Source organism: Nicotiana tabacum, chromosome 19 (genome assembly GCF_000715075.1).
Source record: "Nicotiana tabacum cultivar K326 chromosome 19, ASM71507v2, whole genome shotgun sequence".
Lineage (NCBI taxonomy): Eukaryota > Viridiplantae > Streptophyta > Magnoliopsida > Solanales > Solanaceae > Nicotiana > Nicotiana tabacum.
The window spans coordinates 98,462,570-98,606,748 of NC_134098.1; the positions used below are offsets into that span (position 1 = coordinate 98,462,570).

General features: G+C 38.2%; 5 protein-coding genes across 7 annotated transcripts; 3 read left to right on the forward strand and 2 right to left on the reverse strand.

Annotated features, from left to right (window-relative positions):
• Positions 1–15,177: 15,177 nt before the first annotated feature.
• On the reverse strand, positions 15,178–21,228 carry LOC107831330 (uncharacterized). Of its 2 annotated transcripts, XR_001658334.2 has the most exons (3): positions 20,596–21,228; positions 15,873–16,729; positions 15,178–15,604 (listed from the first exon to the last, which is right to left on the reverse strand). XR_001658334.2 is itself a non-coding variant. In XM_016659091.2 (2 exons), exons 1-2 carry the CDS (start codon positions 21,058–21,060, stop codon positions 15,962–15,964), a joined length of 1,233 nt encoding a protein of 410 aa, XP_016514577.2. In that variant the 5' UTR covers positions 21,061–21,228; the 3' UTR covers positions 15,178–15,961. The 2 variants fall into 2 exon arrangements, 1 of the variants encoding a protein (XP_016514577.2); XM_016659091.2 differs by having other exon boundaries at positions 15,178–16,729.
• A 7,875-nt stretch (positions 21,229–29,103) lies between these two features.
• On the forward strand, positions 29,104–43,854 carry LOC107831326 (brefeldin A-inhibited guanine nucleotide-exchange protein 2). The gene is made up of 11 exons (XM_016659087.2): positions 29,104–30,777; positions 33,397–33,714; positions 33,823–34,168; positions 34,274–34,696; positions 34,779–35,068; positions 35,485–35,758; positions 39,566–40,065; positions 40,163–40,484; positions 40,619–40,997; positions 41,143–41,828; positions 42,971–43,854. The coding sequence occupies exons 1-11, from the start codon at positions 29,585–29,587 to the stop codon at positions 43,580–43,582; spliced, it is 5,343 nt and encodes a 1,780-aa protein (XP_016514573.2). The 5' UTR covers positions 29,104–29,584; the 3' UTR covers positions 43,583–43,854.
• A 2,015-nt stretch (positions 43,855–45,869) lies between these two features.
• LOC107831328 (putative calcium-binding protein CML18) lies at positions 45,870–48,537 on the forward strand. 2 transcript variants are annotated; one of them, XM_016659088.2, is made up of 2 exons: positions 45,870–46,727; positions 48,325–48,537. In XM_016659088.2, exon 1 carries the CDS (start codon positions 46,004–46,006, stop codon positions 46,610–46,612), a length of 609 nt encoding a protein of 202 aa, XP_016514574.1. In that variant the 5' UTR covers positions 45,870–46,003; the 3' UTR covers positions 46,613–46,727; positions 48,325–48,537. The 2 variants fall into 2 exon arrangements, with proteins under 2 accessions (XP_016514574.1, XP_016514575.1); XM_016659089.2 differs by lacking the exon at positions 48,325–48,537 and adding an exon at positions 47,874–48,011.
• Positions 48,538–66,287: 17,750 nt separating this feature from the next.
• Positions 66,288–68,036, forward strand: LOC107831325 (AT-hook motif nuclear-localized protein 24-like). Its single transcript, XM_016659086.2, has 2 exons — positions 66,288–67,383; positions 67,463–68,036. The coding sequence occupies exons 1-2, from the start codon at positions 66,911–66,913 to the stop codon at positions 67,902–67,904; spliced, it is 915 nt and encodes a 304-aa protein (XP_016514572.2). The 5' UTR covers positions 66,288–66,910; the 3' UTR covers positions 67,905–68,036.
• A 3,561-nt stretch (positions 68,037–71,597) lies between these two features.
• On the reverse strand, positions 71,598–88,674 carry LOC107831324 (kinesin-like protein KIN-UB). The gene is made up of 19 exons (XM_016659085.2): positions 88,282–88,674; positions 80,078–80,178; positions 79,871–79,993; positions 78,991–79,176; positions 78,624–78,845; positions 78,220–78,376; positions 77,493–77,642; positions 77,048–77,136; positions 76,760–76,963; positions 75,957–76,049; positions 74,384–74,518; positions 74,144–74,278; positions 73,789–73,924; positions 73,609–73,701; positions 73,110–73,235; positions 72,853–72,978; positions 72,399–72,542; positions 72,201–72,329; positions 71,598–72,101 (listed from the first exon to the last, which is right to left on the reverse strand). The coding sequence occupies exons 1-19, from the start codon at positions 88,409–88,411 to the stop codon at positions 71,941–71,943; spliced, it is 2,640 nt and encodes an 879-aa protein (XP_016514571.1). The 5' UTR covers positions 88,412–88,674; the 3' UTR covers positions 71,598–71,940.
• Positions 88,675–144,179: the final 55,505 nt, after the last annotated feature.

A 144,179-nucleotide genomic window follows, 5' to 3' on the forward strand; every position in this document is an offset into this window, starting at 1 on the left:
AAGCCCTTATCAAGCAAATCTTGCAACTTCTCCTTCAATTCTTTCAACTCTGGCGGGGCCATGCTATATGGCGGAATGGAAATAGGCTGAGTGCCCGGAGCCAAATCAATGCAGAAATTAATATCCCTATCGGGTGGCACCCCCGGCAGGTCTGCAGGAAACACCTCTGGAAACTCACGAACAACCGGCACCGAATCTATGGAATGAACTTCCGCACTAGAATCGCGGACATAAGCCAAATAAGCTAGGCACCCCTTCTCGGCCATATGCCGAGCCTTCACATAAGAGATAACCCTGCCGGCAGAATGGCCAAGATTCCATTTCCACTCTAATCGAGGCAACCCCTGCAAGGCTAAGGTCACCGTCTTGGCGTGACAATCTAATATAGCATGATAAGGTGACAGCTAATCCATACCCAGTATGACATCAAAATCAACCATGTCAAGAAGTAGAAGATCTACGCGAGTCTCAAGACTCCCAATGATGACCACATACGAATGATAAACACGATCTACAACAATAGCATCACCCACTGGTGTGGATACATACACATGAGCACTCAACGAATCACGGGGCACAACCAAATAGGAAGCAAAATAGGATGACACATAATAGTAAGTAGATCCCGGATCAAATAGAACTGAAGCATCTCTACTGCAAACTGAAACAGTAACTGTGATAACAACGTCAGATGACTCAGCCTCAGGCTTGGCTGGGAAAGCATAACACCGGGGCTGGGCCTCACCACCCTGAACTACGTCCCTAGGACGGCCTCTAACTGGCTGGTCTCCACCTCTAACGGCCTGACCTCCACCTCTAACAGTCTGACCTCTACCTCTGGCTGCCTGACCCTTGCCTCTGGCTGGCTGAGCAGGTGGTGCAGCAACTGGTGCCGGAACTATGGCACGAAAATTCTGATGATGTGAGTTGCCCGTTGCTCGAGGGCAAAATCTAGCAATGTACCTCGGATCACCACAAGTATAACATAACATCGGCTGCTATGACTGCTGACCCTAAAACTGACCATGTCGACATGAATAACCACCCTGATAACTCTAGAGTGGAGGTGTACTAATAGGAGCTGGTGGTGCACTATAGGCTAGCTGGTCGAAATAATGCATCCGAGGGCCACGACCACCTGAGGCACCGTGGGATGCCTAAAGCACTGAATGAAATGGCTTGGGAGGATAGACTCTACCAAAAGTACTCCTGCCTCTAGATGAGGCACCGCTGAACTCACCGGAATAACAAGGTCTCTTGTCAGACCCCTGACCTCTCTAAGTAAGAACCATTTCGACCCGTCTGGCGATATTAGCAGCCGCCTGAAAAGAAATATCACTCCCAGTCTCCTTAGCCATTTGCAATCTGATAGGTTGAGCAAGTCCATCAATATACCTCCTCACCCTCTCTCTCTCTCTCTCTCTCTCTCTCTCTGTGTGGGAAGCAGAATAATGGCATGACGGGCCAAATCCATAAAACGAGTCTCATACTGAGTAACAGTCATACTGCCCTGCTGGAGACGCTCAAACTAACGGCGACGCTCCTCTCTCAATGTGATAGGCAGAAACTTCTCTATGAAGAGCTGAGAGAACTGGTCCCAAGTAAGAGTAGGCGACCCAGCTGGTCTGGTCAACAAGTAATCTCTCCACCATTTCTTGGCGGAACCAGTCATCTGAAATGCAGCAAAATTGACCTCATTAGTCTCCACTATACCTATGTTTCGTAGAACCTCGTGACAGCTGTCAAGATACTCCTGGGGATCCTCTGAAGGAGCACCACTGAAGTGAACAGGAAAGAGCTTGGTAAACCTGTCCAATCTCCATAAAGCTTCAAAAGACATAGCTGGCCCATCTCAGACCTGTGCTGCAATAACCGACTGAACTAATCCGACTGGCTGAGCTGTTGGAGCCTGATACTGGGGAGTTATCTGCTCCGGAGCGGGAGTGGTGGGAGTCTGGGCTTCTCCTCCAGCCTGAGAGACTGCTGGTGCTATAGGAAATGCGCCAGTTTGGGCCACACTCTCCGTAAGGCCCACCAAACGGACCGAAGCGTCCTGAAGTACTGGGGTGGCAATGAACTCCTCCGAAACTTGAGTTGGTCCAGTAGGAACAGTCTGGGCTGGAACCTTCTCGTCAAGCTCTATCTGAGGCTCCACTGTTGGGGCTGCTGCTCGGGCCCTAGGTTGAGCCATGCCCCTGCCCCTGCCCCTGCCCCTGCCCCTGCCTCGACCTCTGGCACGGCCTCGGCCTCGACCTCTGCCCCGCGTAGGAGCTGTCACTGGAGGCTCTGGTTGCTTCTCAGCTGAGGAAGCAGTATGTGTTCTCGCCATCTGCGAGAGAATAAGAGTAGAAGAGTTCAATCAGTATTGAGAAAGCAAAATCGCATGACAGAGAAGAATAGAAGTGAAACTTATTCCTAAACTTCATAGCCTCTGGAAGATAAGCACAGATGTCTCTGTGCCGATCCTCCAAACTCTACTAAGCTTGCTCGTGAATCGTGAGACCTAAGAAACCTAGTGCTCTGAAACCAACTGTCACGACACGAAATTTCTAACCGACGGGACCGTGATGGCGCCTAACATTTCACTTGCTAGGAAAGCCAACGTTAGAGAATCATTAAACCAATTCCTTATTTCCATTCAGTAATTAACAATAATTAACTAAGATGAAATATAATAAGTGTGGAATATCATAAAACTGCATTAATTACTACCACTCGGATCTTGAGTCACAATTCACGAGCATTCTAGAATTTACGACAAGTAATAGTCTGAAAGAAATACAATTGTCTAAATGAAAGAAACAGTAGAACAGTAAAGATAGATGGGGACTTCAAGGTCTGTGAATGCCGATAGATCTACCTTGAGTCTCCGGACAGCGAACCAATAGAGAAAATCTCGATCAACTCGAGCCGATATCAAAATCTATACAGAAAGTGCAGAGTGCAGTTGTAAGGACCCGTAAAAAATTTAACCAAAAATTCAGGTTTTCGTGGTGCCAAGATAGATTCCTGCGTTACCATAGTAAAAATTCTTCGCGGCGAGCAAGCTCGCCGCGGTTTGGACTTTTTGGACTGAACAGTACCCTACGGACTTAGAGAAAAATGTTTCGCAGAAGAAAGCGTTTCTGCGGCCCATTATGCGGCCGCATAATGGCCGCAGAGTAAAGCAGTAAGTTTGGCCAGTTTGAGGTCAGTTTTGCGGTCGATTTTGCGACCGCATATCGATCGCATAATTCCTCTTAGGTTTCTGCGGAGGGAGTTCTGCGGTGCATTATACGACCGCAGAATAAGTATGCTGACCGCATACTGTTCGCATACCTGAGCCGAAAGTTTAGGCCCCTGAGGGCCATTTCTGCGGTAACTTTGCGGACAGCATAACCATTATGTGGTCGCATATGCGACCGCAGACCTGTGTCGGGGCACCATTTTTTCTTAATTTAAAACCCGACCCCCATTCCGTTAAAACACCTATTTAGTCTATTTTGAAGCTCATTTTTGATATTTCTAGAGTGAGAGAGAGGGTTCTAGAATGAGGGCCTAATTTTTCATCAAATTGATCTTCAACCATCACTCAAAGCCTTGGAAATATTTAAGTAGAGCACCAAAATTCTTCACCCAAAAAGGTAAGACTTCATCACCCCAGCTCTTAATTTCAAACATAGCTATAATGGGGTACTAGGGTGATACTTCATGGGTATGAGGGTGGTTTATCTTGCATACATGTGTGATGAAGAGTGTGGGGAAAAAGGTGAGCTAGAACCATGAACGTTTTCCTAATTCTGGGTTCAATTTGTATATTTTTAAAATAGATTGTGGTTGCTAAGGGTTCTGGATAATTGTAGAGTCTAAAGAAGCGCAATTGAGGTATGTATGGCTAACTCTCTTCTTCCTAGAATCAAACTCCTGGTGTTCGAATGATGGGTGTAAGTTCTAACTTGATCATACTAGAATTGTTTGCCTTAGTGTGTTGGATTGAAAGATTCATGTTCCCTAATTGTTTTAGATGGTTACCATGTCATCATGCTATTTGAGAACGTAATTATGCTATTTCCAAGCTTCTTCCCTTATGTGTACAATGCCTTATGTGATGATGTTATTTGAACGGATAAAAAGGGAAAAGACTTGAATTGTAAAATATTCCCAAGTGCCAAGAACTACTTAATAAATGAGGTTGTTTGTGCCATGTAATGAAAGATGGGAAAAAATATGAATTTAGTAAACAATTTAAAGAGGCTATGTCTCAAGTGAGATGGCTTAGCAGATCGGGCCGAGATCGGACGTCATATTGTACACATGGTGGCATTTGTGTTGGAATTATTGATTTATATTGTGGATATGGATATGTCTCACTTGAGATGGCTTAGCCGGTCGGGCCGAGACTGGACTCCGTGTAAAAACACGGTGGCATTGTGAGTTGTGGCTTTGGCACTAAAGATTATTAATCTAAAAAGATGGAAAGATTGAATTGGAAACTATGTGACCCTTACTTGGTGTTTTCTTTGTATTTCTATGAAACTCTTATTGATTATTATGACTGCCTTCTCTTTGTTTCACTGTTCATTCTACTAAGATTGGTGTTTGCCTTACATACTAGTACTATTCGACAGTACTAACGTCTCTTTTGCCGGGGGTGCTACATCTTTGAATGGATGTAGGTGATTCCATCGCAGATAGGTGGTGCTCTCTTTCTCTCCTCACAACAGTCTTGGTGAGCCCCATTTCTCTCTGGGGTCATGTAGTCCTTTTTTTGTATAAGTTTTCATATTTTGAGGTATAGCCGGGGCCTTGTTGCTGGCATTGTCATATTGCTATTTTGTACTCTTAGAGGCTCCGTAGACGTTTATGTGGGTCATGTATGTATGTTGGGGTGTTCGTTGGATCAAGTTGTATTTTGGGAACTCAACTATGGCATAAGGTATATAAGAAAAAATGAACTAGCAACGTTTATATATTTATATAACTAATCCCTCCCCCCTTGTTTTATAAATGGTGATGCGATCCCTTTTTGGATTATGAATGAGTCGGGTAGGAAAGGTTTAATAGGCTTGTTCGACCGGGTTCACTCGATTGAGCGCCGGTCGCGCTCCCCGAGGTTGGGGCGTGACAGCAGTATCAGTACAACCGACCCCATGTACTGGTAAGTGTCGAGCCTAACCTATACGAAGTAGTGACGAGGCTAAGGCAAGGCACCTACAAATCAACTTGTATAATTTAACAGTGTATATGCAAATAATAGAAATGGAGAACTAAACACGAAATGTCGGGAGGGGAATCATACTGAGGGGAATACAAGATAAAGAACTACAACAGAATGATCATCGGAGCAGTCAATATACCATGAATCGACAGGAATAGAGATTACAGTAAGCAAAAATACACGGCATCACCCTTCGTGCATTTACTCTCAATCTCACCATAGAATTAATAGAAACGACACGGCATCACCCTTCGTGCATTAACTCTCATATCATGGCACGGCATCACCCTTCGTGCATTAATACTCACAATATGGCACGGCATCACCCTTCGTGCATTAACACTCACAATATGGCACGATATCACCCTTCGTGCATTAACACTCACAATATGGCACGGCATTATCCTTCGTGCATTAACACTCACAATATGGCACGACATCACCCTTCGTGCATTAACACTCTCCCTTACCATAATGCAATGCATAAATAACAACAGGGAGTTAGAATAACAAGTACAAACCTTACTTCAACATTTGGTTCTATAATATCAATCTCAACTTGAAATAAAAACTTAATTATCACCAGAAAGTCCGTAAATATAATAAGAACGATAAATTGAACAACACTAGTATAACATGTAGCAATTAGGCATAGGAATGAGACAATACAAGAAAAATAGAGAAACATGGAAAAATATGTAAATTGGCGGCGCATAAGTACTCGTCACCTCACATATACGCCGCTCACATGAATTTCACTTAGCAAGTAATCTAAGGTTCCTAATTCCCTCAAGTCAGGGTTAGACACAACACTTACCTTGCTCCGAAAGCCACTTAATTCTCAATCACAGCTTTTCCTTTGGAATTCACCTCCAAATCACTCGTATCTATTCAAAATGACTCAATAATATCAAACATTGCTAAAGGAATCAAGTTTAATGAATAATTACAAATTTTTCCTCCAAAAAGTTAAAAATTGACCCCGGGTCCGCTTGGTCAAAACCCGAGGTTCAGACCAAAATCTATCTACCCATTCACCCCCGAGCCCGAATATGTAATTAGTTTTGGAATCCGGCCTCAAATTGGGGTCTAAATCCTCAAATTTTCGAAATTCCTAAGTTCTACCCAAAAATCCTACTTTCACCATAAAAATTCTAGATTATAGGTTGAAATCTTGTTATAAGATGTAAAAGATTGAAAGCAAAGAGTTAGGAATCACTTACCTATGATTTGGGGAAGATTTGGTCTTTGAAAAATTGCCTCTTAAGGTTTAGGGCTCGAAAAATTGAAGAATGAAATGAAAAATCCCGTCTAAGTTCAAAGTTATCAGCTGCGGACGTCGCATTTGCGACCTGAGCTTCGCAATTGCGAAGCTCGCAAATGCGAAGGGGTCATCGCAAATGCGAGATCCTTCATATTTCTGCTGCCTTCGCATTTGCGAAGAATATATCACAATTGCGACAATTGGCCCATCGCATTTGCGGGCAAAAATTCGCATTTGCGAACATACCCTTCCCCAGACCCCCATCGCAATTGCGAGAACATGCTGGCACAGGCCTTCTTCGCAATTGCAATAGATACCTCGCATTTGCAAGGCCTACTTATTTCGTATTTGCGAAGCCTGATCTCGCAATTGCGAGATCAGAGGCCTGCAACAGGTTCAGTTATAGCAGCAAAATTTTTTAAGTTCAAACCATCTTGTGGCCTATCCTAAACTCACCCGAGCCCTCGGGGCTCCAAACCAAACATGCATACAAGTCTAAAAATATTATATGAACTTGTTCGCGCAATCAAATCGCCGAAATAACACCTAAAACTATGAATTTAGTACCAAATCAAATGAAAATTTCAAGAACGCTTCAAAATTTCTATTTTCTCAACTGGACGTCCGAATCACGTCAAATCAACTCCGTTTCTCACCAAATTTCACAGACATGTCTTAAGTATCATAATGAACCTGTACCGGGCTTCGAAACTAAAATACGGACCCGATACTAACAATGCCAAATATCAATCAATTCTTAAAAACAAATAATTTTCAAACTTTTAACTTTTATCAAAAATTCATAACTCAAGTTAGGGACCTCCGAATTCGATTTCGGGCATACGCCCAGATCTCATAATTCGATATGGACCTACCGGGACCGTCAACGTACGGGTCCAGACTCGCTTACCAAAAATGTTGACCGAAGTCAACTAAAATCAACTTTCAAGGCATAAATTCTTATTTTCATCAATTTTCAACATAAAAGCTTTTCGGAAACCTGTCCGGACTATGCACGCAAATCGAGGAGGATAAAAAGCACAGATTCGAGTTTTAAAATATAAGATGACCTTTTGGGTCATCACAATTCCAAACAGGGAAGTCATCTTCCATATCATTACTTATCAATTTTAATAATGTAATCAGTAATATGAGAAGGAAGAACCTTGTTTAACCTGTTGATGTCCCATTGCCCATTGTGAAAGAAGCCATTTACTTGAGTTTTTTCAGATTTCCTGGTACCTTGATATAGGTGAGCTAGAGGTCCTTTACTAGTCCAATTATCCCACCAGAAGCTGGATGAACCATTTTGAATTTTCCAATAAATGTGCATTTCAGCTTTACTCCTGGTCTTCAATAGATTTTTCCAACTGTGAGAATCTGACGAGTTAAGGACTTTACTCACGGGATGAGATCTCTTACAATACTTGTCTTTGAGAAAGGTGGCCCATAAAGAATGTTACGTTCTAAACCTCCACCATCTTTTGATACTAAAGGTTTCAATCACATCTTGCATCTTCCTTATACCATGCCACCTTCATCTTTGGGAAGGCACATATTGTGCCAAGAGCTCCAGTGGTATTTATTCTTACCATTCGTAGATCCCTAGAAGAAATTCGCAAAATGTTTTTCCATAAGGGTAACAGTACCATTGGGGGGGGTGGGTTCATAGCTGACAGAATATAAGTGGGAAGTGATTGTAGAACATGATTGATCAAAGTGATTTTTCCACCTGATGATAGAATCTTGCCTTGCCATCCATCAAGTCTTTTAACAATTTTAGCTAACATGCCCTCAAATAGGACATTGTTCTTCCTCCCATGGTAGATAGGGCATCCCAAGTAATTGAAAGAAAACTTTTTATCCATGAAACCAGAAGCTTGTCTAATTCTATTGATCCTGGAGGCAGAGGTGTTGGGAGATGTAATGAAATAACTCTTGTCATTGTTGACTTTTTGCCCCGAGGCCTTTTCATACCTCTTGATTTGATTCTTGATAAGCTTGATAAACTGCTTGTTTCCTCCACAGAATATGACAATGTCATCTGCATAGGCTAAGTGGTTGATGTTGGGTCCTCTATTATTCATGCTGAATGAAGTGAAGTTGTCATATTCGAATAGTTTATTCAAAGACCTGGATAACACTTCAGCACCAATGATGAACAAGGATGGGGACAATGGATCCCCTTGCTTCAGACCGTGGGAAGAAGTAAAGAAATTTTTTCTACTACCATTGAAAATAATAGAAGACCAGACTTCGTTGACCAAACCCCAAATGATGTCAATCCATTCCTCGGAGAAACCATATTTCCTCATAACTGACATAAGAAAATTCCAAGACATTCTGTCGTAGGCTTTCTCCATATCTAGCTTGATAATAACATTATCACCACAGTTCCTATGATTGATATTCTGAGTGATCTCTTGCGCAAGTAGAATATTTTCAGTGATATATTTTCATTTGACAAAACCACTTTGATTCTCTGAGATGAGCTTGTGAGGCATAGGGTTAAGTCTTCTTGAAAGGATTTTGGAGATGATCTTGGCAGTGAAATTGCTTAGGCTGATAGGTCTAAGCTCAGAAAAATTGTTAGGAGACTCCACTTTAGGAAGCAGGACAAGGCAGGTATGTGAGAATAATTTGGACAACTCTTCCCATTGAAAACCTCTTGAACAAAATCAGTAATATCATTTTTGATAATATCCCAACATTTATGGAAAAAGGTGCCAATGAAACCATCAGGCCCTGCTGCACTTGTAGCTCCCATATCAAAGACAGGATCTCTGATTTCATCAATATTAGGAATGGCAGTGAGAGTTCTATTGTCCTCATATGTGATTCTTTGAGGGATGCATTCAAGAATTTCAGTATCTCTGAATTGGTGATTGATGTTGAATCTCTTATGGAAGTGTCGAATAGCAGCTTTTGCTATGTTATCATCACCTTCCACCCATTTGTCTCTATGATCTTTAATTCTGTAGAGTTGTAGTTTTCTTCTTCTTTCTCTGATTAGGCTGTGAAAGTACTTGGTATTGGAGTCACCTTCTTCAAACCACTTGATATTAGCTTTCTGTTTCAAGATAGCATCTTGCATGGTCATCCATCTAATGTATTCTGCTTGCCCTTTGTTCGGTTCTTCTCTAGAGAAATCAATGTTGTTTTTTAAATCTAACTCCTCAAGGTCATGCATTATGGCCTCCCAGTGTTGAACATGATCAAAAACATTGCCAACTTCTTCTTTAGACCACTGAGTAAGTCTTTTGCTGAGCATCTTTAGTTTCTGTTGAAGTTTCCACAAAGCATTCCCACGTATGTTAGTTGCCCACACTTCTTCAACCAGGTTCATGAAGGAAGGCTGCTCGGTCCAGAAGTCAAGGAATCTGAAGTACTTTATGCCATTATTGTTCCTGTTATAACAACTAAGCAGCAATGGTCTATGGTCTGATCCAGTCCTCGGAAGGTGCTTGACAATGTTATTTTGAAGGAGTTGGCACCATAAATCATTTACAAAAATTCTATCCAGTCTCTTCCAAATTCTTCTTCTAGACTCCCAATTATTACACCAAGTGAATTTAGGTCCAACATAGCCCAAATCCTTAGCTTCACAATTGTTCATACAAGAGGTAAAATCTAGACTTTTGTACATTCTGTGTGGACGACCCCCCCTCCCCCGTTTCTTATCTGGATCAAGAATAACATTAAAATCTCCTCCAATGCACCATGGCCCATCAATAAACATATGAATATCCTCTAAACTACTCCAAAGATATTTTCTTTTATTTGCATTTAGCATAGACATCTGTGATGAACATATTGGTAGTACTCACCCCATTCTGCATTTTGATGGTGTTTTGTTGGTCATCTGCACTAATCACGCTTGTTTGATAATTACCTGACCACATGAGCCAGATTTGCCCATTGGTGTTGGAGATGCAGTGTCGAAACTTGAGATACCCCATGTATTTATCAATCTTGTTCGTGCTGGCAAACGGTTCCATAATAGCTATGAAATCTACTTTGTTGATGTTGACAAGCTTTTTAAGCCTAGGCATGGCTTTCTTGGTATTCACTCCTCTAATATTCCAGAAATTTGCACTAATCATGGAAATATGGGAGGAGGATTAGTTTGATCTACCCCCCTAAGGAGGTGAATTGGTATTGTATTTTTTCTTCTTTTTTTTCTTTTTGTTTTGGTTTCTGTGTTTGGTGACAGGTGAGAAACCATCCCCTTCCTCTTTGTCATGCACAGTATGTAATTGATCTTCTGAAATCACAACAGTGGCTCTGTTGGGGGAAGTTACTTCAAATTGTTGTTGAGTTTCTCTCCTCATTAAGGCTGCTTCTGTGTGGGCTTCCTGTTCTTCAGGGATCAAATCGACTGCCAGGCAAATTCCTGGTAGATTCTTGATGTCTGAAGGGACACTAGTGGATTCATTGATATACCTCTGCCGGTCAGGAGCCTTGTCTGATTTTATGGCTTCAATATTGCTTGATTCTTGCACTGCTTATTCATTCTCATTTTGACTTTCATTCTTGGTCACATTAGTGCTTCCTTCATCTCCATTTTGTATCTTATCCTCACTTTTGTTAGTGTCCATCTGAGTATTTATTTGCAACTTGTTTTCTTGTTGGTCATTCATAGTAGTCTCTATAACTCCCTTATTTTTGAAGTTACCAGATATCTTGACATGTTTAAATGTCACCTTGGGCTTCTTTTTTGGAACTCTCTTATGTCTTCTAACTTTGATTTTTTTGGTCGTTCTTCCCTTGATGCTTTGCATCCTTTCCTGACTTTCCACTCTGTTCTCATCAGTTGGTTGTTCTTCCTTGCTGATTTTGTTTTTGCTCTCTTTTTTGTTGTTCTACTCTATACCGTGTCCCTGTTTCCTTTGAGAATGCAATTCCAAATTTATTCTGCTGACTTCCCCTGTTTCTGCTTCTTTGTTATCTGTTTTTTTTCGCATTTTCTTTAGTTTCAATATTCCCTCCCCTGTCCTGTTTTGCTTCCTGTTCTTTCTTTTCCAGTTCCCTTTTTCTTTCCAAAACTCTACATTATCATATTATGCCCAAGCTTTCTACAATGTTTACAATATTTTAGAACCCCTCATATTCAAGTTTTTGAACAAAACTTTTTTGAGGGGCATCATCATAGACTTGACCAACATAGACCGAATCTGGTTGTTGTTTTAGAAGGTCAATTTCAATTCTTACCTTAGCCATGCTAGGTCTGGTCTTTTCTCTCGTTGCCAGGTCCATTTTCAGTGGAGTCCCAACAGTGTTGACTACCTGTTTAACGTATTGTCATGTGTGCATATGAAAGGGGAGTCCTGGTAGAAGTACCCATATTAGTGCCACTGGAAGATCTTCTCCAGGCTTGAAGTCCGGCGACCACCTTTGTAGCCACATTTGTTATCCCTCAATTTCAATAACCCTCTTGTACCAGACAAAATTGAAATCATCTTCGTTGGTGAAATTCAAGAATATATTGTAGTTATCATAAACCCCAATTTTGACCGAGCCTTTGATAAAAATTAATTCTTTAAAATTTGACCTAATTCGGTCAATTTGGGGCCTAGGTTTGAGGAATCTTCCAACAATTATGAGCCTACACTCATCTTCCATGATGCCGTAATAATTCGACGCCTTGAAAAGGACCGTCGGCATTCCATTGTGAGTGGTATGTGTTTCAATGACAGATTCTCTTGCATGTTGATTTGGGGGTTCTGGGAATTGTTTGGAAGAGGAAATTTTGTTTGCATAAGACATTTTTCTATCAGATGGTTCAGGGTTCTATTTTATTGGGAGGTTGAGGTTGGACTGGCCCTCCAGACGCGTCGGCGGGGCACCGTCCGGTGGATCCATGAAGAAGGAGCGTGAAGGCACTCGCTTATGAAGTAGCCGTTAGCTAGCCGTTTCTAGAGAGAGAAGAGAGAGTTTCTTGTCAATCCTATTAGGTATGCTCCAATAAGTTTGATAGTCTATAAATATTGGTAACTCAAATAAATCCTAAACCAAAATCAAATCAATATTAATGCTAACAAAAGACAATCAATTGGATATCTATTTTTAGTTTTTTCATGGTTTAGATAAAATGCATAACTTATTTTTCTGTGTTTAGTTAAGTAAATAATAGTAGTACTTATTAGTCGTACTTATTTTAGCAACTTAGTAATTTTAAATTATGTTTGTTTTCATTATGATTTATTAATAATATATTTTTTTATGCGATTTTATTATTTTTATTGTTGAATATTTTAGTACAATGTTATGGCGTATCTTATATTTTATGTTACTTTCTTGAAAAGCACCTTATATAGTTATGTCTTACTAGGATTAAAGAAATATTTAGAGCGCAAATTCTATGTTTTGTGCTATGAAAACTTTATGGAAAAAAAACCCAGAAAAAACCCGAAAATCCAAAAAATTCAAGAAAAACTGAGATTACAAAATCCGACTTTTATTGGTTTGGTTTGGTCTTTAAATTTAATAACCCGACATAATTGGTTTGGTTTGATAATTGAAAACTCGAACCACCCCGACCTATGTACACCCCTAGTATACCGTTGATGTTGATCCTGATTCACTGCTTCATGGATTAAACCTTAAAGGCAGATCTAAGATATAAACTTGATGTCATCGACTTTTAAGATTCTTAAAAGTGAACTCATTAATTATTCTTTTATAATATCGTAAGTTATTATCCAATATTTGCTGAAACTTTAGTGGGCCTTCACATAAATTTATATATATTTCGAGTCGACAATGCTAGGTTTAAATGAATCAAAAAGTTGCATATGCACTTGCTAAAAGATTGTATTATGATGGATAGTAATGAATACCTAGAAGACGAGATGATGAAATACCTTATAATCCTCCTCTTGTTCTTCTCCAACGTAATCGAATAAGGGAAGATGATTATTGATATTTGATACCCTAAAATTTTCCTCAAAGTTTACTTTAAATTCTTAATTTAATTTGATGAAAATCTGATGATGTCCTAATTTGGGTTGCCCAGGTGTTATACGATGGATTTCAGGATGTATAAACCGTTCAATGGACAAACAATAAGAAAACTTATCATATTTTAGATTAATAACAGTGCGTGATAAAAAAATTCAGCTTGAATCATCATTAACAAGTTAAGTCATGAGGTTATAGATTAAGGAGAAAATTGCATCTTTTACGTCTCAAAGAGGATATTGGCAGATCGCACACCCTGTAACCTTTTTCTGAAATTTTATTATCTCGTTTGAAGGGCGAGCAACCGGGGTTGTTTGGTGGGGAACAAGTTATCATCGGGTTACCATGACGTGATTATAATACGAGGATTAAATAGCAACACGATTATTTAGTAGTGGATATACTTTTATTGAGAGATATTGGCTCCTTGGACTAGAAATGAAATATATTGTGTATAATATAAAATATATGTTTGGTATATTCGAGATAAGTTAGGATAAACTTTTATTTTTAATTTTAACCTAGTACTTTTTAAAGGACTTTAGAGGAAGAGCCTTGGAAAAGGGCATCTTTGTTATTGTAGTGTTTTATCTCGGGATAAAGTAATCCAAGGATTATTATCCCAGCCTCAAAATGAGATAAAATAATACCATAATTATGGCATAAATTATTCGAATTCAACCAAATGAGAAATAAAATAATTCTGCATTTAATCCCAAATTATTCCTTATCCCACCGGTCAAACGACCCCGTAGAGTTATTGGCAAAGGACTATGTTATCTTTAACAACAGCATTTTTCGCCTTCTCCTCTTCCTTTTTTCCTTTTTGAGTAATTTTGTTTTTCAGAATAATTGAGTGATTATAATTTGTTACTTCTCCACTATGGCAACCCAATTTTTCTTTTCTTTTTTTTACCTAGAAGAAATAAAACACCATTTTCCATATAATTTTCTTTTTCTGCCACTTTCTTTTCTTTGTCTAATCAATTATCACAAGTTTCTCAATTCTCTTATTAATTTTGAACAAGTTCCTCATGTATTTAGGTTCAAATAAGATTATTTATTCGAAAACACTCATGTTGTCGTTGTTATTTCTTTATAGTGCATTAATTATTTATCAAATTTAGATTAACACAGTACTAATTTTGCCGAAAAACTGCTTAATGGTTCTTTCACACATGTTACACACACACACACACCTATATAATATATATCCAAATACGAGTTAAAACAAAAAATCACATACTTTATAAATTTAAATTAGCATCAAATATCTCCTAAACCATTTATAGGCTCATAAAAATTAAACAGTGAATACATATTCTCACATTGCTTTAATTTAAGTTTTACACAGTATCTTTTGCCATTTTGACTAGTCTATAACTCAGTCACAAGAGTGAGTTGCTCTAGTGGTGAGCACCCTCCACTTTCAACCAAGAGATTGTGAGTTCGAGTCACCCCAAGAGCAAGGTGGGGAATTCTTGGAGAGAGGGACGAGGGTTTATCAGAAACAACCTCCCTACCCTAGGGTAGGTGTAAGATCTGCGTACAAATTAACCTCCCCAGACCCCACTAGTGGGATTATACTGGGTTGTTGTTGTTGTATTAGTCTAATTCTATATAGTATAATAAAACTATTTGTGGAATGAGAGCTGGGAATTGTACTTATCGAACTAAACAACAATCAATTTATGGAGAAAAAGTGTAGTTGTCATAATCAAAATCTCGTCCTGCCCTTAAGTATGCAATAAGAAGTAATCAAAATGACAGATTTTGGCATTCGCTGTATGTTTCCTGATCTGAAGTACACGTACTTTTCTTAATAATATTTCTCTAATCAAACACTTGGATTTTTGTTACTGGCTTAGGTTCAACAAAAATAAGGGTTACAACTCAGGATGAACCAACTCAAGGAAAGGTTTCACATAACTAAAAACTGAAGCTGAAAGAAGATGATCAACCAACACTTGGGAGTTGGGACAGAGCCATCACCTTTTATGTACACCGTTGTTCCAGTAATTGAGAGTTGCTTACATACATGAAAAGCTGCTTGTTGCCCTCAAGCTCTTACCAGAAATATGAAAAACATACTCTCTGCTTGTTTTGTTGAAACAAGCAGCTGTAACTTGTGATACTTTCCTGGGCAGTATGTTGTATCGACTTACAGCATAGTGTGAAGATACCTGAACCAAAGCCAAAAATTTAAACTCAAACACTAGGCTCGAAAAGCTTGACATATGTGTCGCCCACGAGATTATCTTGTGCTTGAACATATGCAAGCATGCAGATTTACGAGTATATTCACCAAGTCAGAATGAAAAAAGCCAGCTCTTGTTTCCAGTTCTCTTTGTTTTACTAGCCCCTTTTTTCTTATGTGGAGGCAGGGATTGGCCGGAGTTACTGAAGACAGATTTAGCAAACAAAGTTTCTTAAGCGAAAGAAGTTACATACCCGTAGATAGGAACCAAGACTAGTTCTCAAACAGATGCAACGGAGAGAAACTTCAGACTACAGCAGAAAGCATCGGTATTCTTAATACACTAAGTTTGATGCATAAATTCTCTCAACACAAGCTCCACTTCTCCAACTACCCCAAGTTTCTTGAACCAACGAGCCAATATTTCGGAAGCTTCTCTACCAAGCACAACACCATCCCTCTCCAAATTCATCAAAACATCAAGTGCCTTGCTCAGGTTGTTTTCGGTTTCATAAGCTGACAACAGCAGTGCGATACACTTGTCATTAGGTTCTATGCCAGCTCTTCTCAAATTTTCAAACGCAATACAAGCCTCGCTCAGTTGACCAGCCACAACATAGGCATTCATAAGCAGCCCACAGACGGTCGCATCAGGGATTATTCCTGCTAACTGAAGAGTATCAAAGACCCTTTGAGCTCCTTTGCTATCACCAATCATCGAATAGGCTCTCAGAATTGCTTTATAAACTTCTCTTCCAGCATAGATCTCTTGTTCTTCCATTTCCCTCAGTAAAGCCTCTCCCTCGCCAAGCATTCCAGCTCTGACGTAGGCCATGATCATTGACCCATAGGATCTCTTATCTAATGCTACTCCAAGCAACCTCATCTCTTCAAAAGTATCTTCAGCCATCTTAAGGTTACCAGCCTTGCTATACATGTGAACTAAAGCCGTGAGAACCACCTGATCACATGTGAAGCCTCTAGTCTTCATGGCTAAGAGCATACTTTCAGCTTCTCTCAGCCGATTCTGCTTTGCATAGCCATGAATTAACTTGGTGTAATCACGAACATTGGCTTCAAATGATTCTTCTAAGAGGGACACTTCAGCTACCTGAGATACAGAAAGTGCACCGAAGGAACTAATAAGTTGACTGAATTACTCGTTCTTCATCACAAAAAAAGTCATAAGTTTGGCGAACAGATTAGTAAGCACATAGTTCACTAAAAGAAAATTCACAATAACTGTGGCCCTGTTTCTGATTCCTATCTTTCTTTGCAACTGGGATCAAGAGAAGAATGTGTCTTCACTTGTTCTTAACCAAATTGTGATTCTATAACTGATCGATAGTGAGGCTCTATGGAAAATTCCAACAATTTTGGGGGCTAGAGTGGTCAGAAATTAACACACTTGAAAGGTTTGATGGATAACTCTTTATTGATAAATGACACAATGGAATAGAAGAATCAAATGCTCTTTAGGAGAATACTAGAACTAGAAAACAATCCACAGATTAAATATTAGTCACCTTATGGATTTGGAAGATTGGAATTGCGACTCTCTGAAAAAGAAAAAGAGAAAGGCTTGAGCTTTTCATACCCATGAATTTTTTAGGTATAAGAGCCCGTTCGAATTTTTTGCTTAAAAGCACTTTTTAAGTGCTGCGACTAGTTTTAAAAATAAGCAATTACGCGTTTGGATAGAAGTGTTGAAACTGAAAACAAGTTGTTGATGTATTTGGAAAAGAAATGTTGACGCATGCTTTTTATTTGTTAGAATGACTTAAATATCCTTAAAGTTGTTAACATTGAAAAGAAGTTGCTTATCACAAAATATTTGATTCTAAATTAATACACAAACAAATGAAGTTATGTTTCAATTCACTTTAAATTTTAAATTAATTAAAAAATTGTATTTAATAAATATAAATTAATTACTGAAGTAACATATTTACTGATATGCTATTTTTCCTTCTTCATTGCTCGTAACTATTCATCTAATTAATTTGATTTTGTTCTTCTCTTTCTTCATTGTTCCTAATTGTTCCTTTTTTTTCATGGTTTTCGTAGCGTATTTACAAAGAAATAACTTGGTTAAGTAGTTGAAAGAAAAAGAAAAAAAAAAAAGATGAAAAGAAATGAAACTATTAAAACATCAAGAAATAAAACGGAAAAGCTCTCATTCAGGAGAAGCTTGATGAAAAAGTGGAGGAGAAGTAGGAGAAGAAAAGATATGTTGCAATGGAATGAGAGCATTTTGATGATTCTGAAAAAAGACAAGGGATAATAGGTAAAATTATTGGTCAAACGTAGATAGCTTAAAAGCCAAAAAGCCATAAGTTGGGTTGCCCAGCTTATGACTTTTGGCTTGTTTTAAGCACATTTTAACTTGTTTTAAGCACTTTTTGTTTTTGCACTAAAAAGAGCTTAAATTTTAGTTTGACCAGCTTAAAAGCCAATCCAAACACCCTCTAAATCAAACATTGGCTTCAAATAACCCAACCGAATGGGAAGGCATACCATAAACTAGCAATCCCTTAGGCACATACCAGGGTATAGATTAATATATACTACCATTTAAGAAAAGTTATGTTAAAATAATTCTATATTCATGGACTATTAATGAATTAGAAGATCTCCATGGTATTCTAATGATTCTATAGTTTTCTGATTGAAAGGGATTCCAAATAATAACACGGCAAGTATCTGGCAAGATGCATTTACACATACTTCAAAGTGCAGTTTTCCTCCTTATAGCTTCTAAATAAGCTAAGGTCATAGATTGCTGGTCTGTGCCCTCGCCCTCACAATAAAACCTCCACCCTCTCCCCAGGTTTAAATTAAGGAAGTTGTTTGTGTATATGCTGTCATGGAGCTCTTAGGATTACTAACGAAGTCGGAATTCTGCACATCCAACTGTAAAAGAAACCAGCAACTTGCAGTAACAAATTGACACTACAACGAAAAGGAAACAAGGCAACTCAAATAACCAGTAACTGAGGCTTTCGACAGCAGTAATAAATTAATCATTTAATCTAGTAAGACTTATATGCATGTACAGGGATAAATATGAAGTTTTTTAGTAATTTTTTGGATAGGTGGATAAGTATGAAATTTTAAGAACCCTAGTTTTAGATAATCTCTAATGTGCCTTGAAAGACAAATAATTTAGTATATGAATGATATAGACATGAATAGAGCGGAATGGATACAAATTATTCATGTAGCCAACCACAACAAATTTGAGATTGAGGCATAGTTGATTGAAATTGCCGGAGGGCTAGTTAGCTGTAACTAGGATCTTTGACATGTGCCAGTTGCCCTCATCTCCTAGGGAGAGGGGAGCAAGCTTTTACGAGAACAACTAAGTCACTGCATCAAGTGTTTTACCACAAACCGGTAAGGTTATGCCAGAGTAAAAAGTACTAGCACCGTAGCACATCCATATGACAGTTATAGAAAGATGCCCTGCCATCTCACAATAATGTTAATGGCAACTGGAGAAAGAAATAGGGTGGTGATGAAAGACAATTATTCTCCGGCACAAAAAAAAAACATGACCTATCGCAGAGATTAAGAGTAAAAAAGATTTAATAGATTTTGTATACTGATTTAGACAAATTGTTTGAAAAATTAGCTTGAATTTGTTAAAAGTAATTAGTTAGTTTGTAAAAAGCTGCATCAGCTCAAAATAATAGTACATATTAGCGTGAACTGTAAAGTAAGGAGTGGAAATCGTCAAGCGTTTCTGGTAGACAGGGAACAAAGTCAATTGAGTTTTGTGAGAACAGAGAAGAGCAGTTTTTGGTTTTAATTCTAAAAAGCAATGAGGCAACCTTCTACACAGAAAAAGACAGAAGTCGGACATACACCTCATAACTTCAGGGAAGATATCTAAGCCATTGCCTCTCTGTTTAAAGATCAATTGAAGAAAACAACCTCTCAACATAGCAACCATTATAGAAAAGACCACAGATGCCGTAGAAGACATATAGTTATTTAAGTCTTAGTAGGTAATTGTGCATCTCCTAATTTCAATTATCTAACGGATAGGTGAATAAAATCTCTAATCTACTATCCAGTGGATGATGATTGACAAAGATAACAAATTCATCCAATTTGGATCTAGCTTCCTGATTCCTGTTTAAATAACATTAAAACTAGTGCGAGGGTACCAGCTATTTCAAGGAGAATGTCTACAAATCAAAAGCTTATGAAGAGGAAACACACACTATTTGACAAGAAATGGAGTCAAATTCTTGTAGGACAAAAGTTTAGCCAATGCAAAGTGATCCCAATACTACTTCAAGCCATTAATACAAACCTTTAGTGCTGAAATAGTGAGCCCTCCAACTAAACTCCACAAGGAAAGAACAGGACAGACAAATAATGGGAATAGATTGAAGTCTTCAACACAAAAAAAGGATCTTTAACTTCAATATTTAATGGCAGCAGAAAGATCAGACAAATCAGTGTCAGAGGTTAAGGTATGGAAGACATGGAATAAAAGAAAGAATGCATATGATTTGGCAGAGTAGTTCCAAAACCACCTACGAAATTTGTGGGAACGAAAAACATCATGAAGTTAGTAACAGGAGGCAATATCAACAGTTGTTGAACACAAATTTTTGGAGATGGTTCCAAATAACCACCCTTAAAGTGATATGAACATGGACTAGAAGTATAAACCAACCAATTACAAGTAGAAAAAAGTTCCAACCATTTCTGTCTACATCCTTCAAGTTTGATGAAGGAAATGTGACACTCAAGCACAATCCTGACCACATTTTGAGTTTAAAAACGTGGCCAAAATAATGGTTGTAATTAACAATCTTCCACAATAGATAGAAGATTGAGTAAATAGAATACTAATACAGCAAACTTTAAGTGACAAACTCAATGAATATGAACATAAGTCAGCAGCAAGCAAGACTTTGGTGAAATCAAGAACTATGTTGTAGAGGAAGAAACTGAAATTACCTCAAAATACAAGGGATGATTCAGCCTGTCCAATTCTTTAAGTACCTCAAGCCAATCAGCTCTCTCGGGCTTCATACTCTTCACCCAAGCCTCTAACAAGAGTGACACACTACCCTTTTCAGCTGAATAGCAAATGATCTGTTGCATTAATGCCTTACATCTATTTGCCATCTTTGGTGGGAGCTTCAAAATAGCCTGTTTCTGTACCTCAGTAATATCAGAGCCTATCTTAACCCACTTATACCTGGGTTTATCATTAGCTTGGTTTTCAGCACTACCCTTCTCAGCTGCTACATTACTCACAGCTAATAATGGCTTAAAACCCAATTCACCGTACCCAAAAATGGTAACTTTTTGCAAGGGAAAAACACAATTTAAAGGGTAGTGATGGATTCTTCGAATAGTATTGCTTAATGGAGATGTTTGAATGGAACAAGAAAAGACACCATATGCCGTAAAACCCATGTCAAATTCAGATATTAATTAATACCAGAATACTGCAAGATTAATGGGTTTCTCCCACAGAATTTTGTGGGCTCTTTTCAATCTGCCATCATCACTGCGAGCAGCCAACAACAATTCGGTCAAGCCGAAGCGTTTCTTGGAAAACTGGAGAGGCTAACTGGCTAAGTGGATAATAAACGGGTTAATACTTAATATTTAATCTTATTTTGCCGGGTATTGTGGGGCTCCTAAGCAGCTGTTTTAAAACATAGCCAATATCTGTAAAATATTAAAAACTTAAAAAGCCAAAGATACCCTCCTCTTCTTCTTCTGTGCTTCTTTCTAAAGTGCGAATCAAACTTTAAAAAATTGTATCCTGAACGCATTTGCTTGTGCTTTACAAATGCAGGTCTTTTCTCTATTATATAAAGATTAAAACACAATTGATCAGTAGACCTTCCCTTATGCATTCTTTTGTCGATTAATAAGCTTTCTTTTTCTTTTTCTTCTCCTTTTTTTAAAATAAATAAATTGTTATCCATAAAAGTAGAAAGTCAAAACAATCCTTTTTTGGAGAGAATATATTTGGCACAAAAAAATATTTTTTGGCGCTATATTCTGGTAAAATTTTGGTTGCACAAATTACAGTAATTTATTTTTAAGTAAATTCTTGGATTAGTGGCTTTGGAATCTTGAGAAAAAAACCAAACTCATTTCAACACCAGACAAACTTTTCAAGGTGAGTTACTTTCTTCTATTGAAGTAACACGCCATGTCAATAGATTTTTGCTTGTGTGCAAATTTCAATTTTTGAACTGGGGCTTTCGAAAATGGCCTCTTTATTTTCACAGGGTAGGGATAAAGACAGCGTATATACTACTATTCTCATAGACAAAATACAACTTGAATATATTTTTGTTGTACAAATTTTATATATGTATATATATATATATATATATACACAACATTATTTGCCATGTTTCATATTTCAAAAGGACAAAGTACATATACTAAAATACTACAATATGATTCATCGTCTTATCATCGAGAAACCATGGGTACTGCTCAACAGCAGTGGGTATTCGAATCTTCTTCAAAATCAACTTCTTGATCAATACGAGGGATTATCACATCTATCTCGTGGATATTATACATCTTTCACTTTTTTTATTTTTACTCTAAGAATGTTTTTATTATTATGTGAATTGGTTTTCAAGTGGGTAATTTTCCAACTTGTCAATCCTGCGGCCTGTTTGGCCAAAGCTTCTCGAGCCAAAAGCACTTAAAAATAAAAAAATAAATATATATATATATATATATATATATATATAGTTAAAGTGTTTGACCAAGTTTTTAAAGTGAAAAAAAGTATTTTTGGGAAGAATTAGAAGCAGTTTTGGAAAGTGGCATCTCTCCAAAAGTACTTTTGAAAAAAATACACTTAGAAGCAGTTTTTAAAAGTTTGGTCAAATATCAATTGCTACTCATAAGTGCTTTTCAAATAAATTAGCCAAACACAAAAAAATTCTTAGCAAAAGTATTTTTGAAAAAAACACTTTTGAGAAAAAAAAACACTTCTCAAAATAAGCTTATTTTTGCAGCTTGGCCAAGCATGCTACTAATATTCTTTCTCTTCGTCGATCATCATGGAGGAATTCATTTCTTTTCAATCCAACAGCATGAAAATGCAACATGAAGAACTTTCCAATCATATGTCTTATTATATAGTTCAATTTTCTGTTGCTACATCTTTTGTTAGTGTCACTTTAATATGTTGGCCTAAAATTTTGATAAGCATTGAATTAGAGCTTTTAGGATGATATGGCCATTTATAAATTGAATTTAAGTAAATGTCCCTACCTCTTTTAATATTATTTTTTTCAATTATTTTTCTTATATATTTTCTTATGTGGCAATATAGAAGCCTACATTTGCAAACTCCAAATGTCAAAGGACGTATTTGTAAACCAAAATCAAATACTTTTCCTTTACAGTAGGAAAATTTCTCTAGAAAGACAAAACCCTTCCCTTGAAAACCCTTCCGTCGATTTCGACTGAAAGAGTGTTGGCTTCTAAATTCTCCATTTTTTTATGTTTTCTAGTCCTTTATGTTCTGCTATGTTCTAAGATCCCCATTGTTTCTTGTCCAAACTGGGGGAAAATGAGGTAACTCAATTTTTTGTTCCACTTGAATTTGTCAAAGCTACGGAAAATGAAACACAAATTCTTGTTTTTCTTGTTTTCATCCAGGCCTTTCCTAAATCCATGTGAATTTTTCTTCGTAGTTTTTCATTTCACGAGGCCCGTGAAATTATTTGACTTCCACAATTCAATAAGACTGGGGATAACAATTAATGTCGAATTTGCTGCTCGAAACACAAATATAGCTTGAGGACTTTGTATTGATTGTGATTGTTGTTTTTCTTCTCCATTTGTATTTTACGTTTGAAGTTAATAATATTTCTCAAATGTTTAAAAGCCTTAAATTGCTAATGATCATTGTATCTCTTATATAACTAGTTTAAAGATTATATATGATCTCTTATGTTTATTCTAATATCTCTTGTATTTAAAGTTAATGATCTCTTATGTTTTGTTATAAGATCTCTTATATAACTAGTTTAAAGTTTATATATGATCTCTTATGTTTATTCTAATATCTCTTGTGTTTAAAGTTAATGATCTCTTATGTTTTGTTGTAAGATCTCTTATATAACTAGTTTAGATCTCTTATGTTTTGTTGTAAGATCTGTTATATAACTAGTTTAAAGTTTTTGCTAATGTACTAGTTAAAAGCTTTGTAAAATCTCTTATATAACTAGTTTAATGTATATATATGATCTCTTATATTTATTCTAATATCTGATGTGTTTAAGTTATGTTATAAGTTTTATTGTTAATTAATCGTTATTATTTTCTTATAACATCTTATAATTTAGGGATCTTTACACAAATAGCTGGTCATATTCATTGTTTACTTTTTTGGCCATATGCATAGATTATACATTCATTCTACACAATTATACACATATAATACATAAATTATATATACATTATACCTCCACCGACTATTTTTAGTTTAAGCGGTTAGGTGGACGGCTATTTGGGTTAATTATTCTATAATTGAATAGCAATATACATATGTTTCCCTTGATAGGTATGGGATTATGAAGCAATAAATATGTTTGAGGAGCGGTTAGGCAAGGCTGAGGAGTATTTAAAGATACATTCAGAAAAGGTGAAAAATCCTTGGATAATATTCATGGAAGTAAAACTTATGGTGCAGATGTTTTGAACCAATCCAATTGCTGTCAAATGTTTAAATGTTTAGAATCTAATTATCTCTCATGTTATACATATATTTTCTCCTATGCTTTATTCTAAAATCTTTTTTGTTACGTTCATTAGTATCTTGCAATTTATAATCTCATGTGTAAGAGATCTAGCATTTAGTCGTAAGAGATCTCTTATACTTTATATATCAATCTCTTATGTGAACATAAATATCTCCTACATTGCAATAGAAGAATCTCCTATATTTTATATTAATATCTCCTACAGTTTACCACACAAATTTCATGCTTCAAATCGCCATGGTCGCAAGAGATCTATGTCAAGGTCGTAAAAGATCATTAGTTGTTCATAAGAGATTAAGACCATAATATACACATTAACTTTCTTTCATTATAACTTGGAGTTAGTATGAATAATTACTTGACAAGCATGATTGCACTTACTACCAACTAAATTTGAAAGTTTCAAAAAGATAAATTGTGTTGTAGTTAAAAAATAATAAATATAATAAAGGGTGACCACTAAATATAACTTGAGAGATCTACTCATGGTCGCAAGAGATCTGTATCATGGTCGTAAGAGATCATTATTTGTTCATAAGATATTAAGACCACTGTAACTTGGGGTTATTATGAATAATTACTTAACAAGCATGATCGCACTTACTACCAACTGAATTTGGAAGTGTCAAGACGATAAAATTGCGTTTTAATTAAAAAATAATAAACATAATAAATGGCGACAAATAAAAATATAACTCGAGAGATCTACTCATGGTCGCAAAAGATCTATATCATGGTCGTAAGAGATCATTAGTTGTTCATAATCGATTAAGACCATAATATACGCTAGGGGTGTCAATGGTTCAGTTCGGCCGGTTATTTTATAAAATTTGTACCATATCAATTTTTCGGTTATTCTATTATGTATAACCAAAATTAGACTTTTCGAAACCATTCTAATCATGTCGGTTTCTCTTCGGTATCGGTATCGGTACGGTTCGGTTAATTTTCAGTATTTTTTAAAATATCATGTAAAATTTACAAGTAGAAGTAGAATGTAATAACATGTGTTCTTTTCGAATATCCATTGATACCCCTAATATACGCATTATCTTTCTTTCGTTATAACTTGGAGTTATTATGAATAGTTACTTAACAAGCATGACCGCACTTACTATCAACTAAATTTAGACGTTTCATTAAAATAAGTTACGTTTTATTAAAAAATAATAAATATAATAAAGAGTGACCACTAAATATAACTTGAGAGATCTACTCATTGTCGCAAGAGATAAGTATCACGGTCGTAAGAGATCATTATTTGTTCATAAGAGATTAAGACCATAATATACGCATTATCTTTCTTTCGTTGTAACTTGGAGTTATTATGAATAATTACTTAACAAGCATGATCGCACTTGTTATCAACTAAATTTAGACGTTTCATTAAGATAAATTATGTTTTAATTAAAAAATAATAATAAACATAATAAATGGTAACCACTAAATATAACTTGTTTTACTGCACTTTTCTTTTCAATTTCATATGCATCCTCAAATAAACAAACTTTCAATGTTGGCCTAGCACCCCGTTCATCAACAATTATTAAATAGGACTTTAAATCAAAATCATCATCTATTTGAGCATACAAAGTCTCTTGCCAAGTTTTATCCAAAACCATTGGCTTGTAACTTATAATAATATTTTTCGGGTTACATGTTATCTTGCGTCGCTGACATATTACTTCTACCAAGTCATTATAACGTACTCTTTGGCGATAATGAATCACCCTAATAATTTTCTTCTCCTTAGACTCAAACTCAATGCAAATAGTCAAATCACCCATTGATATCTACATATATTGATTACCTGTAAATAAAAATAAAAGTCAATTAATATCAATATCTTACATTTTATAATAGCAACCTCCTACATTTAATATGCTAACATTTCATAAAATAACAAAAAAAATAGAAGTTGAAGTAATGTATTACTTACTTAGACATTTATGAACTCAATGCAACTATTTTTTTTTTCACGCAATAGACGTATTTGGAAGCTTGGACTTATCATTGATGGAGAAAATTCGCTCGCTTCTTTTTTCTAGGCATATGGTTTGATAATATTTTAATTGCAATGAGCCCCTCCAATTTGCACCAATTTTCCAACACAATCACAAATGCTGACTTGGATGGCATGTAGGTCCCACAAAGGTCATAAACCAAAATGACAATTTGAAACATCCTCAAAGCAAAATGACATTTTGTAAAGGATCAAATAATGAATTGACCCATTGAATTATCAGTTGTTGTTTAGGTATATAATGACATTGTGTTCTATGGTCCTTTATCTCACTTTCAGTTGTTTGATTTATGGTAAAGAATGGCTGGAAGTTAGCTTTCATCTAGAACGAGCAACAATACAGAAGATTGTCCTAAGGAGTTTAGCCGCACTTCTATATTTAATCAAGGTTAGTTAATGTGTAAAGCAAATCATGAATAAACAAGAAGTTATTTTTCCAAAAAAAATGAAGGAGAGGAAGAAAAAGAAAACCTAATTGGAAAAAGATTACATAGGGGGTTCACTTTCTCATTCAAAATGCGAGGGGTGTCATTTCCCAACCTATAAGGTTAAGGGGGTAAACTGAGTTTTACTCAAAGAAACAATAGCATTTGTGTGGTGGTTTATTTTTTTTGTCAAACTTTAAATATTTCACAAATAACACTAAATATGTTTAAACAAATCTAAAAGTGGTTACGAGTGCGTTTAGTCCCATTTATCTATTAACTGGCGTATCCATATTCTTGTAAATTTAAATGTGAGCTTTTATAGCATGTTTGGCCAAACTTCTAAAATCAACTTATTTTGAAAAGTACTTTTCTATTTTTGATAAAAAGTAATTTGTGTTTGAGTAACTAATTTTAAAAATACTTTGAGCATCAATTAGTGTTTGACCAAACTTTTAAAAAGTGATTATAAGTGTATTTTTTCTCGAATTACTTTTAAAAAAAGTATTTTTAGGAAAAAACTACTTTTTTTATACTTATCAGAATTTGCTTCAAAATATTTATAAAAGCTTGACCAAACAATTTAACTTAGGAAAAAATACTTTTTAAAAAAAGGCCAAATAAGCTTGGGTAACCGGACTATTAATCCAAAACATTCTTCTGAATTGATCATTATTATAGAAGTCTTGACATTGGATTTAATGCGGCTAAGGGTCAAATATACTCCTATACTTTCGAAAATGGTTTAAGAATACCCCTCGTTATACTATTGGGTCATTTATACCCCTCCCGTCATACTTTGGAACAAATATACCCTTATTTTGGATGGAGTGCCACGTGGCAGCATCAGATGAAAACGACCCATTTCTTTTTTTTTACCCGATCCGTTTTAAAAAACCCACCACCCGACCCGTTTTAAAATCAGTTTTTTCAGTTATTTTAAAGCATATATTTTGTAAAAACTGGATTTTTTTTTGTAAAAACTGAAAAAAAGGAATTTGCAATATATATATTTTTAAGTTTTTTCAGTTTATTTAAAGTATTTTTGTTGTAAAAACTTTAAAAAAAATATTTTTTGTAAAAACTGAAAAAAGCTGAAAAATACATATTTTGTAAAAATTGAAAGAAAAAAAGAATTTGCAATATATATATTTTTAAGTTTTTTCAGTTTTTTTAAAGTATTTTTTTTGTAAAAATTGAAAAAAAAACTGAAAAATATATATTTTGTAAAAATTGAAAGAAAAAAAAGAAATTTGCGAAATATATATTTTTCAGTTTTTTCAGTTTTTTAAAGTATAGTTTTTGTAAAAACTGAAGAAAAAAAAGATTTTACAAAATATATATATTTTTTAAACTAATGCATATGTAGTCCACTGCTTTAGAAGAGTTTTTTTTTCCAGTTTTTACAAAAAAATATTTTTTTTTTAAATTTTTACAAAAAAAATACTTTAAAAAAACTTAAAAATATATATTTTGTAAATTCTTTTTTTTTTCCAGTTTTTACAACAACAAATTTTTTTTCCCAGTTTTTACAAAATATATGCTTTAAAAAATTAAATTTTAAAACGGGTCGGATGGTGGGTTTTTTAAAACGAATCGGGTAAAAAAAAAAATGAGTCGTTTTCATCTGGTGCTGCCACATGGCACTCAATCCAAAATAAGGGTATATTTGTTCCAAAATATGACGGGAGGGGTATAGATGACACAATAGTATAACGAGGAGTATTCTTAGACCATTTTCGAAAGTATAGAGGTATATTTGGCCTTTTGCCGGATTTAATAACAGCCTTATATTATTTTACTTAAATAGTATATGTTTTGTGAGATAATTACTAAATAATGTACATTATTATCCGGGTAACTACACAATCAAATAATCACAAAAGATAGTAAGTTTAAAACGTGTTTGTTTGTCATATTATAATTATAATATTATATATAAAGTCATATTTGCATACACAAGTGTAATTACATAACATATTTCACAAATTTAATTGAGAAAATTAGTCTTAATGAGTGGCACATATACGTGTATCGACAAAGTGACAAATATTCTCCATCAGCGGATATATAAAATGCATATTACTGTTAAAAGCATATTATATAAATATTAATTAGATAACTGATAATGTAAAAAGTAAATATTATACTTTTTTGATAGTCCACATTATGTTTATACCAATTAAGTACCACAAAAACTCCATGCAAATACAATATTTTGAGAGAATTGTAAACAATAGTTTACGTTTTTGTTAGTAATATCGTAAGTTTGAATATCTGGAGACATTCCTAGGTCTTACTATAAGGAAACTTCACTTGACATTCCTAATTTTTTTGTTTCAAATTCATTTCCTAGTCGTAGTAGAGAGATTGATAAAGCAGAAAACGTAATAGTACGTACGGTAGGTACTATTAGCCATTAGACGTCTTCCAATTTCCTAAAATCCCAGTACCAAACAACCACCATGTTCATTTCCTAAATTGCTCCTATGGTCAAACCTTCGGGCTGCACACCACTTGTTTGATAATACTACTATACGGAAAAAATAATCAAACACCCATCGCGATCTAGATTCGCTCCACTTTCTATCACACTCCCTCACTCCATTCTCCTACACCGGATCCACACATTCTGGGCGCCCCTTGTCGCCGCTGCAACTCTCATTACGACGTCGTCTTCAGCGACCTTCCACAGCCGCCGCGCTATTACGAATCCAGATCCAATCTAACCCAAATCGGGAATGGCTTCTTCGGAAGCCGATTCCCGGCTAAACCAAGTGCTTCTCCCAGCCCTTGAGAAGATTATTAAGAACGGATCGTGGCGTAAACATTCAAAGCTATCCCACGAATGCAAATCCGTTATTGAATTCCTCACTAACCCATCATCTTCAACCCCACCCACTTCCCCTTCTACCCAATCCGATCCTGATTCAACTAACCAACACCCCGGAGTTCTCCTAGATCTCTCTTTTAATGATTCAGAGCTTATTCTTAGCCCTTTGATAAACGCCGCTGTTTCAGGTCACCTTAAGATCGCTGAAGCTGCTCTTGATGCTGTGCAAAAGCTCATTGCTCACGGGTACCTTCGCGGTGAAGCGGACCCCACTGGAGGCCCTGATGCCAAGCTTCTATCCAAATTGATTGAGTCTGTTTGTAAATGTCATGATTTAGGAGATGATGCCGTGGAATTGCTTGTAATTAAGACTATTTTATCTGCCGTAACATCCGTTTCGATCCGAATCCATGGGGATTCTTTGTTACAGGTTGTGAGGACGTGTTATGATATCTATTTGGAGAGTAAGAATGTGGTGAATCAGACTACGGCTAAAGCTTCCTTGGTTCAAATGTTGGTGATTGTCTTTCGGAGAATGGAGGCTGATTCGTCTACCGTGCCATTGCAGCCTATTGTCGTGGCGGAGTTAATGGAACCAGCTGAAAAAGCTGATGCTGATGGGTCGATGACATTGTTTGTTCAGGGGTTTATAACCAAAGTGTTGCAGGACATTGATGGTGTTTTTAATGCTGGGACTCCGAGGGTCGGTGCTACGTCTACTGGTGCTCACGATGGGGCATTTGAGACAACTACATCGACTGTGGAGTCCACTAATCCTGCTGATTTGTTGGATTCCACAGATAAGGATATGTTGGACGCCAAGTATTGGGAGATTAGCATGTATAAGACGGCACTGGAGGGGCGAAAAGGGGAGTTGGTGGATGGAGAGGGAGAAAGGGATGATGATTTGGAGGTTCAAATCGGGAATAAATTGAGAAGGGATGCATTCTTGGTGTTTAGAGCTTTATGTAAGCTCTCAATGAAAACCCCACCCAAGGAGGCAGCAGCAGATCCACAGTTGATGAGAGGTAAGATTGTGGCATTGGAGTTGCTAAAGATATTGTTGGAGAATGCTGGAGCAATATTTAGGACAAGTGACAGGTATTTACCAGCTATTATACTCAAATCTATTCTAAGGACTATGCCTCAATCACTTATGCAATTGCTCTAAGTACTGTATATCAGTTCTTATTTTGATGTATTGAAGTATTGTCTCTGCCACACTGCCACTAGTTCATTTTGGGTGGCATAAATGTGTAAATGGCACATGTTTATTTTGTTACTTGATCTAACTTATAAAGTACTGTTCATTTTTAATTATTTAGAAAGTACTATTCTCAATGTTTCACATGGAAAGATGGTTGTTTGTTGCTCTTATATGTGCTTAACTAAGGTAATACCAACAGATTATACGACGAGTCCAAGAAGCTGCTTAGAGATAGTGATAACATTCCCCGGTAACATACATAGTAGCATTTTATCTTAAAAGAAATTTGAAATCTGCTCCTATTGAGAATCCCACCGGAGGACCTTTTTTGCGATTGGCCTGGATAAAACAAGCCGAAGTAAAGTGCAAAGCACAGACTTCGGTCTATCCATCTAGTTGGGGATTCGATGATTTCATACCATTCAGGTTCTGTGATTAGATCTTTTACTCCTCCTAGTATCTTCCGAAGCTGGGCCTTCTTTCGATTTCCAGTCATAAATCTCTCATGAAAAATAATATCCAACCATTCGTAACTGTGCTGTATAAAAGTAGAGAGAAGAAAAAGAGAGAACTTGTCTTAAACTGATGATTAACAATGTACAAGAATGGCTCCTCATGATTGATGATTTCTAATGCACAATAGAAGCTTCTTATGTAGGAGTCTCAGACTACCTACAATATAATTTGTAATTACTTTCTATGTCTAGTAAGGTAAGTGAAAATGCTACTAGTAAATGCATATTATCATATGATATTTTAGGGATTAGCATGAAATATTCTGCAGTATTCTGGCTTACGTTCAATAAATCAAGCCTTGTAAGCTCTACCAATTAAAAAAAAATCAAGCTTGTTAATGTAGACACGTGTAAGTCTATTAGTTCTCTTGACTCCCACCAAACTGAGCTACTGTTTCATCCATGTTAGCTCCGAAATTAAATAGGTCCAGGAACTGATGTTTGAGGGGGATATGTCCAAATCATTCACCAGGCCCAAAGGGTTATTATCTACCATCCCCATCTCTGAATGAATTTTGAGAGTACTCATTCTAAAGGTTTCTTATGCGTTTCCACACCCAACCCCTTAAAGCATGATTCCTAGTTAGTGCATCATGGATCTTGGGCTCCATATTTAGCTTGTACAGATCTTTCTTTGTGATACTTTTTGTGAGTGCTGTTTTAGTTGTTCTGAGAAAGATCATCATTACTTTTAAAAAAGTTTCCTGCTTCCTTCTCACTTTATGTTACTGTACTCTATTTGAATAAATAGATTTTTTTTGAAAATGTACTGGAATATTTGAGTAAATAGAATTTTTCTTCACTTTTTTTCCATCCAATAGGAAATCCCTCTAAAAAAATTCCAACTTTATCTGTATTTCTTGGAATAGACATCATGTAAGTGGACAGACCGAAGAAAAAAAAGACATGTAAATGGGGAGTGATTTATTTATTGTGTTAAAAAAAACGTTAGCCGGTAATGAGTCTAGAACGCTATTTATAAGTAGTAGTCTCTCACCAATTGGATTTTCCTATTGGACAACCTCTTTTCAAACTTCTCCATGATCATTCTTACTTTTAAAATTTTTTCTTGATAATAAAAAAATAACACTATTAGACGTAGAGGGGCGGGCTTATCCCTACACCAACAAACTAAGCCTGGTATTTAAGTAGAGAAAGGTAGAGGGGCGAGCTTATCCCTGAGTTTCGAAGGCTGTGGTTGGTCCTAATCTGTTATTGAGTTAATGGCACCAATTTATTCCTTGCTCCGAGATGCATGCCCAAATGTTTTTCCACGCAGAATCTCAATCTTACATCTTATATTCTTTCTTAACTCTTGCAGTCCATGGAGTTCATTTAGAAGATAAAAAAAATAGCTTTTTGCTAGATTTATATGCAGGGGACCCATGAAATTATGACCAGCTCAAGTAGTTTAAAACTGGACGAGTTTGGCTGGGATATATTTATTGGCGGGTCAATTTGGGCTACCTATGCAGCTAAAATTGGCCCAAACTTTTAGGATGGTTTGACTTGGGTTGTGCCTAAATTGACTGCATAGTTAATCCAATTGACTTATAAAAAAACTTGCAACAAGAATAGAAAACATAGTTTCTTGGTATGGTTTGCTAGATACTGCTACGATTAAAAAAGGTTTTGGGCTTTAAAAAAATTGATGGAAAAAAAAACAAATTATGGTTTTGAGTTGAGAGGGTTGAGCATGACTATTATTTTAGCCGAAATAGACCCAACCATGTTGACCCAAGCAATATCTGGATGAGTTAGCCTCATTTCTGCAATATTATTTCCTTCTGGTCGTCTACTAGATTGTTGCATAAGTCTCATAACCTCTCTTTATTTGAAATTTTAATTAGTGCCTACTCTTAGGTCTTGGCACTGTCTGTGATTGTTTGACCTACTGCAATCAGCAGGGCAACTTCTTGTGCATCTTTCAATTTCAATGATGGTTGGTCTAAATTCATGGTTATATTTGGTTTTAATTGCTTTGTTCTATTCTTACAGGTTTTTAGGTGCTATTAAGCAGTACTTGTGTTTGTCGCTTTTGAAAAACAGCGCTTCAAGTCTCATGATTGTCTTCCAGCTTTCATGCTCAATTTTTATAAGTCTGGTTGCAAGATTTAGAGGCGGCCTCAAGGCAGAAATTGGAGTTTTCTTTCCCATGATTGTTCTTAGAGTATTGGAAAATGTTGCTCAACCAAATTTCCAACAAAAAATGATAGTGCTTCGATTTCTCGAGAGGCTCTGCATTGATTCACAGATTCTGGTTGATATATTCCTTAATTATGATTGTGATGTCAATTCATCAAACATATTTGAGAGGTATCTTTCAAATCCTGTTGTCTGTGTATTACATAGTTAAGAAATTTCAGCTTAGTCTGATATAAATTTCATCTGGTTCCTGCTTTGTTGTCCTCACAATTCTCCCAGAATGGTCAATGGGCTTCTTAAAACGGCTCAAGGGGTACCTCCTGGTACAACAACAACTCTGTTGCCACCACAAGAGGCAACCATGAAGCTAGAAGCAATGAAGTGCTTAGTGGCTATCTTGAAGTCTTTGGGAGACTGGATGAACAAACAACTGCGTATTCCGGATACTCATTCAACCAAAAAGTACGAGGCACCTGACAGTAACTCGGAACCTGGGACTCTTCCCATGGCAAATGGCAATGAGGATGAGCATACTGAAGTATCAGATTCTCATTCTGAATCCTCTAGTGAAGTTTCGGATGTTTCTACGATTGAGCAGCGTCGCGCTTACAAGCTTGAGCTTCAGGTAGGTGATGAGTATATTTGTTCTTTGGACAAGTAACTATTCTGATTGACAAAAGAATTGTCATGAGCAGTGTCTGCGACATGGTCTAACTTGAAACTTGTGCAGGAAGGTATATCTCTGTTTAATAGGAAACCCAAGAAAGGCATTGAATTCCTGATTAATGCTAATAAAGTGGGGAGCTTGCCAGAAGAAATTGCGGCATTTCTTAAAGATGCATCTGGTTTGAATAAGACTTTAATAGGTGATTACCTTGGGGAAAGGGATGACTTAGCATTGAAAGTAATGCATGCGTACGTGGAATCCTTTGATTTCCAAGGAAAGGAGTTTGATGAGGCCATCAGGGCCTTTCTACAAGGATTCAGATTGCCTGGTGAGGCCCAGAAAATTGATCGAATCATGGAAAAGTTTGCTGAACGGTACTGTAAATGCAATCCAAAAGCTTTTAGTAGTGCAGACACTGCCTATGTCCTTGCTTATTCAGTTATATTGCTTAACACTGATGCCCATAATCCTATGGTCAAAACGAAGGTATGCTTTTTGTTTTGCAGGAGATGACTATTTGTTTATGCCCATTTTCAGTAATTTGGCCTGATATCCCATTATTCTGTAGATGTCAGCTGATGATTTTATAAGGAACAATCGCGGAATTGATGATGGAAAGGATTTGCCAGAGGATTATTTGAGATCTTTGTATGAACGAATATCGAGAAATGAAATTAAAATGAAAGATGATAACTTGGCTCTCCAACAAAAGCAGTCTTTGAACTCTAACAGGATTTTAGGTTTAGACAGCATTTTGAATATTGTTGTCCGTAAGCGAGGAGATGGCAGTATGGAGACTAGTGATGATCTTGTCAGACACATGCAGGAGCAGTTCAAAGAGAAAGCTCGCAAATCCGAGTAAGATTCACTTGATAATTCTTCTATGTGTGGGCGGGAGAAGTTATATTCTTGAAGTATTATCTTACTTCCATCATTCTGTCTTTATTCTTAACAGCTTCTTTTCTTTACCGTCTGTAGCAGTTTCCTGTAAAGATATCAGAATGCGAGCTTTAAAAGAATAACGTATTGATCTGCTGCTGAAAAATGATGATACTATTTACTGTGTTGTATTCTTTTTCTGAGATCAATCTTTCACACATTCGTATTCATTAGGAAGCTTTAGAAGGATGTGTCATAGTATCATTGCTTATGATCTCTTTTAGGGAAGAAAGAAATATGTAATTTATTCATTACTCAAGGTCAATCTTGTGTACCACCTTTCATTCCATTGCGTGATTAACCTAGATCACTTTGAATTCAACTTGCCTTTGCAGATCAGTGTATTATGCTGCAACAGATGTGGTGATCCTCAGATTCATGGTAGAGGTCTGCTGGGCTCCAATGTTGGCTGCCTTTAGTGTTCCTCTAGACCAAACTGATGATGGAGTTGTGATAGCTCTGTGTTTGGAAGGATTTCGTTGTGCAATCCATGTTACTGCTGCAATGTCCATGAAAACACATAGAGATGCTTTTGTGACTTCTCTTGCAAAATTTACTTCTCTTCACTCACCTGCAGACATTAAACAGAAAAACATAGAAGCAATCAAGGTTTGTGTTTGCTCCTAGTATTGCATGCCCATGATTCTACTGTACTGAGTTAATCTTTTTTGTTGCTAATCTGCTTTTAGGTGGTGCTTACCAAGTTTGCAATTTGATTTTTTTAAATTTTATTTATTGTAATAGAGACTATGCATAATATTCATGAAATCCCTTGCATGTACGCATTGTTGTCGGGACTTAGAGTTCCTCCCGAGCTTATGGCTTATCCGATCTCCAGCATCGAAGTGAATGATGGATTTACTAAGAGGACTTCCGACTTCCTTTGTGTTGGCAGCTGATAATACAGTTTAGTAACATTAGGAAGTTGGTGCGGTGAATTTTGGAACGAGCTAGAATGAGTCTCACAGATTGGAGTCTTATGTGATGGTTATTGTCTATAGTTTGGAACTGATTGTCATAGGATAAATTGTAGGGCAAATCCTTGGAATTGATCAATAGAGCTGATGTACCTTCTATTGGGTGAGGTTGTGCTGAAGTTTCATAAGTTCAACCTACCCCTTTAATTCAGGTCCAAGGATACTATTAGCTTGTGAAACCATGACTCACTGATAATGAAACAATATGGTTTGACCTAAAATGATGTTTGAGTCAAATAACTGTCAACAGAGCTGGGCATTGATCTTAGTTTGATTGTAGCTTTCACCTTTCTTTTAGGCATAATATCTAATGTATCAAATGATAGTTTCACAATATTTATATATATTTAAATGAGTTTAGACTTCTCAACTTTAAAATTGTTTTATTCATCATCCCTAAAAAATAATAAGTTTTTCTTTTTTTGTTTGTTTGTTGAGAAGGTAACGAATTTTATTATATTAAAAAGATAGTCCTTAGCACGAAGAATGTGCTAAGGAGTGAACAGTGTTACAAGACCCAAAATGTGGACATTAGGAATAAAACCTATTCTGACAAGTAGGAATAAAACTCAAATCTCTCATATTGATAACCGTCCAGGCGAAATGTGGACATTCAATCTGGTAGTAGTTAAATTTTGACAAAATTTGGTTAAAAACATAAACAAGCCAAACAGGAAAACCACAATTTGACTAAATTTTATTCGAGAATGATCTTGGATGATGATATGAATGCAAAGGATAAGGTATTGGTCTGCCCTAACAGATATCAGTGCCCTTGGAAATGAGAATAAGACTAAAAGTACACTTTCTAATGATTATAGTGCCTATCTGCTATATTTTTTGATTGGTATGCTGCTAAGAAATTTTCACACCCTTGTCCTCTTTGAAGCCTAACTCCAGAATTTTGCGCATTCCCATTATGATATTGAAAAATCTGTGGTCTAGATTTAGTTTTCCACTCCTCTTTACTACCAAACTTCTTGTTCCATTATTTCTTAAATTATCTCTCTTTTACTCTCAGGAAATATTTTGGATACTGCTGCAGTTATCCTATTTTCATTGACCTATTTCTGCTCAAGCCTGCCCAAAAGTGACTTAATCCTAGTAAAAAGTTTACGCTTCCAATAATTTAAATTCTTATTAACTACGAGGCCTGGATGCTCGGCAAAGCCATGCTCGACTCCATTAATTTTTGGTTAACTTGGAGTTTTGGTTCTTAATTTTTTTTTATTTTATTGAAAGGAAATTTGGTTCTTCATGTTTTGGGAGAAAACATCTCTAGAATTAGTCTCGAGTTCAGTAGCTGATCTAAGTATGGGTTTTCAGGTAACCAAATTTCTGGAATATAAGTGATATGGACTAATTTTCCGGAATTCAAAGTTTTCCTTTGCATAATAGGGGGACTATGTTTAGTGTGACAATATGGAATTGTTTTTTATCTTTGCTTGCATTTAGCATATCTATAACTGAAATTCACCGTCCTTTTTTTTTTAGATGAAGTAATTTGTTTATTGATGGCATCAAGAAGATGCAGTAGTACAAAAGATAATACATCAAAAAGAACTAAGTCAGCTCTAATACAAGAAATGCTAATTTAAGACCAAGGTGCTGACAAAGTTCAGAAAGCTATCAGGGGTGTCTACAGGGGACAATTTGTGCCAACTAAAAAGAAACATTAAGCATCCTACACACTCACTAAGAATGAATGCTGTGTATCTTGTTGTAAATTTTTTATTACCTTCTAATAAAAAAGGCTTAATATTTTTTTCACCAATTCCCAATACAGGGTGTGGTTAACAAATGCTAGTCCATGATCTTTCATTAGTGTAATTCTGACTACCTTGATTCTCACTGAAGGTTGAGGGACTATATGCTAAATATCAAGGACCAATAGAGTTTCCTATACCTTTGCTCTCACTTAAGGCAGGTTTCCATAGATAGATGTCTCGTCCACAACAAGAAAAAAGAAACAAAGTAGGTTCACATAACAAAAAAAGTATTACCGGCTTACTTTTTGCCTCCTAAAATGAAATTCTCATTTGACCACATGATTTTCAATATTATATATATTTTTGATGACCATTCAGTATTTTTTTTTATATATATATTACATTTTAAAGAAGTTTGTCCTGTAATTTGTCTCGTCCACAACAAGAAAAAAGAAACAAAGTAGGTTCACATAGCAAAAAAAAGTATTACCGGCTCACTTTTTGCCTCCTAAAATGGAATTTCCATTTGACCACATGATTTTCAATATTATATATATTTTTGATGACCATTCAGTATTATATATATATATATTACATTTTAAAGAAGTTTGTCCTGTAAATTTCAGAGAATTAATCTATGATGCAAAGAATTTCTACAAACATTTTAGATTTTCTTGGCTAACCACATTTTTATCAGTATAAACCATTATCTGAAACTGAAATAGCAAAAATTGGTATCCACAAAACCAATCTACTCATCTACTGACAACAATGAAACTCCGCTTTATTGTTGGTTATTCAGTTTCCGGGGACACGTGCGTAATATCAGTTAATTATATTCTGTATTATTCAAAAAAAAAAAGGTTACATCTCTTCAACAGTTTTAAGCGGAGCAAAGAGGGTCAATGGAAAGGGGACAGAGGAAGTTTATTACCTGGAACGGTTCGCAACCCTATATTACACTGTATTTATAGTATACAGTTACAAGTTTACACATTTAGAGTGCCAGGATTTCTACCAGAATAAATGATGGTTGGAAAGTGTTTTAGATCCAATCAAATTGGGCTGGTGGAGGATACCTTTCAGCATCAATCCAATGCTACCCATAGTCATGCCTGGTATTATGATTCAGTGGTTCTTTTGTAAGGTGTGGGGATATAAGAGACTTTAGTGGACCCTTGGCTTCTCTTTCAGCCTGGACTTTCTTTTTCTCAACCCTCTTCTCCCCCCTTTGGCTAATTAGTCAACCTTAAGCACTTTCATTTTCCTTTTTGTTTCTTTTAGCTGAGAATTAAACTTAATTTACTCAAATCCAAGAAAAATAATCCTTGTACGAGTTTGCCTGCACCTCCTTACAGATATGTGATTTCATGTGTATAATGAAGGGGTTGTTGGCACTTACACCGCTCGTGTGTTTTAGGCTCTAGATTTGTCATATTCTGGTGGGACTTCATGTATATTAATAGACTGCTCCTCGCTGACTAAGTGGCAAATGTAAAAGCAGGACCACGTTTCTTGTCAAAGTAGCAGGTAGTCTGGACCTTGTTTGACCCGAGTGGTTAGTTTCCCTGTGTCAGTGCTATTAAGTTGCCGTATTATCTTTTCCCTGAGGTTTATGGAAGACTATACAGTATCCTTGCAAGTAAAGGCTGGTGGTTATAAATTCTATGCTCATCCTTTCCTTGAGTTCTGAAGGGAGAAACTCATTGAGTTTCCTTTTTGTTTAACAGGCAATAGTTACGATCGCAGATGAGGATGGAAACTACCTTCAGGAGGCATGGGAACATATTCTGACATGTGTTTCTCGGTTTGAACATTTGCATCTCTTGGGGGAGGGTGCCCCTCCGGATGCTACTTTCTTTGCACTTCCTCAAAATGAATTTGACAAGTCAAAACAAACTAAGTCTAGCATCCTTCCTGTCTTGAAAAAGAAAGGTCCTGGGAAGATTCAAAGTGCAGCTGCAGCTATGAGGAGAGGTTCATACGATAGTGCTGGTATTGGTGGCAGTGCTGCTGCAGGCATCACATCTGAGCAGATGAACAACTTGGTCTCTAACTTAAACATGTTGGAACAAGTTGGTGAAATGAACCGCATATTCATAAGGAGTCAGAAATTAAACAGTGAGGCTATAGTGGACTTTGTTAAAGCTTTATGCAAGGTCTCCATGGAAGAATTACGTTCAACTTCGGATCCACGGGTTTTTAGTCTCACAAAGATGGTTGAGATTGCGTACGTCCTTTGGTTTCTTTACATAAAGTGTATCATTTTGCTTTCCCTTTTGCTTCCTGATAACTAGCAGAACTATTGATTCATTTTCGTTAAACAGGCACTACAACATGAATCGTATCAGATTTGTTTGGACAAAAATCTGGCAAGTTCTTGGTGAATTTTTTGTGACCATTGGCTGCTCCGAAAATCTTTCAATTGCCATATTTGCAATGGATTCTTTACGCCAGTTATCAATGAAGTTCTTGGAGAGAGAAGAATTGGCTAACTATAATTTCCAGAATGAGTTTATGAAGCCTTTTGTGATTGTTATGCGCAAGAGTAGTGCTGTTGAGATCAGAGAATTAATCATCAGATGCGTCTCTCAGATGGTTTTATCTCGAGTCAATCATGTGAAGTCCGGATGGAAGAGCATGTTCATGGTATAAACCATATTTTGATCTTTACTCCATTATAGATTACATGTTAATACTGAATATGCATTCTTTTCTTAAATTTCTAGTTTGTTCTTTTCACCTAATGTTTTTTTTTCTTTCTGATTACCTAACGTTTTCAGGTCTTCACCACTGCTGCTTATGATGACCATAAAAACATTGTGCTGTTGTCTTTCGAGATAATGGAAAAGATTGTTCGAGATTATTTTCCATATATTACGGAGACTGAGACCACCACATTCACAGACTGCGTTAATTGCCTTATTGCATTCACTAATAGCAGGTTCAACAAAGATATTAGTCTCAATGCCATTGCTTTCCTTCGTTTATGTGCGGCAAAACTTGCTGAAGGTGATCTTGGCTCCTCGAGGAACAAGGAAAAAGAAACTTCTGGGAAGCCTTCACCATCTTCACCTCATAAAGAAAAAGACCACAATATTGAAAATGGAGAACTGACAGATAAGGAGGACCATCTGTATTTCTGGTTTCCTCTGTTGGCTGGTAAGGACAAAGATATTAGACTTGGACCAGGATTTCATGCCTGTAAAGCAAATGCTCTCTTTCACTGTTCTTTGTAGAGACAAGTTTTAAGTCTAGGTTAATATTTGTTATACTTGTTTAAGAAATTATTCCTTTTCTCTTACAGGACTATCTGAACTTAGCTTTGACCCGAGGCCTGAAATCAGAAAGAGTGCTCTGCAAGTGCTGTTTGATACCTTACGCAATTATGGCCACCATTTCTCTCTATCATTATGGGAAAGGGTGTTTGAATCTGTCCTATTCCCAATCTTTGACTATGTTCGACATACGATTGATCCTTCAGGTGAAAACTCACCTATGCACGGAAATGACGATGAAGAGGGTGAGCCTGATCAGGATGCATGGCTTTATGAGACCTGCACACTGGCACTCCAACTGGTCGTAGATCTTTTTGTTAAATTTTATGACACAGTCAATCCACTTCTGAAGAAAGTGCTGTTCTTATTGGTGAATTTTGTCAAGCGTCCTCATCAGAGCCTTGCTGGTATTGGCATTGCTGCATTTGTCCGTCTTATGAGCAATGCTGGGAATCTTTTCTCTGAAGACAAATGGCTTGAAGTGGTTTTGTCCCTTAAAGAAGCAGCTAATGCAACTCTTCCCGACTTCTCTTTTCTTCTGAATGAAAATAACAATTATTGGTCCCAGGAAGAAGATATGGCTAGGAATAGCAATGCTGAAACCACTGGGACAGATACTCCAGATGAGGATTTGGAAAACCTGAGGAGGCACCGTCTATATGAAGCTATTTCTGATGTGAAGTGTAGGGCTGCTGTTCAGCTATTATTAATTCAGGTATCCAGCATAGCCACTACTGTGGGTTTAGTTCTAATTCATTTATATATGCTCTCCTGAAGCAAGTAAAGATGGTATACACTACGTTAAGGGTACAAGATAAAGGGCTTAATCAGTAAATTGTTTCATGTTCCTACATAAAAATCATTAGTGTGATGGACTGAGAAAGCCCAATGAATGTCATACTGTTTAAAAGATCTTTTGAATATCTTGTGGTTTGACTTGACATTGTTAGACACAAATTGAAGGTGGATAACGTGTTAAATTAAGTGGGAGAAATGTGGGGTTGCCATATAAGTTTTGGTTTTAAAATATATAGGCACAGTTAGAAATTTTGGACGCATTTATATCTGGTATGCTAGTGTTTATTCAAGCTCTTAAGTTTGAAATGTATATATGGATATAAAATAACAGATTTATTGTGGAAACTAAAGCTATTTTTAAATGTCTAGAAGGAGATACCGTGAAGTCCATATTCGAATAGGAGTAATTTGATGAAGGTTGGGCTAAGATATTTTAATAAGGAAAGATAACCGGATAAGTACTCCACTTGATTAACAATCGACCATTCACGAGTTATTGATTACGGTTGCGTTATCTTTTCTCACAGTTTTTAATCAATCTGAGATTAGTACTAGTTTATTTTTTGATATTAGAACTATAACTAGTAACCACCTTCATAGAAGTTAGTACTTATTTTATTTCATCATAGTTTATTTTATGTATGACTAGAACTGGGAAAAAGAGAATCAAATTATAATTGACTAATACTATGAACTCTTGATGCCTTCTCAAGTTTCAGACAATCTTTCTACTGCTGATCTCTGTAGTTTGAGATTAGAGACTCAGAATATCTCAGAATCCTGTAGGAAGATCTTTGATATGATAGGTGTTCGTGTTTTTGGTGTTTGGCGGTTGTGTTTCTCTTTCTAGGTGTCTACTTGCACTCGGAATATCTTTGTATTGTTATTTTGGTCATTCACTGAAGTATGGGGGCCGTGTGCTTCCTTAAATGTCATGTCTTCAGAAAGAACATAGATATTATTGGAAACCTTGTATGGTCAATTTGATCTATCGTTCCTGCTTTTCGTGTATATGTGGAGAGCATAATTACTACCGTAATGGTCGCTTGCACATTGCAGGCTGTGATGGAGATCTACAACATATACAGACCTCAGCTGTCTAGCAAAAACATCATTGTCCTCTTTGATGCCATGCATGGCGTGGCGTCTCATGCTCATAAGATAAACAGTGACGCAACACTGCGGTCAAAGCTTCTAGAGTTCAGTTCCATGACCCAAATGCAGGACCCTCCATTATTACGGCTTGAGAATGAGGCATATCAAATTTGCCTCTCATTTTTACAAAATCTTGTGCAAGATAAACCTAATGGTTTTGAAGATTCTGAAGTGGAAACTTACCTCGTCAACCTTTGCAGCGAGGTCTTACACTTCTATATTGAAATTGCACGTTCAAGAAAAATGTCTGAGTCATCTCTTGGTGCACAGCTTCGTTGGTTAATCCCCCTGGGCTCTGGTAGAAGGAGAGAGTTGGCTGCACGTGCACCTCTTATCATTGCAACTCTCCAGGCAATATGTAGTTTAGGAGATGCATCATTTGAGAAAAACTTGTCTTGCTTCTTCCCATTACTTTCAAGCTTGATAAGTTGTGAGCATGGCTCAAATGAGATTCAGTTAGCCCTGAGTGATATGCTCAGCTCATCCGTGGGTCCTGTTTTGCTTCGATCATGTTGAGCTTAGGTTACTCATATGTTTTTTTTTTTTTTTTTTTGCGATATATGGTAATATTTCTTGTATTTTTGCAATTTTTGCTATTATCTAATATTGCAGAAAGATAGTTATGGTGCTTCAAAAACTAGTGATTGTTTATCTACCCAGGCATTTAGAACCTTCTGCAATATACTGAGGAGCTTAACTCTTTGTAGAGTCATTAGATGTTAGCAGGAGTTCTGGTGTTGTATGTGTAGCATTTTCCTCTACATTATATGAGCAATTTCATGCCTAAAGTTTGCTTGTTCTTTATCGGCTGAGAATCATTTTGTGGGCTTTGTTTATCTGATTAGTTGCAGGGGTCTGGTAATTGATGTTTGAATTTACAGCTCTGAAGCAGTATAAGATCATCCATGGCGATTCCGTTGGTTAGAAGACAAAGATGTTATTTGTGTTTGATGCACAGGTATGCTTTTGTTGGATTGATGTTTACTTCTTTTTTCAATTTATTTTGTGACGGTAATGATATTCGGGCCAACTTGCGTGCACCTTGGCTAATACACCGACAAGCAGACTTGATGGGTTGGCCTCTCATGAGCAGATGGGCTTAACTAAATGTTGTTGCTGGGATTCAGACTTAGGATTTTTAGGTTGTTACTTCTATGCTTCAACCACTAACATAATTGCTTTATGGATTAGGGCCTTGATTTTTTTCTGAACCTGCAATATTTTCGCTGGCGTATCCAACTGTTTTTTAATGTTATAACTCAATAAGCAATGACCATTAAGGGACTCGAGAATTTTCCCTGAAAGGCGTAGTGTACAGACTGTCATTATTCTTTTACAACTCAAAGATATACTTTGCTGGTGATCCAGTTCTTTCCTGTTATCATAGACTAACAGAGTAACTAAGGTTTCTGAACCCTCGAAAAAAGTCCCTTTTGTCTTTATGCAAGTTTCTGTTTCTGCTATGTCTGGGTGATTATTGTGGTGTTTATGCGTTGTGATTTTGGAGAGCTGCCAGTCTCCACTTTCCATGTAGTTTCTTAACCTATTTTCCTTTTTCCGTTTAGAGCTTTTGTTGAAAAACAGACAGATATCAGAGTGGTTATTGCCATGTTTTGTATCCTATAACACTTGCAATTTGAATAGAAGAAATGACCTTTTCAAATCTCTTGTGTGTTCTTTTCATATTTCTTATGTGTAGAAATGAAGACCGCTTGTAAAATAGACATAAAGCTACAAACACATTTTTAAAGGACTACAAAACCAATTGATGGAGTAATTTTCCTTATCTTCCAAGTCTATTGTTGACATAGTGCTTTTTACGGTCTCTGAAATGATTTGCAATTTTGCATTTATCCAGGGAACTTTTGACATCTTATGAGTGCTTGACCCTCATGTCAATCAAATTTCGTAAAGTGTGGGGGATTAATGGAGACTATTTGCATATTGACTGTCTTCCTAGTTCCTACTATTCGTATGAAACTCTGTTTTTGAATCATCCCACACTGTTATATTTCTGTTCAGCTAGCGAATTACAAATGACTGAAAGCCCTATCCTACTGATCTAAGAATGTCTTCTTCTTTTTTTTTTTTAGTGGTAGAAATCAATGTGAAGGGAGACTCAAAAATTTTCTTCTCCAAAGAATATTCAGTCATCGCTTTTCAAAGTTCAAAACAAGATTTTGGGCGCACTTTTAGAGTGTTTTACCTGTGATTTTAACGCGGATAGCTGTTAACTTAATTCTAGAAATTAGTCCAATTGAGTATCGATAAACTAAATTTATCAAGTTGGGTTGCAGAAAGTGATAGGAAAATTCCATCAACTACTAGGTGACTTCTAAAACGTTGCACCTTGGTCCCTAAAGAATCCCAAGTACCTTCTCTTGCTGTTAGAAAGAGTATTTGTGTCTTAAATTGCCGTCTGACATGTAAATTCCTAAAAGATTGTTCATTAACACTTGATTCCTTCACAAACGGAGAGCCAAAAAGTAAATAAAAACATGATGATAAATATTGCCGGCAATTAAAAGAGGATATTTCCATATTCCACTAGGAATTAAACTTGGTAACTAGCACAGCAAATACATTGTCTACACTCCGCGACATGACTTCTTCCACTTCGTTCTTCTGCTGCTTCTTTTTAACTTGGAAAAGCCAGAATTTTTCACTTAAACAGAAAGAAATAAATCTTACTCGGAAAATGCAGGTTACTTTCTGTAGGACCATATGAGGGCTATAGTATGATTAGAAAGTGACAAATGACTGACTTTCTTTTCCCAAATTCCACGGCACATGTAATGTCACATGATGCACTCGCATTCATTTGTACTTGCTAATTCTACTTCTTGACTATTCACAGTAATCCAACTACCACTATTTTTCAGTCTTTTTACTCTTATCTTTTCTCCTTTTTTTCAAGATCCTAGTTAAAAGATCACTATGGATTCTTTCAGAATATGGTTCTCGTCTTTAAATAACTCTGCTGGCAAATTTCTTGGAGAATTTAAGTACTGGAAAAAAGGGAAAAAGAAACCAAAGAGAATGGTTTCTGATTTCAGTTGGTTATCAGGTTTTGCAGCTATGGAAATCTATAGTCAACTTAAATTAGTCTTTAAATTCATAGATGCTAATGGGGATGGGAAGATATCTCCACTGGAGTTAACTGAAATTTTGTTGAGTCTTGGACATGAAGAATTGAAAGCTGCTGAGGAATTAGCTGAAATTATGGTAAAAGAAATGGATTGTGATGGGGATGGATTTGTGGATTTGGATGAGTTCATGAGTGTTATGGGGGTAGAAAATGATCAAGTTCTTGGTGATTCTACTAAGGATATTGATGAGCTTAGGGAAGCTTTTCTGGTTTTTGATGCTGATAAAAATGGAGTAATATCAGCTAAAGAGTTGAGGAGAGTCCTAATTAGCCTTGGTTGTGTAAATTGCAGTGTTAAAGAGTGTCGTAGAATGATTAAAGGGGTTGATAAAGATGGTGATGGATTTGTAAATTTTGATGAGTTTAAAGAAATGATGGGTGCTGGTTGCAATCTTTAGTATAGTAAGCTCATAATCTTTTTCTTATTCTATTTTTGTCTTATTTGGGATTTAAAGGGGAGCTTAGCACAAGCGGAGAGTTGATCGGTACGAGTTCAAGCCGTGGAAACAAAAGGTACGTGTGTATATAGTTGACCCAATATGGTTTGGCCCTTCCCTCATCCCTCAACTTTACGCGTACTGATAGTTTAGTGCATTAGGCGGGCCTTTCTTTTTTATGTTTGGGATTGCGCATACTGATAGTTTAGTGCATTAGGCGGTCCTTTTCTTTTTATGTTTGGGATTTCTTCGAAATAGTGCTTTGGTTGTTAGGATTATGTACTGATTAGCATAATACTCCTCTTCCAAGTTCTGTCCTTTGCTTTGTGTTCTGAAGTGTACATGTTTGTGCGTGTGTTCCTTCGTTTGCATGTTCACTTGTGAAAATTCACTTTTTCTTGTAATTATATAGACTTATATAGCCTATTTAGCCAAAATTCTAAAATCGACTTATTTTGAGAAGCATTTATTCTCAAAAGTGATTTTGATGAGAAACAATTTGTGTTGGGTTAATTAATTTGAGAAACACTTTTGAGCAACAATTAGTGTTTGGTCAAACTTTTAAAAAGTGCTTCTAAGTGCATTTTTTTTAAAAGTGCTTTTGGGGAGAAACTACTTTTTTCGGCTTCTCCAAAACTATTTTTGCTTCCAAAGCACTTTTTTTTCTCCAAAAGGGTGGCCAAACACTTCAACTTTTAAAAAAAAGAAGGCGTTTTATGTAAAAAAAAAAAAAAAAGGTACTTTTAGATTTGGAGAAGCTTGGCCAAACATGCTATTAGTAATTTCAAGCTTGTGGTTTTCTCATCATATTATTAAACTTGACCCTTTCGCCGGGGCAGATTTAGGGGTGCGGAAGAGGTTCACCCGAACCCCATTCGTCGAAAAATTACACCGTATATATAATCAAACATCTCTATAACAGCCTCGTTTGTTCCAAATATTTTTGGATGTTATAGCGAAATGCTGTTATAGAGAACATATATTATAACATAACATAAAAATTGGTTCCGGAAAAGCTTGACTTTTATAGTGAAGTGTTGTTATATAAGGATGCCGTTATAAAGATGTTTGACTGTATAAGGCAAAATCTATTTTTTTTTACCTCTATATATTATGTTTTGAATCCCCTTGACATAGCCCAAAAACGGCTATAATTTTTTTTTACTTTTTACTATTTTGAACCCCTAACAAACGGCTCTTTTGTTGCCTCCAACAATTCCAGAGATCAGAGTCAAGATCTGAAGACCTAATACAAACACGGCCATTTATTAGCTGCCTCGTCAAATGACACGTGTCAATTGTTATATCCTTTGAAAGGATTAAAAAAATATCAAAATTGTTTACTCTTGTCGCAAGTTCTTGACCTAAATGGATTTCCTTTTTCTTGGGGTCTTAACTATTTAAAAAGAGTATTTCACAGCAATCATTTTCTCTCTTTTATTCTTCTGCTAAAATTTTCATTAACGAAATTCATGTACTAAACTCTGTCAAATAGCATAAAATGTTGGTATAGATTACAGTACTAGGGTGAATGCTTATTAGCATTTGGTGTTTATCAAATCAAGTTTTTTAACCTTAACATTTAAAAATTAATATTAAAATCATATCACATAAATATGTGTATGAAAGACATATGTCGTCTATTCATTGATTTGATTATGTATTGGGTGCAGATATTATCCACAACCGGGTTCATCTCAAGAATGTAATTGCTTTTGTTCGGACGTTTCACAAATTGTGCAAGTTCAAATTTCTCTTCTTTCCTCTTCTTTTTCTCCTACTGGTTAACTTATTTATATATAGCGGTCAGAAGATAAACGCAGACATAAGAGCATTCCACTTTGTTAAAAGATTACATTTTGATTAAATGAGAGAAGAGGTCACTATTTCTGTTTATCATAAATGCGATAAAATCTGAAAAGCTCCTATATTCATCAAACGAAATGTATATGAATGAGGAGAATTGTAGCATTGGTGTTTAACTGAACCATATTTTTTTACATGAGGAATAAATAGGTATGTGAAAAGTTCTTAAGATGTTAACAAATGTATTAAATTTGGAGCCCATAATTTAAAATTGGGATCATTACACAAGTAGCCAGCTAGCAGGGGAAGACTTTTATGGGCCATTACTTGTTTATTCGGTTTTGCGCTGGATTCATTCGTTAAGAACAACGTACTACTTTTATTTCTTTTTTCTTTCTCTTTCACTCTTTTTACTGCAACGTAATATTTGTTATGAAGTGTGTAGACAATTAAAATTTTATTGAATTTAAATCCATATGAAATTTGAATTTGATCTCAATTAAATATATTTTGGTCTAAATAAATATTATGGGCTGATATAATTGGATTAATTACTTAAGTCCAATAAATATTGATAGGGCTAACCTATTTAGTTGGGCTACAAATGATGAGCCCATTTCATTAGACCCAATATGTCATATTCCTAGAGGCCCAGTTTGGTGCCACGTGTCAAATGACGTGGCACGTCAAGTCAAACAAAAGAGCCAATAGGATTATGTCACATGTCAAAATGACAAGGCATATCAAGACAAATTAAAAGGCCAATGAAACCGCGCCACATGTACAAGTGACATGTTCTGGCCAATCAATTATGGTCTTGTCACACTTTAATTTGATTGGTCGGAAAGAGTTTTTTCTTATCATAACTCTTCTCTCCCACAACTATAAATAGGGGTATTCATAACTGAGAAAAAACCAGAAGTTATAACAAGAATCAAGAGGGAGCTCGTGGATTAAACACTACAGATTTCTCTAAAAGCTACAAGCATTTAAGTGTTCTAAGGATTAAAAGATCAAGACGGAGATTTAAGAACAAGCTGCAAGCCCTTGGATTAAAAATATGTCAAGATCAAGATCAGACCTCATGCACTTGGATTAAAAAAAAAAAAATCAATATTAAGCTCAAAGGCTCTTTTATTTACTATCGAAAAGAAGAATAAGAGGATTCATAAAGATTGTAATACTCATATTGTTTGAAATAAAATACCACGAATGTTTTAGTAGTTTTCGGTCTAGATTATTATCTACATGCTGTTATTTTTCATATTAGAAGCTTCTATAATGTATAGGTAAGAGCCAACCAGGTTACAACTATCTTCCTAGCTTGTACATAAGGATTCGAATTTCGGTTTCTAATCACAGCTATTCCGGCAAGCAAATTAAGAAAATAATAAGGTAAATTTTATCTAGAAAAATTAACCTAAATAGTCCGCCACCTAATCTCTTAAACTAAAAATAATATATATATATATATATATATATAAAATTGTGTATAATTAATGTATAATCTATTTTTATTGACTAGAAAAAGTAAACATTGAATCTGACCGATTATTTGTGTAACAATCCCATTATCTACTCGTGCATATTAGTTAGCTAAACTTTGTTGTTAAGTGTTGCTTGGCAAAATAGGCATGCCACAGCCCATTGTATTGTTACGGCTCAAAACAGTTTTTTTTACGAAGAATTAACTTAAATAGCCGTCCACTTAATCTCTTAAACGAAAATTAGCAGGGAGATGTATAATATATGTATAATTCATGTAAAATATATGTATAACTATATATAAGCAATATATAATCTATGCATACCCTTTGACCTCCAACCCTCCAACATTGCACACTGAATCTCTCCTTAGTTTTCATTAAGTTTTTTGCCTTTTTTTTTATACGTAATTTGCAAAAAGAAGATGGAGACTTTGAATATCTATCTTTATAATCTAAATTGTAGCCTTCAAGTATAAAATCATCAGTCCTTGTTTTATATTGCTATATTTATTTGGTTGAATGCTGGGACTTGGTGAGTATATTTCTATGGTATTCCTAAATAGACTATCTTTGCATAATGGCTATGATTCTCTCGTTGACATTATTTTTATTATATAGAGAAAACAAAAGAAAAGAGAAGTCGCTTCGTACCAACCAATTTCATATCGACTTGCATTTTTGGTGACATTTTAGGGCTTGGCTAGTAAACAATCTAGAAAAAAGGAATTTAAAGTTTATTGATAGAAATGCCAATCTTAATATATCTGCCAAAAACTTTGTAATGTGTGCATATGCATGCGTGTATATACAATTAATCATTTTGATTTTAACCTAAATAAAATGAAATAGACACAGAGGATTCATATTGCTGACTCTATTTTGATTGTGAATTTGTGATATTGATATAATTAATTGATTGATTAAATGATTTCTTTCTCAATTTATTTATTCTTTTTTTATTTAGGTTGAGCTAAACATGACAAGGGTAATATAAACTACCTTATGAGTGAACAAAAAATAAACACATTTTCGAAATGACCAATATAAGTAATAGTAATAAATAATAAATAAAAAAGATGCTCGAATATGGGTAGACTACAGATAGCAGCTGGACATCACAATACGAAGGAACTATAATACAAAAAATATAAAGAAATCCACTTTCAAGGTAGATCAAATATAATCTCATGCTTTCTATTTTCTTTTTGTTCTCTTTTTGTTTTTTTCAGATTTTTCAGGGGAGTAGTATACTATGCCCTTGAATAGGGGAAATGAAAAGGAAGAAAAATAGAAGGACCCAATGGTGAGATATGTTCGAAAAAAGGGTTAGATTTTAACCCTATTAACTGATGTAATGTAAAGTTGCAATTGTAATCTCAAGATTGGATCGTAATATTTACACTGGCTTGAATCAAATGGATCTACGCAGAACTGATTTCCTTTATTAGATTAGTGTTCTTGTATTTGCATGTGAAGGAGAAATAAAATGGAAAAAATTAAAAATTGACCGCAAATATTAATGTAAAAAAATTATTAACCACAAATTTCAAGTATTTGTTGAAACAAGACGGAAGAAAAAGAAAATTAACAAATCCAAGAATGTGAAACCAGAAAAACAAAAATCGAACATGAAATTCGAAAATTTCAATGCTATTTTAACAGCACTTCAGTAGTACAAAAAATCACCTATTTTTTAAATTAATATATGACACTACGATGCACAGAATTCAACAGTTTATAATTCTTATTAAAATCATTCATGTGGAATGTATGTATATGCCAGTAAATTGCTCTTCTAATTAAATGAGTTTGGAATTGTTCTCAGCACAGGATATGATCTTGGCCTATACCAAATGATAAAGGTGAACTGTCTCTTTTTTTTTTTAAATCTTGCTGAACTACTTTAATGCATTTCAAAATTGTAAGTCTGCAAAAAGTACTAAAGATCATACAATTTGTTGAATTTGTTGTGTGTGTGTATATATATATATATATATATATATATATATATATATATATATATATATATATATGTTTTTTTTTTTTTTTTTTTTTTTTTTTTTTTTTTTTTTCAGTTTATATTTTTATATCCTGCTCCGGATATTGTAAAGTCCTAATATTAATAAGCGTTTGGGTTCGGATCTTGATTTCATAGAACAAAGATTTTATTGTCTAAACATGTTCAGAATATCTTAGCAGACTAGATGGTTATTATTATCAATTAACATAGGAAAACCTAAAGAGGGTTCTGTTGGATTTCCAATTATGGATATAGTTAGATCAGATTTAGGACCCTAGCTAAGTTTATATTCAATGAAACAAAGCCATATTGAATATAGTGTTGTCTTCCCATTGTTAGTAGTATTATTTATATTGAGTAACTTAATCAGCACTTTTCCGACATCCTCAATACACTCTTGTATAAAAAGATCTATTCTGAACGTATTATTTTTCAAGAAAAAAGTACAGTTATAGGCATAAAAGTCAGGATTAATTAACAGTATAAAATTTAAATCAGTTATATACTTATATGATCTAGATTGGTAGTTATCTAGGCATGTTGCAACATGTCCTATTTTGCTCTTTTCTTTTCTCCCTTCACTTTTTTCATCTATTTTATGTGCTTCTCTTGTACGGAACATGAAATTCTCTACCAATCCCAATATTTCTTTTCAAGAAATAAATATTGAAATACTATGTACTCATCTATTTAAAGAAAAAAAAGTGCTCACCTGGATAGGCTATCTTTTCTAACTTCGAGGATTTTACTACTAAAAATTACTTCCTTTTCCATGTTAATTGATTTTTTGGCCGTTTCACGCATCTTAAGAAATTCACTTTTTAATATTAATTAACAATATAATTGACCATATTAACCTTAATTTGTTCATTGAAAATATAAAAAATATTACTAGGTTCTTTATTCCAATGGCAACTTTAGAAGAAAAAAATTAATTTTTTCTTGATATCTGAAAAAATTAAATATTGTGGATCACAAAAAAAAATCAAAAAATTCAATTAAAATGGACATGAAGGATTATTGCGCTTCTCCGTGCCTACTCAAGCTTTATTGATCTATCGCGTGTAAGAAGAAAAAAAATACTGTACGAAAGAAGTAGATAGTTTTTAAAATTCGAATACAATTGTCTGGATACATTGGATACTAGAACGGATATAGAGGAACAAAGAAAGACATTAATTTGTTTATTGGATTATTTATACAGTAATATAGGTAAAGTAAAGTAGTCATGTTCATGGCAATCATATTATTCAGTTAAACTATTCAGTTTCTGATTTCTTTGCTCTCTAATTCCTACTGCTGATCATACCGTAAACTCGGTTTATTTTTTATTCTAAGAAGATATAATAAAATGGAGCAAGAGTATGTATACCCTCTAATTATTTTTTAAGTTGATGACCTTTATTAGCTTACCATTGTTTAGAAAGCTTCTCAATAACACTTCAATGAAGTAATCATTACAGACAGATCGTTTACACTTTAAAACAAGCATCTATATTATTATTGTTTGAAATATAAAATAGAGTACTACTACTAGTTAATACATACATGATACACTTTCCTGCCCTTTTAATTATTGTGTTTAAAGTTACCATATTAATAAATTCTAATTTTCACTTTGCTGCTAAAGGCTCCTTCATATAATAACAAAGCTAGCTATTCCAAGTTGGCAGGAGCGTGGAACCTGTATCTATTTAATTGGTTTCAACTCTGGTTAATCAGGAAAATCGACTATAGACTATAATTCATGCTTTGTCTGCATTATTTATTATCTCAACTTAAGTTAATAACAATAACAGGATACAGTTCTTTAACCCAGATGATTTCCTTGTTGGATAATGAACCTATATAGTATCGTTTCCTGTTAATATAGTAACTTAGAAAATCTCCTTTATTTATTTTCCTATTAAATAGTAATTTAGAAAACCTCATTTATTTTTTCTTCCATTTTTTAGAGCTTTCAAACAGCCGATTGGATTTTTAGTTAGCCGAGGGGATGAATATTTCTAATATTCCATAGGTGAAAGAAGGCAAACTCTCTCCTTATAATAGGTAACATTAACATCTCCGTAACAGATTTAGGCAAATCTCCAAGACAAGAAATTTTATTAGAGACATACATAATTCAACTGCTGATACATCTCTCGGTTTAACGCTCAAATGAGTAAAATTGTGAGGCTCTAAAGGTTGGGCCACAACGTAACTGACAATAGATAGTTAAGCATGGTTGTTACAAGTGGTAACAACGTCCTGCAGATCAACGGCCAAAGAATTTTATTTTGAAACTTGAGTTAGGCAAATAACATATTGGAATAAAAGGAAAAAGTTACGTTAGGGGACATTCAAGGACAAGTACAAAAATTCAATTCTTTTTATGCTTTTTGTTAACACATACGGTTACAAAACCGTGAGAGTATATAGATTGAGTCAAAGTGGACAATACTTTAATTTGTCAGTTGGGTCTGATCGTTACAAATTTTATGCTCTAATTGAGTCCTACCAATTGTTTTATTTTTGGTATATGTATCACTTATCTGTGAGTAGCTTCGTGATACACGTGATATTTGAAGAAACAGAAATCAAAGTTTAATTTCTCAAGAGGAACTTATACGTGAATCAAATCAATCATTCAATAGTGTGATACTAAAAAATACTGACATCAAATAAAGTAGTATACTGGGACGAATTCCTTCTCTCAGATATCAACGTAAAGCCTCATTTCCTTACTCATTGTTTTGTAGTTTGTACGTAGGACCTAGAGCGTGGGATGGGTATTAATTAGATGTAACCAATCTTTGGAATAAGATTCTGAACTAATTAATTCGCTTTCCAAAGGAAAAAGGTTTAATTAGAGCCTATGATTGTATTCTTAGAGAATTAATCGAACTGTAACTCACCGACAGAGTTACTATAATTTAAGTACTATATTAAAGATGCTAAGCTTTTTGCATTTCAGAAATTCTACGACGTTGAATACAATTAAGTTGCAATTTTCAGAAATATATGTTTAAATAATACCACTTGTCCAAACCAAACAACATTCTATTTGACCTTATTTAAAATGAAAAACATGGCGTTTAATTTAACTTTTAAAGTATGGAAAATTGAAAACGCTTGAATGAAGTATCTTTAAGAAGTTCAGATTTCATAGTTGATCATTGTATTGAATTGAAGGTCTCAAACGGTATGCCAATACCTAATTAGTGGGTTTAAAAGAAATTGGCATCTCCTCATATAGTTGTTAATTCACTGATTGGTATGATGATTAGTTGCTTTCCATGGGTGTTTGAAACTTAATTAGTTTCTCATGACGATTGACTCAACAAAACATCAGTATTTATTTAATGAAAGGTGAAAGGGACTTTTTTCTGATTTAAATTTAGGGAGTCATTAGTTCGATTAATTCAGATTTCGACACGGGATACGCATATTAATAGGAGTAAAATGCTCCATATACAGAAAGATTCTCTGTTCTTAGGATTTAAAATCGAAATATCTGGTTAGAAGTAAAAGAAATTTCAATTGTCCTATCATACCTTCTGTTAAAAGGTGAAAGAGATTTTTAATTTGTTTAACTATCCTGTGAAAGAGATTTAAAGCTTAACATATATACAAAGACTTGTTAACATCAACAAGACCAACAACATTTTTACTTATCCTACATGAAAACAAGATGTATATGATCAATAATGTCAATCAAATTGATATGAAAAGAGACCGTTGACATAATGCTAAAGCCAAAATAATGGACATTAACCAAAATAATATATTAATTAAATAAATTGAGATGACTAACAAAGGGTAGCAGGTGGGCATGACAAAGAGTCGATTCCAAATCGAAATCACTCTCATCCCTTCACGTGGATAACCCTTAACTTGGTCGGCTGTTTAGGACTTAAATATTCCAATTAAAGTCGTCAAGTTGCTTTTAATTAATCTCAACTTGAGAGCTACCTATTGGTAAAAGGAGGCAAATGACAAAGTAGTATACGACAAAATAAGTTTACATCTCTCTCTTTATTCTTTTTACATGAAAACTGATTAGGGTAGTGTTAATGTAATGATTTAGACCGAGGTATTACTGTTAAAAGATATAGTACAATACTTATGAAGCTTGTGTTATTGCATCTCTCGTATGAAGAGGCAAATTCTGAAATTTAAATTGGTACGGAGTATTAATGTACCTATATCTTTATTTATTTTTTTTGTGAAAAAACATGCCAATTTTACATTAGTATACACTCTCTTCGCTCTCAAATATCAGTTGTTTTATTTTGTTTCAAAAAATATTAACGTTTTATGAAGTAAAAAGTTATTTATTTATTTCTTTCTTCTTCTAATCTACTCTAACCTTTATTGATCCAATTAGAAGAGTATTAATCAAGTGGTAATGATCTCTTATGATCGGTTAAAATTTGAGAAGAAGAAAATGACCCAACAAATATATATGTGATGTTTTATTTACCGATTTCCTATATTATTATTTTTGAAATCTCATAACAAAAAAGACCATAATAACATAAAAAGATAATTAGTGCATCTACATCAACTGCAATAAGAAAGCATGTGTATGTGATAAGAATCCACTAATTCAAAAGCGAAATCCCAGAAAGTGAGAACATGCAGAACATTTGTGAGTCAAAAAGATTCCGAAAGCCAAAAACCACAATTAGTTAGGTGCTCTTCACATGAAAGAAAGATGGTGTCTTTCTTTGTGAGCTAGGAGTAATTAATTAGTGGTCCATGTTTCTGCCGCAAGATTAGCTTGTCTAATTCAATTAATTGTTTATCTAAGGGAAGGTAATGGGGGTTCAAGTTGTTTAATAAGACAATGAGTACTTGATTAAGATAAGCATTAGGACAATATTATTATTAATATCTTTGTTGTCGTGGTTGTCCAATCGATCTAATTAGCAACAATTTTCTATGTTTTTTTTTTCCTTTTTTCTTTTCTTAAAAGTAAGGGGAAGAAGAAGACCATGTCTTCCTTGAAGACCCCACTTTCCAACTTTCCCAAGATTCAACACAAGACAATATGGTTGGTACATCTTTGGAAACTCATTGTCTTATAAGTTATAAGTGATGGACGTGAGCTCATTTTATTACGGAGAATTGCACTTAATTCGTTTACAAAATTTAATACTAGCTTCGTACGTGAAAGTGCTAGCTAGAAATTAAATATCACATTTTTCCTTTTTGTTTATACTAGTATATTGCAAGAAGTAATATCTAGCTTTCGTTTATTTTTTTCTGGGGTTTCTTTTTAGTTTTATAAACACCGAAAAGAATTCACTTCTTTTTTGGGTTGTTTGCGACAGTTTTGCTGCTTAATTAGTTAGACCTGTTATAACTTGGGAATAACATAATGGAGTAACACATAGTATGGAATTGGAAGTGCTATTTCAGGACTTGAAATTCATGATACAATTCAGAAGATCAGTTTATCTTCTGAGCTGATAATTTAAAAATTATCCAATCATTTAATTGTACTGTCTATAAATAATTGGACCCAACAATCTGAATTAATCGGATTAATAAGTTTAACTTTAAATACTAAAACTTATAAAAGAATTGCCAATTGAACTAGTTATGCAAACATAAAAGCCAGATTAAAAAAGAGAATAACAGAAATGCCAATCATTTGGGAAACAATTGTCCAAATATTTTTTTCTACTAAAATAAGTGAAAAAAAGTGATGGATAAAAATATATTTAAAGAATACATATGTAACGGGATGGCATTAATTTCAGTTCCTGGAAAGGTGGTGGGAGAATCGTTGACTGCCCTTGAAAATGATGGTTTTGCTGTATTATTAGCTTTGCATTTTATTTTATTTTTATTTTGTAATTTCAATATTTAAGTTTTCCCTTTCTTTTTTACTTTAATTATTTTTCCGTGCCTCTAAGAGATTAGAGAAGAATGCGGGCCGGTTGTCCTGGGGGAGGACCCCACTTTATTATTTAGATTCTTCATTATCCAATTGCCAACCATTATTATAACCGGATTAATAATAAATAAAGAATATTCCGTATTAATAGTATTATAATTGTTACTATTAGTAATATATATTTATTATAGCAGTGCAAGGACCACGCATGGTACCCAGAGAAGGACCTAATGCTACAGCTCGTCGGTCGCACTATGGTACCCAGAAATCTCTCACAACATAACTGCAAATGGAATTTTTTTTTTATTTGTATAGTGTAAAATATGTTCATATTTAATGATCGTATGAGAAAGTCATATGTGTAGCCAAAGACAGACGGGCCCGAAGGCGATGATCACATTTGTTATCGTAGAGAATAGTATTCTTAAAGGCGAAATAAATGTCTGTCATCCGGTAACATTTAATGAATAATATTCTATAGCATTAAGTTCATGGTCCGTTATAGAGAATATGACATTCACTGCCTACCGTTACACATTCTTCTATGACCCTCATAATTGTCATTTAAGAAGGGTTTGATCCTAGAACTTTGTTCCCTATGTGCAACTATAAATAATGAGATCTACCATCATTGTAAAAGACACGAATTTTCTGACAAGCATATACTATATTTTGTTCAAAGCTCAATAGCATTTTACTTTCTTACTTATTTACATTGCTCTTACTGCCTCCGGAAGAGCTTCCAGGCTCAAGATCTCTATCGTCTTATCTCGATTTTAACGCTAAGTCTTACATTTTTGTCTAATTCATTTATCATTTTAGGATCAAAACGATTCACTTGTTTATAAACCACGTATAAATTTAACTGTACCGTTTACGGGTAAACAATATTCTTTTTTGTTTGGATAATTTTACGGCTGATCACTTACTATTTGGTTTTATTATACTAAATTTTTACTAACTATTTTTTTTGTAATAAAAACATTAAATTTTGTCCAAATATCTGGAAAATTGATTTAGTTGTTAAATAAAATTAAATTGTATCTAACATTTTGAGATTGACACTCATTGTTTTGAAAACAAAGGATACATTATTCTTTTTCAAATTCCACTAATTCTTACTACTATCAATAACATATAATCGTTAATTTTTTCATTTAAGAAAGAGATTAAAGATAATTATGTCTAATATTTTTTATGATTAACACTATTTTTTAACGTGTGTTGTTAAAACATTAAATGGTGGGAGAGAGTAAGTGATCTAAAGGTGAAGCAATGCTTGTATGGATTAAAAAGTAGAGAAAATGATGGAAAAAATTTAAAGTGGAAGTGCATGAGTTTGAGGGAGGGCGTGCGGGGCTTTTGGCAGGAAGAGAGTAATAATCACTGCACAACCAATAAGCTGTCAAGAATTGTAATTGCTGTAGTATGAAAATAGACAGGCACACTACACACATTGAAGAAACTCATCAGAAAGAAGCGGTATATAATATTGGAGTATAAAATATGATTGTTTAACAGTGATAGATCTAACTTTTGGTAACAGGTGCGACCATTTTCACTGTTTTTGACTAACTAATTATTCACTAAACATACACACATATACACGTAACTCTCCCAATACTCACGGACGGATCTCACATGCCTGATTCGCCGAACCTAGTAATTTTCGTCTATGTCTTATATTTGTCTAAAAATTTTATTAAGAATGTAGAAATTATTAATTTAGAACTCAATAATTTAAAAATACTAAAATCCTAAATCGTTAGCTTCACATCGTGATTCCGTCTTTGCCAATTAACATTTTTGCATGCAAGCTCAGAATGATAGAGCTTCCATGGAGTTCTCTAGAGTATTCTCAGAAAAGAGAAGAAAGGGAGCGAGAGATAGAGAGAGTGAAAATACCGACATTATTTGTGTAATGAGAACTCTGTATTGATTTCATTAACTGTACAAGTATTTATACATGTTGACTAAGCTAACCACTTATTGACTAAGCTAAAGACTAACTAGGCTAAACACTAACTAAATCTTCTAGCTTTTATATTATACACTACAATAATGAATGTATTAATAATAACTATACTCAATACCCCCCTAAAGTTGGAAGTGAGGTTCTCACAGCCAACCTGCCTAGAACATTTGAATGTTTGACCCGTGTGAGGGCCTTAGTAAGGATATCAGCCAACTAATTGTGAGTAGTCACATGATGGAGAGAGATTAGGCCTTCTTGCAGCTTGTTCCTTACAAAGTGGCAGTCGACTTTAGTGTGCTTGGTCCTTTCGTGAAATACTGTATTATGGGCAATATGTATGGCAGGGTGGCTATCACAAAACACCCTGAATGGGACTTGATTGGGCAACAATAAGTTCCGCAAACAGCCTGCTCAACCACACTAGCTCTCCAACTACTTTCCTCGCGGATTTGTATTCTGCTTCACCTAACGATAAGGAAGCAGTCTCCTGCTTCTTGGACTTCCAACTTATAGGGTTGTCTTCTACTAAAACAATGTACCTAGTAACAGATTTTCTAGAGTCTGGGCAAGCTTCCCAGTCTGAGTCACAATAAGCCTTGATTGAACAGTCAGGATTGTTGGAGAAGAAAACACCCAAGGCGGGATCCTTTTTTAGGTATCTAAGAAGATGAAATGCTGCAGTTAGATGGGAGTCCCTTAGAGCTTGCATAAACTGACTCAAGAGTTGCACACTGTAGGCTATATCTAGCCTATTATTAATGAGAAAGTTGAACTTTCCCACCAATTTTCTGAAGTATGCAGTGTCTAGTAGAAGATTCCCCTTTTATGCTTTCAACTTCACAGCAGGATCAAGAGGTGAGGACACATTGTTGTAGTCAAAATACTAGTATTCTTTTAATAAATCCCAGGCAAACTTCTTTTGAGAAATAAGAATACCATTTCTTGAAGCATTTTTAGAATTCATGGAGAATGGAAATACATTTTCACGAAAAATTACATCTCTAGAGATATGTATTCTCTTTGGTGGCTAGGCTTAGTACCTTGTAGCCTTTTGTTCCAAATGGATATCCTACAAAGATATGAGGGGTAGCTCGTGGTTCAAATTTGTCTCTGTGTGTCTTGGGTATAGTGGGGTAACAGAGACAGCCAAAGCTTCTCAAGTGAGAGTAGTTGGGTTTCTTTTGGTATAACAATTCAAAGGGACATTTGTTACTTAAGTAACTGGTTGGCAACCTATTTATTAGATAGGTGACTATTAGGATGCACTCTTCCCAATATTTGGTTGGGAGTTTGGACTTGAACATGAGTGCCCTAGCAGTTTCAAGAAGATATTTATGTTTTCTCTCTACTACACCATTCTACTGTGATGTATAGGGACAGGTTTTCTAATGTATGATCCCTTTGGATTGGTTGAATGAGTAGTCTTCATGGATGGTGAACTCCAAGCCATTATCAGACCTAATGAGTTTTATAGGTGTATTGAATTAGTTTTCAATCATGGCCACAAAAACCTTAAAGCCTCAAGAGCATTACTTTTGCAGCTCAACAAGTGAGTCCAAGTGGATCCGCTAAAGTCATCCACTAGTGTGAGAAAATATTTGTGGTTATCATGGGTAGTTACATGGTAAGGGCCCCATATGTCTATGTGTACTAGTTCAAATAATTGGGAGGTGGTGCTGGTTCTTTGAGGAAATGCGAGTCTGGTTTTTCTTGCCATAGGGCATATGGGGCAAATAAATGGTTGCCTTGGCGCAAATTTTGCATGAATTGAGGATATTCTTCTCATTTTAATAAAAAGAACATGACCACACCTATTGTGCCACAGAGAATTTATATCATGTTTATCAAACACACATGAAGACTCATTCTTATTATTTGAAATGGGAATATTTACAGATTGTGGATTGTGACATGAATGAGTATGACTAACAGACTCATGACTATTTACATTGGAAGCATGAATACAATTGTAGTAAGAAAAAACAGTCGAGGATAAAACTGTCTTTTTACCCTTCAAACACCTAGAACAGAGATAGTACAGACCTTTTTTGCTACTACCAATCACCTGAGGCCTCTTTACTGAAGGGGCCTGCAATAGACATAGTATATCACTAAAGAATACAATACATCTAAGGTGTACTACAAGAGAGTGAACAAAAATCAAATTATATTTGAATGATGGAACATGAATGACCTTATGTAAGATAATGTCTGAAGAAAGTATCACATCTCCAAATTCAATAACTTTTACTCTATATCCATTTGGTAGGCTTATCAGTCGAGGATTTGGCAGTCTAGTGATGTTAGTGAGTGCATGTTTGTCAAAGGTCATATGGTTAGATGCTCTTGAGTCTATGATCCAAAGATTAGCCTTTGATTCAAAACATTTGCATTAAGGTTTGTCAAAATCAATGAAAGAAGTGTAGATAACAATACCTACAAAGTTGGCACTACCAATGGTGGCATTGCCATTGCTGGAAGATCCTCTTACATATCCTACTTGAAAGTGCTGCAGCAAGCTCATTATCTGCCCATATTACTCTTTTGTTAGGTTGACATTCTGATTTTCATCTTGCATGTCCTGCTATTCTCCATTCTCATGAATCATATCAGCTGGGGTTCCATGTACATTTGCCACATACCATTTTCCTCTATTGAACTATTGGTTCTGGTTGTTCCCCTGATTATCGGACTGAGTATTGACACGATTGAAGTTTTGATTATTGTATGAACTGCCTTGAGGGTATCCATGTAACTTATAACACTTCTCCCTTGTATGCCCTAGTCTTTTGCAATAGTCACAAAATGGACGACCCTTATTATTGTTGCTTACTGTGTAATGTGTCTTGAAGTTTCTGGTTCCAAATGGATTCTGATGTTGTGGATTTGCATTTACATGCAGTGAAGTAGAGTCTAGACTAAGTTGACTATTAGGTTTGAATTCCTTTTGTTTTTGTTCTTATATCAGTAGAGAGAAAGCCTGTGCCATAGAAGGTAGAGGCTTCATCATAAGAATACTTCTTCGCACTATTGTGTAGACCTCATTCAAGCCTATCAAAAAATGGATAAGCCGTCGATCATGTTCTGCCTTGTACATAGCTTCTTTAGCTCCACATATGCGATTGCAACTGCATTGAGATTTGGCACTCAAGTTGTTCAGTTCCTCCCACAATCTCTTCATTCGTGTATAATACGTGGTAATGTCTAAGGATCCTTGTGCAAGGTCATTGATCTCTTTTTGAATCTCATACAATTTTGCCCCATTCGTTTGGTCATAACGATCCTCTAATTCCCTCTATAACTCGACTGAATCGTTCACATATTCCACACTGTCAGATATTTTCTTATTAAGGGAATTGAGGATCCACAAGGTTACCATGCCATCACACCTCTCCCATTGACGGAATTGAGGCGAATTAGGGCTAGGTCTTCTACATTCCCCATTAAAAAACCCTAATTTGTTTTTAACTGACAGAGCTCGCAACACGCTTCTTCTCCAGGAACGATATCCAATTCCGTCGAACGGAACTGGTACTAAAGTCACTCCAGGACTATCCGAAGGGTGAATATAGAGGGGATTACCTGTATCGATGACCAATTGGTCATTTCTGCTCGTACCAGAAGTGGTCTCTTCAATTTGGTCGATAGCCATGTGCGAAGTTTCGATTCGATGAAATTGAGGAGTATAAACACTTCAATTAGGTCTAAGATCTTCAATTTGTGGAATGATTTTCAGAATTGGGCGGCAATGGCCAAAACCCTAGAGAATGACGAGGACAGATGAAATTCAGAACGAAAGATGGAGATGCTGAAGGAATCCGAGCTGATGTCCAGGCTGTGATACCATAACAATTTTGCATGCAAGCTAAGAATGATAGAACTCCCATGGAGTTCTCTAGAGTGTTCTGAGAGGAGAGAAGAAAGGGAGCGAGAGATAGAGAGAGTGAAAACACTGACATTGTTCGTGTAATGAGAACTCTGTATTGATTTCATTAAATGTAGAAGTATTTATACATGTTGACTAAGCTAACCACTTATTGACTAAGCTAAAAACTAACTAAATCTGCTAGCTTTTACATTATATAATATAATAATGAATGTATTAATATTAACTATACTCAATAATACTCATGATTTGTGTATAAGTCGAATAACATTAGGTCAATCGTATGCAGCTCATTTACTTGTATATTTATACAAAGCTAATTTTCATGCTTGAACCATCATTTGACGCTAACTTTTACCATTGGACTAAGATTTTTCTTCCAAAAGAAATTAAAATATATAACAATAATAACAGCAACAAACGTAATAATTATTATTATGTTTCAGTTCATGTAAATTACTATATTAGAACAAGTTTCATTGGCCATGGCCAAAACAATAAAATTGCAGCAGAAGACAGATGCAGAATGCAAGTAGCAGAAGAGCGCTCGTGGCAACTTTTTTGGTGTCAGGTGGTCAGTGCAACCCACTCTGCTTCTCAATCACGCCCATTCTCTTTGGTTTCTAATTCCAATAGCACATCACTAATTCCCTTTGACCAATATCTCTCCTCAAACTCCTCTCTTTTAGCATTGAAAATGCCCACTGCATGCCTGTGACTAGAAGGCCGAAATATATAAGACTAGTGACAATATAATACAGCTTAGTTATGTTATTGTTACACAAAATTCAGATATTTTATTTTATGCTGTAAATATTTCTTTCGACTTATTCATGTTGAGCTGGTTTGTGATTATTCAAATTTGTTAAATGAAAAAAAAATTCAAAATTTTGCAGTAAGGATTAAGATACCCTTTAGCCTTTAAGTGATCATTCATATATATATATATATATATATATATCATTAGGGAGTTAAATTTATAGTCATATAAAAGATTGAGAGTTATTAACGGTTTAATAGTTCTCATCATTAAGGGAGTTAATATATAACCATTGGAAGAAATTATTGTTATGCTAATTACCAATGAGAACAACCATTACTCAAAACAAGTATGACAAACCTTTGATAAGAAAATAGACCTTAGGATCAAACACAACTTAAAAAATTAGTTGATGAGACGGGGATTGTCCAAGAATATGAACTCAACAAAATGAAAGATGATAATTCCACGCATCAAAATATTTTACTTAATTACCTTAAAATTATAGAGCAATCTGATAGACCCGCACTTGTTTAGTCGTTCTCAATTCTTCATGCGATTGTTTATTTGGAGGCAAAAGTGTATTTTTATTTCCCTTCTTTCCCACTTTGCACATTAGCACTCGAGATATGGGAGCTTAAGTAGGTAAAAATTGTTAGAAAAAAGGTCCATTTTGACACTCGGTAGTGGACTTTATTTGGAAGATAGTAGTATTAGACTATGAGTGACGCACATATAGTGCATTTCGCGACATTTTAAACTTCGATTGGTGCATTTAATTACTCTCTCTTTTATTTATTTATTTATATCTTGACTCTTCCACTTTTTTGCCCTCTTCGTTTTTGAGTTAAAATTTTCATATAGAGTCAAAGCCGTTATGTAAAATGAAACGAGGTTGAGTAGTAAATGATTTGGCATCCGGATCTAAGGATATAGTATAGACTAAAAAAAAGAAAATGAAAATGAAAAGTGGGATTTGGAGGAATTCATGTGAGAGAAAGAGCCAATTCCCCAAAAAACAATAAAAGCCACCCAAGATGATCAGACCGTGTCTTCTGGGGGAGCAGCCAAATACACACACACACTCACTCACTCTCTTCCTTTCTCTGAGTGTGCGTGTGTTTGTCCTTGCTGTCTTTATCACCTTTGCAAAGACGAACCTCCAGTTAATTTTTCTTCTTTTTCTTTGCATTAAACTACGAGTTTTTTTATTCTCTTTTCTAGCTCCCTCGTTATGGCACTTACTCTCTCTACGTGAATTCCGGGTCCAAATTTTCGTAACGCTTCTCAACTACTCCTCCCCCGCCACTGCTATTTCTCAATAAAGTCCGTAAGAGTATCAATACTTGACTTCTGAGGTGAAACCGTGAAACTGAACATTGACTTGTAGTAAGTAGTAAACAAAAACGAAAAGAAGTAAACAGAGCCACAAATATAACACAAATCTATTTTCTTTTTAGTTTTTGCCAAAAAAATGACTCATTTTCATATTTGGAAATATTTATATTTATGCATTGATTTATAATCAAACAAAATATTTGTACCTCTTTTTTACATCAAAAGTTTAAAATTTTTTCTTTTTTCTTAAACTCCATTTCCAATCAAATATGTTCAGTAACTGAATTGAAACGGAAGGAGTATTAATTATTTATTATTAAACATTAACGAATATATCGTGCATTTATTAATTGTGTGTACATGTTGAATCCAAATAAATTTGTTCAATAGGCATGTGTTCTTTACAAGGGCAAAAGCGAAAAGCTTTTTACAACATGTTACTAATATATAGATGATGAAACCAAACCAAAGCTCACCCCAGCCACCCAAAATAAGGAGTTTTTTGTTAAAGAGAGACAAAGGAGAGAGAAAGAAGTAAAGGAGAAGGGTCCCATGTTCCCACCGCCCATACGCACGCTGTCTCTTTTACCAAAACCGAACTCATCATCCCCATCTCAACACTCCTCTAACTAGCCCCCCTTCACCCTCTATCGACCTAACCCTAACCCAAATACTACTATAACCCAAACCCCCTTCACAAAAACTTTTAATAAAAGTATCTAATTTCTCCAACTCACCCTTCTCTCTCTCTTCTTTCTTCTCTCTTCATTTTCCCCCAAACCCTCACCAAAAGAAAAGGAAGATCAGAAACTGAACAACAAACAAACCAAGGATAATTCTACACTTTGCTACATGAGCTAATTATAGTGTTCAGATATGGTTGATTCACCTCTTTCACCTGAAAATTTGTTGGCTGACTTCACTTCTCCTTTCCTACTTTTTTCTAGTGAAGGTTAGGAACACCCATTAATTTGATACTTCAGCTCTACCCTCTTAGCAAATTTTCTTTTTTACTTCTATTCAGTTGAGCTAGAATTTGCAAGTTCCAAGAAAATACTCAGTTCTAGTTCAAGAAGAAGAAGAATAAGCTCCCAGAAAAGATGGATCAACTAACAGCTCATGGCCGTCCTTTGCCACCTCCTTTTCACACAAGAGATCTTCAGTTACAGAATAATCCTCACCAGTTCCATCACATACAACAACAACAACAACAACCCAAAACTGAAGACGAACAACAAACCGGACACCGAAACCAGAAACGGGATCGTGACGATAACTTTAGCATCTCACCAGGTTTAAATCCCGAATCCGGCTCTATGGACAGCAAAGGAAATTCGGGAGAGGGTGGTGGAGAAGTCACAAGAAGACCAAGAGGAAGACCAGCTGGTTCCAAAAACAAACCAAAACCACCCATCATAATCACTCGCGATAGCGCTAATGCCCTTAGATCTCACGTTATGGAAATCGCCAGCGGCTGTGATATCCAAGAAAGTATCTCCACTTTCGCCACCAGGCGCCAACGAGGAGTTTGCATATTAAGTGGTAGTGGAACTGTCACAAACGTTACAATAAGGTAAGGTTAAAAAATTTATAATTCCCACAGCTTTACCTGCTAAGTGATATGTATTCTCACTCTAATTTTTAACTGTTAGGCAGCCAGCGTCTCCGGGCGCGGTGGTAACTTTACATGGAAGATTCGAAATTTTATCTCTTTCTGGCTCTTACTTGCCACCGCCAGCCCCGCCAGCAGCGTCGGGACTGACGATATACTTGGCCGGAGGACAAGGCCAAGTAGTTGGCGGTAGCGTAGTCGGGCCGTTAAATGCATCGGGTCCAGTTGTGATAATGGCAGCTTCGTTTGGAAATGCAGCATATGAAAGGCTTCCACTTGAAGACGAAGAATCGCCGGTGGGGCAGCAGGGAAGTGGGGCTTTACCAATAGTAAGTAACCAACAGCAGCATCAACAGCAAATTATGGGTGGTAATAGTGATCCAAATGCTAATTTACTACAAGGGTTGCCACCAAATCTTCTAAATTCATGTCAATTACCAGCTGAGGCTTATTGGGGAACAGCAGGTCGTCCTCCTTATTGATAAACAATTTGGGAAACTTCAAAAACTAGTTGTCTTTTTTTATCTTTTTTTTTTTTGGCATTAATCCTGGACATGGTTTCCGAATTCCAATATTATTACTAGTACAGTAGTACTACTACAACTTCTTCTCCATTACTTTTTGTTGATCACCTTTACTTCTTCTAAAGTGTTAGTCGTGTTTGTGGAGTTATTTAATCTGTTTAATTAGCTAGTAGTGATCTTTACTTTTTGATTGTTAGTGAGGTATGTAAAATTTCAAGAATTCTTTGTGGATTTTTTTCTTTCTCATTTTTATTTTTATTTTATGTGGATGGTAGAAATTAAAGATGTTAACCAAAGGTGCATGACATGAACTGTCTCTTCTCTCATCTCTCACTTTCTTTTCCTCATAGAAGATAATCAGTCTTTCACTCCCCACAGTCGCAAAAAGCCTCTTCATTTTACTTTCTTTTAGTTTTCTATAATTTAGTAACAGAATATAATTCAGGTTCAATATTAAAGGGTTCAATATTATCTTGTTTCATAGTTTGTTCTAATTATGGAGGAACTTTATGGAGGGCGGCAGCAGGCCGGCAGCATCATTATTAGCAGAAGCGGCGCCATTATAACATCAGTTGCTCGCAGTGGTGATGTTAATGAGAAAAAAGGAAAAGTGTAGGTAGGAAGCAGAAAGAAAGAAAGTAGTGGAAATTAGACAAAAGAATGAGAGAACATGCAGAAAAATGGGCACGAGTGATGAATTACGCAGAGAGGTATGGTCACATTTAGTATTCTTCGAGTTTTGCTTTTTGACTGAAGTAAGTGAGTACTATATTTATTTAGGGTTAATACTATGAAGTGAGCAGAGCAGGAGTAGCTTAGCCTTAGCTAGGCAGACATGAACATTGGGTAGTGGGGAGTTACACGTGCACTTCTCTGAACTTAGCTCCTTTTCGAGGCAACTAACACTTTCACTTCCATACTAAGGCTTTACCCACAACAACTAGCGCACAACTTCTCTTCTCCTTGCTTTAACTCCGGTAGATCTAAAATTTGAATTTTAAATTTTTTTCACATTTTGTCTAAGTTAGTGGATTCAAAATATGTTATACTACTTGTACTTATTTGGCGAGTTTTTTAATTAACATATGTATAGAGGGTCTAATCCAAAGCTACACTATATTCGCCCATGAAATCAGCCATCGGCCTCTATTTCTTCTCTATTTCTTCGATTCAGAATTTAGAAGTAGATTGTAATATATATATATATATATATATATATATATATATATATATATATATATATATATATATATATATATATATATATACTAGTTTATGTCATTTAGACTGTGTGTGTATTTGCCGAACCTGAAAACCCGTTAATGTTGTATTTGCCACTGCTCAATCCCATCTCTCCTTTTAGTACTACTCTCCACATCTGAAGCTAATACTATGTTTCCACTTCGGTCTCTTTTTTTTTCCCCTCAAAATATCATAGAATTTTCTACGATGAAGATATTAACTTAAGACTGATCTTCGAGTCATCCGTATAGAAATCTTTCAAAAGTAGTTGCCCATCAGCTAGATGTTTGAGAAGGAATGATCAACCTACAGATGACTACAGGTAAGTTAGACTGTTTCAAGAATTCAATAACGGGTTTAAACTTAAGTTTGGTTCACTGCATTCAGTTCTATTCTTCGTTTTGCATCGTCTGTTTCAATCATAAAGGATTCTATAATCAATCACATCCACCATGATTGCTTCATTTTTAGACGCAGAAAGTGCAACATTGTGATACAACGGTTATAAGTTATACACACGGATAGCAATTTTTAATTTTAACGTGCATGTTTTAGTTGCTGGTTGTTTGTTTTATTTTATACGTCATTGTTCCTTCGTACTTGCTATGGAAAGTTACGTGCAATTATCTTTTTTTAGTATAAGTCTAACAATCATGTCATTATAGGTAAATCTCTATAGAAGTAATAATTGACAGCGTGATAAAAATGATGGCAATGCAAATAACTTCAATTTTTATTTAGATCATGTTAATTCGGATTAATATATCGCTTTTTATTCCGAACCGTGTTTGGTTTAATTCCTATTGTTTGGCTGGATTTTTCATAACTAACTTCTGTGGAATTTGTGGTATTCCACCTCTTGCTTGTTTTTGGTCACAAGACTAAATTCTTAATGGTTGTTGGTTTTATATTTGACAATTTTCGTAATAATAAATTGGGCCACTGCAAGATTAATTAACCATATTTTATATGTTTCAGATATATTAACCACCGTCATTTTCAAAATTATGGTGAAAAATAAAAAACCTTGATGGGGTAAAATTGGAGTTTAAGTAAACTATGATTTGATTTACTCCTAAAAATTCAACAGCCCTCCAAATTGCATCTGGAAAAATTAGCATGTTATCATGAGAGAATCATATATGCTCGATCGACTGTATATGCAACCACAAAACTTCTAAATCCTTCGCGAGGCTCCAGTTCCTGTCGTTGGGATCACCTTTGATTTTATTCATTTGGACAAATTTTGTTTATTTAGTACTTATATTTTTTTATATGCACATTTTTTTTTTAAATATACGTAGAGGCGCTGTGATCTGGGAATGGTCAAGAAAATACGCTTATAGAGCGCTACTATGAGTTTGCTTTGCTCTTATCCTTATACTGATCAAATTTTTTGAAAAAAAAAAGAACAGTACGTAAATATGGGAAAGAAATCAAAATTTCTTTTTGAACTCTATCATTTATATAAGGACCCGTTGTTGTTCATAATCGCTTGATTTCTGGAATTCGTGAGACAATTAACAGAACGATAGGTCTTGCAAAATAGTGCAAGTTGAAAGATATATTATGCATTTGGTTGGTACGAATCGTCTTCTTTTCCTTTTCTGTTTCATGCAACGTCAACGAGAGAATCACAACCATGTCTTTCTTTTTATAGATGTTAGTCTCATACAACAAATTCCATTAGTCCATTTATGAATACCATAGAAATATACTCACCAAGTCCCAGCATTCAATCAAATAAATATAGCAATATAAAACAAGGACTGATGATTTTATACTTGAAGGCTACAATTTAGATTATAAAGATAGATATTCAAAATCTCCATCTTCTTTTTGCAAATTACATATATAAAAGAAACTAAAGGCTAAAAACTTATTGAAAAATTAGTAAGGGAAAATGATGTTGGAGTCAATCTGAGTTGTCATTGTCACTGAAGGTTTCCGGCTTTCTTCTACCTCTTCTCCTTCACCCAACCAAAAGAAAGAGAGGAAAATGTTGGAATGGCTTTCTTTACACATTTACAATGGGTTGTTGGAGGTACTACTCCCCAAACTCACACGGTCTCACAGTAATAGCACTTACACTTGATGACCTCATTTGTTAGAGAGGGTTCAACTTAGGTGTTGTAAAAGCACATGAGGATAGGACCTACAGTTTAATAGCACAGCATATCATGCACAACATCCAAAAACCGCAAAGGAATATATTCTTTTATCCTCAACTTATATCTAAACCTTCACTTGGCAGGTTTTAACTTAAGACACTAGAGATTTTTTCCGTTTCTACAAACAAGATCACAACGATCTTCGGCAATTAATAGAAGGTAGACAACGAGGGAAGGGGGTAATTGAAAAAACTTTAGTAGTTTCATTATATCAATCAGAAATCAAGTCTTCCGCAAATGAAGAATAAAACAATTTCATTAGTTATATTATAATTACATGCTTACAAAAATACAATATTGAAGCTGAAGCAACCGCTTTAGGGATGAATTCCTACCCCAGAACCCAAAGAAAAATGAAAGAATGTAAGCTTCTCACTGAAACTTAAGAGCACATAGAAATACTACACACTAGAAACTATTTAATGTGGATACTTTTCTTCTAAGAGGATTTTGCTTGATGCACTCCCTCGATGCAAAATTGTGAGCAATCACTTTTCAGGAACTTGTTCATGTACACTATGCATGTGCATTTCAAGATTTAGGTGTTGCCTCAAGACCCTGGAGTGAAACCAATAACTTAACTATAACTCTATCCGCAAGCGTCGCATTTCAGCTAGGAAAGTCGGACTTGAAGTCAGAGTTCGACGTGCAAGAGACCTTATGTCATCTCGAGAGCAATCACGTGAGATACGATATAGCTCCCAAAGGGCTCCCCCACTGATCATGTCTTTTGCATTGACCTCTGAGGATAGGAAGAGACAGGTGAAACTTAAAGTTAAGTATAGTGATGAGAAATGCAATGCATGTATCCCAAACTCTTTGGTAGGATAGGATTGCATACCATGTTGTGCCAAATGGCAGAGAGCCAGTTCAACATGGCGCCTGATCATTGAGGCTTCATTATTGGAATTTTGAACAATCCATGGAAGTGCACCATCTTCTAACAGTGAAGAACGCCCAGCGTTCTGGCCTGTTGTAGCAGATCAACCTTAAGAAACATGGTAATTTGATAAACAAGATTGACATGTGCAGCACTTACCTTGAGCTGAAGATCTGGATTCGCACTTTGCAAAATTTGCAATTCCCCGTGCAACTTGTGACAAAACGTCTGGATGTCTACATCTCACCATCCCTAATAGTGCCTTGATACCACCTTCAAACCTGAGTCTTGTCTGTAGTTTATCTGGAATACAAATATATACCACGATCAAGGGCTGGATTAATTGACGGAAGAAGAAGGATTACATGACCACAAAGTAAAACTTGGATGGAATCCTTCAAGGAAGTCACGGGACCATACTGAAGCTAAATTCACTGAATACAAGAATGAATTGCAGCTTGATAGAGTCACTTAAATCGGTAGGGCCTCATTGGTTTCATGAACACAGAGAAAATGGTAGTAAAAAAGATGGAGCTATTCCTACCATGATCTGAAAGGCTGAGGAGTGGGGACGGGGAGAGGGGTAAGCCTACAGAAAAGTGAATGAGCTTACCGTTACCACATAGATTAGCAATGGCTCCGGCAACCATGCGTAATGTTTGAGGATCCTCAGCGTCAGCAGCTGTCACCGCTAACAGAGCAATCCCACCTTGAGTCATTATAAGTTCCTGGTTTGCTTCTGAAAAGACAGAAACTAATCCTCAGAACATAGTAGTTTTACCAGACAAAGGGCCTCGATAAGGACATAAAGTACCCTCTGCAGGGGAAATAAAGAGGAAAAGAAAATGAGATCGATAGATTGAGAATCACCACTCATTGCAAGATTTGCAATTGCACCAGCTGCTATTCTGCGAATAGTTTCATCCTCTGAACTACCAAGAAGCATCAGTAATGAAGTAAGACCACCAGCTTCTACAATCTTTTCCTGATTCGCTTCTGCAGGTATATTGAAGGCAGGATTAAAAATGTATCAGACGACGAACTATGACAAACAGCAGTATACCACACATAGAGCCCTATACTTTTTATCCCTGATTCCATCTAAGAGGCGAAGGTTGTGAACAATAAGAGTCACTTTTAAGTGACCTACTGAAGCCACCAAGGACAAAATGTTTAACTTGAAGGATAACATATGGAAACACTCAACAACCAAGAAGTTGGAGTAATTTACTGAATTTGTACAAAGAAACAAAAAATGAGCGATACACTTCTTTTTTCCAATAAGTCAAGTAAAGTGGCAAGCGAGAAAATATGCCGTCGCAAGACTTTGCTTTCTGCACTTGGGAAGTTTGGGTGGAAAATAGATTACCTTCAGCTGCTAGATTAGCTACTACTTTCACTGCATGAATCCGCACGGTAGCATCGTCAGACTCCAGCAGCGACAAAATTTTATGTAATCCAACTGTAATGCCCATGAAGGAGAAATGAGAAAATTGTGTTCAGTTGCTTTGCACATTAAAAGGACATACTCTGAAGAATATATTGGAACCTTGCTCGTGAAGATTGGTGATTGAGGATCTCTCTCCATTAGCCGCATCTTTGCAATGCAGATTTTTAAGAGGAGACAAAGAATCTAGCCCAGGAAGTCCAGTGCCATTTCTGCTTCTACCCAGATAGCTTGTTGTCTAGAACAGGCAATTAAAGTGAAAGTGAAACTGATTGGAAGAATTGCGAGGAAAGGGAAAAGGAGAGACGCAAAAGGTGATATAAGCATATCCATCAAATCACAAATTCTCACAAACCACAGAACATTGTCAAGTGCGGCAAACAGAACAAGATATCAGCAGTAAGTAGAATATATAGCAAAGACCTAATCAAGCTTATAGGCAAGTTAAAGACTGTACTTGACCAGCTTCCATAGTTAGCTGTGAAAATTGACTACGTAAGACAATCACTTCTTCTTCCAGTCTCTTCTTCTGACGAATCTCTTCTTCCAGCACGCTTTGGAGGTTTAGAATATCAGAATTTCCACCTGCTGACTACAGTGCACATTGATCAGTCATATTCATCAGCTCAATCCTAAATTACATTCCAGAGAATTCGAGCAGTTCTGTTTAAAAAAAGATTATCAATGAAGAGCATACCCCTGGGTTTGTAAACTTGTCCAGTTGATCCTTGAGTTTGTTGATTTCCTCTTCTGCCGCCTTTCTTGTTAGCATTTCATGCTGAAGCAACATCTTAAGTTCAGAGATTTCCTCATTACCAGAGCCCATCTGGCCCTGCACAAGAAGCAATTTAATCATCGGAAACAAAATAAAGAATCAAGCAGCAGTATGTTGCTCTTTCCTCTGAACTAAAGCCCAATTTATGCCTTGAATCAATACATGCTCACACAGAGACTTATAGAGGGCTACTGACGCCAAGGTTCTATTATAATTTCAGACGGTCTTCATGATTTTGTTGATCCACAATAATCTTGAAGACTCATTAGCAGTGTTATCAAAGGTGCGCTTAAGCCCTGAAGCGAGGCTCAAAGCAAGTTGAGCGCTTCGCCTCGCTTAGCGGGTGCTTCAGTATTGGCATCAAGGCTCTAAGGCATACTTTTCCTTGCCAATGAGCATAATTCTGAAGAGGCGACACTAAACAATTGATATTTCACTTTATCGTAAATTTTCTTCAATTTCTTTGTCCATATATTTTGAATTCATGCTTATAGATATTAGTCTTGGACTACACATACATATTTATAGTTTTTCTCCATTTGCTCTTTTCTTCATTAAAGCCCACGCTTTATTTGCGCTTTGCGCTTAAAGCCCCAATAGACCTTAGAGCTTTTTTGCGCTTTTCGCCTTTGATAACATTGCTCATTAGAAACACGAAAAGGAGATTTCCAACAACAACTAAGCCTCAATCCAAGCTAGTTGGAGCTGGCTATATGAACCCTCACTATCCAATTCGCTCTCACTTAGACCAGTCTCACTCCATATTCAATAAATAAGGTTCTCTAGTCCTAGAAGTTCTCTACAGTTTCTACTGCTATATACCTCAAGATTTACCCAGTCGACTACCCAGGTGGGTGGGTGGAATGTGTTAAATAGAATGATTATTCTGATGTGTGCATCTCAATTTCCGCCACCAGCTTCTGCTGAATGATCTGGGTTATGAATTCTACCATTTGTTGCTTGACCTTTGCATGGGAACAGAGCAGTGATTATTACACTCCTATTCGGTGAAGGCGTGAAGCCTTCCCACAGTTTAAACGTATAGGACTTCTATAAAAGAATATCTTCCCGGTGGAGGTAACTCTAGATCCTCAGCTGTCACATGGGAAACAAAAAGCAGATAAGATGCTACTTGTTTCAACAATAGAACTAAATGCTACGTGTTCCTACTATAAAATTCCCTTTTTGAGAAACAGACCTTTTGTGAAGTCCACCTTAATAATTGAATTGTATCAACTATAAGAAATTTTTTATTTTTTTTTATACGGTGATTGTATCAACTATAGAATTAGATGCTACTTTTGAATTAAAGTATTTCCTTTTCCAGAAACCGACTCTTTGTGAAGTATAACCTTGATACTTCTACAACATTAATGATAGCCATCATCAACAACACAACAAAAATAAAATTAATAATGATGATGATAAATAACAGGAAAAAGCAGAGTAACAAAAACCAGATGACCTCTGTGATATATGTTCCATCAGTTCTTACATTGTTTGTGTGCTTTTGTTGATTAAGGCTCCACTTCTCCTCCAACTTCTTGATTGATTCCATATATTCCATCTGACATTTTATTTTCTCCTCCTGCAAGTAAAGCAGAATTGTATTCCAGAATAGTTGAATCATAATTCCAGTAGGTACAATCTCGAATCCTAGTCAGATTCCATCAACATACAACTCAAATCTTATTCAATATTAGTGTTATGACCGTACTAACTTTTTTGTGTACAAGTATTATGACAGTAATACCTCAATCAGCCAATGAAATCATCTTCATTTATTTGTCGTCTCTCATCTTATTACTTATTAGTTTAACTAATCGACTTTATGAAGTCAGCTCCGTATATGTGAGTTTTGCATAGCGTAGCCGGTCCCAAGTCCAAATAAAGGAGGAGGGTTATGGTAGCCAAGCTACCAACATAAAAATAATTAAATAATGATGATAAAGCTTAACCCAACTAGTTTGGGATTGAGGGGTAGTCGATTGATATAGACTTTCTAAAGTCAAAAGACAAACTAAATGAGATTCATTAAAGAGAGCAAAAATATTTTTATCCGAGCAAAACTAACTGCAAAAGCCCTGATCTATTTACATGCATCAAAAGAGAGTATAACTATTTCCTTCTTTTAACATAAGCAATTGGTAACAAAACTAGGCACATATAATCAAAAGTGTTACAGTAAAGTGGTGCACTCCACCAATATGTGGTTCTTGATTTAAACCAATTCCCAATCTAATTATTAATTACAGCAAAAAACTTGCAACGTCATGAGAACAAAGAAAGACAAACTACCTTCAGGGCTTCAGCATAGTTCCTTTCAGCCTCTGAGACATGCTTCTGTGCTTCTAATCTAATTCGTTCAACCTCGGCCTCAAAAGCTTTCTGTAGTCTTTCATTTTCAGCAATAAGTTTGTCTACTTGCACCTCGAGCCTTTTTGACAAACTTTTGTAATCGAATTCTTCCTTAATCTTCAACATGTTTTCCACCTTCATAGCCTGCACGAAAGGATAAAACTATCTTGGCACACATAGGCAGCAGTACAACCTATCCACACAAATTATTCCGAATGGAGAACTCACTCTCTGTCCAAACAAAATGGTACTTGATGTTTCTGCTCTATGCCTAGGTGATGGCCCAATGGTGATAACTAATGAGGTTCTTGACGTTCCTGGAAAATCACAGGAAGTAAACCAACATGATTGAACTTCAAGTAAACCAACATGATTGAACTTCTTGAACAACTAAGATATTGACTCCTAGCTCTTTTTTTTCTTTTTTTTTTTGGGTGAATAAGTAAGAAAGAATATCGCCTCCTAGCTCTTGAAACAGTTAAAAGAGCATATCTTAGTAAAAATGTTGGCATCCTTGGGTAAGAAAAGGCCAAACCAGAATGTACACAATTCTAGAAACTGGTATAGCCCATTTGTAAAGGCAGTACACTCAGTTATATCTGTTGATATAAAGATACCTCTAAACATTTCCATGTATATGTACAGACACAAGAAACAGAAAATATAAGCCCACCTCCAAATGAATCTTTAAGCAACCGCGTAAGTTTCGAATCTCTGACAGGTACATGAGCACTATTTTCGGCCAACGCATTTATGCACTTCCCTAGGGCACTTAGTGAAAGATTGATGGACTTTGCTTCCTCCAACATGTGCCCTTCGCTTCCTACAGGACATAAGGAAAGGACATGTAGTCAGTTTACAAATCAAAAGACCAAATTACATGCAATAACCAGAAGACTTGCTACATCTACATACCTCCGGCAATAAGAACCTTTATTTTTATTTAGGTTAATAAATTATTCCTCCCTTTCCATTTTTCCCCTTCTAATATTTTTATGTTATGCAAAAGTGCATATTTCTTCTGTTCTACTACAACCATATTTCACTCCAATTTTTCTTCTCTTAAACCATATATCCTGCAGACTGGCCGCTGACACACCTTGCGATACCTATAATTAGAGCAAGACTTTATCTTGATGTTGCTCTAACAAACAATGAGTACAGGATCTTCTTGCAGTCATGGTTTTCTCTTAATCTTTTACAAAAAAGCAGATGAGCCAATGTGAATCTTTTCACCCACACAACAAAGAATATAAAGCTAAAGACTAAAAGAAATAAAGCATACATTAAAAGCACATAGATAGAAATATTCTTAAATTAGAGAAGAGGTTACTCGGAAAAATCTCAAACCAGTAACTAAGATTTACTACTCAATTTGGGAGGCCCACTGTTGAGTATACCTGACTTGTTTACACGCTCAGAACCAGCAAGATCTACAAGAACTAGTTTGCCTTTTCTCAACATCGGCGGCTTATAATTGGTTGTTAAGTGAGAGGAATGATCTGTTTCAGCAGAAAAATCAGCTTCTCTTCCAGGAACTGACCTCTTAATATGTACCTACAATAAAATAACAACACAAATTCCAAATGAAACATGTTTATACTGATATACTTTATACAGATTTGTAGTTAGAAACCTCTATCTTTAGAGAACCCTAATAATTATTGAACAGTGCAACAAAATGGGCCCGAATAGAGTGAAACAGACAGAGGACTTATACCACCAACAAAGGTACTGTTGATTGATTGATGTTGATAAATAATGCAATTAATTGGAGAGATGAAATATGTAATTCCTGATTTACCAAGAGAATAGCATGACTTCGGGAAGATTCAGTATTCAGCTTTGTGTTAGCAGCATATCTATGAGCTTCCCCAACCCGTAGCAGTTCAACAAAACTTTGCTGGTCCCGGACCTCCACTATTGTTGCCCCTGGTAAAGACACATCACCAGTTTTTTGGTCTTCAACTATGGGGATGTTGTCATTAGCAGGATTTAGGAGGTCCTGAATTGTTTCCATGTAAAGCTGCATGCAAACCAGGATATTCAGATAACACTTGACACATCTTTTCGTTGCAAATTGATTGTGGTCATGAGCAGTAGCCAGCCAGCAAGCAAAAGATGCACAAGAACAATGTAGTTGCCGATAGATTTAAGAAAAATATTCCAACCTGTAAGTACGAGACTGAAACTGAATCGGTCTCCAAGCAGATATTTGCAAATATGTCTTCCATTGAACGAACCATGATACCGCGAGCAGAGGCATCTTCATCACCTAATCGTCCAAGGGTATAAGTCTTCCCTGTGCCGGTCTGACCATATGCCATCACTGTTCCATTGTAACCGTCCAAGACACTCTAGTAAAATGGGCAAAAAGAGAAGAAAGAGTGTTCATAAACATTATCACAGAAAGATAGCATACGAATATGGTAAAATTTACATTCTCAAGGCGTCCTTACATACTTTGTCCAACCGTTTGTAAGTAATTAATCATGTTAATTATAACAAAGAATACATCAACACCTGACTATTTTTGACTTGTATGAACTTTCACATCTCTCATAATAAATTTATGTAACATGACATGTACTGTTACCACAATCAACATCGTCGTCATAAGATCATATATTTTGTTGCACTTAATGTGAAGAAATGGTCTACAACAGTGAAGAATAGCTGCACGAACAATAAGTTATTGTGTTAAGTCCACCTATACTTAATTTCAGGATCGAAACATAGTTTGTCAAAGATGGATACTGAAGGAGCCAAATGTTGTCTTCTAATCTGGGTCCCCACTAGCTATCACCTAGTTAATGGTATATGAATTATTCGCCCAGACCTCCATTATTCAAGAACTCTCTTTTTGTCAAAATTACAATTTATCATCCACAAATATCACCCCTTGAAAAAAGATTTATGTTGGGGATGGGCTAGTTATTTGGCATCAGTGGTTTCTTCCCTAGGCATAGTTAGCTTCAAATTGGTCAAGGTAACAAATATAATACAAAATAAAGCAACAAACCTCCCTTATCAAAAAAGAAAGCAACAAACCTCAACAACAGGTTTTGCAACAACTTCATAGACACGCTTTTGGGATGCAAACTCGGTGAACACCTCATCAAACTCGTATGTATCTGAATCCCAATTGTTTTTCCTAAGTTTCAACCTTTTGAGCTGGCAGTGAAAAAGAATAAATTTGCATCATACTCTAGCTACTCACTAAAAAAAGCTTCTCGGGAAAATGAAAAGGGGGACAACCTCCGGCTGTATCTCAACGCAATCAGCAAAATCTGCATCTGCTGCCAATTCCTCGGCATTTCGAGGACGTAATCTGATAGCAACTCGAACTCTTCCAGACACTATTTAGACAAATCAAAACAAACATGCATATTCACATATATCGAAGCAAGAGAAAACAGAAGAATCTGAGTTGTGCAGCTTAAGCCAGCAGAAAGGATGACCGTAACATAAAATACTCTTAACAACAAGAGAAATCACTAAAAATCACCAAATCTGTCATATAGTTCTTGATGTGATATCATTCCAATAAATATTCCATATCTATACACTTGTTTATTATGCAAGTATGTCTGACTGTCTTCAACTTTCAACCAAAACAAACCTTATTTTCTTAGTCTTTTATTCTGGGAGATTAATTTATTAGAGAAACATTTCAAGCAGTACGCAACCATACACAATCAAGCATACAAAGACCAATGCTTTTTATCTGTGCTAGTTAAACAGATTGAATAAATAAGACTGAAGGGAATAATAAATTATGTTCCCTTTACACATTCCAAATAATAAGACCTACTTTCAATTTTTACCCTTCCGAAATTTACGAACCTGTTCCTTAAATTTAAAAAGGGCAATCCGGTGCACTAAGCTCCCGCTATGCGCGGGGAAGGGTCGGACCACAAGGGTATATCGTACGCGGCCTTACCCTGTATTTCTGCAAGACGTTGTTTCCACGGCTTGAACCCGTGACCTTTTGGTCACATGGCAACAACTTTACCAGTTACGCCAAGGCTCCCCTTCTATTCATCGGTTAACATCATTCTATTCATAAAATAAGACAAGTTTTACCACAGTTTTGATTATGCTTCATTAATTATGCCTATCAACTATAACTCGTATCTCTGAAAACAGTTACTAAAGAAAGTTATTGATGCTATAATAAAGGGGGAAAAAACTAGAAAATTTTAAGAAATGATTGGTGTTGCGGGAGTTCCCAACCCATTCCCCATTTCCCGTGTCAACAGTCACACATAGTTCAACACAGTTACTTTTGTTCAAATTCTTAGCATCAAAGCCGCCACTGGAGTTTCTAATTTAAACCCTAGTACGAGCTAATCTACCACACTGTACATTCCTATGCATATACATCCATAAATCTAAGAAAACATAGACAATGATTAGGTGCACGGGAAAGTTGAAAGACTTGAAGTAGCAGCCTAGCATATAAATCAAGCCCCGGTGTCAACTAACAAAATCAGTCCATAACATCACATCGTCCAATAGAAGGAAGCCAGTGAAAGCGAAAAGGCACAATTTCTAACACAACTCTGAAAATCCAATTAGAAAAATTAACTCGATCCTCAACCAGATTGAAACTACATTGATGGAAACTCGTTCATGAATCAGACAAACTTCACCTAGCATCAAAGCGATAATGTATGTCTTTTGATTGTATATGCATAGGAATGTAAAAGTGTGGTAGATTAGCGATAATGTATACAATCAAAAGACATACAATCAAAAGACATAAATTACTGGAGTTTTTTATTTAACCCCCAAATACGAGCTAATCTACCACACTTTTACATTCCTATGCATATACAATCAAAAGACATACATAATGTCATGGGCGGCTTTCCAACCATGCCCCATGACCCCTTGGACGCGCCCCGTGGCGTCCTGGCCAGCTTCCCAACGCCCCTCGCCACGGTACGCCCCGTGGTCTCGGCAGCTCCAAGTGACAAGCGCGCATGTGCCTCTGTCGCCCCACCGATAGCCATCGCCAGCGCCCAGCCACAGGCAGATGCCAGCAGCGCCGCGCGCGCAGACCCTGATGCTAAAGACAAAGTTGCTGCCAACGGACTTGTTTCTGCTTTGTAGAAGACTAAGTCCTTTTCATTGTAAATATAGAGTAGTTTTGCTGCATTTTCTTTAAGTGTGATTTTCCAGCTTTCATAGGTCTAGTCATGTAACTTTGGTTTATTTTTTTTAAGCATTATTAAGGGGGGCCAAGCAATCAAAACTTTCAAGCAAGCAAACAATTCTCTGTACTGGTGTCTCTCCCCCCGACACCGTCTTGTTTTTCTGCAATAGCTTTCATTCAATGCAATCAAGCTTTCTTTCATTCTCAATTCTCTTTTCTGCTCTCTTTCAATTGTTCATGACATTGGTTTTCCCGTACGGCACTGACAATCTAGTCTAGCGTACGGAGGGGACCTCAGTTGGCAGACAACAACCGTACTGACATCGGTTGCTTAGCCTTACGTCGCCCTTCCAAGGAACTTCAGGAAGGCGCCGCGTAACAGTTGGTATCAGAGCCTAGGCTCGACATCGGACGAGGGATTACATTGCAATTACCACCATTTCTGACCATGGTGAATTATGGGGATCGCATCGCGACCCTTGAGGGAACGGTTGACGCATTACGGCCCATCGTGGAAATGGTGCCCGATCTAAAGACCAGCCTAGTGCAAAGGTTGGACGACCTGGACCGCAGACTCGATCCAGGCCGAAGTTGACATAGAAAATATCAGTCGCGACTCTGAAGGAGACTGGCAAACGGCAGCCATAGAGGCAGCCGAAATTTTTGGTAAATTTGAGGTCCTCCAACAGGAGCGCGACGAGGATTTAGCCAATAGGGCACAAGAGGCAGATAGGGTGACTGCCATACAACAAACTATAGACAACTTGACAGGCCAGTTCAACGTTGTCAATGCTGCGTTACAAGGCCTGCTTCGAGGAGGTGGAAACCAAATCGGGGGTATTGTGAACCTCGCCCCTGTGGCCCAAAAACTGAAAATTCCTGAGCCAAAGCCTTACAGTGGAGCTCGGAATGCCAAAGAAGTGGAAAACTTCATCTTCGACATCGAACAATACTTCGATGCCGTGGGGGGCCTACAAGAAGCCAAGAAAGTAGCAACTGCTGCCATGTATCTTCAGGGTGATGCCAAACTCTGGTAGCGGGTGAAATACGAAGTCATCAAGGCTGGTGAAGATGCCCTCGAGACATGGGCAGAACTGAAGGCAGCCATACGCCTGCAGTTCTTCCCCGAAAATGTTGAGTACAATGCTAGGAGAAAGCTACGGGAGCTCCGCCAGACCAAATCAGTGCGGGATTACGTGCGGGAATTCTCTGCGCTCATGCTGAACATCCGCGACATGGGGGACAAAGACAAACTATTCACCTTCCTGGAAGGGTTGAAACCTTATGCCCGCATGGAGTTGCAAAGACAAAGGTTAGACACGTTACCTAAGGCAATCCAAGCAGTAGAGTGCCTTGGGGATTATCAAGTGGAAGCCCGGAAGGACAGGCCTCAACAGCCTGTCCGAGGAGGATACAAAGGAGGCCAGCCGAACACTGGTGGCCCTAGCAGAAATGGAGGAGACCGGAGTGCAGCCAAATCTAAGGCTCCCTCCTCAAGCAGTACTAGTGCTGCATCTAACAACAATGATCGGGGGAGGAAACCCCCCTCATGATGCCGTCATTGCGGCGGACCACATTGGAACAATGAATGCCCGCATGCACAGATGAACGCCCATCAAGCTTTTGAGGATTGGACGGATGACGATGCCGATGATACGGACCAGACCGAACCAGTTGGTGCATTCAATGCCATTGTTGGCTCTTTTTCTGAGCCCCTAGCGGGAACCAGTGCTGGTATCCGTAAGAAAAAGGACCCCTGTCCAATCGCCAAGAAAGGGAAAAAGAAGGCGAACGAAAGGACTCCTCCCCATCAAGAGAGAACCTTAATGTTCGTTGATATGAAGGTAAATGGCAAGCCCATTCGGGCGATGATAGACACGGGTGCTACCCACAACTACTTAGCCTCGACTCAGGTGGAGCGCCTTGGCCTAGTTGTAGGAAAGGGCAAAGGTCGTGTCAAGGCTATCAACTCACCACCTCAGCCAGTGGGTGGAATAGCCAAAGAAGTACCGGTGAAACTTGGCCCTTATGAAGGAAAGTTCAACCTGCGCGTGGTGATTATAGATGACTTCGAGTTGATAGTGGGGTTGGAATTCCTGAGACAGACCAATACCATGCCGGCACCGTATGCAGACTTGCTACTGATGATGGGAGAAAACGGAGCTAAGCCCTGCATTATTCCGTGCATTCCCATGAAGATGGCCGCCGAGAATATCTCGGCCTTGCAGTTGAAGAAGGGGTAAAAAGACATGAACCCACGTTCCTGGCTACCCTCTGCATGGAAGATATAGAACGCTCCTCGAGTCCCATTCCTGCACCCGTGAAGGAGTTGCTTCTGGAATTTGAAGACATCATGCCACAAGACATGCCAAAGCGTCTTCCGCCTAGGCGAACTGTGGACCATGAGATCGAGTTGGTGCCGGGTGCGAAGCTACCTGCCCGGGCGCCGTACAGAATGTCACAACCCGAACTCACCGAGCTTCGGAGACAATTGACGGAAATGCTAGACACAGGGATCATCGTGCCCTCCAAGTCCCCATACGGGTCCCCTGTGCTATTCCAAAAGAAACATGATGGTAGTTTACGACTCTGCATGGATTACCGGGCTCTAAACAAAATCACCGTGAAAATAAGTACCCTATTCCGCTAATGGCAGACTTGTTTGATAGACTGGGTGGTGCAACGGTATTCACCAAAATAGACCTGAGGACAGGTTATTGGCAAGTTCGGATTGCAGAGGGTGATGAGCACAAGACGACCTGTGTGACAAGATATGGGTCGTACGACTTCCTGGTTATGCCCTTTGGCTTGACTAACGCACCAGCCACATTTTGCACCTTGATGAACCAGGTCTTCCGAGAATACATTGATGAATTCGTCGTGGTTTATTTGGATGACATTGTGGTATATAGCCAGACACTAGAAGAACACCTGGAGCATTTGCGGAAGGTCCTAGCCCGATTGCGGGAGCACGAATTATATGCAAAGCTATCCAAGTGCTCCTTTGCTCAGAAACAAATTGACTTCCTCGGACATGTCATCGAGGAAGGGCGGATCAAGATGGACCAGCAAAAGATTCAGGCCATCACAGAATGGCCGCCTCCTAAGGATATCCACGCCTTGAGGTCGTTCCTTGGCCTATGCAACTTCTATCGGCGTTTTGTGAAAAGTTACTCCCTCATTGCAGTGCCGCTGACAGAACTCCTCAAGAAGGTCACACCGTGGGATTGGGGCCCCAAGCGGGCAGAGGCCTTCGATGCATTGAAAATGGCTATGTCTAGTAGCCCAGTCTTGGCCCTCCCTGACTTGGCCAAACCATTCGAAGTGCAAATGGATGCCTCCGACTATGCACTTGGTGGAGTATTGCTACAAGAAGGGCATCCCGTAGCATACGAGAGCCGGAAGCTGAAGGATGCAGAGCGGCGCTATGCCGCCCATGAGAAAGAATTATTGGCTGTCGTTCATTGCTTACGCCTTTGGAGGCATTATCTGCTAGGAACCCCATTCGTGGTCAAGACAGACAACACAACCGTTAGCCATTTCATGACCCAGCCAAAGCTGAATGGTCGACAGGCTAGGTGGCAGGAACTCCTAGCGGAATTTCACTTCAACCTGGAGTACCGAAGTGGGAAGACCAATCATGTTGCTGATGCACTCAGTCAGAGAGCTGATCTAGCATCGGTGTGTGTACTCGCCGCCCTAAAGGGAAGCGAAGTAACCATCACCATAAAAGACCAGATACAAGATCTACTCATCAAGGATCCTGCTGCACAGTATTTGGTTGATTTGGTAGGACAGGGCAAGACTCGCCAGTTCTACACCGAAGATGGTTTCCTTAAGGTGAAAGGGAACCGACTTTATGTTCCTAAAGGAGGAGATCTGCGACGGACTCTTCTAGCGGAATGCCACGATACTCTGTGGGCCGGTCATCCCGGCGAGGAACGCACCATGGCATTGCTTCGCCGTGCATATTATTGGCCTCAAATGGTCGATGACGTCGCTCAGTATGTGAAGACTTGTCTAGTATGCCAGAAAGACAAGTCAGACCGCTTGACGCAGGCAGGGCTCTTGGAACCACTAGCTGTTCCAAAAAGACCTTGGGAAAGCGTTTCCCAGGACTTCATCACCAGATTGCCCAAGGTCGGAGATCTCACAACTATCTTGGTTGTGGTGGATCGGTTTTCCAAGTATGCTACCTTTATAGCAGCCCCACAATATATATCAGAAGATACAGCTCGGCTATTCTTCTCTCATGTCGTCAAATATTGGGGCCTTCCTAAAGACATTGTTAGTGATCGCGACTCACGCTTCACTAGCAATTTTTGGACCCAACTCTTTAAGTGTCTCGGGTCAAAATTGAGTCATAGCTCAAGTTTTCATCCGCAATCTGATGGCCAGACGGAGCGATTCAATGGCATGCTAGAGGAATATCTCCGGCACTTTGTGATCGGATCACAGAAGAACTGGGTGAAACTTCTGGATGCTGCTCAACTGTGTTTCAATTCACAGAAGAGCTCAAGTACCAACAAAAGCGCTTTTGAAATTGTTACCGGACAGCAACCGCTACTCCCACACACAGTGAACGCACCAAATATGTCAAAATCTCCTCGGGCTGCTAGCTTCTCAAAAGAATGGAAACAAAATTTGGAGATAGTGCGGAGCTATCTCGTCAAAGCCCAAAAGCGGATGAAGAGGCATGCTGATCAGAATCGCCGCTTTGTTGAATACCAGGTGGGAGACAAAGTGATGGTCAAAATCCCAAAGCGGTACTTGTTTGCAGGGGTCCATGACCCTCGCCTATTGCAAAAATATATTGGACCCTTGTCCATTGAAAGGCGCATTGGGAAAGTTGCATACCGGGTGGATACCCCAGCTTGGTAGAAAATCCATCCTGTTTTCCATGTCAGTCTCCTGAAACCTTTTCGGGAAGATATGGAGGATCCTTCACGAAGCCAACTCACAATACCAAGTATTTGAGGTCCCAATTCAACTGGGAAAAGGCGTGCTGAAGCTATTCTTGATGATCGAGTGATTCACGCCTCAAGAAAAGATCACCAGGAGTTCTTGGTGAAATGGCAGGGATGTGATGCAGAGGAGAATACTTGGGAGAGAGGAACAAATCTCAAAGCCTACAAGAGCCTGGTTGATGATTACCTTGCAAGAAAGGCACTGAGGACGTCGCCAACTCAGGTGGGGGAGAATGTCATGGGCGGCTTTCCAACCATGCCCCATGACCCCTTGGACGCGCCCCGTGGCGTCCTGGCCAGCTTCGCAACGCCCGTCGCCACGGTCGGCCCCGTGGTCTCGGCAGCTCCAAGTGACAAGCGCGCATGTGCCTCTGTCGCCCCACCGATAGCCATCGCCAGCGCCCAGCCACAGGCAGATGCCAGCAGCGCCGCGCGCGTAGACAATGCCGCGCGCGCAGACCCTGATGCTAAAGACAAAGCTGCTGCCAACGGACTTGTTTCTGCTTTGTAGAAGACTAAGTCCTTTTCATTGTAAAATATAGAGTAGTTTTGCTGCATTTTCTTTAAGTGTGATTTTCCAGCTTTCATAGGTCTAGTCATGTAACTTTGGTTTATTTTTTTTTAAGCATTATTAAGGGGGACCAAGCAATCAAAACTTTCAAGCAAGCAAACAATTCTCTGTACTGGTGTCTCTCCTCCCGACACCGTCTTGTTTTTCTATAATAGCTTTCATTCAATGCAATCAAGCTTTCTTTCATTCTCAATTCTCTTTTCTGCTCTCTTTCAATTGCTCATGACATTGGTTTTCCCGTACGGCACTGACAATCTAGTCTAGCGTACGGAGGGGACCTCAGTTGGCGGACAGCAACCGTACTGACATCGGTTGCTTAGCCTTACGTCGCCCTTCCAAGGAACTTCAGGAGGGCGCCGCGTAACAATAAATATGTGCGAACTTACACATTGATTCGGTGCACGTAAAAGTTTTAAGGCTTGAAGCACCAATATACCTAATTGGCGATATTTAAAAAACAAAAACAAAACAAAATGTCACTTCCGAAATTCACAACTATAAAAAAGAATACCAATGCAGCATTTAAATCAAGCTTCAATATCAGTTATCAACTAGCAAAATGTATACTCAACGTCACATCGTCCAATTAACACTAACCTAAACCACTAAAAAGCACAATCTCTAACACACACAAACAGACACACAGAGCAGAATCAATCAGTGAATTCGACGACTTGAAAAACCAATTGGCGAAATAAACTCGATCCACAACCAGAAAGCAACTAGTACATTGATTGAATCTTCTAGAAAATTCGGAACTCACATGCGTCAATAGTACTACTGCGGCGGCCGTTGGAAGAAGCCGATGTCGGAAGCTTCGATTTGAAGGAAGACGAAGTAGGGAGATTCGGCGCCTTGTGAGTACCGTTTCTGTAACCACCACCTGACGACATCACTGTTCACTCTCTCTTGAAATGGAGGTGTTTGTTTGCACAGCGAGGAGGAACAACTTTTTTTTTTACTCTTTTTGGGTTCAAAATGAAGGGTAGTAATATAGAAAGAGAGAAAGATGGTGTGGGGTCCAGTTGCGGTGAATAGTTAAGGAGTGAAGGGACAGAGACTTGTCGGGAGCAGTAGGTGACTGAGTTGAGAAGAGAACTAAGAAGTATGGTGCTTAGATTTTTAGATGGAAGTACGAAAATGCCATTGATCTACTAAAATGATCCTTTAGACACGAGATTTAAGATATTAATCTATTTTATAAGCTTTTAGAGTGAATGTTAAAATCTAATTGGATAAGACCCCGTTTGGACAAAAGAATTATTTCCTTTTTTCAAAAAAGAAATTCAAAATAATTAAAAATGCATTTTCGAATTTGAAAAATTGACGACTGCCAGTTTTTCAATTGAAAAATGAAAAAATTAGTATTTTTAACTTTTATAAATTTACCCTATATTTTTAAAATTTATAAAAGGACTACAATCAGTTATTAAACCTAGGTAACACCTACAACTATCCACCATCTAATTGAGTGGCTTTGGACTATAATTTTGATATTCACTGTTGAGATCTACAATTTATACATTTACCTAAAGGAGTCACTACAACTTCTATTAGAGATTGTTCGTACAGTTAAACAATCAGCATGTTTGATTGTTTGTTTCAAGTAGGATAATCAAGTCGGGGTGATTTTGATATTTTTTATAAATTATGTGGTATAAATCATGTTTCATGATTTTGAAATAAGTACATCCAAATATGTTACAAAAATTATTACCAAACATAACTTCATCTTCAAATCAAATTTCGGTGAAATTGAAAGTTAATTGCAAGTATGAAGAGTAGTATTACTCATTCAGTTAAAATTGAAAGTGTTATTCAAAAAATAAGATCAAATCGTTCAAACTTTTTTCTTTTAACAAGAACATTGATTTTCCCAAAAAATACATGATACATATCAAAAATAACAAAAGAGTGATATAAATCATAACCTTTATAATACAAAATATATTAATACAAAAAGAATACTAACAAAGATAATTATTTAACTCTTCAGACAGTAAAACATCAATATAATAGAATATAAAAGTACTCATATGATTTAGTGAGCTAGATTATTAATTTAGTGTAGTTTTAGATTGTTTATCTTTATATAATTTTTAATTATATACATTTTTATTCTGAAATTTAAAACAATCCATGTTGTCTGAAGTTATTCCAAACATAAAACATGTAGATAGCCATATTCTGAATTTTATCGATAAGAAAACATTTACTGTTTCCTTTAAAAGACCACCCTCGTGGCTCGTGGGTGCGACTTTGAATTGCGCCGACCGGTCGAGCATGCGGAAATTACCAGATTGGGCTTCTGCGGAATAACTGCCTTAAAAGTCGTGCCCAGTATATCTAGGCGTGAAAGTCAAGTGGGGTTCGATCGTGTACTTTGTGCGGGCCATCGTGTCGAGCCCACTACTTTATATTTTCAGAAAAGTGCTGTCTGATTAGATGGGTACGGACCTTATATAGGCCCAGATTAAGAAAAGCCCAGTATTTCCAGGCCTGTGAAAAGATAATGGGCTTGAGTCCAGCTGTTGCAAGAGAAATTACGTTGGATGAGTGTAAACCATCATTTACAAACTAATCATTTATATTTTGACCCTATTAAGATATATATTGAAAAATACTGCGTTAGAAAAAAACTTTTTCCTAGAACTTCTATCATCGTAGTAAAAAAATTAATAGTAGCACGAAAATATCTTCTTTGTGTCATTCGCCCCTTTTGCAACCCATTTTTACCAGTCCTACAGGGTGAGAAGAGTTCCCTTGTGATAATAAGAGGATATGGAAAGGGAATTATTGATTTGTTGATGTCCAAATCATAATTAAACTATCTCCTATCCTAGTAATAGAAAATCTGTTGTTAGGTAGCATAAATATTCTTCGCATTGTCAACCAATACAAAATAAATCCATCTAAAGTAGAGGACCGAGTCCACACTCCTACAAATTGGAGGTTGAAGGCAAGCGTAAGTTCACCTGGACTTGGTAGCTCGAATAGTTTCCTAATTCAATTTCTGTGCTACAACGTCATTTTATATTTTAATTTAAAAACATTGCAACGAGATTTGAATATCAGCCATTTTGCCCACTAGAATGCTATTGAAAATTTCAAAAATTGATCAAGGATTATTAGCTATAACCTATTTCAGTTATCTAATTTTTATATGAAATTAAATAATTGATCACTGATTGCATCTGCTGGTTGACACTAATTAAATTATTGCATAAACCTCTCTAACTGTTTGAACATTTTTCAAATATACGAGTTTGCCATGGGCTGGGTTGAATTTTTGTCTGAAAAATCCATTTTACAACATTTAAGTTTTGGGATCTTTACACAAATAGCGGACTGAATTTAATATTTATTTTTTCTAGTCGTATATGTAGATTATATAATGATTACACATAGTTATATATTATACATAGATTATAGATATGTATTATACATCCACCAATTAATTTTAGGGAATCTTATTGTATAGGGTAAAATATGTTATGCTAAGTGGCCATTAAGAGAATGACACGTGGAGCCTAAGGCGGGGGATAGTTAAAACCGAAGGCAACTGTTCCGGTTGTCACCGAAAAGAATAACACTCGTAAATATGCAATGAATACCCTCCACCCGGTAGCATTTACTGGAGAATATTCCACAACATTTAGTACACTGCCTGTTACAGAGAATTTTTCATTTATGCTCACTGTTATACCTTCTTCAATGGCCTTCATAATTGACATTAAAGAAGGGCATGATCCTAGAACCTTGTTCCCTAGGTACATCTATAAATAGTGAGCTCTATTATCATTGTAAAGGACACGACTTTTCTGGTAAACTTATGCTATAATCGATTCAAAGCTTTGTACAATTTTATCTTCTTACTTCTTGATTTCATTGCTGTTGTGCCCGGAAGCTCTGCTCCCGGAATTACTGTTTCTGCTATTTTGTCTTCGTTTCAAGGCTAAGTATTGCGTATTTTCTCAATTATATTATTAATTCAGGATCGAATTAATTCTCTAGAAACTACGTATAAATTCAACTGTACCATTTTACGGGTAAACAGTTTGGCGTCCATCATAGGGCCTAGACAGCCGTGTAATTAAGTTGATCCTTACCTCTTTTACTAACATGTTTTGGTTATTTGTCTTAGCAAAAAAATCATAAAAAATGGCAGATAATGGTGTTAACAACACACACAATCTTGAGACCTAAGGAGACCAGCCTCATTATAAGAATTCAGTCAGTGACACCCGCAATGAGGGAAATGATGCTACGTCGGTCCATGACAGGCGGTACCCGCGATATGTATGGGAGGCGACTCCCGATAACGCTGGAGAGGAGCAACTCGTTGAAGCGGTAAGGGTCCTGCAAGAGCAGCAAGCAACCATTCTAGGCCATCCCACATGGCAGGATAAGGTTATGATAGAGTTGAAGCAGGCATTGTCGGGGGCTTCCAATAATGCGAATGGACGAGGTCCAGTTCCTCCCGGTGCTCCCGCGAATCAAGCAACTCAGAGGGTCGACAACAACACCCCGAGGGGCTGCGGGAGCGGATCCGCCCCCAATAATGAGAACGATCCCTTCAAGAGCGAACTCTTACGGTTTATGAGGGAAGTGAAGGCCCGTATAGACCAAATCTCGGGCGCACCACTGGTGGTGAAAGGGCCAGACTCAAAGAAGTATACTCAGTTGTCGTACAAACCGAGCGCGACGCCACAATTAATCTCGATGTGGTTTAAAATGCCCGACGTGCTAAAGTATGATGGAACCTCAGACCCACAGGAGCATATTACAACCTATACAATGGCGGTGAAGGGGAATCATTTAGCTCCCCACGAGATCAAATCTGTTTTGCTAAAAAAATTTGGAGAGACTCTCACGAGGGGAGCCTTGACTTGGTATTCGCTGTTACTCGAGCATTCTATAGATTTCTTTGAGATGCACGCAGACTCTTTTATTAAGGCCCATGCGGGGGCCAGAAAGGTGCAGGCCCGAAAGGCTGACATATTCAGAATTGCAAGAGGAGAGCTCGAGTTATTGCGGGAGTTTGTCACCCGGTTCCAAAAGAAAAGGATGTTGCTCTCGTCTGTTCCGGATGAATGGGCGGCTGAAGCATTCACCAAGGGTCTGAATCCGAGAAGTTCAGACGCTTCCTAGAAACTGAAGGAAAGCATGCTTGAGTTCCAAGCGATGACTTGCGGGGATGTCCACAACCGATACGAGTCTAAGATGAGGATCAAAGATAATCAGGTTGGCTTCCCGTCGTCGACAAAAGGACGAGAGAAGAATAAAGAAAAATTAAAAGATGATTTCAACACAGATAGATGGTCTTCGAGGGGATGGGTTTTGCCCTAAGAAACGGGCCGAAGGACGCGACATTGGTTTTCGATCGGCAGACAGGTTCGTTACCAATAGAAGAATTGATCGCGGTCGGAACAAGAAATTATTACAGGACAAAGAAGCGTCGAGTAAGCGGGATATTTCCTACCCCAGGCTATCAGAATACAATTTTAACCTTAGTATAGTGGAGTTTGTATTGGTTATGAGAAACATCAAAGAAGCGCGGTTCCCAAAGTCGATGAGGTCTGATCCCAGCCAGAGGGATCCCAACTCGTGATGTGAGTACCACGTGACGAATGGCCACCGGGTTGGGGACTGTCGACATCTGCGTAGTGGCGACACTATTGAGGAATAGACATATCAGAGAATTCTTAAGTGACCGGACCAAGAACAACTACGGTCGCAACCGTGATAACGCGGAACCCTCAAAAGCAGGAGAAGATCCCCCGCACCAGACGATCAACATGATCTTCGGGGGGAACGAGATCAATAGGGTCACCTTCACCGTAAGCATCATTCCAGCCACAAAATTCCTCGCCGGATTCAACCTCGCAAGCGTGACAACCCGATGAGAGATCTTGCTGCCCACGAACGTCGAATGAGTGATGAAGACGACTCTTTTTGAAGTGGTGGACAGTGATATGGGATATAACATTATTCTGGGAAGACCATGGTTGCACGAGATAAGAGTTGTACCATCAACGTATCATCAGTTGCTGAAATTCCCAACGCCCAAAGGAATAAAACAGATAAGGGGCGACCAACTGACAACAATGGAGATGAATGCGATTTCGGTCTCTAGTAGCTATGGGAAGAAGCACGCGGTATAGCAACTACAGGAATCGATGCCCGCTCCCAAATCGAATGAAGTTAGCCAGGGGGAAGAAGCATCGGAATATTATCAAGTGCCGAGATATTTCCAGGTACCAGAAGATATGGATGCAACAAAATCCACAGCAGAAGAGCTCGAGCAAGTTGCATTGTTTGAAAAGTTCTTAGAAAGGAAATTCTACTTGGGGACATGACTGCACCCCGAGCTCAGGTTTGGCTTTATTGAATTTCATAAATATAATGCTGATTGTTTTGCGTGGTCGCATGCGGACATGACAGGTATCCCAACGGAAGTGGCCGTACACAAGATAAGCTTGGATCCCAACATCTCTCCGGTAAGACAAAAGAAACGCCCTATTGCGGAGGCCAGGAATAAATTCGTCAAAGAAGAGGTAACTCGCCTACTTGATATCGGTTCGATCCGAGAGGTAAAGTATCCAGACTGGCTGGCTAATGTAGTAGTAGTTCCTAAGAAGAACAATAAATCTTGTATGTGTGTAGATTATAAGGACTTGAATAAGGCGTGCCCAAAAGACTCATTCCTACTGCCAAACATCGATCAAATGATTGATGCGACGGCCGGGCACAAGTTAATGAGTTTTCTCGATGCCTATTCTAGGTATAACCAAATTAAGATGAACCCGGAGGATCAGGAAAAGCCTTCGTTCATAACCAATTTTGGCACATAATATTATAATGTGATGCCCTATGGGCTAAAGAATGCCGGAGCTACTTACCAACGGCTCGTAAATAAGATGTTTGAAAAACATATAGGAAAAACTATGGAAGTTTAAATAGACAATATACTTTTTAAGTCTTTAGATGCAGGTGATCATCTTAAGCATTTGCAAGAAACTTTTGACATCCTAAGAAAGCATAACATAGAGCTTAACCCCAAGAAGTGCGCGTTCGGCATCAGCTCCGGCAAATTCTTAGGATTTATGTTATCACAAAGGGGGATTGAGGTAAATCCTGATAAGATCAAATCCATCGAGGACATCCCGGACCAACTGTCAAGTGTGAAAGAAGTTCAAAGGCTCACAGGGAGATTGGCCGCTTTGAGCAAGTTTATTTCCCAGTCATCAAAGAAATGCCACTGTTTCTTCGTGCTGCTCAAAAATAAAAACAATTTCAAATGGACCTCGGAATGCCAGTAGTCTTTGGGAGATTTGAAAAGGTATTTATCAAGCCCTCCGTTACTTTCAAAATCGAAGGAAGGTGAAACACTGTTGGTTTACCTCGCAGTCTCGGAAGTAGCGGTAAGCACAATTTTTGTTAGTGAGGACGAAGGTATGCAATATCCCATTTATTACGTTAGTAAAATTTTAACAAGAGTAGAAACTCGCTACCTGCATTTGGAGAAGCTGGCCTTAGCTCTCGTAGTCGCCGCTCGAAAGTTGAGGCCTTACTTCCAATGTCACCTGATAGCTGTGGTGACCACCTTTCCCCAGCGGATTATCCTCCACAAACCTGAACTCTCGGGTAGATTGGCCAAATGGGCCGTCGAAATGAGTGAATTCGACATAGAATATAAACCAAGGATTGCGATTAAGTCACAAGTTTTGGCCGACTTTGTGGCTGATTTCAGTCTGGGATTGTTGCCCCTAGCAACCAAAGAGGCAGTAATGGTGTTAGAATCAACATTGGGAGTTTGGACTTTATTTACGGACGGAGCTTCCAACATAAAGGGGTCCGGGTTTGGCATAGTATTAACCACTCCTTCAAGAGAAACTCTAAGGCAGGCCATCAGAACGGCCCCTTTAACTAACAATGAAGCAGAGTATGAGGCTTTGATTACAGGACTCGAACTGGCCTGGGGACTAGATTTCGAGATCATAGAAATCAAATGTGACTCCCAGCTGGTGGTAAATCATGTCTACAGGATCTTCAAAACCAAAGAGGAGCGCATGCAACAATACGTAGTGAAGGTCTAGGCTCTGCTGGCTCAATTTCGGGAGTGGTTGATTACTCATATTCCGAGGGAAAAAAATGCAGAAGTAGATGCACTAGCTAACCTCGGTTCATCAACAGTAATGAAGGGATCGGATTTCGGGATGTGTAGTACAACTCATACACTCGGTCCTAGACGCGGATAACTGCTTTGAGGTAAATACGACTAATTTGGTCTGGGACTAGAGGAATGAGATCATCATTTTTCTCGAGCACGAGAAGTTGCCTGAAGACTCCAAGGTGTCCCGGGCGTTGTGCGCCAAAGCAGCTCGATATAGCTTCAAAGGAGGCCAACTATACAGGAAATCTTTCCAAGGCCCGTTGGCCCGATGCTTGGGAGCGTCCGAAGCTAATTATGTTATGCGAGAAGTCCACGAAGGGATATGCGAAAACCATTCAGGCGCAGGTTCTTTAGTGCTAAAACTAGTTAGGGCGGGATATTATTGTCCCCGAATGGAACAAGACGCCAAAGTTTTCGTGCAAATATGCGATAAGTGCCAACACTACGCACGCCGGTACATCAACCAACAGAGCCATTACATTTAATTCTGTCTCCGTGGCAGTTCATGAAGTGGAGAATGGACATCGTTGGACCGCTCCACCGGCCTCTGGTAAGGTAAAGTTTTTTTTTAATTTTAACTGACTATTTTTCTAAGTAGGTTGAAGCAGGCCCTTATCAGAGGATCGACGAACGTAAAGTGGTGGAGTTTTTGTGGGAGAACATAATTTACAGATTTGGAATACCAAAAGAGATAACATGTGATAATGAGCCACAATTTATAGGCGCAAAGATCACAAAGTTCCTTGAAGATTTGAAAATAAAGAGAATCACATCTTTACCCTATCATCCGAGCGCAAATGGTCAAGCGGAATCAACGAACAAAATGATTATATAAAATCTCAAGAAAAGGTTGGAAGTGGCTAAAGGTAAATGGCCTGAGAGCTACCCGGAATGCTATGGGCATACCGAATGACGGCCAAATCGAGCACAAGAGAAACTCCTTTTTCCCTTGTGTACAGAGTAGAAGCCTTAATACCAGTTGAAGTAAGAGAGCCTACCTTAATATATTTCGAGGAAAGCGAAGAGATGAACAACGAAGCGACGTTGGTCAACTTGGAGTTACTTGATGAGCACAGGGACTTGGCACATATAAGAATGGCAGCCCAAAAGCAGAGAATGGAAAGATATTATAATCGAAGAGACAACCTCCGTTATTTTAAAGTGGGAGACTTGGTTCTAAGGAAAGTAACTCAAAACACCCAGTAACTCAATGCAGGGAAGCTAGGTCCAACCTGGGAAGACCCCTAACGGATTTCAACTGTCACCGGGAAAGGTTCATACGAGTTGGAGAATCAGGATGGAGAAAAGTTGCCAAGCAACTAGAATGTGGCACACCTCAAGAGATATTATTGCTGACAAACATCACTTGTACTGAAAATATGTGCTGCACTCTTTTTCCCTTCGTCCAGTTTGAAAACGGAAGGGAAAAAGTAAAGTCCTTTTATTTTCCATCTTGTTTCTTGTCTGATCGATGAATTGATTGTATCATTTGAAAGTTAAACAAGTACTTCAAATGCTAGTACCATAATGAACAGGAGACGTCCTCTTCAAGAGCACCGTAAACATAAGAGGGCCCTCTCTTATAAAAAACCCCACGATAAAGGGTTGATTTCGGAAGAATTTGTGCCCTAAATCCAAAAGCTTTTGGGGAAAACTACACCCAAGGCTTTACATAATAAGACACGAACAATAAAACTTGCACAAAATACTTAAGGAAAAAAAAAATGCAAAGATTAAAACTTGTATAAATGTTCAAACCAAAGAAAAACTCATGCAATACTTGAGAAAAAAGAAGTCTTTATTTACAATAATGCGCCAAAGTGACACAGATACAAAAGTTGGAAAAAGAAAAGAAAAGCTAAATTGCTGCATCTCCGGAACCCGGAGGAAGAGAAGTATTCGCGCCCCCAGGGGAAGTGGGTAGAATCGCTGATGGCTCAACATCTTGGCCCTCATCAGTTTGGCCTTCAACATCTTCACCTTCCGTTTCCTCTTTAGTTCCCGAAGTTTCAAAACCGGAAGCATCAGGCTCTTCCGAGAGACCCCTTTTAGCAGCTAACTCAAGCTCACGAGCTCTAGCGATTTCGGCATCAAAGTCAATGATACCCGCTTTAGCCTCTTCCAAGATTTTCCTCCTCATGGTGTACATAACATAAGTTTTCTCAGCAACAAGGGAAGCCGCTGGGCGCTTAAGTTCTTATTTTGAGTTGGGTTACCTACGAGCACAAAACACACACTTAAATTGTGCTCGCTAGTCAAAAATAGTATAGTATAATATCGTATCCATAAGGATTGGATTTAAACAATATTATCATAGTTTCTAGCTTGATTGCTATCCAGGAGGATCAATAATTGAGATTTATATGACTAAGAATTGAAATTAACTAAGAATCTAAGGCTATTGACTAATGACTATCGAGACAAGGAGTAAGCGACTAAGGTTATCAGTGGGAGAGGATAGGGTTTTGACAGGATATGTGCAAGATAATTGTTCCAGATCTAACTCTAGATAATTTACTTCCAATGTTCAAGCGAGTCGAATTCACTCTATTATTAGTTCAAACATAATGGGTAGGATATATTTGATATAAAAGTGACTACACCTCCCTAAGAACTTTAATACATATAATTTAACCATTTAAAACTCCATACTTATGTCAAACCATAACTCCACCTTCACGTCAATATATGTCAACTCCTTACTTCTTTACGCACAATTACATCAAGAAATACCACTATCAAGGAATCTTTTTTAGCAACCATCCAACTATTTTTTTAATTTTCTTTTTCAATTCAAGTGGCTTTTATTTGTTTTTTCAAAATAGTGCACATTTCTCCTTATTTCAATAGTTCCACTCAAAAGCCAAACCAACACCCCACACTTTAATTTTTACAAAGTTTATAACAATTTCAAGTGCTCGTAAGAGGTAAGAAGGTTCAAATAGATGGTCAATCCAAACAATTGGGTAAGGCTTATAATATGATTGCTAAAGAAACATGATTACAATCTCAAAGGGGTCAACTAGGATACATAACAATTAGGTTGATAACAACATATAACTGGCTCAACAAAGAAATACCTATATCACTTCCAAGACTGAATAAAACTATAATTTCGCTTTGCAAACACACGGGGCAAGTTCTAGACATCAAATGCAATACACAGAATACACGAAACCTCAGCACACATGGCACATAACTCACTCAGGATCGGGCTCATCGAGACACTCTAGTCAAAGAAGTTAAGCAAAGTTAAGATCATACAATTTAAGGTACTTATATAAGAGTCAAAAACTGAGCATAAACGTCACAACTAAAGCACTTACTATTCTCAAGGCATAATAAAGTCAAGAGATATTGCTTTCATTTAAAATCACAACACAAGATCTCCTACTCCTAAAAAGAATAAAACTAACTATACCCGGTTCAAACAAAACCCTTGAAAAAGAACCGCGATACAAAAAAAAATCAAGGGGGAATTATTATACTACCTAAAGAAAATAATATTTTTTTTCTTCGACTTTAAAAATTTCAATCAAAAGAAATGAAAACACACATAAGAAACAGAACACAAATAGTTATTTACATATTTACATCCCGACCCCACACTTTAAATTGTGGCATGTCCCCATGACACACAAATAAAAAGCAAGAGGTAAAAAAAAACTCCCCTGGACTTTTTCCGTTTCCAAGAATTTGTGAACTTTACTCCTAATTCTGAATTCATTTTTCGTTTTCGCTCCTCGGGATTCTTTATGGAGCTCATCATGCCAAAGTCCTTTAAGGATATTTGTAAGACCCGCTCTTTTCTTTCTTTCTTGGCCTCATTTTGAGTGGTGGATTGTTATTGTAGGATTATCCTCAACTTGTTTCTGCATTCATTCACAAGATCAATCCCTGCATATTCTTGTAAATCCCCAAAAATAAAATCCACATGATCAAGGTTAGAATAAGAAAATGAAGAAGAAGGGTCATGTGATTACTCCTCTGGTAAGTCCAAGACCATTTGTTCCTCATTCTCTTCTAATAAAAATTACAATTGTGGATAGGTGGAGGGGGTTTGAACTCTTCTTGTATTGCTTCATAATCAACCAAAGCCTCATTTTCAATCATTTCAGTTGAAACAAAGTCCTCTTGCAGAGTGGAAAACTCTCTCTGTAGATGTTCATCATCTCGGGTAGGCTCATGTTCCCACGGTATCTCTTCCATATATTCACCATCACAATGCGACGAGCTAAGTCTATTTACTAATTGATTCACTTGCATTGTTAGGTTGTTAGCGGCTTCATCATCTTGTAAAAATTTCTCTTCCACCTTATTTATGAACTTATACATAAGCTCTTCTAAACTACCATTATCCTCTTGAGGTGATTGTCTCACTTAGCTTTCTTTCAAGTTATAATAAGGGTATTCATCCCAACCAGAATCAGAATTGTACCCATATAAATCCTCATACCTGTACGGACTAGAGATAAAGTGAGAGTGTTCAAAAGATGAACCATAGGAAGAATACCTACCTGCTTGACAATCAATCCATAGATGATTTCCACCGCATTTAAAACACATATTACACCGCTGATAATATTCAGCTGCTAACTCTTCAACCGTTTTCTTAGGCGGGTTGTACTCCATCTTCACATCATTTAGAGTTCAATAACAAGAATATGCTCTTCAAGATTTCTTCAACAAAAAAAATCTTGAAGAGAAGTTAACCAAACAAACTAAAAATAAAAGAAAAAATTAAAAGTTAATTCCTGAATTAGCACTACAAACTACTTCAAACACTATTGATATCCAATACCCGGTAACAACGCCAAAATTTGACGAGCACAAAATACATACTTAAATTGTGCCCGCTAGTCAAAGATAGTATAGTATAATATTGTATCCACAGGGATTGGATTTAAACAGTATTCTCGTAGTTTCTAGCTTGATTGCTATCCAAGAGGATCAACAATTGAGATTTATATGACTAAGAATTGAAATTAACTAAGAATCTAAGCCTATTGACTAATGACTATAGAGACAAGGAGTAAGCGACTAAGGTTACCAGTGGGAGAGGATAGGGTTTTGACAGGATATGTGCAAGATAATTGTTCCAAATCTAACTCTAGATAATTTACTTCCAATGTTCAAGTGGGTCTCTCGAATTCACTCTATTATTAGTTCAAACGTTCAGCAAAAACTCCTCTCTCGATTAAGTCCTAACCTCACGAGATGAACCAATTTAAGCACTGTGAAGATATGCAAGAATGCGTAGTGGATCGGTATTTAGGAAAACCTCTTTCGATTATTATTCTAACTAGATTTAATTAATGATTCAACTAGCCTCTTTCGATTACTTAGAAGAATCTATGAACTTAACCAACAATATAATGCAAAGATATCACAAGTTATGCCTCTTTCGATTACAAGAACAAGTGAATATAGATGCAACAATTAAATCTTTCAAAAACGATTCAAATACATAAAAATAGAGTTATAATCCACAAACAATCATCAATACACCAAATCCATCAAAACCCAAAAGGAACTACTCCATAGACATGGAGAAGTTCTTCACAAATATAACTAAAGTATAGGAAAATATAAATTCAATCAAAACCTGGATCTTGAGTAAGGAAGGAATGGTGAAATCCTTGTGCTTGTGTTCTTCCAACTCCTCCTTAGCCTTCTTAGGTCAAAATTAAGTCCCGAAAATGGTATTTTCCCGTGTATTTTAGCCATCCCCCAATAATCCCCAGATGAAATTACCCCTTTTAGCGGAATTAGGAAGTCACTCTAGCATTTTTGGGCTACCGCGCCGCATGTCGCGCCGCCACATGCGGCGCGCATGTAGGAAATTCCAGAACGTGCCGAAATATGATTTTTGGCCACTTTTTGCACTAGTGCCCTGTGCGCCGCGGGGCGGTATTGCAAATTGTGGCCAGAAATGAGTTTTTCAAATTTTTGACATCTAAACTTGGTTTTTGACCCCCGAACGTGATCCCGACTTAATTGCTTGAACTTCTACTCAGACTTCAAAGCTTCAAATAGCTCGAATTAGCTCCACAACATCTACATAACTCGGAATCATTCCTACAAGGCATAAAACACACAATAAGTGCAAAAACACTACCAATTAAAGCTCAACACAAGTAAAGTACCATGAATTAGAGTGTAATAAGCGACTAAAATACGGGATTATAGCCTACCATCAGTTACCTCGGCAGAAATGTTTTCCTGGGAGGATCTAACAGATTTGAGGCTAACATCGAGGTCACAGACATTTGAGCTAAAGAGCCTATTATGCTCAATAGTCTTCCTATACTTCTCCTCTAACTGGGCATGTTTAACCCCCATAGCAGGAAGCTCTTCAGTTTTGGAGTTTAAGGCTACCACTAAGTTGATCAATCTTTTAGTGGAGGCAGCCTCGCGGTCGGTCGCAGCAAGAATGACATTATGGACTTCATCCCATTTGGCCATGGCTTCGTCAAATTTAACCCTCAGCGGGCCAATCTCTTGGCTAAGGGTTACCACTTCTTGCTCACTTTGCTGCAAACGAGTCTCCAATACAACTGCCTCAGCAGCTTTGGCTTCTAATTTTGATAGGCGAGCAACAGTTTGCTCCCGCTCGGCCAAAAGTTGATCCGGTGCGGAGAAGATAAGTTATTCTTTTTCCCGAATCAACCTTTGGAGTCCCTCAGAAGCATGAAAGTTGGCCTGCAAAACAAGAAAGGCAAACTCAGGATATTTTCAGGCAAAAATAGAAGAAGTAACAAAGGAAATAAGGATTGTACCACTGCGGCATTGTGCAAGGCATTGTTCAACAAGCACTCTCCCGAGAGAGCCTGTATCTTTTTCTAATCTTTTTCTGAAGCCAAAGGCTTCATATAGTTGGCATGTTCCACCAGCCGGGATAGCAAATTGCATCCGGTGGAGACTGAAAAAGTAACGTTCCTCCTTCTTTGCAGATCTTCTGAGTGGGAAGCATAGTTTTGACGTAAATTCCCATGAACTGGGGACTGGGAGAGAGGGATACCCTCTTCTCGGGCAGATGCGGCTGGTGGAGATGATGTAGCAGTTGCTGGTAGAAGAGTTGACGAAGGTCGAGATGATGTAGCAGTTGCTGGTGTTGGTGAAGATGGAGATAAAGCTGATGGTATTGAAGGGTGAGAAATAGCTGCGACAAACGCAATACTGGTTGTTGGTTGCTCGTCAAGCGAAGACGGAAGGGACCGGTACCCAGCCCCAAAATACCGGGCACAAAGACTGGGACCCAGAAGCGGGAGTTGGCATTTTCCACCATTTCATACTCCCCCCCAGAGTGTCGAGACATTGTCCTCGTTTGGTGTAACTAACTGAAAAAATTGATCGGTCTGTTGAGTTGAGGAAGGTCGTCGTCTTCTATGTAGAGAAGCTCCCTCATCACTTATGTTTCCATCATCGTCAATCATCACGGTATCTATAGCCGGCCCAGGCAGAGGGCTCGTCACCACAACTTCCAGAGACGGCTCAGGGGCAACATTCTTCGCCCTCTTATTCTTTCCCTTGGCCGCAGTGGAACACCTTCTTTTTGGTTGCTTGTTCTCCAGCCGGGGACTCTGAGAAGAAGCACTTGCATCAGAAGCAGGCCCGGAGATGATGTCTGTGAAAATGCTTTATGCAGCAGCCTCGCCACATCAGCAGGATCAACCAAAATATCCTCCTCGGGGACAACAACTGAGCCCTGGGGTAGACTAATATTCAACAGGGGAAATGAGTCAGAAAACTTTCTCATAAGAAAAGGTAAGGACATAATAAGTTAAACTTACCATGATTTTTGGCCTTCCACCCGTATTTTAGGGACAACTCTTTCCACGAGCGGGTTTCGGGCGTGGTAATGTCCAAAATCTTCTAAACCCATTGGTCCAAGTCCTCAACCGTAGGGGGAATCCACCGGGCCATTGAGGCAGAAAAATGAATTAAAGTTAATAATGACGAGGAAAAGATCTTTAACAAGGAAAGAAGCAGATTGTATACTTACGAGTGCAGTTCCACAGTTCCGGGAAGGAAGGGGCCGAGGCCAGGATGATGTCACTGGTGGCAATTGAAACAAACCGTTCCATCCACCCACGGTCGTTATCATCATCCATGCTGGATAGCAATGCATGGTGGCCCACTTGCTAAAGTTGATCACCCACCCACGGAAGATCTTGGGGGAATAAAGGTTCATCACATGAGCTAAATTTAGCTCCTCCCCCATTTCTTGGCATAGGCGCCGAAGGCAAGCAATCGTTCTCCACACGGAGGGACTCACCTGTGCCAAACACACTTGATAGCGGAGGCAAAACTACTCAATGATGGAGTCAAGCTCTCCACTTAAAGAAAATGCCCCTAAAGTGAAGGGATACGTAAAGAAGTACAAACCCTTCTTGGGTAAGGTTACCCGCTCTGCCAGGTCGGGAGTGATAATGTCTAAGTCCTGGCAATGACAATCTTCCTTCACAGCAGGAATGCTGGAAGGACGGATGGAAGAAGGATACCTGCTAACGGCCCATGTACGAGGGCTAACAGAAAATAATTCTCTTTGAAGTCTTTTATTGTAGCAAGACTTCTAGGGTTGATGGTACTCACTGTTGGAGGAGCAGCGTCCTCGACTTTATTCTTGTTCTTTGAGGAACTTGTATTCTTTGAAGAAGAAGCCATTATATGTTATGGAAGAAGGAAAAGCTTTTTCGTTTGAAGAAGAGTTAAAGAAAGGTTGAAGAACGTGATACAAGTTGAATAAAGAGTGTTTTAGAGAGTTTGGACAATTATGGGGCATGAATGAAAGAGGTTGATGCGTATAAGTAAAGGTTTAGGCGACAAAAATCATGGTCATGATTACCTCGATAACCGGCAAAAATTATGCTGAATCGTAGGATGACGCATGTTTGGGGCATTAAATGCGGAGAGACGTGCATCTAATCAACCATCAGAAGCTTTTCAGAGGCAATCATAGTAATTCCCGCTATGGCTGTCCAACGAGACGAGACGGGATGAGATGACATTTAGCCAGGACGGTGGCGGGACGCGCCTAAACGGGACGGGATAAACGGGACAAAATGGTAGGCCCATCCTATCCCGCTAACAAACGGGATGGGATGTGACGGGAGAGTTCGCGGGCCCTAAGTGGGCCTTTTTTTTAAAAAATAATAATTATTTAAGCATTAAATTTGGCAACGACTAGTTTTCTTATAATGACTAAGTTTTTAAAGTTTGCAATGACTAGTTTTTTGACTTATTTAATAAACTTAAAACTTAATAAATTATAAAGAAACTAAGTAAAGAATTATAAAATATTAAAACAAAAGACTTGTAACGAAATATTATAGTAATTATAATAGAGTTATAATTTATTTAATATTATTTCAAGCCATTAAGTAACTAAGTAGGAGTTAAGATAATTCATAAAAAAATTCAAGGCTTAGAGCCTTTTATTTTATTAATGGAACTTTCAAATTTCACATACAAATACAATTATTTTGAAGAGCACCTAATCTACGTAGCCACCTTCTAGGAAGGGTTCTGTTTGAATTAGGCCTCTTAGTAGCCAATTATAAATTATCATACTAATATTTGTAAGCTCCTTACAAATTATCATACTTCAACTTACGCTCACCCCTTACAAAGCCGTTGCCCAATGGCTTTATTTAAAAATTAAAATTAAAATTAAAATTTACGCGGGACAGGCAGGACAGGCGGGACGAGAGGGGATAAATGGGACGGGATAAACGGTACAAAATGGGCAGCCCGTCCCATCTCGTGTACCGTTTAATATGGGCACATCCCGTTTAGAACTAAGTGGGACGGGACGGGACGGGATCGGGACCGGGACAGGCCGTCCCGTCCCGTTGGACAGCCATAATTCCCGCTAAAAAGCGTATTTCTACCAACTTCCCGGTGATACAAAGTTATGTCACCGGAAAGCAGTGGAACTATCTGTATATGGTAAAATATGCTATGCTAAGTGGCCGCTTAAGAGAGTGACACGTAGAGCCTAAGGCAGGGGATAGTTGAAACGAAGGCTACTGTTGTGTTTGTCACCGGAAAGAATGACACTCATAAAGATGCCATAAATACCCTCTGCCCGGTAGCATTTAATGGAGAATATTACACAATATTTAGTACACTACCCGTTACAGAGACTTTGTCATTTATGCTCACCATTACACCTTCTTCAATGGCCCTCATAATTGACATTAAAGAAGGGCATGATCCTATGACCTTGTTCCCTAGGTACAACTATAAATAGTGAGCTCTGTTATCATTATAAAGGACACGACTTTTCTGGCAAACTTATGCTATAATCGATTCAAAGCTTTGTACAATTTTATCTTCTTACTCTTTAATTTCATTGCTGTTGTGCCCGGAAGCCCTGCTCCCGTAATTACTGTTTCTGCTATTTTGTCTTCATTCCAAGGCTAAGTATTGTGTATTTCCTCAATTGTTTTATTATTTCAGGATCGAATTAATTCACTTGTCTAGGAACCACATATAAATTCAATTGTACCATTTTATGGTTAAACACTTATACAAATGTCCCAAAAAAGTTTCAACTTACCAACCTCTAGCCATTAATCATAAACTTACCAAAACTAGCCAAGCACATATAAAAATAAAAAATCTAGAGAAATAATATTCTTTCTCTCCAAGAATCATACACAAAGATCTCCTTTAATATTTTCAAGCGTGATTAGCAATATTAGATGCAAGACGGAAAGAAAATTTTATGGACGAGGTAGCAAATAAAGTGATATATAAAATTCCAAAAATCTAAGCAAAAAGGACTTTTTTTCAATGGGTATGATTGAGATTCATTGGAACATATAGATAAGTCAAGATACAAAATTTAAGGAATATTGGAGGTGATTTTGGATTGTTGGTATCAAAATTCGTAGTTAAAACCGAGTTCAAAAAATTCTTCTATGACACATGTATCACGCATGTATCTCACATGCAGGTATACATGGATATACATGTGATATACATTTGATACAAATATGATACATATGTGATGAACAAGTGATACATAGTGTGATACACCTATCATTTTTTTCATGTTCATCTTCTACTTCGAATTTTCAATTCAAACTACCTCAAAACTCCATCAAATCATCCCAAAACTAAGATTCAAGCTTCTTAGGATGTACCCAATCTATTCTAATAACACCTAGGATTGGGCATATATTGGGTATAACCGATAGTCCAAACCAATAAAATACTAATGGATTATCGATATCGGGTTATTGGATAAATAGTTCGATAACGGTTTAATGTTATTTGACTAGTGGGTTATCAGTTCGGGTCTCGATTTGCTAATTTTATTAACAGTTTAACCGATAACCCAATAAGCTTTAACAAAATTATAATTTTATCCACGAAGTATATAAAGCCACCTTATTGCTTTATTATCTTAATTCTCTCAATTCTCTTGACAGTTACTCTTCATCTTCATACTTTAATCCTTAGAGTAAGTTTTAAACTTTTTTGAATTCTCATCTTAATTCTTCAGTTAAGATTTTTAGTTTTAAGCTTTAAAAAATCTGTAGTATTTGCAAGATTAGGATTTTATATTTTCCTATGAATTATGCCCCCCGCAGTGAGATAGTTAATAAGATTAGATTGTTGAATGTCTTATTCCTTACTCCTAGTAATTTATAACTTTGAAAATTGAGATCATTCATTGGGATTTTCAAATGCAACGAAAGTTTTCTTTTCTGAAGTTGAAATTTAATCCCTCTTTCTTAAGAGCGAAAATTCAGTTCCTTTCTCTTAACATTGTGATCATGATTTCTTTAATAAAAACATGAATTTTTTTGGATATTTTTTATTCTTATCGGGTAAATCGATAATCGAACCGATAAGGATCGATAACCGACTAACCGATACCCGATAATCGATATCTTATCGGTTCGTTTATCGGTTTAGCATATTTATAAACCGATAACCGATATGCCGAACCGATAACATTCACAACCGAATCGAACCGACCGATGCCCACCCCTAATAACACCCACTAAAAAGAAAATAAAAATTTGACCTTTTTTTGGCTACAAATAGCTAATAGGCTAATATTAGTAATATTTTATGAATTGGCCAATTTTAGTAATAAGCTACTTATAAATGAAAATAACTGATATTTTTCCTTATTTTTAATTTAAGCTATTTATCATTTTGGATCAAATCAGTTCGTCCCAAGATAATTGGACCACCTAATACATTAATTCAGGGGCAAAGCGACATGTCTTATAGGGACTACCCTTTGTGGAAAACTACATTGCATATATAGGTAAAATGTTAAGTTTTAGAGGTATATATATAACATATATTGAACACTCTTTGTCGAAATTTTTTTTCACTTCTCTTAAGTTTGAACACCTTTGATGAAATTTCTGATTTTGCTATTGCGTTAATTTATTTATTTATGTCTTACAAGTAAATTTGACGTTGTTGTTCTTGTTACCTTTTTAGTATTTTCCATTTTTGGTTGGTTTTTTGAAAATAGAAGGAATTAGAGGTTGACAACTGACAAGATTTATCCCTATTTGTATTTATTAGGATTAATAATATGTCTGCATCTGAATACATATTTTATTACTAAGATATTTAAAATCTGACTATTTAACAATTGTGCCAGTGGTGGCTGATTGTGCGGTTGGATGTAGTAATTGTGCAAATATAGGTTAGTGGTGGTAGTCATGCGGCGGAGCCTGCTGGTTGTTGGTTGAGCTGTGGTAATGAATAGACTTGTAATAAAATGCCGCGTTCACAAGAGTCTTTAAATAAATAATAACGATTTTAACTCTTTACAAGATCTGCGTATATAGTGAATCAAACCTATAAGAATCAAATAAATGATTATTAAAAAAAAAAGATAATGGTTCATAATGAAAAAATAAACCTTAAACTTGTTAACTTTCCCAATTAAATAAAAACTAAAAACTTCAAAAATATTTCACAAATACTTAGGGAGTTACAAAATATAAACATAAAAATATCATAGAGTTAATATTCAAGGTACGTACAAATCGAAAACAAAAGTGCGATAACATAGATTAGAAAACGAACGACAAATAATCTATTGGATAAATTCTACTAGTCTATCGTAAAAATACATGTATAAATGATTAACATTCTCGGAATCAAAGAAACCTTCATATTTTCACAGTAAGTCATTATTCCACATAGTAACAATTCGAATTCAAGATGATAAAAATAAAATGCAAATAACCAACTAGACTATGGTCAAGCTATATTATCTATCATACTGCAAAATATATAAAGATAAGTATTATGAGTATTAATTATGATGAAAAACAGGTATAAACAACGGAAGCAAATAGCCAGGATCACTTGCATGTAATATAAACAACACATAACCACATATTTTAATCGAACAAAAAATCGATACTTATCTCTTGAAGCGTGACTGCGATCGCGAAAAGACCTTCAAGCATGAGCAAAAACCATCCACAAGATCATCCTCCAGTTCCACGGTCTTCTGCTGTGTGACCCAAATAATATCCGGAATTAGCGAAACTCGTGTAGGCGAGTTTCTCCTAGGAAAACCATGTGGTAAAAACTATAGCCTCCTTATGGATTAAGACCTCTTTATATAGCCATAGGTTTTAGGGTTTAAAACCTTTTCCTAAATCTATTGGGTCTTCCTTTTCCACCAAGAAAAATGATTCTATTTAATTCCTAATTATTCGGGCACAGAAGGGACCGCAATATTTAATTAATGAGGATTCCTATTATGGACTTAATTCAAAATATCCGAATTAATACTACCATAATAAATTACGAATTATTACACTAAAAATTTGTAACCGCACTCCTTAGTTTAATTTTGAAATTCTTTCATTAAACCTTATTTAACTCTCCATGTTAAGATTCAGATACTAATCAAATAAATTAAATTACTGACAATTTAATTCATTGATTATTTCCTTTAAACTTTCGCTTAACTTATTTCATGTGACAGATACAAAATTCACCTACAGGGTTTACACATGAAAACTTATAAGCTTTCATAAAGGTGTATCATCAATCTCTAGACCGAGACATGGATTCCATCAACTAACTATTACTTTGCCAATGTATATCATTATTGTCCAATGTACCAGGCATATTGATCCACGAAAGGATCTCGCCTTTTAATAAATCAAAACACTAATAATATACATAACTAATAATAATTATATCAAGATTAAGAGTATAAGTACATTTAATGGCTAGAGAATTTATTTTATTAAGTCAGTATAAAATTTGACTTGTGTCCGTAATGTCGAATGTGACTTGTGTGCAAAATTTGAGGTCAATCGGACGTGATTTGATAGGTTTCGGCATCGAATGTAATAGTTTGAAGTTCTAAAGTTCACTAAGTTTGAATTGGAGGGTGCTTCATAGTTTCGATGTTGTTTGGCGTGATTTGAGGCCTCGACTAAGTTCGTAATGTGTTTTGGGACGTGTTGGTATATTTGGTTGAGGTCCCGAGGGCCTCGGATGGATTCCAGATGGTTAACTAATCGAGTTTGGACTTGGAAGGAAAGATGAAGCATCTGTCATCCGGTGTAACCGCACCTGCGAGGTTTTGGCCGCAGGTGCGGAGCCGCAGAAGCTGCCAAGAGGGTCGCAGAAGCGGTTCTGACTGGGAAAGGCTGGGACCGCGATGCGATTGAGTTTCGCAGAAGAGGGACCACGCCTGCGCACGTGGAGCCGTAGAAGAGCGCATGGGGCCACGGATGCGGAGTTGAGGGGCCTGAAGGAGGACCGCAGAAGAGGTATTTCGGCCGCACCTGCGGGATCGCAGGTGCGAAAGGTCACTGGGCAGTGTGCTCTTTTAAGAACGAAATTTGGCCCATTTTCTTTCATTCTCTCTTGGTTTGGGCGATTCTTGGAGAGGTTCAAGTAGAGGTTTTTATCATCAATGGCAAGATAAGTTATCCCCACCTATTTTGAGTTAAATACATGATTTTTATATGGATTCAAGCATGAAAATTGGTAAAAATTGTGAAATTTTTGGTAGAAAACCTAGAATTGGTATTTTTTAGATTTTGACCACGAATTTGGGCATGGAATTGGAAATAAATTATATATTTGAGTTCGTGAGGTTATGGGTAATGGTTATCTTCGAAAATTTTTGAAATATGTCTATACTTATCTTCGAGAGGCTACCGGGCTGTTAGGAGCACTTCCCTTCTTGATTTCTCATCGTGCGATTTGATTCCTTTGAGGCTTATGCCTTTATTATCTTTCTACTCATTCTTATACGATGTTCAGCGCTCGTGTCAATTGGTAATTGAAGAATTTTAATGGTACTACAGATGTGGGGCAGGATGTTTCTCCTTGCGCATTCGAGCAAGTTATTATTGTCTTCTTGCGGAAGAATGTTCTGTCATTTCGGATCAGTAGCTGTATTTCTGATGGTTTTGAGGCTATGCGCAGGTTGCCATGATGTTCGTAAGTTGTTATCGCACAGTAATGATGTAATGGTATGATACTTGTCTAGGCGTCGAGGCAGTGAATGACCTAAAAGGAGGTTTTACTCAGTGCATGATTCAGAGATTCAGTATCTTATTTCTGGTAGAGGAAAGGCAATCGGACTAAGAATGTTCAGATTTGGGTTGATGGAGTAACGAGACTTGGTATTTTCGAGTGTGGTAGAATTTTCATCTGTGATGTGGTGCCATTGTCCTTGTTGAATGCGCTAAGTTCGCCGGTATTATGGTTTTCTTCAATTCGCCTTTAGGGCAGGGTATTGTGAAATGGTATCGGGGAGGCGGCTGTCAGAAATCGCGGTGTGCAGTGGTTCAGAATCGAATCAGTATTCCTAGTGTTGATGGCTCGAGAAAGATAATTTTCGGGGAGGTTTAAAGTTGGTAGCGATTTATTGATCCAGGTGCTACAGAGATGGATTTTTGATTTAAGGCAACAACTGGGCAGCGAAGGATGAGGAAGGACACATGGGAGGCGTCTTGCGGTGGTTAAACTTCTAGATGGCCAGGTGTAAGAAACATGAGTCGGGTAGTTGCTTAAAGGGGAGGGTTTGACCAAAGTGGGAGAGTGGCAGAATAGCATATGGGTTCTGTGGTAGGATAGCCACACGCCTTGAAGAAAGTTTAGAGCAATTAGGGAATCATGGTGGGCAGTGACTAGGTCCACGAATTTTATTTGGATGCAACATGACTTCGAGTTTGGAATGTATTGTCAGATTTTCAGCTGATGTCAATGGGGTGTGAACAGACTTGTACAGCTGGTGGATGAACATGGGCTCAGGAGGGTTACTGTTTTCGTGGTAGTTGTACCCCGTGCAACGATGTGGGAAGATATCGGTATGGAATTCCACGAGTAGGTTATTATGACTAAGGAAAGAAAAACACCAGTGGTAATTCGAGCAAAGGATTTGAGGAATATGTGCTACATTTGGTCTTATCGATTCATGTTCAGGTTTTGGGAAGACTTAGAGTCTATTTCCTTATTGGATTGGTAGGTACATTATGCTTCCCTGATAGGGTGTTCACGTGCTAGCAACGCACTAGAGTTTGATTATGTTCGTGACTCTCAACAACGGTTCTAGTGTGTTCAAGAATTAAAGTGCAACACCTAAGGATTTCGCGTTAGTGATGTGGTTACATATCGAGATTTTGCAGTGAATTATGAAAGGGGCTTGTAGTGTTCTATGTTATCATCGGTCTGTGGTACAACATTGAAGAACTAGGAGAAAATAATTTCGGAGTCGTAGAGGAACTATGAGAATAGGTGTACCGGTTGAAGATGCTATTGTGCGCGTAAGAGGGGTATGAGATAGTTCATGAATATTGAGACGATGTGGTCTCGTGATTCGGATCACTCAGGATGAGTGCGGATGGAGTTCGTTATATTTTGAATGGAGCTATTATTATTTCTAAGGCAAGTCCAGAGTAAATTAGAAGAAGTTGGTTCGGTAAGCAATGGTTGAATCGGCATGATGGTAGAAATGATTAGTTCCTTCAGCGTGTTAAGTTATACAAGTGATTGGTGGCGGTACGTGCGAGGCTTGACGGCCGCCGTAAATTGATTTATTTGGAGGCATTCGATTATTAAGGCATGTTATGTATACATGGATCCCGGAAGAGTTATGGTAATTTAGACCACAACTTGAGGTTTGTATTTTCTACAGTTATGGGAATTCAGTCGCGTGTTGCAATGGTCCTCCTGAAATGAGATAAATGAAAGGTTTCTATATGATGAAGTATTTATTCTATTAGTAGTTCAGGAGTTATGATAAAATTCTTATGCTCTCACGTAGTGGCATGTTAAGTGTAGTGAGCGGCAGAGGAATTGGAAGTTGAACTTCAAGGCTGCGGTTCGGTGTTGACAAGAATGTCACGAGCTCGGAAAGCAAGAAAGAATTAAGAGGTTTATAGTAAGCTGGTATTGTCCTTAGCGTCACCTGAGGTCGGCGTCATGTGGAAAAGGTTTTGTGTATTGACTTTCAGATTTTTGATTCACTTTACAGAATTTGAACGGTTGGCGGTATGGATGTCTCGACTTTGCTACCTGAGCGGAATGGTCATGGGAGCATGCCCCATGGGGAGGATTGTTTAAGTGTGACATGTAGTCACTTGATTGATTAAAGATTGAAACCAAGTATGGAGATTGTGGTACTATCGCTAACATGGGAATTTTTGCCTGAAGGGCGCTCTGTGCAATTGGTTGTGGATGGTGGAAGTTTGTTCCGGATTTGACGGCTATTCTTGGGGGTGGATCCTTGAAAGGTTATCAACTCAGTACAGTACGATCAGAATCATCTTGAGGTCCGTGAATGGATCTAAATGTGAATGTGGGCTCTATATCAGGCCGGATGTGTTCATTTCAGCATAGCGTTGCTTACGGAGGGGTATCCAGGCCTTGGATGTTATTTCTATCGTCAGCCATTCCGTGTAATCTCTATTGTGCCATGTAGGTTGTGAGGCGGTTTGATTATTCGCACTCGTGTTTAGATCCCGTGTAATTTGTGGTGTTGTGAGAGCAGGATGGCTCTCAAGATACATGTCATTTATTGCACCTTAGTTGTGCTTCGCGTGCTTGTGGTTGATATTCAGGTATTTCGCAGGTATGAGCATTTTAGCTCGGTAAGTATCTCCTTATAGAGTATTATATGTGGATCGGGTGGCACGCCACCACGGGTATGTTGTTTGGATCGGGTGGCACGCCGCCACGGGTATCATGGTTGGATCGAGTTGCGTGCCACAGCGGTATCATGTGTGAATCGGGTTGCACGCCACAATAGTGTGATATTGAGTACAGTTTCCCCATATCTATTATTGTGTGTTTTGTTTCTCATTTTCTGAGAAGGGTTCATAACATTCTTTTGGTTGTTTAATTAGTTACGTGGGTGGAGTAGTTCTTTCAAGAGTTCATTTTTCCATATGTATCACATGTGAGTTTGTAACTTGTTGGCACATGGTGGCATCATATGAGACTTTTGGCAGTGTTTGAGATGGATTATTGCCTGAACATCTTATACTAGGTGAGACGAGATCATTGGATCTGGGATCAGTGCGATCAGATTTATATGAGGCACATTAAAGAGTAAATATTGATATTCAATCCAGAATGAGGTAATGGTTTTTGTCGGGAGGAGAGACTCCATGAATTGTGATTCGGAAAGTAGTTATGACTTTCTAAACATCTCTTCTATCATGGAAGTATTACGAGAGCAGAAACTGGACTTATATGCTTCATGAGGTGTGTTGTGCGCTTCAGATTCGTGAGATTTCGGCTATTGTTGTCAGGGGATGTCATTATGTTCATGTGAATAATGTGGTGCATGGTGTGAATTCAGTAAGAGTATACAATCATGTTTTGGTACATCGTGTAGTGATGGATACAGTGTTCATATGTTGGGAACAGACCTGGTAGAGAATTTCAGATGTTAAAATTTGGCTCTAAGGCTAACTTGACTGAATAAAAGGGAGAATCTTCAGATTTGCTCGAGCTAATGTGCTCAACTGGGTTATGGTAGCATGGGTAGGTGCACGAGGTATTGACCAGTGATTTCGGACAACTCCAGAGCAATTCTTAGCACGTTCGAGGACGAACGTAAGTTTAAGTGGGAGAGAATGTAATGACCCGACCTATCGTTTTGAGCTCTAGCACGTCGTTCGGCGGTTTTAGGCCTTGAGTAGTTTCACTTCGGGTATTATGACTGGTATGTGTGGTCGGAATTGAAATCCCGGAAGTTCAGAGTTGATTTGGAGAGAAAATTCTAACTCTAGAAGCATTAAGTTGGAAGAGTTGGCTAAGGTTTGATTTTTTGAGTAAATGACCTCGGAATCAGGATCGGAAGGTTCCAACATGTTCGTATGATGATTTTAGACTTGGGCGTACATCCGGATCGGGTTTTGGATGACCGAGAGCATTTCAGTGCCTATTGTGGAAAGTTGGCATTTTGGAAGAATTTCATAAATTTGGGTTGAAGTGCATTTCAATGTTATTGATGTCCCTTTGGGATTCTGAGTCCGGGGATAGCTCTGTATGGTGATTCTGGTATTGGGAGCGTGTCCGGATGTGGATTTGGAGGCCCGTAGGTCATTTCGGGGTCATTTGGTAAAAGTTAGAAATTTGAAGGGTTTTTGAGAAGTTTGACTTGGGAGTGGACTTTTTGATATCGGAGTCGGATTCTGATTCCGGAAGTTGGAGTAGGTCCGTAATGTCGAATGTGACTTTTGTGCAAAATTTGAGGTCAATCGGACGTGATTTGATAGGTTTTAGCATCAAATGTAGAAGTTTAAAGTTCTAAAGTTCACTAAGTTTGAATTAGAGGGTGATTCGTAGTTTCAATGTTGTTTTGTGTGATTTGAGACCTTGACTAAGTACGTAATATGTTTTAGGATGTGTTGGCATATTTGGTTGAGGTTCCGAGGGCCTCGGGTGGATTCCAGATGGTTAACGGATCGAGTTTGGACTTGGAAGGAAAGCTAAAGCATCTGTCTTCTGGTGTAATCGCACCTGCGAGGTTTTGGCCACAGGTGCGGAGCCGCAGCAACGGCCAAGAGGGTTGCAGAAGCGGTTTTGACAAGGGAAGGCTGGGACCGCAGATGCGGTCGAGTTCCGCAGAAGCGGGATCACGCCTGTGCACATGGAGCCGCAGAAGCGCGCATAGGGCCACAAATGCGGAGTTGAGGGGCCTGAAGGAGGACCACAGAGGCAGTATTTCGTCCGCATCTGCGGGACCGCAGAAGCTGTCAAGTGACCGCAGGTGTGAGAGGTCGTTGTGCAGTATGCTCTTTTAAGAACGGGATTTGGCCCATTTTCTTTCATTCTCTCTTGGTTTGGGCGATTCTTGGAGAGGTTCAAGTTGAGGTTTTTATCATCAATGGTAAGGTAAGTTATCCCCACCTATTTTGAGTTAAATACATGATTTTTATATGGATTCAAGCATTGAAATTGGTAGAAATTGTGGGATTTTTGGTACAAAACCTAGAATTGGTATTTTTGGATTTTGACCACAAATTTGGGCATGGAATTGGAAATAAATTATATATTTGAGTTCGTGAGGTTATGGGTAATGGTTATCTTCGAAATTTTTTAGAATCCGGGTACGTGGGCCCGAGGGTGATTTTTATCGACTTTTCGAGCGGAGTTGGGAATTTGTCTAAATTGATTTGTTATGAGTATTAGAGTATATTCTCATTGGTTTGCACATTGTTTGACTAGATTTGGAGTGACGAGCACCGGTTTGATGTGTTAGAGCGGTGTTCGAGCCGGTTACGGAACTTCAGAGCGATGTAAGTCTCCTGTCTAACTCTGTGAGGGGGAATCTACCCCTAGGTGGTATATTTAATATGTGTAACTTGATGCGGCTACATACGTACGAGGTGACGAGAGTCTATACGTAGATTAATGTTATTGTCCGGTTAGACTTAGGTTCACACCATGCTATACTTGCACTATAGAGATTATCTTTGCTCGTTTAATTCTTTTATTTCGCATTATGACTTGAGACTAGACATGCGTAGAGTGATAGACTCGTTATTGTAGAGACTTCACGAGTTTCATGATTAGTCACGAAACAATTGTACTCCCCTTATGAAATTGTGTATTATATATATATATATATATATATATATATATATATATATATATATATATATATATATATATATGTATGTATGTATGTATGTATTTTCGTTAAAGAAATTATAACTCACACGTTTATTCGTGAGTGGGGTCAAGGACCCGTTAAAGCTTCTTACTCTAATGGGATCAGGCCGTTCGCCTCGGCAGGATTTATGTACCATACTCTAATGGGAGCGGGGCGTTCTCCTCGACAGGTTAATAGATGTATCTATGGTTCGTTTCGTTCGACCCTCGGCAGTGCACAAATTAAGATGGGATCGGGTCGTATGCCTCGGCATTTCTATAAAATATCCTCATGAAATCAAGCGTAACATTTGGCAAAAAGCCAGTGTATGTGTGAGTTCTTCCTATTTTGAAGTATAACGACCCATTTTGGTGAGGTCCACTATATATTTATATATATATGCTCCGAATGAGGAGGAAATTTGCTAATTGAGAGCTTGAGCCTATTGTAAAGAGGAGAATTGTACCACGTATTTATACTTATTTATTTTATTTATTTACTCTGCCTCATATTTGTTCACCTCTTTACTGTACCTGATATTATTGGACCACTAGTTAGTGTCGATGTCGACCCCTCGTCACTACTCCTCCGGGATTAGGTTAGATACTTACTGGGTATATGTTGATTTACGTACTCATACTACACTTGCTGCACATTTTTGTGCAGGTACTTTTATGTCCGGTTGTTACACCCCATGTTTTCGTACGTACGAGTACGTCGTAAGTCAATTGATGTAAGCTCAAAAATGAAATCATATTTGAAATGTTTACAAAGTAAGTTAATCATGCTACCCCGGAGGTTACAAATATTGAAGATCATGAACAACAAGTATAAAGAGGGTTAAGGTTCAGAAGCTAAAGGAATTGAAGAAAATAATGTTTCGTCGAAAGTCGACAATTTGGGAATGTTATAGCATGTACTTCTGGGGTGAGACCAGGGTGTTTAACATGATAAGAAGGTTATGTTATGAGTTATACTAGTCGTATGATAGTCGTGTGTTATATTTTGAAGTCAAGCGAGTGGTGGAACAAAAGTCGATGAAAGTCATCACAAGTTACGTTCATAAGTTTTACTGAAACTTTGGGTCAAATGTAACTGCCATTTTCTCCTAAAATACTTAGAGTTATAGGGTGTTACACCCATCAAATTAAATATCTATGAGTCTATTTTCTAAATCATTAAACCTTTTATCAATACGATATCGGAGTAGAGAGATATGATCATTTTTACGGGACTGCGCAGACTGTCACCTACTTGCTTAAACGAGAATCCAAAAATGGGTCAGTTAGGGTCGTCCAAAAATGGGCCAGTTAGGGTCGTCCAAAGAAGCATTTTTAAAGGCCTATCTCCTTCATATATTAGACTGATAATAGGGAAAAATAACCAGACATAATCTCTCCAAAAATCCTCCCAAAAATTGCCCACAAACCCCAATTGATTTTCTCTCCCTTTCAAGTTCTAATTGGAGGTAAAGCCTAAAGTTTGAAGAACCAAGATAGGAGCTGAGTTATCCAACAAATAAGGTAAGTTTATTGCTATCTTTCATCCATTTTTTTCTGCTGTAGATGCATAGTAAATCGTTCTATATTTGTAAGAACTCATGGGATGGTGATCGGAAGCCGTGAGTTCGAGTTATTCACTTGTAGCGGACTGTTTTGTGGACTGTTTTGTGGTGCTGTTGGGCTGCGTGTTTTACTACTGTTTTGTGGAGCTTTGGAGGAGGAATGATATGGAGAAATACCACATAAATTCAGGGTGGTGGGCTGGTCATTCGTCGTAACATTTTTAGGCCGTTTGACACTACTACGGTGGTCGTTTTGTGTAAGAAGAGATTGGGGTGTGTTGGGTTGTTTTGTAGTATTGTGTGGTGTATATAAGGTTGGAAAATAATGTATACATGCTGATATTGTTGTATTCTTATGTTGTTGGTGTTATCTTGAATTTGGAGGAAGTAAGGATTATAGGGGAGATGTTGTCCGTTTTAATATAAAATAAGCTTGTCGTTCGTTGTGCGATAGTTGTACCTTTCGTAACTTAATGATAGTATTATTATCGTTGTTGTAGATTAAGGTACGAAGAGGCGAGTTCAACTTAGTGATTGAAAAGATTGTGATAAGGTATGTTAGGGCTAAGTCCTTCCTTCATTTTGGCATGATCTCGTAGCTACATGTGTTAATAATGAGACATAAAGAGAAGTTCATATTCATGAATTTATTCACATTATTCTAGTCTCATAAGTTACAATATTATTCCTTATCGAGACTTTATATTCAATTGAGTATTGTCTTCTTCCAGTCATTATATTCAATTGAGTATTGTCTTCTTCCAGCCAAGAGAGCAGAGAGTCGATATATATATATATAGTATTATAGTATTTTCACCACCATCGAGCTATAATCGATGGGCAGGCCCCTATTGGGCAACCTCTGATCAGATGGTAAGTTATATATCGAGCCTACTGTGGCCGAGCGCCTATGAGCGATCCCAGAATGGCCGAGATACAGAGCCTAGTATGGCCGAGCGCCTATGAGCGAGCCTACTACGGCAGGGCAGTTACATATACCGAGCCTTATAGGGCCGGACATCTATTTTACATACTATATGGAGATAGTTGGGTCAGTATCAGCAGGCAAGCATATCTTCAGATTATTTTTGACTCCCAGTTACATTCAGTTATTATATCATCAATTCAGTTTCAGCTTTCAGTTATTCTGTTGCCTTACATACTCAGTACATTATTTTGTACTGACGTCCCTTGGTTGGGGAAGATGCATTTCATGCCTGCAGGTCCTGATAGACAGCTGGATAGACCTTCCCAGTAGACAGAGCCAAATATCAGCTTGGTTGGTAAGCTCTACTTCCCCAGAGTTACCAGGTCTAGACCTTGGAGTTCGTTTTATATATACAGGTTTGATGGGTAGGTCGAAGCTGTTACACCCTATATTTTTGTACGTAAAAATGCGTCATAAGCAAACTAATGTAGGACCAAAAATGAGATAATATTTAAAAGTATATAAAGTAAGTTAATCATGTTACCTATGAGGTTACAAATATTGAAGATCATGAACAACAAGTACAAAGAGGGTTGGACAGTTCAGAAGCTAAAGCAATTGAATAAAACAATGTTTCGTCGAAAGTCGAAAAGTTGGGAATGTTTTAACATATACCTTTGGGGTGAGACTAGGGTGATTAACATGATAAGGAGATTATGTTATGATTTATATTAGTCGTATGACATCCGTGTGTTATGTTTTAATGTCAAGCGAGTTGTGGAACAAAAGTCGATGAAAGTCATCACAAGTTACACTCATAAGTTTTACTGAAACTTTGGGTCAAATGTAACTGCAATTTTCTCCCAATATACTTAGAGTTATGGGGTTTTCCACCCATCAAATTAAAGATCTATGAGTCTATTTTCCAATGCATTAAACCGTTTGTCAATATGACATCGGAGTAGAGAGATATGGGCATTTTTGCGATACTGCACAAGCTGCTAGGTGACAAGTAGGTGTGTCACCTACTTGCTTAAATGAAAGCCCAAAAATGGGCCATTTCGGGTCATCCAAAGAGGCCTTTTAAAGGCCTATTTTCTTCATATATTAGACTTAAAATAGAGCATAATAACCAGACATAATCTCTGCAAAGAATCCTCCCAAAAATTTCCCACAAACCCTAATTGATTTTCTCTCCCTTTCAAGTTCTAATTGGAGGTAAAACCTAGAGTTTGAAGAACCAAGATAGGAGCTGAGTTATCCAACAAATAAGGTGAGTTTACTGCTCTCTTTCATCCAGGTTTTCTTCTATAAATTCATGGTAAGTCGTTCTATACTTGTAAGAACTCACGGGACGGTGATCGGAAGCCGTGAGTTCGAGTTATTCACTTGTAGCGGACTGTTTTGTGGACTATTTTTTGTTGCTGTTGGGCTGCGTGTTTTACTACTGTTTTGTGGAATTTTGGAGGAGGAAGGGGGGGTGTAGAAACACCATATAAATGTAGGGTGGTTGGCTGGTCGTTCGTCATAACATTTTCGGGTCGTTTGACACTACTACGGTGGTCGTTTTGTGTATGAAGAGATTAGGGTGTGTTGGGCTATTTTGTAGTATTTGATGGTGTATATAGGGCTGGAAAATGATGTATATATGTTGTCATTGTTCTGTTCTTGTATTATTGGTGTTATCTTGAATTTGGAGGAAGTAAGGATTATAGGGGAGATGCTGCCCGTTTTAATACAAAATAGGTTTGTCGTTCGTTGTGCGATAGTTGTACCTTTCGTAACTTAACGATAGTATTATTATCATTCTTGTAGATTAAGGTGCGAAGAGGTGAGTTCAACTTGGTGATTGAAAAGATTGTGATAAGGTATGTTAAGGCTAAGCCTTTCTTCATTTTGGCATGATCTCGTAGCTACATGTGTTAGTAATGAGACAAAAAGAGAAGTTCATATTCATGAATTTATTCACACTATTCTAGTCTCATAAGTTACAATATTATTCCTTATCGAGACTCTATATTCAATTTTAGTATTGTCTTCTTCCAGTCAAGAGAGCAGCAAGCCTATATATACAGTATTACAGTATTTTCATTACCATCGAGCTATAATCGATGGGCAGGCCCCTATTGGGCAACCTCTGATCAGATGGAAAGTTATATACCGAGCCTACTGTGGCCGAGTGCCTATGAGAGAGCCCAGCATGGTCGAGATACATAGCCTAGTATGGCCGAGCGCCTATGAGCGAGCCTACTATGGCAGAGCAGTTATATATACCGAGCCTTATAAGGCCGTACAATTATTTTACTTACTATATTGAAGGAGTTGAGTCAGTATCAGCAGGTAAGTATATCTCCAGATCATCTTTGACTCCCAGTAACTTCCAGTTATTATATTATCAGTTCAGTTTCGAGTTTCAGTTATGTTATTGCCTTACATACTCGGTACATTATTTCGTACTGACGTCCCTTTTTCGGGGATGCTACATTTCATGCATGCAGGTTCAGATAGACAGACGAGTAGACCTCCTCAGTAGGTGTTTCCAGAGTTTAGCCTGATCGGTAAGCTCCACATCCTTCGGAGTTATCGGGTCTAGGTTTTTGTGTGCATCTTATGTATGTATTTATATATATAATATGGGTAGGTCGGGGCCCTGTTCCGATCACAATATATCTATCAGTAGAGGCTTGTAGACATATCCTGTTGGTTAGTGCAGTATGTTGGGTTTGTAGGCCTGGTATGTATAATTTGGTGGTTTGTCAGCTGTAGTAGCTATGGCGGCCTTTTCAGCCTAGCTTTATATTGATGTTTAGTTAGCGCTAGTTTCCATTCAGTTTTATATTTTGCTTCGCAAATTGTCTTGCAAGGTGGCCCCATGGCCAAAGTATGACATTATGTGTTCAGAGTCCCTTAGTCGCAATTTGGTACGCCAGGTTAGGTGAGGCACCGGGTGCTTGTCTCGCTCCTAGGTTCGGGGCGTGACAAACTTGGTATCAGAGCAGTTCTGTCCTAGGAAGTCTACAAGCCGTGTCTAGTAGGGTCTTGTTTATAGATGTGTTGTGCACCACATTATATAAGCAGGGCACTACAGGGCATTTAGGAGTTGGTTACCCTTCTTTGAAATCTAAATCGTGCTACAAAACTGAGTTATAGGAAATTTGAATTAAACTTATGTGTTGGTGTTTGCATGCACAGATGACGGTGACTAGGAAGACTACGGCTAGCCAGAGGAGAGATACAGCAGTAGGTGAGGGGACCAGCAGGGTACCCCCAGTAGATGGGGCCCAGTCTGAGGCTCAAGGTGAGACCCCTACTCAGCCATTACCGGCTCCTCCACCAACTACGGAGATTCCTAGGGAAACCGCACATCCAGTTCCCCCTCCACTTCCATCAGATCAGGACTTGAGGAGTGCGGTGCATTTGTTGACACAGTTGGTAGCTACCCAGCAATAGGATAGGGCATCAGCTAGTGCAGGAACTTCTGAGGGGTTTAGGAGTTCAAGGGTCCGGGAGTTTATTGCTTTGAGTCCCCCAGAGTTCACGGGGACAGATCAGAGGGAGGACCCGCAGGATTTCATAGATCAGCTCCACAGGATCTTTCGTGTTATGCATGCCACGGAGAAAGAGGCAGTTGAGCTAGCAGCTTTTTGACTCCGAGATATAGCCATCCTTTGGTACGAGGGATGGGAGAGGTCCAGGGGACGTGATGCACCTCCAGCTATTTGGGAGAATTTTTCAGATGCTTTCCTTGACCAGTACTTACCACGGGAGATCCGACAGGCTCGAGTCGATCAGTTTCTAGCCCTTAAGCAGGGTAATATGAGTGTTCGAGAGTATAGTCTCCGTTTTGACTCATTGGCCAGATATGCACCATCCATAGTTGCTACTATGCGGGACAGGATTCACAGGTTTATAGCAGGGTTAGCCCCAGAGTTAACCGAGGCATGTGCCACCGCTGCATTGCAGGATAGTATGGATATCTCCCGGATTCAGGCATTCGCCCAGAATATAGAAAGGGGTAGGCGTCGGTAGCAGGGTACAGAGAGGGCTGAGCAAGGGCAACGTAAGAGGATGAGATTTCCCAGGTCTTAGGAGAAATATCAGGGTAGTTATAGGACCCAGTACTTCGGACGGCCACCTAGGCCTCTGCCACCTCAGTTACAGGGTTACAGGTATGACCGCTATACTCAGTCAGGACCAGGTGAGAGCTCATGGGCGTCGGGTTTGCAGCGACAGCGAGGATCTGCGCAGACATAGTCATTTCCTCCACGGTGTGACATCTGTGGTAGAGGACACTTGGGCCAATGCCGAGCAGGTTCTGATGCTTGTTATACATGTGGGCGTCCAGGGCATATGATGCGGGATTGCCCAAATAGAGATTCGGGGGGAATGGCACAGCCAGCGAGTTCAGCAACATGATCATCTATGTCCGTGCATCCTTCAGGGCGCGAGTCTCAGTCTTCGGCTGGTAGAGGTCGGGGCAGAGGTAGAGGTTCCAGTTCAAGTGGTAATCAGAACCGTATCTATGCTTTAGCGGGTCGACAGGACCAGGAGTCTTCACCAGACGTTGTGACAGGTATATTAACCATTTGCTCTCACGATGCTTATGCTTTGATAGACCCAGGATCTACTTTATCGTATATTACCCCATTTGTCGCGAGGAAGTTTGGTATAGTGCCTGAAATACTAAGTGATCCTTTTGCGGTATCTACACCGGTCGGAGAATCGATTATTGCTAGACGGGTTTACCGAGGTTGTACGGTGACAATTTGTAGTTGTCAGACCTCAGCTGACCTAGTTGAGCTAGAGATGATGGATTTTGATGCTATCATGGGCATGGACTGGTTGGCAGCTTGCTATGCCACAGTTGATTGCCGAGCAAAGGCAGCCAGATTTCATTTTCCGGGTGAGCCAGTCCTTGAATGGGTAGGTAATACACCAACACCCAGAGGTAGGTTTATTTCCTATCTGAAGGCGAGGAAAATGATCGCAAAAGGGTGCATTTATCATATTGTGCGAGTTAGAGATGCAGATGCTGAGATACCTACACTTCAGTCTATTCCCGTAGTCAAAGAGTATGCAGATGTGTTTCCAGATGAGCTTCCAGGTATTCCTCCAGAGCGAGAGATTGATTTTAGCATCGATTTGCTTCCAGGAACTCAACCAATATCCGTCCCTCCGTATAGAATGGCACCTGGCGAATTGAAGGAGTTGAAGGAGCAGTTAAAAGATTTGCTGGAGAAAGGTTACATCAGGCCCAGTACCTCACCTTGGGGTGCACCAGTACTATTTGTGCGGAAGAAAGACGGCTCGCTGAGGATGTGTATTGATTATAGGCAGCTGAACAAGGTAACTATTAAGAATAAGTATCCACTTCCAAGGATCGATGACTTGTTTGATCAATTGCAGGGGCTAGATGCTTTTCAAAGATAGATTTGAGGTCGGGGTACCACCAAGTCAGAGTTCGGGAAAAAGATATTCTGAAGACAGCCTTCAAGACCCGATATGGCCACTTCGAGTTCCTTGTCATGTCCTTCGGGTTGACTAATGCACCCGCTGTATTTATAGACTTGATGAATAGCCTATTCCGACCATTTTTAGATCTGTTCGTGATAATATTTATTGATGATATTCTGGTTTATTCCCGTTCAGAGGATGAGCATGCGGACCACCTGCGAGCGGTACTCCAAACCCTCCGTGATCGTAAGTTGTATGCTAAGTTTTCTAAATGTGAGTTCTGGTTGAAGTCTGTAGCATTCTTGGGGCATATTGTATCAGATGAAGAGATAAAGGTGGACACTCAGAAGATTGAGGCCGTGAAATCTTGGCCTAGACCTACCACTCCGACAGATGTTCGTAGCTTTCTAGGCTTAGCAGGATACTATCGGAGGTTCGTAGAGGGTTTTTCTTCCCTTTCGGCACCATTGACGAAGTTGACACAGAAAGAAACTAAGTTTCAATGGACAGAGGCTTGTGAGCGGAGTTTCCAAGAGCTTAAGAACAGGTTGACCTCAGCTCCAGTTATAACACTTCCAGAGGGTCTAGAGGGTTATGCCGTGTATTGTGATGCATCAGGTGTCGAGTTAGGATGTGTCCTGATACAACATGGGAAGGTAATTGCGTATGCTTCAAGGTAGTTGAGGAAGCACGAGAGGAATTATCCGACCCACGACCTCGAGTTAGCTGCGGTTGTCCATGCACTTAAGATATGGCGGCATTATTTATATGGTGTTCATGTTGATGTATTTACTGATCATAAAAGCCTACAATATATATTCAAGCAGAAAGAGTTGAATTTGCGACAAAGGCGATGGCTTGAGTTATTGAAAGATTACGATGTTAACATTCTCTACCATCCAGGGAAAGCTAATGTTGTAGCAGATGCCTTAAGTCGCCGATCTATGGGTAGCTTAGCACACGTAGAGCCCAAGAAAAGACAATTAGCTAGAGAGATTCATCAATTGTCTTCGTTGGGGGTTCGGTTAGTAGATTCTGAGGATGGTGGAGTTGTACTCCAAAACACTACAAAATCATCCCTCATAGCGGAAGTCAAGGAAAGGCAGTACGAGGACCCAGAGTTGGTCGAGCTGAGAGAGCGAGCTCTGTAGCAGAAGAAGCCACTGTTAGAGCTAAAGGGAGATGGGGTTCTCAGATATAGGGGTCGTTTGTGTGTTCCAGATGTAGCAGGGCTACGAGACAGGATTATGTCAGAGGCACATTATTCATGGTATTCCATCCATCCTGGGTCGACGAAGATGTATCATGACATTAAGGATGTGTACTGGTGGAACGATATGAAGAAGAACATTGCTGAGTTTGTCGCCCAATGTACTAGTTGCCAGCAAGTGAAGGTAGAGCACCAGAAGCCTGGAGGGCTAATGCAGACTATAGAGATCCCGACATGGAAATGGGAGGCGATAAACATGGACTTTATCACGGGTTTACCTCGTTCTAATCATAAGTTCGATTCCATATGGGTGATAGTCGATAGGCTCACGAAATCAGCTCACTTCCTACCGGTCAGATCTACATATACAGCAGAAGATTATGCAAAGTTATATATTAAGGAGATAGTGCGGCTACACGGAGTACCAGTTTCTATTATATCTGACCGTGGGGCTCAGTTTACAGCACATTTTTGGAGGTCATTTCAGAGAGGTCTAGGGACTTAGGTGAATCTCAGCACAGCCTTTTCATCCACAGACTGATGGACAAGCCGAGCGCACAATTCAGACGCTCGAGGATATGTTATGAGTATGTGTGTTGGATTTTAAAAGAAGTTGGGATGAACATCTACCTCTTATCGAGTTTGCATATAATAACAGTTACCACTCCAGTATCCAGATGGCTCCGTACGAGGCTTTGTATAGGCGTAAGTGCAGATCTCCTATAGGGTGGTTTGATGTTGGAGAATCTGGGTTACATAGGCCAGACCTGGTTCAGCAGGCCATAGAGAAAGTAAAGGTTATCCGGGAGCGACTGTTGACAGCTCAGAGTCGTCAGAAGTCATATTCTGACGTGCGGCGACGTGAGTCGTCAGAAGTCATATTCTTAAAGGTATCACCTATGAAGGGCGTGATGAGGTTTGGCAAGAAAGGCAAGCTTAGCCCACGGTATATTGGGCCTTATAGGATCATTCGGAGAGTGGGCCAAGTAGCTTATGAGTTAGAGTTGCCCTCAGAATTGGAGTCTGTCCATCCGGTTTTTCACGTATCTATGCTACAGAAGTGCATTGGCGATCCTACCCGAGTGGTGCCCATGGATGATGTACAGATTACAGAGGACTTGTCATACGAGGAAATTCCAGTTGCCATCCTAGACCGACAAATCCGCAATCTACGAAATAAGGAGGTAGCTTCCGTAAAGGTTTTATGGAGGAGCAAGAATGTAGAAGAGATGACGTGGGAATCGGAGGAAGAAATGAAGTCTAAATACCCCCACCTATTTCAAACTGAAGATATGGCTCGAGATGGGATGCTACAACACAGCTCTATTCAGGCTAGCAGGTCAGCAGGTAAGCTTTTATTTTTCACTTTTAGTATTTATGATTTACGGTTGGTGAGGCAAAGTGTTGCTATTTATAAACATTGGCCATGTGTGGCATGCATAGTATGTTTTCTGGCTACGTACAGGTTGGTTTTAACCTAGTGTACGAAGGATACTCTGGCAAAATTTTCCAAAGTCTCTAAGAGTAAACATTCGAGGACGAATATTCCCAAGGGGGAGTGATGTTACACCCTATATTTTTGTACGTAAAAATGCGTCGTAAGCAAACTAATGTAGGACCAAAAATGAGATAATATTTAAAAGTATATAAAGTAAGTTAATCATGTTACCTATGAGGTTACAAATATTGAAGATCATGAACAACAAGTACAAAGAGGGTTGGACAGTTCAGAAGCTAAAGCAATTGAATAAAACAATGTTTCGTCGAAAGTCGAAAAGTTGGGAATGTTTTAACATGTACCTTTGGGGTGAGACTAGGGTGATTAACATGATAAGGAGATTATGTTATGATTTATATTAGTCGTATGACATCCGTGTGTTATGTTTTAATGTCAAGCGAGTTGTGGAACAAAAGTCGATGAAAGTCATCACAAGTTACACTCATAAGTTTTACTGAAACTTTGGGTCAAATGTAACTGCAATTTTCTTCCAATATACTTAGAGTTATGGGGTTTTCCATCCATCAAATTAAAGATCTATGAGTCTATTTTCCAATGCATTAAACCGTTTGTCAATATGACATCGGAGTAGTGAGATATGAGCATTTTTGCGATACTGCACAAGCTGCTAGGTGACAAGTAGGTGTGTCACCTACTTGCTTAAATGAAAGCCCAAAAAGGGGCCATTTCGGGTCATCCAAAGAGGCCTTTTAAAGGCCTATTTTCTTCATATATTAGACTTAAAATAGAGCATAATAACCAGACATAATCTCTGCAAAGAATCCTCCCAAAAATTTCCCACAAACCCTAATTGATTTTCTCTCCCTTTCAAGTTCTAATTGGAGGTAAAACCTAGAGTTTGAAGAACCAAGATAGGAGCTGAGTTATCCAACAAATAAGGTGAGTTTACTGCTCTCTTTAATCCAGTTTTTCTTCTATAAATTCATGGTAAGTCGTTCTATACTTGTAAGAACTCACGGGACGGTGATCGGAAGCCGTGAGTTCGAGTTATTCACTTGTAGCGGACTGTTTTGTGGACTGTTTTGTGTTGCTGTTGGGCTGCGTGTTTTACTACTGTTTTGTGGAGTTTTGGAGGAGGAAGGGGGTGTAGAAACACCATATAAATGTAGGGTGGTTGGCTGGTCGTTCGTCATAACATTTTCGGGTCGTTTGACACTACTACGGTGGTCGTTTTGTGTATGAAGAGATTGGGGTGTGTTGGGCTGTTTTGTAGTATTTGATGGTGTATATAGGGCTGGAAAATGATGTATATATGTTGTCATTGTTCTGTTCTTGTATTGTTGGTGTTATCTTGAATTTGGAGGAAGTAAGGATTATAGGGGAGATGCTGTCCGTTTTAATATAAAATAAGCTTGTCGTTCGTTGTGCGATAGTTGTACCTTTCGTAACTTAATGATAGTATTATTATCGTTGTTGTAGATTAAGGTACGAAGAGGCGAGTTCAACTTAGTGATTGAAAAGATTGTGATAAGGTATGTTAGGGCTAAGTCCTTCCTTCATTTTGGCATGATCTCGTAGCTACATGTGTTAGTAATGAGACAAAAGAGAAGTTCATATTCATGAATTTATTCACACTATTCTAGTCTCATAAGTTACAATATTATTCCTTATCGAGACTCTATATTCAATTTTAGTATTGTCTTCTTCCAGTCAAGAGAGCAGCAAGCCTATATATACAGTATTACAGTATTTTCATTACCATCGAGCTATAATCGATGGGCAGGCCCCTATTGGGCAACCTCTGATCAGATGGAAAGTTATATACCGAGCCTACTGTGGCCGAGTGCCTATGAGCGAGCCCAGCATGGTCGAGATACATAGCCTAGTATGGCCGAGCGCCTATGAGCGAGCCTACTATGGCAGAGCAGTTATATATACCGAGCCTTATAAGGCCGTACAATTATTTTACTTACTATATTGAAGGAGTTGAGTCAGTATCAGCAGGTAAGTATATCTCCAGATCATCTTTGACTTCCAGTTACTTCCAGTTATTATATTATCAGTTCAGTTTCGATTTTCAGTTATGTTATTGCCTTACATACTCGGTACATTATTTCGTACTGACGTCCCTTTTCCGGGGACGCTGCATTTCATGCATGCAGGTTCAGATAGACAGACGAGTAGACCTCCTCAGTAGGTGTTTCCAGAGTTTAGCCTGATCGGTAAGCTCCACATCCTTCGGAGTTATCGGGTCTAGGTTTTTGTGTGCATCTTATGTATGTATTTATATATATATAATATGGGTAGGTCGGGGCCCTGTTCCGATCACAATATATCTATCAGTAGAGGCTTGTAGACATATCCTGTTGGTTAGTGCAGTATGTTGGGTTTGTAGGCCTGGTATGTATAATTTGGTGGTTTGTCAGCTGTAGTAGCTATGACGGCCTTTTCAGCCTAGCTTTATATTGATGTTTAGTTAGCGCTAGTTTCCATTCAGTTTTATATTTTGCTTCGCAAATTATCTTGCAAGGTGGCCCCATGGCCAAAGTATGACATTATGTGTTCAGAGTCCCTTAGTCGCAATTTGGTACGCCAGGTTAGGTGAGGCATCGGGTGCTTGTCTCTCTCCTAGGTTCGGGGCGTGACAGAAGCCCTGTCCCGACCATGATACAGTTCACCTATCTCTAGAGGCTTGTAGACAAGTCCTGTATAGTTTGTATATCAGTAGATGTTCACATTGGCCTCATCAGCTTGTATATCAGTAGATGTTCATGGCGGCCTCGTCAGCCTGCACATTTATATATATATATATATATATGAGTTTTTGGGTATGTTTACCCCTCAGATGAGAGAGACGATATTTTCAGATGATTCAGAATATGGCTTCATCGGCCTAGGTTGAGGGTTACCCCTCTAGAGTTCACAGTTACAGAGTGGTACGCTCGGGCCGAGTATGGTACCGGGTGCCGGCCATGCCTTTTCAGGTTTGGTGCGTGACACCGGTGGTCCTTTGGGCATGGAGGCCTAGATGATGCGGGGATTTGCCGCGAGCTGCATTTCAGGTTAAGATCCGCAGCTAGCAGAGTCTCCTCCAGGGTTATTTGTATTTTTTTTTTCTGTCTAATTTGTATTCCGGACAGATGTTGTATTTTATTTTACTTCCTAGTTGATGCTCATGCACTTGTGACACCGGGTTTTGGTGGTACTTATGGGTTATTCAGTAATGTAGTTGTGAAAACATTTCCATTTACTCTGTAAAATTTTTATCTCTTACTATTTAATTGAAGAAAATTTACGATTTCAAAAATACTAAAATGAGTAATTAAGTTAAACTTTTATTGTTGGCTTGCCTGACAGTGATGTTAGGCGCCATCACGACCTTTAATGGATTTTGGGTCGTGACACATACAAAATGTACTAGCACAAGAAGTTGAAATTAAACCATTCCCAGAATCAAGATAAATTATATTTAATCTTGTTCTACAATCATTCCTAATGGTTTGTCCAATTCCATCATTAGATCGTGAACATGATCTTTATACTTATAAGAACCGATAATTTAATCTTCCGTGTATAAGCTAAACTCTATACACTAAATCATCTACTATATAGGTAAAGGATAAAAACGAATATATGATCTATTTAAAACTTTATTAAAATTGAATAAATAATTATTCCATAATAAATACTATATCCAAACCAAAATCTATGGTTAATAGTATATATCCCAACAATCTCCCACTTAGACTTTTAACCATGAGAATTATTAGAATATACTATATCTAAATGCATGGTTAATAGTATATGCCCTAACAATCTCCCACTCATAACCATGCATCTATAACTTTCACAGCTATCCTTTTGCATGACTATTAAAAACCTCTGCCAATAAGGTTTTGCTAAAAGGAGCTTGCCAAGTTATTTTCAAATGCAATCTTTGTCTAGTAGTGCTTTGTCGTAACTAACTAGTTTGATATTAAACTCTTCAGGGATCTTGTTATGAAACTCTCCCAAGAGTACATACCAAATTATGGTTTTCCTTACTATTCTCCCACTACGACGAAGTACTACTAATATTATCTTCATTACCTTACGGTATTGAAATATTAGTGACTTCTTCATGTTTTGTTCTCTGCTCAACATCACTCCCACTACTTGGAGGTAGTAAATTTCTTTTTGTCTATTAATGTTTCTCCCACTACTTAAATGCAATGGAACGTCAATTCCGACATATAGAGGTGTATGTTCTTGAGCGTTTGAATTTGATTTATTTGTTATTTCTTTGCTTAGTTACTGTAAAACTAGTTTACTTCTAGGAACATAGTTTATTAAATAATCCTATTATAGAGAACTGGTATTTGTGCTAACAATTACCTTCTTTTCTTTAGGAAAATAAAATAAACCTCATTTCATTCCCTTGGATATCCAATAAATGCGCAAACATTCATTCTTGATTTTATCTTATCTGTTTCCCTTTCAGTATATATATTGGACAATTTCATATCTGAACTTGCCGCATACCGGACTTACGTTAAGTCCACAGTTCTGTGGGGTCCAAGATACTGACTTAGAAAGAACTAAAATTAGAATGTAATTGCAGTTTCTAAGAAATATCCATAACAAAAAAAGAAATAAATCAGAATAACTCACCATTAATCTAAATATCTCCATAAGAGTCATATTTCTTCTCTCTACTACACCACTTTATTATGGAGTATTCGATGTAGACAATTGAGATATAATCTTCTATTTTGATAAGTAACCAATGAACTTTGTAGAGAAGTGCTAGCCACCTATGATCAGATCGTAGTAATTTTAATATATTTTCATGGTGCTTCTCCGTATCAAGCCTTACAATCCTGAAATTATTCAAAGCGTTCAGACTTACGATGCATCAAATAAATAAATTCATAGTCCGAGTAATCATTTATGAATGTCATAAAATACTCAAAACCACCTCTTGCCTATATATTCATTAGACAGCACAATCAAAAATGGATTAGTCTAACTTATCACCAGCTCTCTTTCCTTTGGAGCAGAAATGTCTCTTAGTCATATTTCCTTCTAAACATGATCCACAAGTTGGTAGTGCCACTACTTTCAATGAACCTTAAGATTCATCATTGACCAACTGAAATCCTATCTAGATAATTATGACTTAGACGCAAGTGCATAGATAAGTTTCACTCAATTTTGAAGAAAATTTTCTCTTATAAGGTAGACTAATGTTGTTCAGTTCAGAAGAGACATTAACAACAACAAGATCATGCATCCATGTACCACAAGAGATAGAATATTTATGAAGCTCAATAACACAAGAGTTATTCTAAAATAAATTAAATATCCATCTCTTATTTTGCTAAAAAATCAGAATTAAATTCCTTATAGCAAATGGTACATACATGACATCCATCAAATTAATATCTTATCACGACCAAAGGAAATTTTTGATAAGTGATACGACAAACTACATGAAGTTATTGTGGAGTTGAGATATACAACATTAAATAGATCATAATAAATCAATTAACACTGAATAATAAAATTCAGACTGCATTCAATATATATACATACATGCATCTCGAATAGAAAATTTCGATGGGAAAAGAGTCATTCATGCAAAGTATATTATATAATGCAAGAATTATACAATCCAAATAGAAATAGAGCCAACTCAGATGGAGAGTAAACTATTATTTTTAGTCAATTGTATATAACCATTTATACGAAAATTTTAAACGCACTACATATATATATATATATATATATATATATATATATATATATTCATGCATCTTGAATAGCAAATTTTGATGGGAAATGAGCTACTCATGCAATATACATACACAATGCCAGATTATTCACTCTAATAAATTAAAATAGACCTAACTCAGATGGAGAGTATACTGTTAATTTATGCTAAGTGAACATCATAATTAACAACTCTAGTTCCATTGATCCAACATGTATACTCAGATGGAGAGTAAGTACATGATATCAATAACTAGTATTTCACCTAGTGAGCTTACAATAAATTTATCCGATATGGAGGAAGACCTAAAGTCGACGCGTAAATTTACATTCACTTGAAATTAATAGTGGAAGGCCATAGAAATATATTTCTATAACCAATTAATCATGGTTGCATTATAATTACAAAATTGATTCAACGTATAAACTCAGAAGGAGAGTCAAATACATGTTATCAACTACTAGTAATTATACTCCGTAAGTTCATAATAAATTTATACGATATGGAGAAAGACCTAAAGTCGACGCGTAAATTTATTATCTCACTATAAATAAATAGTGGAGACCATAGGGGTTAATTCCTATCAGCACTTGATCACAATCACAAAATTTTCTCTAAGGATTAAGTTTTAAAATTCGAAAAATATGCCCAAAAACTCATCCAAACAGCTCAAATTTCAGGTGAATCGGAGATCATAAAAGTCATGATCTCCAAAACCCCAAATACCTAACCAGTCGTGATGGCGCCTATCTTGGAACTAGGCAAGCCGACATTCTCAACATGCTTTCAATATATAACAGAAGTGAGCTAAAGCAATTAAACTAACTGAAGGTTTATATAATAACGGGGTAAAAATCCAAAATACCAGCAATATATAATAGAAGTGAGCTAAAGCAATTAAATTAACTGAAGGTTTACATAATAACGGGGTAAAAATCCAAAATACCAGTGCGGAATGATAGCCCGACATCGGGGTCTCACTAAGTCATGAGCATCTAACATCCAATCTAGAAACAAAGTCTACTACAGTTTGTGCCAAATGCTAATACAAGAGAGAAAAGATAATAAGAAAGGAGAAACAAGGACTGCGGACGCCGGCAGCTACCTTGTAAGTCTCCGATAATCAGCTCTCGCACGAACTCAGCGACCGTTAGAATCTTACACACCTGAAACTGCACAAGAAGTGCAGGGTGTAGCATGAGTACAAACAACTCAGCAAGTAACAGAATTAAATAAGGAACTAAGAAGCAGTGACGAGCTATATAAAAAAAATACAGATCATTTCAAAAGTTTTTAGTGAAGGGTGAACATGCTTTCAATTCCGGTGGTATAAGTCAAATCAGTTCGAGCTCAAGTAAAACATATATGAATCTTCCAGAAATTTCACAACAACAACAGATAACCACTAAGTGCAACAATAAATAAAAGCAAGTACAGCCTCTCAAGGCAGCAGTCACTCAACTCATCTCAACAGCTCATACTCTCGGCCCTCAATACACACTCTCCATAGGTACCTGCGCTCACTGGGGGTGTGCAGACTCCGGAGGCGCTCCTTTCAGTCCAAGCGCTATATCGTTGCGGCGTGCAGCCCGACCTAATCATATAAGTAGCTATAAGGCTCGTTGCGGCGTGCAACCTGATCCACAATTCATAAATAGCCATAAGGCTTGTTGCGGCATGCAACCCGATCCATATACCCTCACATAACTCACAACTCGGCACTTAGTCCCTATCTTAGTCATTGACCTCTCCATCCCCTCGGGCTCACAGAATATCATAATAATCAACCCAAACAGAGAATACAACAAGTATCAATGGGAAATGAGAGGGAACAGAGATATAACACACAAGTAAGACGTGACTGAGTACAAGACAATAATTAGTAGTCAATTCAACAAGTATACGATCGCTGCGGGTCCCAACAGTGATATCATATGGCCTAAGCATGGTTTCTAACATGAAAGACACTCAATTGCTCAAAGACAAGGAAAAACAAGTAATAGCAATGGCTATTCGACTTTACAGTCTCACGGGACGGACCAAGTCATAATCCCCCGCGGTGCACGCTCACAGGCCCGCCACCTAGCATGTGCGTCACTTCCAAACACTAACATCATACCAATTCTCGGGGTTTCATACCCTCAAAACCAGATTTAAGATTGTTACTTACCTAAACCGCGCAGAAATCCTACTTCGCAATGCCCTTGCCCCTCGAATCACTCTCACAAGCACTGCGATATAATTAATGTAGGCTAAAAGAATCAATTCCACAAGAGAAAACCGAAATTATAAGTCAAAATCCAAAATAGGCTCAAACTGGCCCCCTGGCCCACGTCTCGAAATCTGACAAAAGGCACAAAATATGAATACCCATCCACTCACGAGTCTAACCATACAAGAATTACTCGAATTCACCTTCCAAAACTCGAAATTTTAGCCTATGAAGTTTCTACCATTCCCCCCCCCCAAATTTACAACTCAAATCCCTAATTAGATGATGCAAATAACAATAGATTCATGAAATATAGTCCAATACGAGTTAGAATCACTTACCTCAACAATCTTCTAGAAGAAACCTCGAAGAATCGCCTCACACCGAGCTCTAAAAGTCCCAAAATCGAAATGGGAATCAAACCCTCGAAGTTTCATTTTCTGCCCAGTTCTTCCGCACCTACGGACATTCTGTCGCATCTGCGACGCCGCACCTGCGAAAATTCCATCGCAGGTGCGGATCCCACTTAAGCTCCCAGACTCCGCATCTGCGGTCACTCATTCGCACCTGCGGGCCCTTCCCGCTTCTGCGATCCTTCCCACTCAGGCCTTCTTCCGCATCTGCGCCTCCCCTTCCACATCTGCGATTTCGCAGATGCACTCCTAACCTCGCACCTGTGCTTCCGGTCCAACCCAGCCTTGCCTGCATCTGCGTCCTCCTCTTCGCTTCTGTGGGGCGCACCTGCGGGCTCCCACTGCAGGTGCGAAACAGCAGAACACCAAAAAACAACCAGCAATGCCTAAGTCCAAATTTCCTTCCGATGGGCATCCGAAACAACCCCGAGGCCCCCGGGACCTCAACCAAACATACCAACAAGTCATATAACCCCATGCGAACTTAGTCGATCCTTTGAATCACTCAAAATAACATCCAAACACCAATTACACCAGGATTCAAGCCTAAATAACTTCTAAACTTTCAAATTCCACAAACGACGCTGAAACCTACAAAAGCACGTCCGATTGGCCTCAAATTTTGCACACAAGTCATATTCAACATTACGGACCTATTCCAACTTCTGGAATCAGAATCCGATCCTGGTATCAAAAATTCAACCCCCGGTCAAACTTCCCAAAATTCAACTTTCGCCATTTCAAGCCTAAATTAGCTACAAACCTCAAATTCACAGTCTGGACATGCTCCTAAGTCCAAAATCACCCAACAGAGCTAACGGAACCGACAAAACTCCATTCTAGAGTCGTCTTCACACAATTCCGACTACAGTAAAAATCCTGAGACTTAGCTTCCATTTTAGGGACTAAGTATCCTAAAACACTCCGAAACTAAAAACAAGACCTCCTGGCAAGTCACATATGTAGAAACAGATACGGGAAAAATAGTAAATAGGGGATCGGGGCTAATATACTCAAAATGATCGGCCTGGTCGTTACACATTCCTCCTCTTAAAATAATCGTTCGTCCTAGAACGAGCATGGAGACATACCTGAAGTGGTGAAAAGATGAGGATAACGGTTGCGCATATCATGCTCGGTCTCCCAAGTTGCCTCCTCGACCGGCTGACCCCTCCACTGAACCTTCACAGAAGCAATATTCTTTGACCTCAGCTTTCGAACCTGCCTATCTAAGATCGCCACCGGCTCCTCAACATAAGATAAATCCTTGTCCAACTGGACTGAGCTAAAATCCAATACGTGAGACGGATTGCCGTGATACTTCCGGAGCATAGAAACATGGAATACTGGATGAGCTCCTGCTAGACTGGGAGGCAAGGCAAGCTCACAAGCAATCTCCCCAACATGTCACAATACCCCAAATAGATCGATAAACCTCGGACTCAGCTTGCCCTTCTTCTCGAACCTCATAACACCCTTCATGGGTGATACCCGGAGCAAGACCCTCTCTCCAACCATGAATGCAACATCGCGAACCTTCCGATCCGCATAACTCTTCTGTCTGGACTGGGTTGTGCGTAGTCTTTCCTGAATCACCCTAACCTTCTCCAGAGCATCCTGAACCAAGTCTGTACCTAATAATCTAGCTTCGCTCGGCTCGAACCAACCCACTGGAGACCTACACCGCCTACCATACAGAGGCTCATACGGTTCCATCTGGATGCTCGACTGGTAACTGTGTTTGTAAGCAAACTCCGCTAGAGGCAAGAACTGATCCCACGAACTCCCAAACTCCATTACACACGCACAAAGCATATCCTCTAATATCTGGATAGTGCACTCGGACTGTCCGTCTGTCTGAGGGTGAAAGGCTGTGTTCAACTCCACTCGAGTACCCAACTTATGTTGTACTGCCCTCCAGAACCGTGATGTAAACTGTATACCCCGATCAGAAATGATAGATACCAGTACGCCATGAAGCCTGACGATCTCCCGTATATACACTCGAGCCAGCTGCTCGGAAGAATAGGTAGTCATCACAGGAATGAAATGGGTTGACTTGATCAGCCGGTCCACAATCACCCAAAGTGCATCAATCTTCCGCTGAGTCTGTGGAAGCCCAACAACTAAAGTCATAGTGATCCACTCCTATTTCCAATACGGAATCTCTAACTTTTGAAGCAACCCACCTAGCCGCTGATGCTCATACTTCACCTGCTGGCAATTTAGACACCAAGCTACATACTCCACTATGTACTTCTTCATCCTCCTCTACCAGTAATGCTACCTCAAGTCCTGGTACATCTTCACGGCACCCGAATGAATAGAATACCACGAACTGTGAGCCTCCTGGAGAATCATTTCACGCAAACCATATACATTGGGCACACATAGCCTGCCCTGCATCCTCAATGCACCATCATCCCTAATAGTGACATTCTTAGCATCACCGTGCCGGACCGTGTCCTTAAGGACAAGCAGATGAGGGTCATCATACTGACACTTCCTGATACGATCATAAAGAGAAGACCGAGAGACCACACAGGTCAATATTAAACTCGTCTCAGAAATATCCAGTCTAACAAATTGGCTGGCTAAGGCCTGAACATCTAATGCCAATGGCCTCTCTACTGCTGGAAGATATGCTAAGCTCCCCAAACTCTCCGCCCGGTGACTCAAGGCATCGGCCACCACATTGGCCTTCCCAGGATGGTATAAAATGGTGATATCATAGTCCTTAAGAAGCTCAAACCACCTCCGCTGACGCAAGTTAAGATCTTTCTATTTGAATAGATGCTGCAAACTCCGATGATCAATGTAAATCTCACAATGGACACCGTACAAATAGTGCCACCAAATCTTCAAGGCATGAACAACAACTGCTAACTCAAGGTCGTGGACAGGGTAGTTCTTCTCATGGGGCTTCAATTGGCGCGAAGCATAAGCAATCACTCTACCCTCCTACATCAGAACACACCCAATGCCGATCTGCGAGGCATCATAATACACTATGAAAGAACCAGAAGCTGATGGTAGAACTAGAACTGGAGCCGTGGTCAAAGCAGTCTTGAGCTTCTGAAAGCTCTCCTCGCACTCATCCGACCACCTGAATGGGGCACCCTTTAGGGTCAATTTGGTCAAGGGCGATGCAATGGATGACAAACCCTCCACAAAACAACGGTAATAGCCTGCCAAACTAAGAAAACTCCTAATCTCCGTGCTGAGGACGGTCTGGGCCAACTCTGCACCGCCTCTATCTTCTTCGGATCCACCTAAATACCCTCACTGGACACCACATGCCCCAAGAACGCCATTGAACTGAGCCAAAACTCACACTTGGAGAACTTTGCATAACGCTTCTCCTCCCTCAATCGCTGTAACACAATCCTCAGATGCTGAGCATGCTCCTCCTGGCTATGAGACTACACCAGGATGTCATCAATGAATACAATAACGAACAAGTCCAAATAAGGCTGAAACACACTGTTCATCAGATGCATGAACGTTGTTGGGGCATTGGTCAGCCCAAAAGACATCACAAGGAACTCATAATGGCCATATCGTGTCCTGAAAGCTATCTTAAGAATATCTGAGTCTCGAATCTTTAGCCGGTGATACCATGACCTCAAATCAATCTTGGAGAACACCATCGCTCCCTGAAGCTGGTCAAACAAATCATCAATACGCGGCAAATGATACTTGTTCTTGATTGTGACCTTGTTCAACTATCTGTAATCAATGCACATTCTCATAGTACCATCCTTCTTCTTCACAAATAGAACTGGTGCACCCCAAGGTGACACGCTAGGCCGAATAAACCCCTTATCAAGGAGTTCCTGAAGCTGCTCCTTCAACTCCTTAAACTCAGCCGGCGCCATACGGTACAGTGGAGTAGAAATGGGCTGAGTGCCCGGCACCAAATCAATACCAAAATCAATATCCCTGTCGGGCGGCGTGCCCGGCAGATCTGCAGGAAACACATCCAGAAAATCACGTACCACCGAAACACAATCAATGGCAGGAGTCTCTGCACTAACATCCCTCACAATAGCCAAATAGGATAGACAACCCTTCCCAACCATCCGCTGAGCCTTCAAGTATGAAATTACTCTACTGGGAACATAGTCTATAGAACCACTCCACTCAACCCTCGGCAACCCCGGTATCGCCAACGTCACAGTCTTAGCGTGACAATCTAGAATAACATGACATGGAGACAACCAATCCATATCCAATATCACATCAAAATCGACCATACTGAGCAACAAAAGATCCACTATGGTCTCCAGACCCCTAATAGTCACCACACATGACCGATATACGCGGTCCACAATAATAGTATCACCCATAGGTGTAGATACATGAACAAATGAAACTAAAAACTCACGGGGAATATCCAGAAAATGAGCAAAATACGAGAAAACATATGAATAAGTGGAACCAGGGTCAAATAATATAGAGGCATCTCTGTGGCAAACTGAGACAATACCTATAATCACAGCATCCAAAGAAATGACATCTGGTCTGGCAGGAAGAGCATAGAAACAGGCCTGGCCACCCCCTGATCGGCCTCCTTCTCTCTGGCGACCCCTAGTTGACTGGTGTTGATGTCATAGACTGGCTCCTCTGCTGAGCCGGACCTCCCGTAAGGAGGGGACAATGTCTTCTGATGTGGCTAAACTCTCCATACTCATAGCAACTCCCCGATGCTGGTGCTGGGACTGAAGGGAGCCCCGAGCACCGGGATAACTGGTAGAAGGACCTGGCATAGACGAACCCTGACCCGATAGAGCACGGGATGAACTCTGAGCTGGGAGGGCACTGCGAGATGAATGGCCCTACTGATAACTGTGTGAACCATGGCCAGATGATGCACCACGATGAACTGGGCGAGCCGTCTGAGCATGTCTCAAAGGACAACCCCTACCGTGGTGGAACTGCCCCGAGAAGGAACACCGCTAAATCCAACCTACCCATGAGTCCTCTTGGCCTCCCTCTCAACCCTCTCCTAACTACGAACCATCTCAATTTGATGCGCAATGTCAACAACCTCATCAAAAGTAGCACCAGACACTCTCTTTCTGGTCATAAGAAATCGCAGCTGAAAGGTGAGGCCATCTATAAACCTCTTGATCCTCTCCCTGTATGTGGGAACTAACCAGATAGCATGATGGGCCAACTCCGAGAATCGCATCTCATACTTTATCACAGACATATCACCCTGACGAAGCTACTCGAACTGCCTACGCAGCTCCTCTCTGCTGGACTGTGGCACGAACTTCTCCAGGAATAGACCCGAGAATTGTAGCCACGTAAGGGGTACTGTGCCGATAGTCCTACGCCTCTCGTAAGCCTCCCACCAGCTTAAGGCATCCTTAGAGAACTGAAAAGTAGTGAACGAGACCCCACTGGTCTCTAGAATACCTATTGTATGGAGTATCCTCTGACACCTGTACAAGAAGGCCTGTGCATCCTCTCCCTCGGTACCACTGAAAGATGGAGGCTGAAGTCTCCCAAACCTCTCCAATCTACGCTGCTCATCATCAGGCATGACAGGAACGACATAGTCCTGAGCAGCTACAATCGGCTGGGCTGGTGGTGCCTCCGGTGTCTGGAATCCCTGTACCACCTGCTCTGGTGTGCGGGCGGAGGGAGTCTGAGCACCTCTCCCTACCACGGCCTCTACCGCGACCTCGGCCTCTCGCGGCCCTGATTGATGGTACTAGTGTTTGTCCATCCTTCCCCATAGTACGCATCCTCACCAGCTGTAAGAGAATTAGAACAACAAAAATTTAGTTACCAAAATCAAAAGATTCGCACGACAAGAATTCAAGAATGTGAAGTTTCCTAAGGGTTCGACAACCTCTCGAAGATAAGTAGAGACTTCTCCGTACCGATCCACAAGACTCTACTAGACCTGCTCATGACTCGTGAGACCTATGAAACCTAGGCTCTGATACCAACTTGTCACGACCCAAATACCTAACCAGTCATTATGGCGCCTATCGTGGAACTAGGCAAGCCGACATTCTCAACATGCTTTCAATATATAACAGAAGTGAGCTAAAACAATTAAACTAACTGAAGGTTTACATAATAACGGGGTAAAAACCCAAAATACCAGTGCAGAATGATAGCTCGACATCGGGGTGTCACTAAGTCATGAGCATCTAACATCCAATCTAGAAACAGAGTCTACTACAGTTTGTGCCAAATGCGAATGCAAGAGAGAAAAGATAATAATAAAGGAGAAACAAGGACTGCGGACGCTGGCAGCTACCTCGTAAGTCTCCGATAATCAGCTCTCGCACGAACTCAGCGACCGTCGAAACCGTACACACCTGGATCTGCACAAGAAGTGTAGGGTATAGCATGAGTACAACCAACTCAGTAAGAAACATAATTAAATAAGGAACTGAGAAGCAGTGATGAGCTATATAAAAAATATACAGATCATTTCAAAAGTTTTCAGTGAAGGGTGAACATACTTTTAAATCTAATGGTATAAGTCAAATCAGTTCGAGCTCAAGTAAAACATATATGAATCTTCCAGATATTTCACAACAAAAACAGATAACAACTAAGTGCAACAATAAATAAAAGCAAGTATAACCTCTCAAGGCAGCAGTCACTCAACTCATCTCAACAGCTCATAGTCTCGGCTCTCAACCCTCAATACACACTCTCCATAGGTACCAGCGCTCACTAGGGGTATGCAGACTCCGGAGGGGCTCCTTTCAGCCCAAGCGCTATATTGCTATAGCGTGCAGCCCGACCCAATCATATAAGTAGCCATAAGGCTCGTTGCGGCGTGCAACCCGATCCAAAATCTATAAATAGACATAAGGCTCGTTGCGACGTACAACCCGATCCATATACCCTCACATAGCTCACATCTCGGCACTCAGTCCCTATCTCAGTCACTGACCTTTCCAGCCCCTCGGGCTCACAGAATATCATAATAATCAACCCAAACAGAGAATACAACAAGTATCAATGAGAAATGAGAGGGAACAAAGATATAACACAGAAATAAGACTATGACTGAGTACAAGGCAGCAATTAGCAATCAATTTAACAAGTATACGACTGTTGCGGGTCCCAACAGTGATATCAAATAGCCTAAGCATGGTTTCTAACATGAAAGGCAGTCAATTTCTCAAAGACAAGGAAAAATAAGTAATAGCAATGGCTATTTGACTTTACAGTCTCACGGGACGGACCAAGTCACAATCCTTCGTGGTGTACGCTCACACGCTCGTCACCTAGTATGTGCGTCACTTTCAAACACTCACATCATACCAATTCTCGGGGTTTCATACCCTCAAAACCAGATTTAAGACTGTTACTAACCTCAACCGCATAGAAATCCTACTCCGCAATGCCCTTGCCCCTCGAATCAATCTCCAAACGCCCCGAATCTAGCCACAAGCAGTGCGATATAATTAATGTAGGCTAAAAGAATCAATTACACAAGAGAAACACAAAATTATAAGTCAAAATCCGAAATAGGCTCAAACTGGCCCCCCAGCCCACATCTCGAAATCTGACAAAAGTTACAAAATATGAACACCCATCCACTCACGAGTCTAACCATACAAGAATTACTCGAATCCAACCTTAAATCACCTTCCAAAACTCGAAATTTTAGCCTATGAAGTTTCAACCATTTCCCCCCAAATTTACAACTCAAATCCCTAATTAGATGATGAAAATAGCAATAGATTCATGAAATATAGTCTAATCTAAGTTAGAATCACTTATCCCAACAATCTTCTTGAAGAAACCTCGAAGAATCTCCTCATACCGAGCTCTCAAAGTCCCAAAATCGAAATGGGAATCAAACCCTCGAAGTTCCATTTTTTGCCTAGTTCTTTCGCACCTGCGAACATTCTGTTGCATCTGCGACGCCGCACCTGCGGAAATTCCATCGCAGGTGCGGATCCCACTAAAGATCCCAGACTCCGCACCCGCGGTCACTCATTCGCACCTACGGGTGCACACCTGCGGGCCCTGCCCGCTTCTGCGATCCTTCCCACTCAGGCCTTCTTCCGCATCTGTGCCTCCCCTTCCACATCTGCGGTTTTGCAGATGCGCTCCTAACCTCGCACCTGCGCTTCCAGTCCAACCCAGCCTTGCCCGCATCTGCATCCCTACCACCGCAGGTGCGTAACACCAGAACACCAGAAAAAACCCAGCAATGCCTAAGTCCAAATTTCCTTCCGATGGGCATCCGAAACAACCCCGAGGCCCCCGGGACCTCAACCAAACATACCAACAAGTCATATAACCCCATGCGAACTTAGCCGAACCTTCGAATCACTCAAAATAACATCAAAACACCAATTACTCCAAGATTC

Excerpts from the sequence above, each read along its gene's own strand:
- LOC107831328 (XM_016659088.2), top strand. The coding sequence starts at position 46,004 with ATGGATTCTTTCAGAATATGGTTCTCGTCTTTAAATAACTCTGCTGGC.
- LOC107831330 (XM_016659091.2), bottom strand. The coding sequence starts at position 21,060 with ATGGGTTTTACGGCATATGGTGTCTTTTCTTGTTCCATTCAAACATCT. Across the intron at positions 16,730-20,595 it reads ATCATCCCTTGTATTTTGAG|GTAGCTGAAGTGTCCCTCTT; the intron begins GTAATTTCAGTT and ends TCTGTATCTCAG.
- LOC107831325 (XM_016659086.2), top strand. The coding sequence starts at position 66,911 with ATGGATCAACTAACAGCTCATGGCCGTCCTTTGCCACCTCCTTTTCAC. Across the intron at positions 67,384-67,462 it reads GTCACAAACGTTACAATAAG|GCAGCCAGCGTCTCCGGGCG; the intron begins GTAAGGTTAAAA and ends TTTAACTGTTAG.
- LOC107831324 (XM_016659085.2), bottom strand. The coding sequence starts at position 88,411 with ATGTCGTCAGGTGGTGGTTACAGAAACGGTACTCACAAGGCGCCGAAT. Across the intron at positions 72,979-73,109 it reads TGCAAATCTTGCAATGAGTG|AAGCAAACCAGGAACTTATA; the intron begins GTGATTCTCAAT and ends CTGTCTTTTCAG. Across the intron at positions 72,543-72,852 it reads TGCTAATCTATGTGGTAACG|ATAAACTACAGACAAGACTC; the intron begins GTAAGCTCATTC and ends TTTGTATTCCAG.
- LOC107831326 (XM_016659087.2), top strand. The coding sequence starts at position 29,585 with ATGGCTTCTTCGGAAGCCGATTCCCGGCTAAACCAAGTGCTTCTCCCA. Across the intron at positions 35,759-39,565 it reads AAAACATAGAAGCAATCAAG|GCAATAGTTACGATCGCAGA; the intron begins GTTTGTGTTTGC and ends TTTGTTTAACAG. Across the intron at positions 40,485-40,618 it reads GATGGAAGAGCATGTTCATG|GTCTTCACCACTGCTGCTTA; the intron begins GTATAAACCATA and ends TAACGTTTTCAG.